The following is a 144179-nucleotide window of genomic DNA, read 5'->3' on the forward strand; positions in this document are numbered from 1 at the left end:
TCTGTCTCTGAGCCAGTCTGTTTCGGAGTTCGGCCATGGAGTCCCTGACGACTCCGGTGTGGTCTGCATAGAAGCAGCATTCCTCTTTCAAGGCTGCACACAGACCTCCCTGCTGCATGAACAGGAGATCCAGTCCTCGCCGGTTCTGTAGAACCACTTCTGAAAGCGAAGAGACTGACTTCTCCAAGTAGGAAATGGACTTCTCGATCCTCTGCAGGTCCTCATCTATAGTTATTTGCAGCTGAGACAGACCCTGGTGTTGTGTTGCCAGGGCTGAGACACCTGTCGCTGTGCCGGCTGCTCCCAAGGCGAGTAGCATTGCGATGGTTACACCTGTCAATATCTCTCTTTTGTGGAGCCTGTTGGATTCTTCGAGAAGGCTGTACATTTCTTCCTCTGAGTGGTACAGGACTCTAGGAACAATCAGAACTTGGACACAGAAATCGTTAGAATCATCAAACTTGGGAAGAAATACGCACGGACTTACTCCAGACCTCTGACAAACGCACATTGCAGATGTAGCAGGGATTACCCACTTGTTATTCTTTCTGTTAGGCTTTACAACTCTAGTGCAGACATTCCCTTTTCGCTCAGCCAGGGTTGCATTACCAAAGCATTTGCCTCGGCCTGAGACCTGGCTTAGAGTAATGCCCCTGCGGGGTGTGTCCCATCTACATTGCTGGGGAGCGTCAGCGGCGGAGTAACTGAATGGGGTGTTTAAAGCAACTCCTTCATAAAAAGGTGGTTGGACATCATAACAAAGCCAACAGGAATTGGTTAGGTTAGGGTTAGATTCATTCAGGGATAGGAAGGTAGCTTCTAACATACGAAAGATTTGGTTTAGGTCTGACCTGTTTGGCTACACTTCAGGCATGCCATGGCATTTGTTAGGGTATGAACCGCTGCCTGCATGGGTATTAGGTGTTCTTCCTTTACTACATGTTTGATCATGTCAGCTAAGCTGGTTCCTGCTGGGAGAGACCGTAAAATTTCCTTGGTTACAGTATTACACTGCTGTTTTAAACAATCTGTCACCACCGGTCCCCTTGCAGCTGCAGGCAGGGTAGATGAATCAATTGCAGCCTGTAATCGGTCCACAAAATGTGTAAAACTCTCACTTTCCCCCTGTTTGATCGTTGACCATGGCGTGAGCTTGTCCACCACCCGGGAAGCTGCCCTTATTGCCTCCCTAGCTGCCCTGGTTGTTGCTTTCACCTCCTCTGCTGTGAGGTGTGCAGCTTGGTTTTGGGGCGTGGCCACATCGTCATGTTTGCCAAGCAGCCTGGACAGGGTAGAGCCATGGAGAGGCTGTCCCTGCCCTGAGGCTTGAGCTAGGGCAGCTGCGCATGAATTGGACCACTCCTGCTGAAATACAATCAACCCTGCCCCATCAAAAAACATACGGGTTATTTGTGAGATATCAAAAGGCAGCATATCATCATTGCTAAAAAGACCATCGATCAGTGTGGACACCAGGGCTGAATTAATTCCTTTTTCCTGCACCGCTTTTACCACAATCTGCACTTCTTTCGTACTAAGCGGGATGTAAGTCCGCCTCTGATTCTGCCGGGTGCCAGAAACCCGTACCGGGAACGCATGTATTGCAGCCGCAGGTTCCCACTCTGCACAGGCTAATTTTATTTTCCCCCAATCGGTTAATTTGCCCTGAATTTGTTCCCTTACATTGTTAAAAGCTTTGCTCGGTTTCGCTGAAAACTTTATAAAATCTGTTATCTCCGTTTCCGAATCGGACTCGGAGCTCTCAGTAGAGCTAGCCGTGGAGCTGTAACTCCCTTCCGTATCGGAAGTGAACTGGTGGTAAACTTCCGGTTTGCTATGCTTTTTCGTCGGACTCCGCCCCCGTTCCGCCTTCCGCGGGTGGGCTCGGATGTCCCCTCTACTTTGACTCCATTCCGCCTCCCGCGCCCGGCCCCCCCCTTCCGACCGGGGGTGACGCCGGCGCCTTTCGCGGGGGTAGTCCCACGTTCCCCCTTTTTGCTCGCCCCCGCGCTTGGTAGATGACATTGGTAAAGGTCCTTGTCCGCGTGTCCGTCCCCCCCCGCTCTCCCGCGCATGCGCCATGTAGGTCGGTGGCTCCGGATTTCCTCCGACCCCCCACGCATGCTCAGTCGCGGGGTTTTGCACTTCCGGGTTCACATCGCCACGTGGCGCCCTCCCCCGTGCGCACTCCACGTGGCCGGCGCCATCTTGGCCACATGGCGGGGGGGGTAGCGGCGATTGGTCGCACCGCCCCCGCGCCGGACCGTCGGCGCCATATTGGCCATATGGCGGGGGGTGTATTCCCTCCGCGGTATTGGTCAATCTCAAGGCGTCTCGCGCTTGCCGCGCGAGTTCTTCCCAGACGAACCGCGTACGCTCCTCCGCCCGCCCGCGCCGCATCTCAGCGCCAGGAGAGACCGCGGTTTCGGACCCCGCCAGGCTGCCGCCGCTCCGCGGGGGCGGCGCCGCCGCCGGTCCTAGCGCAATGTCGCCGCTCGGACCCTGGACGCGGCAGGGAAGAGCGATCGGGGAAGCCGCGGTTTTTTCGGGGGTGTTCGGATCTGGGGGCTCTCGCGGGGGGATTTGGGGTTTTCCCGCGTGCTCCGCGGCTTTTATGCATGCATTTGTGGAGGGGGTTAACGCGTCTGACTCCCGCTTTTCCCCTGGGGTTTCTGCCTCACTGCGCCCCCCCCCCCCGTCTCTTCTAGGGCTTCTCCGGAGGGTCCTGCGCCCCCTCGGTCCCCTCTCCCCGGCTGCTTAGCCGTGAATAAACATGTTTTTGCAGCGTTCCAAGCTTCCTGTTCTTCCATTGCTTTTCGCAACACTTTTTCAACTTTTCCCCATGCTTTTAAAACTTTTCCGCTGCCGGTGGCTTTTGTATCTTCCGCCAGGGCAACTGTATATTTGTCCCACCCCTCTGAATTTAATATGTCTATGGGGCGTGAAATCGCGCCTAAATCCGATAACCTTGCAATAGCAAGAAATAAATCTTTTTTGTCCCACGCAATTCCCGAGTGGGTTGCTAGCCTACTCACGACCATCGTCACAGACTCCATGCTGTCCGCGGGGTCCTGGGAGCGTCCTCCCGTTTTCCTTCTCCTCCGCAGAAATTCGGACCGGCCGACTCCTGCCCGCTGTGTCTTTTCCAAGCGTAGCTCCCGTCCTCCGAGGTAATCGTTCCCGGGTTTACGGCACCACTTGTAGCAGTCCGCTGTTTCTGCCACAGTGGAGGCTTTGGTATTTAGACGTACAGCACGACTTCCACTTTGCTTTCATGAGTGGGTCGGGTCTTGTAACAGACGCATTGTACCAATATGGCAGACGGTTACAAAAGACGTTTATTAAGTAAAAGGTTCAGGTTATATACCCTCGGGTCTTCTACTACGTCAGACAGGATATTGCCACACTTCCCGGGTTAGTAGTTGGAGTGGAAAAGTACTGGCACATGTTAGTAGAGGGTCTACATTCCTTTCAGGGGTAGCTTATCTTAAGAGGGGGTTGGGCTTGCTCTTTTCCTCTCCGTTACAGCCCGAAATCTTCCGCGCCGCCTGTCCCTATCCAACCACAGTGTGGTATCATTCATGTGAATAAATCCAAGTATCCTCCATGCTACACTCTATATAACATGCAATAGAAAAGACTAATTCCAAAACCTTTCATGGTAAGTTTTAACAGGCCACAACAAACAGCTAAATCTCAGAAAGTGGAGAGCAACAAGACAACGCTGAGCAGCCTAATAAGAAGTGATGTCTTTTTGGAACTGTTATTTCCTAAAGAATGGCTGTTTCTACCTTGAGTAATATTTTTACTAATGAGTGGCATAGAAAATGTTCAGAAACTGGAAGGGTACTTTTACCCACAGAAAGGCAGACTGTGGATGTCACTACCAAGGGCTCTTCCAAGTATTTAATCTACAGAGAGATTAATTATTTGGTTCTTGCTTGAGTTCTTATAGTATAACTAATTTAGATGGTGATTCCTTCTGTCATAAATATCTGCTTGAAGGGATGACACAGAAATGTACTGCAGTTAAATGTAGAAAACTCTCAGATACAAAAATGGATGTAAATTGAGGAAGCACAACCAATCCTCTTCATAAACCAAGCTGATCATCTCGTCAACAAAAAAATCCTTTGCTTGTTCTAAAGATATAACTAAACTTGAGTCATCACTCTGAAACTCAAAACATCTCATTCCTGCCTATCTTCTGTGAAGATGTAAGCTTCATAAACAAATTCACAGTTTTTGCTCTCTTCCTTGACCACTGTACTGAAAGACAGCAAGAGCAGACAGAATCCTTTCTTCTCCTTTGAAAGAGCTGCTGGCAGAGCTAGAAAGGGTTAAAAATAAAGTCTTGCTGACAAAGTTTTACTAATCTCAGAGACACAGCTCAACTTTTTCACTAAATGCTAGATTTCAAAAAGTTTTGCTTATATTTCTATGTGAACTCTGTTTTAAGGGTGATGTTTGCAATAATGTGGCTAAATTACTTCCTCCCTTTATCTATGATTATGTTCAGGGAATATGCAATTTTTCTTTGTAAGGTCAGACTAGGAAGACATTTCAAACCCTCTAATTTAAAACACAGGAAAAACAACTCCCTGTTTTTCCTCACGCCAAGATCTAGTGATTTTTGTGTCTAATACATGACTCTGTCAATGTCTCTGTAACACCATTAACTCTACAGCATATGGCATCTCATTAGGTCTCAGGAAATTTGGAGACAGATATGTGTTAATTTTATTTTACCAAAATCTTTTACACAGATTTATTTTTCTCTCTGAGCCCCTGCAGCATTTTTTCTCATTTATATATATTTGTGAATCCTTTTTCTGTGGTATTTTCATTTGAGCAGGCATTTCTGATTGAGAAGTTAGTGGGATTTGCAGAAGTCACACTGAAAAAATTCTCTATCTCAGGAGCTTCCCTGCTGGAAGGCACACTTTGATTCCCTTGGTAAGCTTTCCTCTAAGCCCTTTCATGCAGAAGCAGCCTGGGAAATGTAAAAACTGCCTGTGGTCTTGTTTACTAGTCTGTCCTATTTTTGTTGCAAAGCATCAGACTGTAGCTTCTAACTTGGGGAGAGTGAGAGAAGAGGCAGGAGGGCTGTGAGGGAGAGCTGCTGCTGTTGTCAGGGTGCAGTGGTGATGCCAGGAGGAAATATTTGGTCATGGCCACAGCCAGTGTGTGTGGTGAAGGCAGCAATGCTTACAGGCTCCAATCTCTGCTGCCAGGCTAGAGTCAGTGCATTTGTTGGAGTCAGACTGGAATAACTGAAAATCAGAATTTCTAGACCACTGAGTTATTTGCTGGTTCCTGTATTCTGCACAAAAATCTTCATCACGTAAGGAAGGCATATATGAATCTGTTGTTGCTGGATCTGTTCCTGCTTATGTCTTTGCATCTCATATATGTAATCATTAGATCAACTACAACTTTCTAAAACAGAGGTATCTATGAGCATTTGTATATATGTGTCTTTATGTGATCCATCAATATATCATAGAGTGTTTTGGGTTGGAAGGGACTTTAGAGACCACCTTGTTCCACCCCCTGCCAGGGGCAGGGACAACATCCACTATTCCATGGTGCTCCAAGCCCCAGTGTCCAGCCTGGCCTTGGACACTGCCAGGGATCCAGGGGCAGCCACACCTGCTCTGGGCAGGACCTCCCCACCCTCACAGTAAAGATTTTTTTTCCTAGTATCTAAGATAAACCTACTGTCTTTCAGTTTGAGGCCATATAGCAGGGGTGAACTAAATCCTACTTTCTCTTGCTGACTGTAAATACCTTTCCTTGCACTTGATTTTGGCACTAGCACCAGCTGCTCATTTCCTTTTTTTTCCGTGTGGTAGAGGACTGATGTTTAAAGATTGTTGTAGTATAAACAATAACTTGCAAATAAGTTAAAATGCCATTTGTATCAGTTAAGCTTCAACTTTCAATTTTTTATTCCTACTGTATCTTGTATGTAACTAAGACAAAAACCTGTGTGTTTTGTGCATCTGTGTTAGGAGCGCTTTCACTGTCCTAAAATGGGGAAGGTGTAGCAGAGTGTTTGACTACTTGAGACATATTTTTAAATAGACATATTTTTAAATAGACATTTTTAAATAGAAATATTTTTAAAAGCCACCATGATTTGTTGTATGTTCTCTAAATTCCGGAACAAAGATACAGAGATTATTAGAAAACTTGCAGAAGTAACAGTGATTTGGAATTATGGACAGAATAAAATGATAAATAATTTTTTTCATAAAATAGTAAGTAAAAATTGTTGTCTTTTCTGTACCAAGAAGTAATTCTTTGCAGAAGGTTGTGGAAATACTAAAGATGCCCTAGCTCATATTTTCAATTTTTCAGGAGCTCTTCAAGAAATCTCCAAATTAAATATATGATCACATTATTATAGTTTTCTTCTATATATTTATGAATTGTCACAAAAGGAGGAAAATTACACGCTGGAAAAATCTAGACTTTTTCTCTAAAGAACCTGTGACTTGTTTTGTTTCTTTGAATCACTACAATTTCATTGCATGTCATTAGGTTTAGACATGGGAGTTGTGAAAAGCCCATCCTAAATTCTGAATAGGTTCTGAAGGCTATTTAAATTGCTAGAATGAAAATGCACTGTCCAAGCTTGCAGTGACTTGTACATCTTCTCAGGTCAGTGCATAGTAGATGTATATTTTCTATTAAGACAATTTGCCAGGACTTAATGGTTATTCTGGTGGGAACTAATGTGGGATACAATTTTCTTTCCTTCCTTTTTTATTTCGTTAACTAACAGAACATAAAAAGTAAAAACCTAGATTGCACTGAGGCACGAGAGGAAAGGAAAGGCAGTCAGGAAGTACTCTCTAAGGAGGGAAGGATAATTTGATTTAGGAACTTTTTTTCTATTAAGAAAACCAGCCTTGCAGCCATGCAGACTGATGATGGGCCTAGCCTTGCTGGAGGCGCACTCAGCACAGCTGAGTTAAGCATACTTAACTAATATTTAAGACTTTCAGAAGTATTATTATTAAAAAGTGAAGGTGGCCATATTTAATCACACTATACCAAAGGGAATTTCTAAGGCTGCCTCACTCTCTGGAAGTGAGGTGCAGGCAACAGGGACTTCTGTTTGGAACCTGTGAACTCTAACACTTGCCTGTACCTACAATGACACAGGATTAGGCTCACTGTCCCTGTGTAGGAGATGCATTTTTCCTGATGTTCCCAAACTCCAGCCAGCCATAGGAGGCTGTGCCACTGAAACCGGGCTGTGAAGGCTGATGTTGTCTCCAGCACTTGCTGTGTTCAGCCTGGCACAGAGAGATTTGGATGTTCAGATTTGGCTTTTGGTTGTCACTGAGACTTGTGAAGCAGGAGATGAACCCTTCTGAAAATTGGAAGGGACTGAACTGCATCTTAGACAATACTTAATTGTGTGTGGTAAAGAAGTGTGCATGGTGAGTTTGTGATGTGCAGATCAGACCTGAGGTAATTAGTGGAACATCTTGGAACCAAATGAGGTGGAGCCTGAGGAGCTGACAAGGAGGGGTGCTCCAGGCAGAGCAGAAGGCAAAGAGAAGTCAGGCACATTCCTGTGTGATGAGATCACGTATATCACTTACATGTGCTAGTGCAATTCATAGGCTGATGACCCAAAATGATTGTTTTTCTCTTGTACTATTTCACATTTTATTGGTGTAATTCCTCCCTAGGAATTAGCAAGAGAGATGGCAGATATAGGCCAGATATGTAACCTTTGCCACCAGAGGTGTGTTAGTTAAGGGTTATGAGAAATGAGAACAGGAGATGAGAACATCCTTAGTCAGTGAAATAAGGATTGCAGAACATTACTTTTTATGTGAAATTCTAAAACTATATTTATTGGCCAATTCACAGAAAGTGCTGTAGTGACCACAAAAATGACTCTGGCTTTATACATGTACAGATACAAATTTTAAAATAACAGATCCATTTGGAATATGCATTTAATCAGTCCTGTGGAAAACATATAGGTATGAATTCATTAATTACTGTACAACTTGACATGGCTTTTATGAAATACACCACTATGCCGTGAAGGAGGTTTTGTACAACTTCTTCTTATTCTGTGTAAAGTTAGGGTTTGTGTATTGTACTGTCTGTCAAAATTTACTGTACATTTTCATTAAGAAAGGGTTGAGTTTTCTTTTTTTTTTCTTTAAACAGCTGATTCATATCTATTTGAAAATAATTTCATATTTATCTTTTTAATTGCATATAGTAATTTAATTCATTGTACTGCATAAATTGTGTCAATTCATGCATTCAGAAATGCATTTAGCATCTACAACAAGACATATTGAGATATGGTTTATGGTTGTTTCACATCAACAACAAGATATTTCATGTAAGAGCATTTTTCCTGGGCTGAACAGTCTGTTGGTTTGAGACACACTTACAGAGTACAACCGTTGTATGTACAACCATACAGCATATGTTTATTTAATCCCTTCTCTGGTATATTTTTTTATTATCCATACAAGTGGCCACAACTGCACAGAATTTGGACAGCTAGGAAGCAATCCAAAGTTACAAAATACATGCTACCAACTGCAGTTACTGCTCCTCAACAAGGACCAATGCACTAACATGGAAACAATCTGGGAAATGACAAACTGTGGGGAAAATAGTACATTTTTGCAGGCAGATGAAATGCCATTTTTACTGTTAAGAGATGATGAAATACAAAATAGAATTGTCCCAGCCAATTAGAGCACAGCTGTTACATTCAATATGATGAGATTATTTCTCAGCTCTTCAAAATCCTACACTCTTGGTAATATATAAAATATTTAATAACTATATAGTTAATTCTAACTAGAAAAACCCCTCTCACCAAACTGCAACAATATTCAGGGTGCATGTATGATTCCTGCCCTGCTGCTCATCACAAGTCATGTTTTACAGCTCCTAGCTCAGGAATTCCTCTTCTTTTTCTTCTCCTTTGTGTTGCAACCTGACCTTGGAACACTTATTCATCATCCCCCCTGTCTATCAGACTTTGGGTACTCCTCATGCCGTAGCTTGTTTTGGGAAGGTGGGCAGAGCAGTGACAGCAAACAAGCAATGCCAAGGCAGTCATTTTTTGCTCATGAATTGCCAGTCCTGGCAACTCATCATTTCCTCCAATATGGTTTGCACAATTTACACCCACTAGGGGCAAAGATGTGGGAAGCAGAGAGCGCCCTAAAGCCACCACTGGAACCCTCAGTGTTCCTGCTCTCCCCTTTACACCAATCCTTGCAGACAGAGCAAATGAAGAAGAAATCAAATTTTATTTCCCTTGGGTGTTAGTGATGCAGTGGCCCTTCCAGCACATGGATTTCAGTTCTGGTTTGGAGTCCAGGTACACAAGGCAGGAGAAGATGAAGGAAAAACTTCAATGGAAAGACCCAAGCTGACTTCATACATCCTCCCTGTTTGCCTGTGTGGCTTCTGAGCCAGAAAACACAGGTTTGCTTGGAGCATGCTTGAAAACAAACCACATGGTCATCATGCCCACCAGAGACCAGAAATGGATCATGAATTTGCAATATAAGGGTAGACATGGCAGTAATCAGAAGAGTAGGCACAATTCTATTTCTTTGCAGCAGCTAGTGCCTGGCTAGAAATTCTGAGCATTTGTTTTAGAAAGTAGGTGCATTCTACTGACATCTGAGGAGAAGAATTATTAATCTTTCTTAAGTAAAAGTACTGGTTAATAGCTGCTGGTTAATGTAGGGACACTTAAAAGCATGGGCACATAAAAGACAATGCCTGTTTTCACATTAATGACAGCCATCTAATTTTTAACAGATTATACTTTGTACTGATGTTTGTTTGGCTCCAGCATTTATTGGTTGGCTTTGTTAAATCATACCCATGTAAAAGACACTGCCAATTCATATCATATGAGAATTTATCCATAGATTGCAGGAAAGATTTTCTAAAAATCAAGTTTCAATTTAAATTTATTGTTTAACCTTTGACAACTTATTCAGTGACACACACCAAAACAGAGCATCTTAACAGAGTGAACTGACAGTGACTCATTCAAGGAAATATCAAGGGATTTAGTTCATGTTTTAAAGACATTTTATGAAAAGGTAAGAAATACAAGACTGAAGGAATGAATTGGGATGAGAAGGGATTCACAGCTTCTCTAGTAAATGACCAAAAGGCAGTGAACTTGATTACTATCTAAAAATATTCAAAGGATATAAATCATGGTTAGAGGAACTATTCTGAGTAGTGCAAAAAGGGGACTGGGAATAATGAGACAAAAATCACAAAAAAGGATTATTTAAATTAATTTTCAGGAAAAACTTTCTAATGGTGAATTCTAATAGACTCTAGAACAATCTCCCAGGGGAAGCAGTAGAAGCTCCAGGCTTAGAAACATTTAAGTAGGTTGAAGCACCCCTATCCCTAACACTAAAAGTATATATTCTAGGAAAAAATTTTGCACTGTTAGCATAATACTCTACTTGCACTACTTTTTCCTTTTGTCTACTATTCTTTATTTCTAAGATTTGGTAAGTCTAGTATGAACTTCTAAACGCACTGCAGTTGAGATGAAACAGTTCCTAGGAAGCCCATTCATAGTGTGTATTACCCTATAAAGCAATAATCCACTGTGGTGTATCCTCCTATCCCTGTCGTGATGATCCTTTGAATAGAACTGCCTGTTAACCACAATCAAAAGTTGACTCAAAAAATTACTGGTGACACAGTATTTGTAACAGAATACATATAAAAACTCCATCGCTTTTCACATGTACCTCTCACTTTTACAACAGTTTGTGGAGAGGCCAAAAAAAAAAGTGCCAGTAGTTGATTATGAGAATGGAGGCAATAACTTCAGCTCTTAGACTGGCACAAGGATGGTCGTTATCCTTGGAAAGGTTTTTATTATGTATATTTTCAAAAATCAGGAGTCCTATGTGGCCACTTAGGAGATTGTATCACTACAAAAAGTTTACTTGAGGACCTTTTCAATACACAGTGTAGTCTGCCTTGGTTGTCTCCAGTTCCTCATCAACCCATGGAGTATGTCTGTTATAATCTCTAAAACTAATCAACAACTGCCTTTGAGCAAAAGTTCCATTTCTTACCTCAAATTAAACTGCGAGTCTCAAACTTGAGTCACAGCAGACAGAATGTTTGCTTCGAGCCCCCTGGGCTGGCCTTGGCTCTAAATTTTTCTACTTAATGCACACACAGTTTGGCAACACCTCTCATGGCCCTGCTCCCTTCCCAACTCTGCTGGAGGTGCTGTAACTGGAACTCAAGGAGGCAACTTCAGCATCAACCAGGCAAAAAACCTGCAAGTTCTCCTTCATAAGCACAGCCACCACCTCCCCATGGGCACCATCCTGTGATTTTCTTGTATACACACATGTACCTGTATTCAACACACACATGTGTGTATTGCATCTATGTCTGGTCATCTTGGAAGCTTTCGATATCCTACATTCATTCTCCTTCTTGTTCATCATGACAGTGTCAGTTCTGGCATGAAAACAGAAAATGTTTCTATTTTCTTACTATTTGATACTCAAGCTTTTAGGTCTCTTTCTTTTCTACAAGATTAAATTTCAACTGTTTTCACACTACTGTAAATCTCAACTCTTTCTGTTATTCATGCAGTAGTCTCTTCTACCTCCCTGTCCAGTCTTCCTTAAGTAATAGCTTGATTTTCTAATGGAACTGACTGTAGTTGATCCATTCTGCATTCCAAAGAGCACGCCCAGTCAAAACAACCATCTACCTTCTCATCTACTGCACATTAAGCAGCTTGTAGACAAGGATTTATTGCCAATTTCAGTACTGGTTTGAAATGTCATTGTAGTCCCAGACTTGGTCAGGGTTGTCTGATCAAAGTCTTTTGTACCTGTTCACATATTTAAGGGAGGCAGGAGTAGAAAAAAAGGAAATTGCAATTTTAATAACTTTTTGCTTCTTTTTCCCTTAGTATACCCTGAAACATTCAGCCAAAAATAGTTTTATGAGTTAGAACACCAAAAGACACCTGAAACAACTTTATACCCAGCCGAGAAGTTAAATGCCTCTGAAAACCCAAGAATGTATCCAGATTTATACAAAAGGAATATGTAGGGCTGCAGAAAAGCATTTTACTCCCATGAAACTTTCTGGGTTTCTGAAGTATGAGGATGGAATACCATTGTAACATCTTTGTTCCCTGTTTGGAGACAGCTTCTTTTTGTGTTTGGCAAGCTTTGTGCACCTTGCCCAGGGAAAGCTGAACTCTTTTCTTGTACAATGTACTTAACTGGGAAAAAAATTCTTCTACTTCTTTGTTCTCAGCACAGACATAAATAGTGACAATACACAGCCAGGGAGCTTCAACAGCTGATGAATGCACAATTTCCCATGAGCTAGTACTGAAAATGAGAGCTTTTCCTGAACTGTTTCACATATTCGTAGTGCTTCACACTGCTGAGGATGTTTCTTTATAGGCAGCAACTAAAGAAGGGTCAGCCCAGGGGTCTCCACTATCACCATTGTGCCATTCCCTCTGCATGTGTTTGGAGTGCTCCGTCACGGAGGGCTGGGAGCAGAGCTGCAGGAGAATTATGGAATATGGTTGACCACCAGGCTCTTTCCCAAGGGCTGTTCCAAAGGATGCCAGTAGCACTGTTTCTGTTGCCAGCAGAGACATGGAAACCATCATGAACAAACCACTGGCAATACCTACTCCAAAAGGCAGCAAAATGCCTCTAGGGAAAAAAGTGCTCTGGTGCCTGCCTTTTCATCATCAGGAATGAAGTTATGAACATACAAAATTTTCTGGATACATTTTATTCTGCTAAGTTTCAATAATGAGGGCTACAGTTGTTTATTATTTTAAACCCATGTTAGACAGAGGCTTATGAAATTAAAGCCCTCTCTCCCCTTTCATTTTTGCACGGTTCAAGTGTTGTGTATTTTTAGTTTATGGCCATGTCTTTTTCAGAGAAAAACAAAACAAAAAAAGAACATACCAGGCTTGAACATTGCTATTCCTACAAAGGTGATGAATGGTAATTACTTTCTGAGATATCACTGGAGCAATTTTCCCAATATATTTAGCAAAAGTATTTCTTGAGATTGGGTGTGTTAGGAGAGTATGAATTTTGCTCTTCTGTAGCTTTAGTGTTTATCTCTATTCTTTGTGTCTTTATTCTCCATGCTAACAAAAATTAAGTTGGATTCCAGGAGAGTCCAGCAATCAGATGTCTGATCATTGGATAAACAATCTGAGACATGCAGCTTTAGGGAAACTGATCCATTTCAGTTTACATTACTCCCCACACATTGCTTGTTATGCTTTCTTTATTTAAAAAAGTCCTATTTGACCAACATGTACAAAGCTGGTACAGGATCATAGCCTCTGGGTGCTGTAAAAAGTATTTTTACAAAATGTATTTTAAAAAGTGTTGCACAGTTTTGGTGCATGGGAGTATCGATTTCTTTGGGAACACCAAGGTCCTTGAGGGATGTGCTGGCTGCTATTCCCATGGCTGTTTGCAGTGGCACTGGAATGCTGTGGGCTCTGCAGGCTCTGGGGGCAGTGAGGCTATGCAGGAACAAGGCCTGGCAGTCTCCTCAGCTGTGCTGAGAGGGAAAACCTAATGCCATTCTGCGCTTAGTGATACTGGTTGAAGCATGAGGGAGATTACAGAGCACAGGATTATGTTAAATCATCAGGAATTTATTTAGTGACTTAGAAGGTGGTTTGATTTCTTTGGGAATCTTTTTAATATTTGTTTTGTCATTGGGGTTTTTTTTTCCTATCTCCGATTTGCTCACTTGTTACAGAACTACTTTAAGCAGTTGCTTCATAAACGTCAGCAGCTACAGGGATCACCCAGAGGGGCATTAATCCCAAGACCAGCTGTTGAAAGCCTAGATGAGGCTGCTGCATCATCCAGGTTCCTCCCAATACTTCCACTATTTTTATTCAGTAAGTTTATCAGGGCAGAACCTGATAAAATCTTATAACCTGCCTGATACAGGGGATATCCTAGATTTGAGATACTTATTCTGGTCAGCATGTGTGAATTAAGGGAAGATAAAGCCCCTTGGAGGAGATGTACTCACAGTTTTATTTCCTCTCCCTTTCTCAGTATCCGTATGTTTTTGCAAACAACCTTAATTTTGGTATTATAATTTCTATTTCCAGGATACTAGAAGGAGCTCCATCCCACCAGACCTTTACCTGCTGTCACTCCAGTAAAGTCTTTCCTGGTGCTGACACCAAAAACTTTGAGAAGAGGCAGTGTTGTGTCCCAGTGCACTGGGACCCCTGCCAGGGAGAAGCGTAAAGCTGCCTCTGAGCTGGGGAAATGGACAGCTGAGACAAAAATTATTTTATTATTTATATTTTATCAAAGCTCAAAAGGCTTTGCCAAAGTGAAGTAAGGTTGGCTATTGCATTACCCTCTGCTTTCTTTGGATACACTTGTTTATTGCTAGTGTAAAAAAGCCACCTCACCACAAGACAGACCTGAGGGGTTACAGTGAGTCCAGGGAAAGGAACGGAGTTGGGGAAGGGTCTGGAGTACCAGGCTGATGAGGAACAGCTGAGGCAGCTGGGGGAGCTCAGCCTGCAGAAAATGAGGCTCAGGAGAGGCCTTTTCACTGTCTCCAATTCTCTGAAAGGAGGCTGCAGCCAGGTAGGGTTGGTTTCTCTTCTCAAGTAACAAGTGATAGGACAAGGTAAAACAGCCTTGCGCTGTGCCGTGGAGGTTTAGATTGAATATTGGGGAAAATTTTCTCATTGAAAGGATGGTTAGGCATCGGAAGAGGCTGTCCAGGGCAGTGTGGAGTCACCATCCCTGGGGGAATTCCAAAACACGTGAATGGGGGGACTGGGGACATGCTAGCAGTGGGCTTGGCAGAGCTCAACGATCTTAGAGATGTCTTTTCCAACCTGAATGGTTTTACAGTTATAAACACTTTTTTCAGAGAGGAAAGGAGAGACTTTTGGATTTTGATTAGGGGTAAAAAAACCCACATGTGTGTCTTTATGTATGTATGTGTGTATATGTTCTGGTTGGTTTTTAAGCTAGTAGGAGATATCAAAAAATAATTTCTGGAGGGGAGGAAATATGGTTAAAATTGTTTTAGATGAAGTGATATTTCTCTGATTTTTTAGTAGTAGTTTTGCTCTGGAAGTCACTGCTCTCAGTGCTATACAAATATTCTAGGGCGCATTTTTGTAAAGATGTATTTCATTCTCACAGACATTTTGTGAAAAAAATGTTTCTACTTATTTGAATGGAAAATGTTGCATAATGCACTCCAACAAGTAATCTAAAATAAGTACAGTGATACATTTTAGTTTGCTGGATATCTTATCTTTGCAAACCAAGTTTTAGTGATAACACACATGTCTGTATTACTTTGCTTAGGTTTAAAAAGGTAGGTTTATTTACAGTATAGAAAATACTTTGCTTATTGTGTAATGTATGAGTACAACCTGAAAAGTTTTGCTTCCAGCAAAAAAGATAGAAGTCTATTCGATGGAGAAACACACTGATGAATTCACAGATATATAAAAGAATTAAATGCTGTCAATAAGGTTGTAAATTGCTGTTTTTGAGTTGCCCTAAGGTTTGCTATGATAACAACAACAATAATAATAATCAGGAATAACAGAAATTTCAAAATAATTTAATTCCAGGTCTAAATCTGAAATTGATTTTTAAATATTTACATTTAGTTTTAAATATTTTTTCTGAGCAGAAAGATTTGCTGATATGTGCTGATAACAAGTATCATGAAGAGCCTGTTTCATATCACTAAAAAAATTAAAACCAGGAAATGATCTAGGGTACTAGGATGGTAGGAACTGATCTAACATAACATTTTTGTTCAAGATATTCAGAAATTTTAATACTAGTTTTGTATTAAACAGAAATTGTGGACATTTTCACAGTTGGTATTCCTGCAAATAAAATGTACTTCTGTGGCCTTGATCCTGCAAATATTCTTCTAAGTTTAATATGTGTGAGAGAATAAAATGAAACGGGATTGGTAACAAAAGAAAACTGCTGTATTGCCAATCTTAACAACCATGCGGCAATGTGACTGCTGGCACAATGAATAAAACCATGAATATCTCTAATTTTAAAATTAATATAGATTTTTCTTTTATCTACTTTCTAGTTATTCAACTACAAGGCATAGTTGCTGTATTTCCCTTCAGCTATCAAGTGCAGAAACTGGAATTACAGGAACCCCCAAACACACTATATATTCCCGATGTCCCACAACATTCAGGAACTGTTAATAATCCAGTATTGAGGGAAGTGGATAGTATCCCATCCCTATGGATTGCTCCAAGTACCCTTTGCAACATCAGCCACCATTCAGGATGCTCAGGAAGGTCCTGTTGTGGCAGGATTGACAGGGAGAATGAAGAAGAGGAGGCAGCTCATTTTAAACAGCAGATTATAAAAGCAAAAGTCAAAGATGAAATTGCAAAGAAAACAAAGCACTGAGGAAAATAACCCAGACAATTCACTAAGCAGCATTCGCTTCCATGCCATTTTCTTTCTATCCATTGGAGCAGCTACAAGAGCAAGTGCTGCAGCATTTGGTAAGCAGAGCAGTTGAAGATGCAAAGGTACTTAAGGAAAGGCGACAAAAAACACACTGCACAAACATATCAACCATTGTATACATAGCTCCGCTTTTTCCTTTTTTTTTTTCTTTTTAAACAGTGTTTAAGAAAAATATGCTGTGTTACCATAACAAACTAAAATACTCTTTCAACTTTTTAAGATTTTAGTTTTTGTTTTCAACTATTTTGGTTCCATGTAAGTTTTATTTTTCCTTGTCTACTTTATAAACCCTTCTCTCAACATTAATGGTTTCAGGAAGAAGAAATAAGGGAGAATTATGAGCACAGAAGAGGGCTCACAGTGTTGTTCCTTTCTCTTGTGCACTACAGGCAGGCAGGGGTACAGAAGAAATAGGGCATCATGTTTTTATAAATAGAGTCAGACAGGAATTCCAGCTGGCTTTCACTAAGCAAAAGGCAACATTTTCCTCTTCTACAATAACTGTTTAAATCCCAGCCATATATAGCTGTGGTATAATGGGGTAACTTATTTTCCACTAGTTCAGTAAGATGCTGCAGCAAGCTAATGATTCCATGAGACAGAAGATTTAAAGCATCGGTTTGCTGCAAATTGCTCAATCCATAACTAATGAGCAGTTCTATAGATTTTCAGTGAATCAATCCCATTAAAATTTACACTTTGCATAAGACCATATTAATCTGTGGACACAGAACGAGCTGGAGTGCTTTTTTCGGTAACCTTCAGCAGCCCCTTCTTGTTGCTGTTTTTTAAAACTCATTTTTAATTTCTATTGGTAGATTGGATAAATATCCCTCTCTTGGGCATCTGACAGCATGTCTGAAAAAATACACTGTCCATGTCTACATAGGCACTCATGCAGCCCCTGTAAAGTCCTAGATATTTCCTTGCAGAAGACAGTTAACATCCAAAAGGCAGGATGAGACAACAGGTATAAATTCAGCCCCTGTAGCTCTAAAGCCCTGCCCCAATTTGGAGGTGGATTATGTTTTTTACACCTATAAGAATGTGAAGTTAGATGGGACTAGTATTTGGACCCACAGAAGAAATTCTTCATAACAAGCTGAAATCTCTCCTGTGTGAAAAAGTAGCAAAGGCAAAAAACTTCAATGGATGGAATGATAGGACTTTTGTCACACATCTGCAGGGTAAAAACAGGAAATCGAGAACTATGCTTGCTAACAGATCAAGTTCTGGATTACTTTATTACTGCGTGTGCCAGGAGGTTTGTATCACATTTTCCCCAGGCTTTGTAAGAAAAGGGTTATTTCTGTCATTATAAATTACTACAACAAGATCATTTTAGGCAAAACAGTTATAGGCAAGCAGAAGTTCAAATCCTGTTGATGAATTCATAGATTATGAAAAAACATTGTATTGGTTGTTACAAAAGAGCTGTGGCTGGACGGCTGTTTGTTAGCGGAGTGTTGAATCATCCCACTCCAACTGCTCTTGCCTGGTAGCATTCTGTTTGTCTCCCTTTTGGACAATCACTTCCTCTTCCTCCTCTTCCTCTTCTTCACTGTCATCTGACTCAGCACTGGTTGTGTCTTCCTCTTCATCATCTATGTCTTCTTCTTCACTCTCCTCTTCTGCCTGGTGTGGCTTTTCATATTTCTAAAATACATTTAAATAAATGAGACAGTAGCAGAAATGTGCCTTCTTGCCAGCCAGAGCTGTCTCAAATGAGCTTTCAGAACTGCCAACATGCTGGGCAAATCTACTTTCCATCGCTGTGTGATTATTAGGCATCAAATTCATACAAGTTAGTAGCAAACATTTAAAAGCCACTATAAGAAGAATGGAACGTCAATAAGCAACATCTTTGTTAGCCACACTGCCAAAATTTAAACCTCCAGCATCAGCTTCTTTGAACTGCTGATGATTCCCCCTCCTTTTAGTGTATAAATGCTCACATGTAAAAGTTAAAACCAAAGCAACTGTATCATCTTGGGTACATAAAAACAGACATGGATGGAGTGGAAGTGATGCTGTACCAGAGTGTTCTTCACCATCTTCTTAAGCAGTTATACAAATCTGCTCAATTACATCTGAAGTGCTCAATTACATCTGACCAAGGTGTGCAGAGCTGAGAACTGGGCTCAGCTCCTGAGTGTACACGCACACAGCTGAACAAACTGTACCCTGAAAGAGCTCAGACCACCGCCAGCCCACCCAGTGGCCCCTGGCAGTGCCAGGGCACAGTGCTGTGCCCCAGTTAAATACCTCCATGGGGTTGATGGTGATGGTGAGAGCAGAGTCATCCCAGTCCATCTCGTTCTCCTTGGCTCCCTCGTGCCCCATGGAGCCGTGCTGACGAGCCGTGCGCAGCCGGAACACGCCCAGTGTTATCACCAACACCAGGACACTCACACAGATGATGATAACCATCGTGGCCACGCTTGGAACCACTGGGACAAAGGGAATACAGTTACACTTGTGGAACAAGTCACCTAAACCCCACGAACCTTATTAGTTTTCAACCCACATGTCCCCTCGTTTGGACTGAGAATCAGGACAGACATCTGCCATGTGCCTGGGATGACAGAAAGTGTTGACCAGTGCCCATTCACTGAAGTGGAGCACGCACAAATGGTGTTCACAGATATCTTATCCTGAGTATGATAAATCCTAACTAAAAATGGAGCATGCCCACCTTTGCTCTTTGAGCGACTTAACTACAGAAGACAAGTGTAAAATAAGTGTAGAAGCAGTTAGTTTTTGCAGTAAAATTCTGTTATCTCACCTGAGTGTTGACCCCTTTTGATCACAGCTGAGGCCTCAACCTTACTTGAGACAAAATATACATCTCAAAGCTTATATTTTCAAAGGTTTCAAATGCTTGTGATTTGAATCTCAAGCTCCCAGAAATAAATGCATTGTCACCGTATTTGCCTGTGTTACAACCTTCCTGGGAGACTCTTGAAGACTCAAGACACTTTTCCTCACTGTTTGGTTGCACTCTGAGAAGCCCGTCTCCACCTAGTCACAGGAAAAACCTCTCTGAACTACTACAGCTCCTTATTCAGGTTAGTGGAGAAATGCTGCCACTTTTTATTTATCTTGTACTGCAGTTCCAGGACCAATGAGATAACCCAGTCAATAACCCATTTTATTGCCTTGCCCTGCCTATAAGAATGTAAGTCTGAAACAAAACAGTATTTAGGAACAAAAAAAAATCCAGTTTGCAATAGTTTATCCATTAAACATTCAGTTTCATTTTAAAGAACTGTCTGTACAATATAAAGAAAAATACAGTAATTTTTCTAAGAATGTCTGTATATAGTACTTATAACTGCCTACACTTTACATCAGCTTTATTTCTTTATATATGTATTTTTCAGCTAAAAGGATTTCAGAATCCAATCTTTAAACAGGTATCTTTGCCCTGGATTTAACTTCACTGAAAAGGTTTCAGATCTGGATATATATTTTAACTCATATAACCTAAAAATAAATTCAAATATATTCTAATGCCTGATGCACACAACTAGATGAACCAATCTTATCTCCAGAGAGCCCAGACTGAGGCCTTGACAGCAGCTAACAGAGGCACTGCAGCAGTTGTGCATTTTAAAAATAATACGATTTCCTCCTTTTATTTAGAAAGGAGTGGGTAGAAATTAATATGGTACAGAACTACAAATGCACAAGGACAGTGTGAGCATATATATTACCCTTCATACCATTCAATACTAGAAACAAGACATTTTTTAACTGTCAGGGTCAGAGCACAAAACCAGTAATGAAGACTTTAAAAATGGGGTACCAAGTTTTAATTACAAAGTACATTCCTCGAAAGAATAGAGTTCAGTGTTACCTTATTTCACACCTGTGCAATGATCTCTGAGAGGTTTTAGAAGCTGAAACAATGGACCTCAGAGCTTTAGTCTTTTGAGTAGGCTGACACAAAAGAGAAATACTGACACACCGAAATCATTGTAAGCAGTCTCTGGGAAGGTGTGACATACCTGAGCTGTGAACTGCACTTACACTCCCTTCAGGATGCTGAACAGATTGGAGAAACTGGGGCTGGACTATCATGTGATTTACATGTTCCATGAAGTTGGAGTTAGAACTGTGTAGAATATTAACCTGGGAGAAGAATAAGAGACCAGATACTAAGATGTGTTTTATACTCCCAGCCTGCTGGTTCCATATATTACATTGGACTATGAAGTTCATTAGCAGATAGGAACACTACTTCATAGATCCCAAAGGCCAAATTAACTCATTTTTTATGCCAGTGAAAAATACACAACTTAATATATTCCTAATGTGTAGCATGAAAAATACATTCTAACCTTTCTGGCTGTTGTCTCTGAAGTGGCACAGAACACGACTGTTTTGATTTACCTGTTTGGATAAGTAGTGATTTTTTCCCATCTCTCTCTATTAATCAGCTTTTAGGTGTTACCTAAACATTATGAAATCTCTAAATTTTATTAACAATTATTAAGCTGTTAATTGTCTTTATAAACAGTTATTAGTTTTGACCATATTGCTAAGTAGGTCTTGCAATTTTTCTGGAGTTGTTATTTGGGCTCTAGGCCTCGGTTCTAGGTCAGAAAACATGACTCAGTCATCGCTCACCTCCAGGCAGAAGTCATTGCTCACCTCCAGGTTGAACTCATTGCTGGTGTAGCGCCCGTTGAGCTCGGAGCATTTGACCCTGAACTTCCTGTCCGAAGTGGCTGAGGTGCCCCAGTTGCGGTAGCGGAGCTGCCGCAGCACCTGCTCATAGCTGAACATGCTGTCCACACCTGCGGGGTGAGAGGGCAGGGACAACTCAGGGACAGGCAAGGGAACACTGCTCTGGCAACACACAACAAATCAACTGCTCACAGGACACATGGAACTTGGCAGAATGGTCTGGAAATGACAGGGCATCAAATGTTCCCTGATATTTGATTATGTGAGTATAGTCTTCAGAACTGAATGGAGGCTCCTAATGGAGAGGGATAAATACAACGACAGTGGTACAGAATAAATTACTTAGTGAAAAAGATGGCAAACGTCCCAGCACTGTACAGGAGCACTGAGGGACCCCCTCACTCCCACATTCCATTGTGATGGTCCACAAGAGCCCTACATTGGAAGAGAGCAGGGATGCCATTTTCCTTACTTGGGGAGTAGCAGGAGGGAGGCTGAGAACCCAAAGGGCAAACACAGCACATCCTGAGTTCAAGAAGCAACTGTGTTTTTTAAGAAACAGTCATTTTTGTGATATTTTCATGGCTAGAAAATCACAGATTTCTGTCCAATTTCTTACATATTTGAGCTTTTGTTCCAATATATAATTGATGTGACAAAATAAGGGAAAACAAAGTTCATGAACTTACCATAGATTGAATATCCTGCAGTGGAATTTGTGGCATCTAGATATTTTCCTTGAAGTTCTCCATGATCTAGTTCTAAACACTCTTGTTCGGGATCTAGTTCTGCACCAATGACCAAAACATCACAGAAATCCAAGTTGTGGAGCATTTCCTCCACTACCACTTGCTTATTGGCTGTGAACCCATGGCACAGAGCATGAAGAAAAAAAAAAAAAAGGAAATGAAGATAAATGATCACAGAATAGCTCAGTCTATTTATGTGCTTTGCATCAGGGCTTTCAATTTTTGGCTGAACTGGTTTTTGCTGATATTAAATCCAGCACACTTGAAAGCAAATCAAGAGAAGTGTGCTGTCTGTACAGGTGCTGTGATGATGAAGGCCAGTGAGATAAATACAAAACATTATTGTTCTGTAATAAAAGGCACCCAAGAACATTACTGGAAGTAGAAAACTACAATTTTATCTTGGAGATGAATTAATGTAAAAAATTCCAATTTTCAATGCTGTGTTGATACTAGCTTTCTCAAGGAAAACCAAAATGGAAAAATACACATCTAACATATCTATGAGTGGATGATTCTCTCAGTTACTCTATGCTCCCTAAACAATTTGCATTGCAAAAACCTGGCCATCTATCCAAGAACATGGCATTATTATAAATAGCAAGATCCTATGATGTGTGAAATTAAGAAATTAAGTAATAATTTGACTGTCTTTCAATATGTACAAGTAAAAAAATTAATTCTGTCACTGGAAAAAGAGTAGCATATCAAATGAATATCAAAATTTTCTGATCAACTTAGCAGAGAGCGTGCAACAAAACTGCTTAAGCAGCTCCCTGAGGGCAAGACTGGAACTTCCTGCACATTTTGCAAATTTGATGTTGGAAGGTGTACTGGGAAGGAGGGCCAGGAAAGCCTTATGCCCTAGATTGCCAACCCTTGGTGCAGTATATTTGGGTACCCAAGCTCTAGATATAGCTGTAACACATCCAAAAATGTAGCCCAAGTCAAATTTTTAGGCTTCAGGTAATCCACACCCCTAAACTTGTATATCCTCACCCATTTTCTCTTCTCCAGAGACATACATCTAGTTGCTGCTTATTCTAGTCCATCAAAGTGTTTAGAATGATTCCTCAAATTACTAGACATTTCATCTGCCTTGCACACAAACATCCAAAAGGAAGATTCCTTTACAGACAGTGATTTTAAACGTGATTTATGCTTCTGAACATTCACACTGTGTTGAATAAATACACACATTGCTTAGCGTTAGAACAAATTGTCATCATTGAAAATAAATATTTTAAAAGGATTATACATACATTTTATAGGTGAGAAACTGAGACATAAGATTACTTTCTCAAGTATCTCTCACTAGCTAGTATCAGAGCTGGAAACATAAGAGTAGAGTAAAACTTCAACTTTTGTTCAATTACTGCTTTTCAGTTTATCAGCACCGCTAACAAAATTTTGTTACAAATAGACATTCTACTGAAAATACCCTACATAATAGAATATGAAAAGAAGAGCAGAAAGGAATTATTCTGAAGTATACTAAATGGACAAAAAATTTGTAGAGAATCTGCTTTTTTTGAAGCACCTTCTGATCTGCCACCATTTAACACATTTTTCAATGTGTTGAATTTCTTCAGTACAGCACTACTGTGGCCTGATTAATCTGGTGAAGTGACTTCCTTTGCATTACTTGTTTGCACCACCCTTTAAAAAATATGAGGAGATGTTATTAAATGAGTAATAATATTTAAAAGAAAGACACAAACCTCTGTTATGTTCTCTTAAGTCCACTGAATGCTCCATTTTAGTGACTGTGCTGACAATCCTGATGTCAGGTAACAAAATAACACCTCTTTCACTTTCAAACTGTGCAGCTGGTCTAGCAAAGTGGTCCATCCCAGTTATGGTAATCTTGGGCTCATTGGCCTGAAACACCATTACATAGGCATCTATATCTGGGATATTAATGCAGACATCTTCACCAAAACATCTGAAAAAATACATTGATCATTAACTGCATGTAATGCATTGTACATCAGAGGAGTGTGGCACTGGCACAGGCTCAAACCCAGCTCATGGCTCTCACATCAGTCCAACTCATCCTTGGGCACTGCCACACACGAGGGCATATTCTTGTACCACTGTGCACGCACGCCAGCTCTGGCCCTCTCCTCCCTTCCTACCTTCACAGAAACTCACCCTGAGGGACAAACTCAGTCTTTCCTAAGGCCACTATTAGAATAATATTTTAATGTTTAACTAACATTTAACAGAGCAGTAGATGGTTAAAAAAGTTAACTAGATAACAACTGATTTTAGTAAACCTTACATTAAATTCAGAAAGCTAATGAATACGACATGGTTATCTTGTCATGTGTGATTAAATGGGCCTAATTTTTCCATTTTAATTGGTCCCATCATGAACTCTTTTTGGGACCCTCCAGCATGTGCAGGGGACAAAAGTTGCCTGTTCTTCTATTTTCATCTGAATCAGCAGTGTGCTTTGGAAGTGAATCCCCTGACAAGCTCTGCCTCACTTCATGCTGGCACAGGAGCTGGGCCAGCCTTGGAATGTGCAAGATGGGCTGGTTCCAGTGGGACTGCCTCGGGAGCTGCTCTCCTCAGCCCACAGCTTGGCCCCGGCACTTGGGAACAACGGTGCTCACGGCAGGGGAGAGCTGGCAGAATTGGATATGTTTTCCCTCCCAAGCCCTGTTTTCCCTGCTCTGGACAGAGATGAGCCCAGGGGAGCCCAGGGGAGGCCGTGGCAGCCCTGAACATCCCCGTGCAGCTGCTGTCACTGTGCTGAACGGAGAGGGATGGGCAACCCTGTTCAACAGCCTCCACCAGTGCTCCAGGGACAGCACAGATGTAGCAGGGGACAGGCTCACACAGGCTCCTTCAAACACACCTACAGACACTACTCTTGCAGATATCTCCTCCTGTTACATGGAACAGGCCTGCTTTAAAAAGTTATGGCTCTGGCTATCTCAGAAGGAACTACAAACGTTTAAAATTAAAAGTAAATAAGACTGCAGTAAATGCACTCTTCAGTCCAGACTGTATGCCCCAAGCTATGAAGAGAATGCGAGTACATTACATTAACAAGAAAGGTTTCTTAAGAAGATAAAATAAAGAGAAAACCTCCATGTAAATTGGCATAAAAGTAAATCAAATTAATCCTTTAGGTTCAATAACAAAGCACTATGGTTTATCAATTTAATTTAGCCAAAATTCTTCTTTTTACATGACCAAAGAAATAAGTAATTAATTAAAAATGTTCCTAGTCCGTTAAATTCAGATGAGGTACAACTTACTGGACTTTAGATGAGACTTTGAGACGTCGTATGCCTGCAGTAGGAAACTGTCTGGAATTGATGTATGAGACCTTTCGGAGGGCTTGATTTATATTCTCAATGTCATCTCCTTCCATGACAAGGACTGACTGGGAAGGGTTGAAGTGATACTAGGAGAAATGCAAATAATTAGTATTTAAGGGACCAAGTACACAGTACAAAATAATATATTTTTAAAGAAATGTTGCACAGATGTATGTTAAAAATTTAATGATTTAAGAAAAAAATTTAGTAGCTATTATTGGCTGAATCCATAAATCCACATGTTCTCTAAAACATGTGCTTGTATCAGTCACCTAAAAAACTACTGTTACAATAAATTTTGTAGTAAATTAATCCAGATTTGCTGTTCTTTGCCCAGCCTTATCAACCTTGCTTATACAATTTCTGCAGCAATTTCCAGTGCTATTTATTTTTGAACTCTGTAGAAGTTCAAAACCTTAACTTACCACCATGATTATTATTCCCATGTAATCTTTTTAGGTTAAACACATTCCTCATATAAAAGCATTGCCTTTTGAGTCAGTCTAGTGTGCAGAAGCGTATTTTGGCTGTTTTCTGTGTTGTTTTATCCTGGGCTACCTTTCTAAGATATATTTCAACATGAATGAAGAAAACAATCACAACATTTGCCTCCTACACCTTCATTAACATCACACCACTAAATGGGACTCTCCATCCTCATGATCAATAAGGGTGTCATGATTTAAGATGGAGGTGGATGCTCACTTGGGCCAGGAAATCCTGCAAAGTCACTGCCTGCTCTTGTAGCCCCCAGCCTTCTCTACTCCATTGGACTGAACACAGATCAGTCTTGCTGACCAAGAAACTTTGTCACTGTTGTGACACAACAAATGACTGATTTTTACCTTCATTGTAATTAATCCCAATTCCATGTTTTGTCTGTTAATTGGATCAGTAAGCCATCTGCATTGCAGAGGAAAGCAGCCCAACCCCCTTGATGTTGTACCCTAGTGTTGTCAGCACAGAACACAAATGCACCTTTCTCTCCCGGGTAGTCCCTCCCCAAAGGTGGGCATTGATTATGTGAAGGTGTTCTGTTAAATACAGACAGTGACCACCTACACTTCCTTACAGCCAGAAAGGTTAAAAAGCAAACCACCTCAAACAGGAGGGTTAAAAAGCAAACCACCTCAAACAGGAGGGAAGCGCAGGGTCCTCTGTCAAACTGAACATGGAGGACTGGGCTTAAAATTTGTGCAGGAAGGTCACAGCAGAGTGAAGAGTATTTTTTAACAAAGAGGAGGACTAACACGAATCCCAGCCTGAATACACTTCTTTTTCCTCTCTTTAAGCTTGCTGCAGTAGAGAATGAAATTAGCAAAAGGAGATGCTGGCTAGCCAGTTAATAGCTCAGCTGCCAAAACAGCTGGAACGCTGCTGTAGGGACCCAAGAAAGCCCCAGTCTGAGCCATTTTTGTCTTTCTCATTAAAAAAAGCTAAAAATAACAACAGTTTAGACAGCATCTCAGAGACGTGTTGCAGATATCTGAAAATTAGGCTGCAGCTCAAAAATGTCCAACAGTATTACGTCAAAAACTGCTGCTGCACTGCTCTTACTTAGGTGACTAAAGTGTAAATCTCCATGGTCCAAAGCGCCCAGAAACACCTTCCAGCATCAGTCTGCCAACACTGAATCTGCAAAGCACCACATAAACAGCCCCACAGAAACCATCATCTGTGCAGCTGTCACACGTGCCTGTCTGGGATCAGGTGTGTTTATTTTTGACATCACAACATCCTTCTCTCTCAATTTCTCTTCAAGATCAGGCAACTGTTCTGCTTTCAGCTGAGCTTTCTTCTGTCAGGCCCCCAAAGAAACCCTTCCACAATCTCTCTCTAACTGCTCCTTTCATTTTTGTCTCCTGCTGTTGCTCTCACTGTTGCCTTGCCGAGGCAGTAAAAGCAACATCAGTAACTTAAAAAAACCTACTATGCCTCATCTGTATTTCAGAAAATGAAAATGTTTTGAAGGTTTGCAAAAACATGAAAAGGCAGAAAAATACCTCCATCTTCCTTTCTCCCTCTGCACTGCCAGTACAGAAAGGAAGCAAGTAAAAAATGAGCTGTGGGTGGTAGAAGAGGGATTTTCCCAAACCCATGAAACTGGAGTGACTCAAATATTGTCAGGTTTCAGAGGGCAACAACAGGGGAGGAATTATTATGCTTTTAACCACCACGGAAAAAGTGTACAGTGCTTTAATTCATGCAAAATCCCAGCAAAAACTTACTATTAGGCATACACACGCAGGTTCCAGAAATCCCTACCTGCTCCTTGTATGCACTGCCTTTTAAAAATAGCGTTAACTGCCCCCTGCGTCCTGTTGCTGATAGAAGCAGCAATGTAAAATTCTTAATGATGTCTTTGGTAGGATGAAAAAAGAATTCTCTGGGGTCTTTCCTCATATGTCAAAGTTAGACCTAGCAAAATTCTTTCTTACCTTTGCACTTTCAATTTTCATTTTAACCCTCATTTTCACAAAATGTGTCAGTTATACTACACCACTGCAACCTATCATCACCTGGACAGACATTTGGGCACATTTCAGGTCAGTCTGTATGAAAGGTTTGGCTAATAAAATGCAGTCCATGGCATTCCCACTGCAGGTTCCAGATGAAGAGTTATAGCACCACCCTCCTCCCCTCTGAAAATCCCACACCAAAACACCCTTGTTGGGTTTCTCAGGATGCACTGTCTGCACCAAAGGGAACTTCCTGTGCTGGAAGTGAAGATCAGCTCCTTTGGAAGTGGTATTTGTGTGCTAGGAAACAGCTTCACAAGTGCATTTACACTGAGCACAAGATAATGGTGTCGTGAGATAATGGTGCTGGTAAAGGAAAACTGACAATGCAGCTCGTGTGAGCATTGTAACAGACAAGGTCCTACATATGTATCCAAAGAACATAATTTCAGAATTATCTGAATAAATGCAAAGCCATCTGGCCACTAGATCGACTGAAACAGGATTTCCCTGTCTGTTTTTCCCCAATCTTAGAAAAAGCTCTACATTGCCAGTAGTCATATGCATAATGTCATTGCATTAGGACTTATGTATTCCACTGCTTTAAAACTACTTGAGATCAAAATTCAGTAAACCTTTGGAATCATGTCTATTTCTGTAGAAGTAACAAAATAAGCATGAAAACACGACCCAGCAATTCATACAGACTCTCAAATATCAGCACCGTCTTACTTTCTGATCATCTAGCTCTGCAATATTGGAAACATTTTTCTTTGCAGTGTCACAGCTCTTCTACTGTTATGTTTTTTCTTTGCATGATTTTATGGGAAATTACTTTGCTTCTGGGAGTACATTTGTACAGTGTGTACTCTACCTTGGGCTCTCCGCTTCATAAATCAAATCTAAATTTTTATCAAAGTTGATGTCAGTTCATCCCTCACCTTTATTCCTTGGCCAAGACTCTCAAGAGAATTAATATCGAGACCTTCCTTGCAGGCTTGCAAACAGGAAATCACTTTCTGACTCTCAATTTTCCCTGGCCGGATTGTCAGACTGGCCAGGCTGCCATGGAAATACTGAGCAAACCTGGGCTTGGTGACTTCACCTCCTGCAAGAAAGAGGATGCAAAATGGTTATTTGTACCAACGCACAAACTGCACATGAAACAAATCACTTTATGTTTTAACACATTTAAAGAATCTCTAACTCTATTTAGATTCAAATACAAAGTGTATTTGAGATCTCATTTGTTGTGATACAGTGGAATGTCTTTGTGAGTTGTTGGGTGGTACCTGGTAGCAAGCTGTCTTCAAGATTCTTGTTTTCCAGGATTGTATTCAGGTGTTTATACAGCTGAGATAGCAAACTCAGAGATCAAAGATGGTTTCTCAAATGTGTACAAAACAGCATGTGATTTTTAAAAATGAACTTATTCAAGTACTCAAACACCAATTTAATAAATGTTTAAGTCCAATATTTATTTATAGAGAAACAGTATTTGTAAGTGTTCCATGACAAGATCAGCTACCTCTGCCTTTGTCCTTCCAAGAACACAAGAACACAGTACCAGATGAGCTGAGAGTGGTGGCTCTGTGTACACAAACTGCCACACTCCCTGGGCTATGTCTGAGGACACTCTGGGAATTCCAGCAGTGAGCAGGGACCTCTGCACAGCCCCTCTCTAAGAGGCTAGGAGTGCTGTCCCTGACCCAGGGTGCATCACTCGGTGCCAGGTCTGGTCCTGTCACTTTGTGCTGCACCAGGCTCTGCAGACACGCTTGGTTGGGTTTCACTCCACGCAGCTCCCAAGAAAGACTGATCTTTAGGACTTGTCAATAAAACATGATTACAGACTGCCTGCTCCAGTGATCATGGCATCTCAATTACTCTTGGGACAGTTAGTGATTTACTCATCCTTCTTTACAATAATTTTTAGAGCCTGTCTTTCTAACAGTGTTATCTTTGGGAGTGCATGTGAATTACTGCCTACCTTGAGCCTGGGAGGACCAAGGGAGCCACACAGCAGTGAGCCAGGCAGACTAATTGGATTAGCAGTTGATAAGCTGTTAATAAGTTGTTGTAATTGGTAGGTAACTTATCTCTACAGTGTTCATAGCTTGAGTGTCAAACAACTTGTTTTTGCCAGGCAAGATAGCTCAAGTTTTAACTTTAACTCGTGTGTGGATTGGAGCTGGATAGGGGTGAAGTGGCAGATTGTCTTTAGGTGTGTTGTTACCTAAAAGCCTGAAAACCCCCACTTCCAGTCTCTGCAGGATAAGCATTATGTAGAAGACTCGAGCTATTTTATATAGTGAAGAAAATACACACTGGTGTACTGGCAGGAAAGAGCTGTCCAAGGAGACTGTTTCTTCAGAGGAGTAGGCAGATTTTTTTTCTTTTTTTTTTTTTTAACATTACAGCATAAACTGCCTCTCTTTTTCTTAGCCCAAAGGAAGGTTCCCAAAGGGAGATTATTCTTGTCCACTCTCATTCATTTGTCCATTACACAGAAAATTTTCTCTGGGCAGAATTTTGTTGAGATTTCCTAGAAACTTCCAGCAGTTAAGTTCAGACTTTCTGATACTTGCCAAGACTAATATTTGGTAATTATTTGGTAAATTAATAGTGCATTACGGGGACATTGGCTTTTCAGCCAAAATACTGTTATATTTATTTGTTTACATTTTCTTTAAAAGTACATATACAGCAGTAATGTAATTGAACAAAAAAGGTATGCCGAATTAGAAAAAAAAGGCAAACATCTCCTTAAAAAGGAGACAAAGAGAGAAAACCATTTAAGAGCTTACAGAAGCAGAAGGAATCACATTTTGTTTGAAGCTTCATATTCTCATATAATTACCGAGTTGTGAAGACAGCAAGTTCCAAGGCTAAAATACCAACACTAATCCTGGAACCTTGAAATTTAGAAACCTTAGTAAGTCTGCCAGTAGGTCTTAATAGTTCTGAGGAGATGTAAAATAAGAAGCAGGCTCAGATCAGCAAATGTCTTTAAATGTGAAATACACTCATTAGACCAGACAAGACGCCAGAAAAAGACCTCAGTGCTGTGGCTTTGGCTGACAGAAACAAGCAGAACGAACCAAAGCATCCGTGAACAGATACTGGTTGTTCATCCACTTTGGACTAGTTCTCCTCTAGTATTCTTCAGAAAGCACTTACATTGCTAGCTCATTAGCACTGATACAGTATTTGCACATAAATCAGGAACTATGCAGGGTATGCACTGTGCCTGAGCTACACTTTTAGCAAATACTGGTGCACAAGGAGGCATTACCATTTTGGAGATGTATAATTCTTGTTTAAAATCACTTGTCCAGCCACCAACATAAAAGCATGGAAGAGAATATGAGTGTTTCCAGGAATAAGCTTTTAAAATACTCTGAAAACACAGGCAGTACAAAAACGTTGAGCATTTAAAGAACTAGGCTTACAGACCCTCTTCACAGGAATAAGGAAGGTGTTTGTGCAGGTGCAGAGATCGAGACTGAACTGTAAAGGAGGTGATGTAATCTTTGCTTGGAAGAGGCTATCAACTGTTATTTAAACAATAATCCCCAAGTATTTCAAGAAAATGTGAGCGAAAAATAGCTGGGAGAAGCCAGTGTCATACTGTGTGAGTAGAGAAAATCTGCAGAACCATGGCCATGGCAATGACATGGTGATCCAGACTGGGACAATGCATGTGAACAACTGAGAGCAGAGTCTGCAGGGACACAGAAGGATGAGACACTCTGTCCCCAGCCCCAGGACAAATGCAGCTGTACCTTATCTACTCTTGAGGATATTGTCTGAGCTTTCTAAACTCTTCGGAATACAGAGGCTCTCCAAACAACACCCTCCATTGACCCCTGATCCAATAGGAAATGTGAGTGGTCAAAATACAGCTGCATCATTTTCCTTCGCCAGGCTAAACAAGGACTTCTCTTTACATCTTCCACCTAACTATGTAGACTATGAACATCCCTGTTGCTCTTCCTGGAACTCATCTTGCTGAAGGTCTAACTCTAATGTAGTGTTCTTGTCACTGTATGTGTAAAACAGGTTGTGCCTGTTCATCCAGGGCAGTGAGAACACCAGCTTTTCATCACCAGAAAAAGAAAGAATGCCTTAAGAGAGAACACTATCTTATACCAGATTTCTAAATACGCCTTCCATAAGCAACTTCTACCAGCGCTAAAGACAAAATTATATAACTGCCAATTCTGAATCTGAAGGTGAACAGACGTCATTATACTATATGAGTCTTCTTACAGTTGCTTGTAATTGCAGCATACTGTCATTTTGATATTCTTCTGTCTCAGCATTTCAGTATCTTCTCAGCTCAGTGGGGTATGCTAGCTGCTGATGTTCCCATCGCCAATAATTATCAGTTTACAAATGGAAAAAAACAAATGCGATAAAACTGGGAAGCAAAAACCAGAACTCTCACTAAAATTAAAGGAATGGCCTAAAGCCAGTTTCCTACAATCCTGCTTTCTATCTTTGATAGAATGTTTTATTCATAGTTGGTTCTACAGTATTAGTGTGTTTGAAAGCTGTGTTTCCTTCTGCATCTGCAATCTGATATTCCTTGAGTATTTGACTTCAGCTTCTCAGTGGGTGGAAATTTAGCCCCACTTGGTCAACCTCCAAATCCTAGTGACTCTAAAATTCTGAGCTCTCAAGACCAGATGAGTATAAAAACGTTTAATCCAGAATGAACATGATAATTCCATTGCATGTTTAGGCACAATGGATAACTGTACCTAATGCTGATAGTAATATTTTACAGAGTATTTTCCAAATTCTTCAAAATACTGATTTTTCAAATAGAGATCCTTTGACTCTGAGCACGATTCATTTCATGCTTCCCATGCAGCTGACACCAGCTCAGTCAGTGGCTTCGCTGAGGATACTCAATTCCAATGCCTGAATTTGATTTAGCACTGATGTTACCACCTGTTAAGAAACAACTGAGAAAAGACATGAGGTGCTCCCAACAGCCCTTATTGCTTTAAGGCACTTTGAGCTCTAGGTTCTGACACTAAACTGAGCCTAAGCAACAACATTTTTGGCATAAGGAAGAAGACCTAAACAGATTGCAGAGAGAAGAAAGTGGAGCTCCAGTGATGACGGTCTTGAGGTAATCCAAGTATATGAAAATTTGTAACAGTTCTGGAACACAGCATCTCCAGTTTCTCTCCAGAGCTCAGCATATCCAGTTAATCGGGATTGCCTCAGCAAAGTTCATGGGACTTCTTTGCTGCCAGGGTCTTTTTGTCCTTTCCTACAAGTGAAATACTGCTCAGATACAGCTCATCTCCATGAACCTGTTGGTAAGTTCTGAGAGAATAGGAAAACCTAGTCCTCAACTCTGCTCTATCTTGTATTTCACTCAGCACTATGTTTATTGATTGCTATGGATTAATATGCTGTCAGTGCTAATTTTTGGGGAGCAGTCAAGTAGTTAAGGCTGATGAATGATAGTAAGTTAAGGCCAAGAGAGGAAAACAGAACGTTTTCTGCATTTGGGAATTAAGGTAATGTCTGTAACACAAAAAAGACTGAAACTACAGTTTAGTCACCACCTATTCTTACTGCAATTCCTTCCATGAAAAAATTTTGAAGCTACTGTTTTTTTTCTCTTCCTTAAATGCAAATGTTGTGGTTGCTGTCACAGTTGTGAGGGAGCCCAGGCAACAGGGTTGTTCAGATCTTGTTGATAAAATTGTGCATTTCTTTTCACACCTGACCCAGCATGTACCAACACTCCCTAAGTCCCACAGGTCCAGAAGGATGGATGGTGGCTTTTGGCATTAATTCAACCCTCGTAAAGGGAAGATGGCATCAATTGACTGTCAAGGCATCCAGAGGAACTATGACATCCATAATTATTCACTATAATGCTGTTCACTTCTTAGTCATTGTTGAAGTAGTATACATCATATCTTTCACTTGCTACAATAGCTTCTCTGGACTGAAATCCTTTTGTGCTGGTTCTGATCTCTTTTGCTGCTGAAATTATCTAGATAACTAGAGCTATTCAGGGAGTAGTAAGGAGTAGTGTCCCATTATATTAGCTGCAGCTTAGAGGCATCTCCTACACTGGGGACAAGGTGTTCCCCTCCCACAAGAAAGCCTACAAGCCTCAGAGTCCTTGTGAGTGTTGATTCCCTCCTGTGCCACTCACAGCTGGGGCTGAGCTCCCAGCAAGCCTAGCAGGGAGCACAGCCAGGGACAGATTCACCCTGCAGGACATGCAGGAGACACCACAGACCCCTCAGAGGGGAGTGATCAGGCTGCCAATGAAAGCAAGATTTTACAATATCAGTGCTTGGCACAAACCTAAATAGGCACAGGCACAGTTACAGCTGCTGCCTGTATCTATCCAAACACCCTAGATCAAATGGAGAAGAGCCCCCTACTAGCTGAGTATGTTGCAGATGTCTGTCTGTCTTGAGGACACCTCAGTGGAGGGGGGGTGACACCTTACACTCATGGAGGAAAAGAAATGTTTTGTTATAAACAGTTGAAGACTGCCAGATGAACAACAATTTAGGGGGGTTAAATGTGTTACCTAGTAGTCACCTCTGGTTGCAGCCACAGAGAGGTTCTGCTAGATATATCTGTTAGATATAGCATTGGAAAGTCCAGGGAAAACTGAAGAGTCCCAGGGTTTGAACTTCATGGGGTTAAAATGCATTCATTAAAGAAGCAGAGCCTCTTTCCATGGCACTTGTTTTTCATTTTGCATTGAGTTTATATAAAGTATGACAGAATTTGATTAGCATTGAATTTTACAGTTGTTGGTTTGACTACACAGATGTAAAGTGCTGCTTGCATTCCTTACCAATCTCCAAAGAACAATAAGGCACGTCAAAACAAGTGACTATTGAGCTCACAGATTTTGCAGGCTTTTTGTGCTATCCTAATAACGAGCAGTGATTATAAAGGCAGTCAAAGCAGAATGAGGTTTTCACGGGAAATGGTGAAATCAAGAGACTTTCCAACTGAGATGCAATTCTTTTAAGATAGTCTAGACTCTAGTTATACTGAGTCAGATAATTAAAGAACAATTGATTATTCAGGGTTCCAGCATAAAGACTGAATAAATCTGGGAGCAGGCACAAGACATTCTGGCTCTGAAGTCCTCAGGTCCAGCCCTCCAAAGTTACCCCATTTTTTATTATGGCAGGAGCTGGCTTATGGCTTAGGGACTGGGTTTAATTCCCTGACAAGTAGATTGGCTGTTAAACAGGATGAAAACACAGATTTCAGGAGTAGCCTCAATTAGTGACATAACATTTTAGACTCCCAGAGCTTCTAAGCATAGAAAAGTTTTTGTGAGGTTTTTTATATTACTCAGGCAAAAATTAATCAGAAATGTGCCATCAAACATGGCCCATCTTCAGTCTGCCCCTGCTCCAGGTAGATTTCATAACCCAACAACCTCACTCAAACAGCTTTAAAACTTTATCTGAAGTACACCAAGTTCAGAGAGCACTAAAGGCTCCCTGCTCTTAAGCGCCCAAATGCCAAACAATCTCTGTGCAATACATCCTTAAACCAGAAGTGGGTATAACTTACACGATTGAAGATGATTTTTCTCAGGATAAAAAAACACTACAATTTTCCACAATTCAGCCAATAGATAAACATCTCTCAAAAAACCTATATCCCTATTCTCCAAAAAATATTTTTGTGCTGGTCAGTAGTGCTCCCTGCAAAAATTCAGTTAAAACCAGGACATATATCTAGGGTGACAGATTTAAATGTAAATTCAGCTCTTCAAGAAAGCACCCTCCTATACTTGTACATGTGTTTGTGTTTCTATTACAGCTGAAAATCAGCAAAGGTCTGTGAAGTGCACTGAAATCTACCCCATCTTTCTCCTGAGAAGGAAAATGCTGCAAGAGCACTGGAGGCATTGGGACACAGATACTCAGCATCACACTGTGCTGGTATCTGCCCTGATGCTCTTGCATTAATGTGTGTTCATGCCACTCCTCTGAGGGGTCAGATTTATGCAGGCTGTCAGCCCTCTTAGCACGATCCAGTGGTGTTGGATGCACAGTAGGGGGAATCTTTGTCTGTTGAATACCTTTATTTCTAGAGGAAGTCTAAGGCTGAGTGATACAGGCTGCTGCTACACTGACTCCTTTTTCACCTCCTCTGCAACTGTTACAGTGCTTCTTCTCTTGAATCATCAGTCAGTTCTCTGACTGCACTGGGTGATTTCTGTGTCACCAGAGGGCTGGCATGTGAAGATAATAAGGTTATCCCACAGAAGAGCTTCATAGAAAACCCTGATCTCTCCAGCATAGGTTAAGGAAAGAAGAAAATGACAGGAGAATCCAAAAGAAAAATAGAATAGAAAACAGCAATTCCTCAGAAAACAGGAACTACAATAGCCTTCTGCTGTATCCATGATAACAAAGTAGCTGTTGACAGGCTTCTCCTGAAGACCCTCTCTATGCAGCATCCAGCAGAACTGTACTGTGAGGCTCCAGCACTGCTGAAGGAGTGGCACTGTTAGTGCCAGCCAAGGTAAACTACAGCATAACCTTGTGGCAAGTCATTCACGTGTGTCACTACTTTCCTGACAGAGTTTTAGGAGCCATACACAAACTCCTTCCCTCTCAAACTGCCTTGTTATGAACTCAAGACCTTATCTTTTCAGAGAAACCATGAGAAAGTCTGTTTTCTGCCTCTGGAAAAACAAAATATTACTACCAAATGACGGAACTTGCTCCCTTTGTCTGTCTGCTTTTGCCCCTGAATGTATAGCAATAAAGGGATCAGAGTGGGAGCTCATAAACCTTGGTTTAAAAGAAGAAGTTTCTCACTCTGTAAAAGGGTCCATTTGCTACGTCCTCAGATAAACTGAATCAGAAATAATGAACTCAGAGGAGAACTCCCTGCGGTAAGCTCTTGTAAAGTGCACTTCAGGACAAGCTAACAATTTGTTTGCATCGCTCAGGAGAATGAAACAGGATGTTAAAACCTAAAAGGCAGAATAAGAACAGAAGATCATGAATTCTGATTCCATTCCTGCTGTGATGCAGATTTTTTTAAGTGACCCAAGGAAAAATCATCTACTGCACTTTGGCCCCACAGAGTTATGAGTGACTCTCCCACCTTGCTGCACACGTCTTTATTATTTGAAAAGATCTTGAGACTCTTGAGGTAAAAGGGAAATCTAAAAGCATTTTTATGCTAAAGAAGAAAAAGAGTAGTAATTAGAGCCAAAGCTGAGGCTTGGGGAATTCTCTCCTATCTCAATGGACCATGTCTTTTTTAATACCCATTCAGTTCAGACACAGGGCCACTTCCCTCCTGTTCTCTTTGGTGTCTCTTTTGCTGTAGGAGACAAATATGCAAGCAAGTAATTTTTGTCCTTTAGATACCCTGAGAAAGTAATTCTGCCTGAAAATTTCTTTCACCATTAGAGACAGAGCAGCACTTTGGCCTTAAATAACCTGACCTACATAAAAATCACACCCTTGACAATCATCAGTAAGACCAGTGATATGAACAAAATTTTAAAGATATTAAGTTATATAATTAACCCAATATACCTGCAGAGAAAGCTGTCAGACTTCACCAGGGCACAGAAAGGGCTGATTCCAGGAAGCAGCTGTACCAGGTGCATGTTCCTGCCCTCACTAAGAGACCAGTTTGCTTAGCTCTGTGGTCAGCATTACCTTTCCCCAGGCCTCACATCACTAAAAGCTCAGCTAAGGAGTAAGGTGGGACTTGCCATCCATGAAGGCTGGCACTTTGCTGGGGTTAGGTGCTCTGGGTCACTGCTCCTGGGTCACATGTAACCAAACTAACATCAACACTAGCCTAAAGATAATGCTTAAACTCCCACCCTCAAATAAGCCACTTCCACTTAAGAATTGCAGTACTGAACATTAAATGCACAGAAAAGAATTCACTTTAGGCTAACCATTGTGAAGGACCCTAAATCAATGAAGTAGCCGTGCTCAGATCTTTCTTTTAGTAAGATCCCTGAAGAAAGGACCAAGGTTTTTAGATTAAAAAAAGGAAACTTATTCCACAGTAATATACAGTGTACCTAATTTTTAGTAGATAAAGTTTATATTGATTATACTAGAACAACTTTGTGCAACTTTCCTCATGCACAGAGTGTAATTAGAGCTGAGAACAGTTCCCCAGGCTTGGTTTTAAATAATTGGGCCATTTCCTGGTCTGCAGTAAACTTGACCCAGTGCCTGACAGACCCTGGGAAGGAGTCTCTCCTATCACTTTTAAAGGCTGGCTTTCTACTCTTTAAATCATCTTCACTCCCTGCTTGTCACTAAGAATCTGCCCTTCAAGAAAAGGCTGTTTCTCTCCTTTTTGGGGAGTCCTAGCACTCAAATAATGTTATTTAAAGAAATTTTGCATAAAATCAGAAACAAACAAATTAGGCAAGACTTTTACACTCCCAGGGAAAGGGTAAAGGTGTAGGAGAGATTTGCTTTTGCCACAGACAAACCGAGGCATAGTGACCACATCATAGGCTAAAGTTTGAATTTGTCACATAAGCCTGATGAATTGCACATTTGGTTTGTTTCCATGTTATGGTCAGGAGAACATCACTGATCTTAAACTGTTCCTATATTTCACTTGAGCAGCTGAAGGTAGAAACAAAAAAACAACCTAACTTTTCATAATGGATGCTATAAACAAGGCTATAAAAGTCTGAAAACAGTTACTCAGGCATAGAAATATTAATAATAGGCAATAATATTCTTAAAGAAAATAATTTTCCACATCCAAGATTCCTGCAGGATATTACTCTGAGAAAGGCAAGGAGGAGGTGCAGGCGTGGTTCTTGCTACAGAATCCCAGGATGAGGAGCAGTGTAAATGACAGAAAGATCAGGGCTCAAAGAGTCACTGGTATCAGAGAAGACACTCAGGCTCCTAAAAAAGCAGCAGAACAATTCCCAGTTTCGAGACCAGAACTGAACATTTTCATCTACAAGGGAGTAAATCCCTCATAGCAGTACCAGATTTTCCTATTTGTGCTAACAGAACAAATTGCAATTCTTGTTCTTGATTTTTCACTGTTCTCTAAATACTCTATACATTCTTCCTGCTCCCTGCCAGTCTTTCAGCTGCCTCACAGCCACACTGACTTTTGGCTGTCAGCAAATCAGAGTCAGTGTGGGAAAAAAAAAGGAATGTTATTTCTTCTGATTCATTTATCTGTCTGAGTTGAGACTGTTTTTCAACTAATTTGACCTTGACAAACAGATGCAGTGTACTCAGAACTGTAAAGTGGCTTAGTAAAGACAGAAAAGAAGGTCTTGCCCTTTCTGAAGGAAGAGGTTAGAGCAGTCTTCCTTTCTGCCAGTGCTTTGATGAAAAGAAAGGAAGCACTCTTAGCAAACCAGTGCTGGAAACTCTTCATATCCTCTTAACAAGGCCACTCCTGAATGGCTTATTACACCAAAATCACTGTATATTTTACTGAAATAAGTCACAGAATGCTGCAAAACAGCTTTAAAATGCTTTGCAAATGTAGAAGTTCAGACTATTGTTACTGGATAAAACGTATTAGCCTAAGCAGACTTCTAAACAATTTCACAGAAAGCATACAGAGTTAAAATATTTACTTGATATAGCCCCTTTTTCTTGAAATACACAAACTTTGAAAATTAATGTTTTGACTAGAATAAATTGGTTTTCTATGTTGATTAATTACTGTTTCACAGACTGAAATACAGCACTGCATCTTATTAACAAAGTGGCTTTCCACACCATTCATTTAAAGTAGTTTCAGGTGATCAAAACAAATGTACTGAATGACAAGCTTTGTCAAGAGTTGTACCTTGAAATCTTGTTTTACATAACCATTAAAAGTTTATTGTTTTGTCTTATATGTTTATCAGAATCTTTAGCACACTATGTTACTAAATCTTAGCATTTTCATGAGGTGGAAAATTTGTTTCTACTTTTGAGGAGCTCCAATTCTCTTACTATCAAAAGTGCAATAGCATATTATTTCAGTAAATATTAATGGCAACTATAGGTATGATTTCAGTAGTTTAAATCAGGTGTTTCATCAAAAAGGAAGAAGAATCTTATCCTAAGTTATTAATGGTTATTGATTAAGCCATCAAATTATCCCAGGCAAAAATAAAAATGTTCGAAAACAATTGCAACATTTTACTTGTTTAACAGATTTAATATGAAATATAATCCATGGTCTGAATGTATTGCAAGCCTATGTGAGCAGTTTTGCCTTAATTCCTTCTCTTCCCAATTTGAGGCAAGGAGACAGAGGAGCAAAGGCAACAAGATTATTGTTGTTGGTCTCAGCTGCCTTGGGGGCACGTGAAGCCCACAGACACAGGGCTGTGGCAAAGCTGGCATGGCTTGTTCCACAGGCACCCAGACTGCTCTGCAGGCCCCCACACGTGGCACCTGCAGCATAACTAACATGCCATTCAGGTGGGGGCTGAGGGGAGTGGGTTCCCAGCAATACCAAGGCTTTTAGGAAAAACCTGTCAAAACACTACAGACTGCTTTTAGAGAGTAACAAAAACACTGAGTGTGAGTGAAAGAAGATAAGGGGCAGAAGTAATACAAATAATGCACCAAAACATTTATGTTGATCTATAAAGAACATTGTGCAAATATGCAGTAAGAGATTAAAATAATTTTTTTTAGCACAGCTACAGAGAAATGGTGATTTTTCAGAAGGCAGTACTTCATGAGTATTCACAGCCTCTGTAGCATTTTCTCATGTCTGGAAAGAACCAAATTTACAAATGACATTTGCATTTACTAACTCTGGAACTTTGATCTAGGAGTACTGCACCAATACTGCAAAACAAAAAAATCAACCCATGCAAACACCAGCTAGACAAGAAATGGCCTATACTTTTCCAAGGATATGGGATTAGTGCAATGCCGACCAGTTTATCACACCTACAGCAATTATCAGTAGTGTAAACGTACCAAATTTTGTTTTTAGGGTTAGCACGACTTCATTCTGCATGTTGTCATCAAGGTAAAGACTGGACCTCTACTCCACTCATAATCTAACAGCTGGATTTGCTTTGAGTACTATGTACACTGAACAGCCCTGCCATGCGTAAGATGTCCAAATTTTTGGCAAATAAGCAGAGAACATATTGGCAAACAAGGTGATAATGGAGAAAGTGAGGCCACATGGAAGAGTGAGGAAGAAACACAATCAATGTTAAAGCATTTTTTTCTAATTATAATTTCCTTCACTTCATACTTTTTGTGGAAAAAAGACATTCTAAGAGAAAATCAACATGGAGGGGTAATGGAAACAACCTTATATAAAACAGACAGAGGAAGAGGAGCACTTCAGGCGTAAGGCAGAGAACAGAGAACAAAAGTGGTGAAGGGACCAGGTAAAAAAATGAGAAGTATGGGATTATAAAGGGTAGAAAACAGAGAAAGGTAACATTTAAGAAAAGGCCCATAGAGGTATGGCTCAGGGGGTTGGACTTTTGGATTTATTTTCCTCTCACTTTTACCACTGTATAACAGAGTGAATCAAGTAAATTACTGAAATTCCTGGTGAGATACATCCAGTGTGAACAGCACAGGACTGGGCCATAAGTTGTAAAAGAAATCTGAGGCAGGGTCTAAAAAGAGATAGCAGAAGTTCTTTAATATCTAGATAGTTTGCTTAAGGCTGGAGAACAAGGGAAACAATTAAAAGAAATGAAGACAAAAGATAAAGAAGACAATCTTTCACACTGAATAGACAAACTGTATCCAGTAGTTCTTCAGGTGATGAAAATGCATAGCCTGTTAATGTCCTGTGCATTTTATCCTTGGACTTGATTCACTAACAACTATGGACTTACTCCTCATTTTACACCATCAATCTTTTAGAAGTTTTTTTTTTTTCCTACGTAATCAGCGAGACAAGTAAGATTCTTTCTTGGGCTGAACTCGTGATCGTGTTGCCTGTTAGCTGGTGTGACTTTACCTTGCCAGCAGGCCCCCACGGTGAGCTGCATGGCGATGTGAGAGGGGTGGATGGGCCAGTCGTTGGTAACCAGGTACGGCTCATACGTCGTCCCGTCCATGTACAGCGTCACCACGGGGAACTCCACATTGACCACGTAGTAGTGCCACTCCTTGTCACAGATCTGGGAGACACAGCAAAGCCTTGGTTACCTCTTACAGTGACTGATTTTTAGATCCCACATGGTCCTTAAATTGTGTTGTTTTCAAATTTCACTTACAGAAAATAACGTTACTGCAATTTCTACAGCTCTAACATTAATGAAAGCCTAAACAATGTTGATAAATACTCTTGGCATATTTGCAAAAAATATGTGATAAATAGAGGCTTCTTAAAACACACTCTGAAAACAAGACATGGATAGAAAATAGAAAAATCAGACAATTTGGTATTTGATCTGTATTTTCACATTTGCTAATACATAATATTAGTTTCTTAATGTTATCTACTTATTTCTTATCTACTGTAATTCTTATCTACAGTTGAAAACACAGCATTTCATGTAAGATACACACAGGATGTACTGGCATAGTTACTGGGGATCCCTATTAGGTTCAGATTAAGAAAATATATAGCCCTTTGTCACTGGATTGATGAGATATTACCAGTGATTGTCATTAACTTATCCCATCAATACTTAGGAAGTTCTGTGCAACCTGCCAGGACCTCAACAGTGCTAAAAAGACCAGGGTTGTGCTCTGTGTGACACAGAGGGACAAGCAGTCTACAGGTTTACACAGGAAACTCATCTCTTCCCCATCCTTCATCTTTTGGTCTTGAGCTTTTCCCCAGATGGTGGGAAAATGAGGATCTTTATGGTTTCCCTTATATCCACCAGCTTTGAAAAGCAGCAGCCACAGTTACAACATACTTTCAGGATGACAACATTAGTGTCAAATCACATAAGAGTTTCTGAGCTGGAAAACCACAGGTTACTGCAGAATGGCCAAATTCAGCTTTAGTTCACAAATGTACAGCTGAATGAACTCATGCCTCTAGAGGCAGAAGTCCGGTGTGCAAATATCAACGTCTGCCCAATTATTGTTGTTGTATCTTTCAAATTTAAAAGTTCAAAGGAACAAATCACAGCAAACTGGTAGAACGAGTGGGCTGTTTGAAAGACAAAACAATAGTTACAACAATGGTACTTTCAGTTCTGGAGCAATCCTTGTTTTGATGTATTAAGAAATGGAAGTGCTTGAATGCAGATGTCCTTGCTTTTTCACAGAAGCAAGCAGAAAGTGATGTTTAAACATAACACTTTGTCCTTGGCCAGGTTAAATGTTATCTGGTGCAATATCTGCCCTTTGAAAGCACAAGCTAATGTTTTGTTCCAGAAGACATTTCAACAAGCACTTAATCACTTCTATTTCAAACAGATACATTTATTACTGCAGACATTGTAGCTCCACAGTGAGAGATAAATGCAGCAAGGGGCTGCTGGAGGAAGCCTTCCTTTTGTAAGCAGCAGACAGCACAAATGTTTTCTGAAGGTTAAATTAACTGAAACCAAAATTGAAAGTAAATAAATTGGAAGACTGAAAATTATACTGAACAAACACCAGCTACCACCAGTATTATGCAGCCCTGCCTTCCATGGAAAAGCAGCTTGCCAAGCCCTGCCTGACCCGCTCATTAGCACGTGATGCTACACGCAGCTGACATTTCACAGAAAACAAACTGGTTTTGAGAGACCTTGTGTGGCCAAACCTACAGGATGAATACCTGGCACTTTGGAGAACTGTTCCACACTATTTCCATTTTGCAACTCTGAACTGCATCACACAGGATGCCCTAAGTGCACCCCAATGAGTGAGCAATCCTCATGTTTAACTAAAGCAAGAGCACGTTGCCAGAACAAATCAAAACATTCTGGGACATTACACACACAAAGAGAATGATAATGTGTAGCCAGTGTAATTACTCCATTAGGCAGTTATATTTTTCAAAGAAAATGCTCCCTGGAAATACAACATTTCATAACTTCTGCAATTCAAGGCACCTGCAACTGGGCTCAAGTGCTTTCCTGAAAAATTCAGATGTCCAACTGTGGGTGCCCACACAAAGTACTCAGTAACTTTCATTTTTTCTTTTACATTCTGGAACAGAAGATTATGCAAGTGCAGACAGCTTGGTGACATCCTTGAACCCTCACTCACCCTGCATTTCCTTGAATTTCAACACATAAACACATCAAGCGTTGTCTTGAAGGGAATTTGCACACTTAAAGCCTCAGCTAGTTGTTCCTGAGATTTCAACACCACTTGCTGCCCATCTTGCCACCCGATTTCAATTCAGCTTAGAGACACAGACATGTGCCTATTCCTCCAAATCACCTTTCAGTATCTGTACTGGGCTTCAGTGTAAAAACAAATATTCTACAAGGGAGCAAAAAATTACTTCCAAACTCTGGAATACATCCTGGTCATTCAGCAGCAGGTAGTACTTCATGGCTGGCCATTTCACAAGTAGCAAAATAATGAAATAAATAAATGCGATGTGTCATTTGTTGTGCTGTTGTTTCAAACCTCCTTTGTCTTCTTAACACAGCAAGCTAAGTTTTTCATGCATGTATTCTCCTGTAGCAATTGAATGCAATATGAAACAGTGAAGCCAGGAAAGAAAATTATAAAATGTTCTACACTGGCAAATGAATTTTAATACTGTCAAGTTGGAAATATTTTTTAAAAATCTAATTTATAAACCTATTGTAATGAGATAAAATTACAGCTGAGTAAGCTGGTATGCCAGCTGGTGGATGGGGTCTGCCGCTTGGGACCCAGAGAGCCACAGCCACCCCAAAGGATGTCTCGCTAGAAACTGCTCCTTGGGGGGTCAGGGCGCTCCTCAGCTGGCCAGAGGGGCTTCTCAGCATCGGGCAGAGCAGTGATTTTTCAGCTCAGTGATTTCAGCTTTCAGTGATTTCAGCTCAGTGCTCTTAGCTCATGCCCTTGCGAGTTAGCCCCTCTTTTAGCCGGCCGTGGTGAGAGAGAGAGAGGTCTCGTATGGAATTTCTGCAGGTGGTACTTTATTGAGAGGGTACCAGCGAAAGGGGTCCAGGGACGAGGAACCTCTCCTGACCAGAGGAAACTCAGGGGTTTTTATGGGACACCAGGGTGGGAGGAAAAGGGTACAGAACCAATCAATTGTAACAGATCTACATAAAATCCCGAGGGGGCTTGTGGGTCTTCAGCCAGGTCGCCGTGGCTAGGAGGTTTGTCTTTGTCTTAGGGGCTCAGGGTGAAGTTGCGAAATTCTTCCTTGACTCCTCAGCTTGGCTCCCTCCAGGGCAGAGCAGCCGGGGCTCCGCCCACCTCCACAAGCTGGCCTTTCCAAAACTGCTGGATGGCTTCGTCTAATCACTCTATCACACTAGTCTGCCTCTAAAAAGTATGAATCAAATCACAGTGAATTAAACAGCCTGAAGTCATAGTGCTGATTACAGGCCATTGCACTGGAATATACTTTTGAGACAGGTGAAAACAGCCTCCATATAAATCTTACAGAGCAAATGTCTTAGGCTCTTGGCATCTTCTAATGAAAAGCATCAGATTTTTGTGCTATATATTGGAATGCTCAGGAAAAAACGAAACCAAAGTTGTTGGTCTGAGAAGCATATGATGCTTAGAACCAGACTTTGGTGATTGGCAAAATGCCCCATTTTTCAGCTTTGTCCACACAGGCGTGGTATACACCTGGGAGAATCAGCAATTTCCAACTCTTGGAACCCCCCTTGGGTCAGCTGGGGCTACTCCTGGAGTGGCACCATCCACCTGCTTGGCTGCACACACCAGGGCAGCCTGTGCTCCCCTTGTGCCCAGTGAAGAACTGTCCATGCTCCCCACAAGCCTCTGCTGAGCTCCCTGCATGTCCCTCTGGTGCACCTCAGCAGCCTGGGGAACCTGAGCAGGAAAACAGCTCTGCACAGCCAAGTGTGCACATCCCAGGCAACCTGAGCAGGAAAACAGCTCTGCACAGCCAAGTGTGCACATCCCAGGCAACCTGAGCAGGAAAACAGCTCTGCACAGCCAAGTGTGCACATCCCAGGGAACCTGAGCAGGAAAACAGCTCTGCACATCCCCCTGGGTGCTGCTCAGAGCACACATGAGAGTGTCCCCTCAGAGCTCAAAAAGGCCTATGTGGCTTCCATCTTCTGCTTCCTGGGACTTTGCTGAAGAAGTGCTCTCAGAACACACTCAAACATCCTCAACAAAGGCAGGAAGAAAGAAAGGAAAGCGAAGAAAGTGCTCTGCTCACTGTAAATAGCACGACTTACTGCAGCTATGAGACAAAAATCCTTCTGCCTGAGTGGTCTGAACCACTCATTCAGTTGACAAAAGTGGTCTGACAGAACCACTTGTTTGAAGAAAGCATCTTAAGCCAAATTTAAAACACAGAGCATGTCACTGCAGTCACTTCTCAATGCCTTTTGTCGCATCTTACTATCCTCTGAATCCATCACCCCCATCCTCAGCCATCATTTATTAGAGCACATCTAAAACACTGGGCCAGCTTTGTGTTCCTAAATACAAGGAGTATTTTGATAAACTGGAGTGAATTCAATGGAGAACCAGCAGAACCAGCTCTGGCCACCTGAGGAGAAGCTGAGGGAGCTGGGCTTGTTTGGCCTCAGGGAAGAAGAGCAGCCCTACAGTGCCAAGGGAGAAGTGACCACAGACAGATCTTTCGAAGTGGACAACTTTGCATTTTTATATCCCCCCACTAAAGAAGGCAAAATATGCAGGGAATCTTAATAGCATTAGCATTATTCACTCAGCCAGTCTCCTGCTTGACCCTCCTGCACTGTCCTGAAAGCAGCCAAATGCCTTGTGGCTTGGCTTCAAAGCCTGGCCCCCACTACCCTGGTTCAGAGTGCTGAAAACAGATGATAATTGGATGGGGAGAGAGAGATACTGCTTTGAATTAAAAAAAAAAAAACCCACAATTTTTTCTTAATCTTTAAAAAAATCCTTCTGAAAAAGCTTTTTCAAAATTTACAAGGTTTGACATTTTTCTGCTGATTCCAATCTTTTTGATAATTTTTTAATATATTTTGAGACAAAAATATTTTTATTATCTATTTTGAACATACTTTTATAGTATTGAGAGAAAGCACTGCAGTGCTTACAAACAGAGAGGTAAATTGGAAGGTTCTGAATGACTGTTTCATTTATACTTTGAGTCAGGAACTAAGGAATAGTGCCATTGCAACAAGGAAACCTAAAAAAGATAATTTGGAGCTGGATGGCAGTGAATTTCATATAGTATTGAAAAAAGTTACATGTATTTGCAATTTTTCAAAGAAAGGTATTGTGTATTTACAAATGTAAATTTAGAAAACTAAGCATTTTAGGCAGTTGAGTCATTCTGCCCAAAACTGGTGAGTTTTTAGCGAAGGCAATTCACAGATCAGCAGAGAGCCTTTCTCCTCTTCCACTCTGGGGTATAACATGGTTGTCCCAGAAATTGGATCTTTAAATATATTGAATGAACTTTTATCTGTTACTTTAGAAATAATTTATTATCTTAATTGTTTTCCTAATATCAGTCCTCATGCACAAACGTCTGAAATTAAGGCATGTTAGTTTAAAAGAAGAAAAGAAGAAGATACCTTGTGTCCTAGGGTGGTGTCATTATACCCCCAATTGTCTGTCTGTGTGCTCTATGTTGTGCTCTGTACCTTTAGGACTGTTCTGAGAGTGAAGCAGGGAAAGAAGCGTGCAGTTTGTTTTGAAAAACAGTGTTCACCCCTCTGCATTTCTTGTTTTTCTTCTTTCTCAGGACAATGTGTTCGTCAGATGCACAGACAGCGCCCAGGGAGAGGGTTTTTTCCACTTTTAGTTAGTTTAGCTAGCTGAAGCAAAGAAGCCTCCTGGACAGTTTGTTTTTTTTTTTTTTTTTTTTTTTTTTTTTCCTTTTTCTTGGGACTGTTTAAATCCTCCCCATGACTGAGAAACCCAGAGGAGGACCGGGATCTGGCAGCTGTGGCCCACCGGGGCCTGGACCTCGGCATTTTCCAGCACCGAAGGAACCGGGACTGATCAGAGACTGAGAGAGCTGAGCTGACTTCCTCAAGAAGTCCTCAAGGACTTCTGCAGTTTTGCCATCTCTCTTCGGAGTGGTGAGAGGGTTTATTGTTTCATATTATTCTTTCCTTATGCTTGTGGGCATTTTTTTTAAAAATAATTAATTTTATCCACTTTTCTCCAAGGAAGTTCTTTTCCTGGACTGGCTGGGGGGAGGCACCGTTTGGGTTTGCTCTCCAGAGGAGCCCCATTAGGAGGTTCCCTCCCAAATTTGCCCTAAACCAGGACACCTTGGGGCATTGCTGTAGTTATAACTGCTACTTCTCTTTGATTTCTTCTAATAAATCTATGCCTCAAATTTCAGTAGCTGAGCTACCTGAAAATATGATTAAGTGGTATAGAAAAAAAAAGTTACAGAGTTGACTTTATGATCTTTTTTTCTCATTGTCTATAAATACTTTCAGGTTTTTTATTTTTTTAAATTATCCCTACAACACCAGGAACAGAAGAAACCACTGCTAAAAATGTCCTGGTGCAGATCTAAGTGTGTAATTCAGTATGCAGATATTCAGTGTGAAGGAGGGCATTGCTCCACTGGGTACCTGGGTTACCTGGTGCCTTTCTGTTTTCTAATACAATGAACAAAAATCTGTTTCTGCTGTGAATACGTGATTTTATGGTAAAAGTCTGCTTTTGTGGGAATCCACATATATGCACTTTAAATTGGCTTTGAGCTACAGTACAGTCCACCAGCATATTCATTTTGGGGAAGAACTTTTGAAAATAAACCAAAGCGAAGCACAAACACTGACTAATCAAATCCATTCAGTCATGTGAATTGTTTTATCTTGTAGCACTATGTATTCTACCTCAGTAATAGACTCCACATTAGGACATATTTGCCACATGTTGGCTTTACTCAACCTAAACCTTGCTTGCCTGGAAATGATTAAAACATCTCTGGGAAAGGGTTTCACGTTCCTGACCACTAAGTGAAGGTGTTTAGATTGCAGATAGGTCTCCAGTATCTCCACAACTTCTTCAGAAAACTTTAAATAAAGCTCTAAAATATTCTTATTATGTACCAGGGCTTCTTTTTTGATACTGTCTTTGTGTTTAGTGTTCTACATTTATCCTTCAGCAGCTCCTTCATATGACATTTTTCCTCCTGTCTGTAAAATCAATTCCATCCTGTCTCTGCAGTGCCAATAGATACAGTATGCAAGTAGTAATTGAGGCAGAATGGAAGGAAAACACACTGCAGATGGGAAAAGGAGTCATTGATACACACTTCCAGAGTTAAATTTACAGGTGATACACTGCAAAGCATCATCATAATCTATCAAAGCAGTAAGAATACTGCTGCACATGTAACCTCCATATAAATCTTTTAGTTTGAACCTCAGCCTGCACAGCCCTGCTCAAAAGTGATCAGGGTGTCTCCTTGAGCAAGCTGCAGAATTCTGACAGCTGATAGCTGGCAGTGAAGGAAAGACCCAACCAGCCAGACTGCTTTGCTCTGGATGAGCTTTTCTGCTTTTCAGACTGGAGCATCATCACTCTTCCAAGTGTCAGCACTAGTGGCTGTAGGATGGAGTAATTTGTACTCCTTGCTGAGGAAGCTGTTCCACAGCTATCAGAGCTGTATCAGAACTTGGATGTACCTAGTACAGATGCTGATGTGATGCTACAGCTCTGTGTGCAGAGAGTTGTTTTGGAAAATTCAATAACCATTCCTCTATAGTTGCATTTGTAAAGGACTGTGTGTGAACAGTCATAGAATAAAGGAGATGAGCACTGTGCAAATTAATCCCTTCTTTCTGGAACCTCAGCTCAGAAACAAAAGAATGTTTCCCAGAGAAGAGACCAAAAGAGACTTCCCTGCTCCTTATGGAAGTCTCAAGCAAGCTATTGCTTCCTCACAGGAGTTTTGGTGAGGAATCTTCCTTGCTCTTATAATCTCACTAACTGAAAGGACAATGCAGCCTCTCTTGCCGATTGATTTTGAATGAGAATTTGTGTACCTTATAAAACAATATTTCTTCAATATAAATCTTCAGTTGGATAGTGTAGAAAACTGTCCATAAGAAAGACTGGAATTTCTTGTGTACCTGCTCAAGTATGGAAATAAGCATGTATCTAATAAGAACTAAGTACGCAAATAAGCATGTACCTAATCACAATCTTCTTTCCAACCTGATATCATCAACTATTTACTCACTGTTTAGTACATATTTTTTCTTCTGCTTAATATTTATTAGATTTATTATTATTAGATTATTAGATTCAGACATTTTCTTTTACTTAAAAAAACCCAGATTTTCACAGACTATTCAGGAAACAACCCTAAGATTTGATATTTTTAGGAAAATATAAATAGAATATTTTGTTAAAATATTTTGAGCCCTGCAATTTATTAAGCAATATGGTTTATTTAACGTGTCAAACAGAAGTGTGGATGTCCATTAAATCACTCAAAAAATTGGTGAGGAAAGTTCTATCTTTTAAAATTATTTTTTTTTCTCTTGAGAAATACCCCAACAATACCAATTAATCCAAACTAATTCCTGAACTACTTTTACATAGCAAGTTGGGCAAGTGTCTTTCTTTGTAGCTACAGGCACTCCCATAGGAAACATCTTGTTGTAGTTTATCAGAACTTCTTTACTTTGTAGTGACAAATAAAAGTGACTATTTTTCCCTCCTTAGCCATTTCCCCTCCATGTCCATTCAAATGAATGCAGAAGGAAGAGCAAGCACCTAAAAGAGATGAGTCTATGTTTAGCACCAGATTTCCAGATGTAAGACATGTTTTGATCTTTGATTTTCCTGCAATTAAAAAACTTGAATCTTGCCGAACTCTGCAGTGTTTTATTTGGAGGTTGACTGACATAGCCAATGTCTTTCATCTCAAAAAAGAAGGTGAACACACATATTGCAAGTCACCCTGTAGCAACTGGGGGAAATTTCTCATTACTGTGAGTTAGTTTTCTTCTGGCTTGTGTCATCCTAGGTGTAAAAGAGTTAAGTATACAAATCTGACTGTGAGTTTTCCAAGATTTATGATCTGGTTTTGTCTGAGCTCGCTGCTCCATATGCTAGAGAGAGGATGTGAATTGCAGCACTGAGCTCCCTGTTAGCCAGTGTTCTCATTCTGCCAGGCAGAACAGATCACTGCCTTGCACCTCAGCATCCTCTGCCCCTTTCAGAATCCAGCCACTCTATTATTCCAGCACTTAATGAAGCCAGCTTCATTCCAACCACACGTGACATTTGAGTCCTCTGCAAATGAACCTTCAGTGTGTAAAAACAGAAAGGATTTAAAAAATCTCAGGGTAAACCTCTATTCACTAACTGTAGAAAAATAAAGGGTAGGGAACAAAATAATAAAAGACATCTGTTAGTTTCTTATTCTCCAGTCCCCTGATGAGATCTTGCATGACAACAGTGCTGGCCCTTTTCCACCAGAAACCACTCTCACTTGAAATTTATCTGGCTGTTCCCCTGTACAGATTGGTCTCCTGACTTAGTCTTAGAAGAAACTTCACATCTCTCTCCCATATCTGAAGACTTACATTACTGTAAGATGGAGAGATGGTAAGAACAATTCCTTGGTGCAGTCCCTTACAGCTTTTAATGGTACATGTACACATATCAATGTACGAGATATACACATGCCTATGCATATACACACACAAATTTCGGGGGTTTTAATCACAAACTAATTTGAAAACAAGGTTGTAGAATAGTTATGTATTTCTAAAGCTTTAAAGTAAAAAGGGAACACTGTTTTTCAAAGTCAACATGGTACAATCACTGAAATGAATAAACTCAAAGCAGCTCATATCAATGTAAATATTTTCTTAGACCAATTTGTACTATTCTAGTTGTAAATGTTCCTAGTTGTAAAGATTTCAGGGTACTTTGAATACCTCCTATCAGAATAAATTTATTTAAAAACTATTGAAGAAAGAGAAATTATCAGAGCATACAAAGATGAAAAAAACATTTTCAGAAACTAAGTATTTAATAACTAAGTTGGACTGAAATTGAAACTAAACTATTGAACTGATACACAGCTAATGAAAACTGATATTTGTTAACTCTACTATTAAAGTTATATTCATAATGCTTAAGCTACCAAATAACAAATCTTGGTAGGTAATAGAAGGGAAAACAGTTTACATAAACTGTTACAGTGGTCTCATAACAAAATTTCTATGGGATTAGGATGGATGTTGGTTCTTCTTCACCAGCAAGGAAATTTTTACTGGCCATTAATGTCTCTCTTGCTTTCACTGCCTCATGTAAATAAACCCAGTTAACATTATTTGAATGTGGTGCTCCAGATTGGGCCATCCCTCTTTCCAGGCTTTCTGGGCTGAAGGCTGGTCTCCAAAGGAGAGGTAGAACGGGAACAGGGCAGTGGCCTCCTGTTTCAGAAGCAATATTCCCTTCTAAAGCTGTCAGAAATTCATACCAAATGAAGGGTGCAGCACTGCTGCCAGCAAAAGTGAGACAGCCAGGAGGAGACCAGACCACTTAAATTGTTCTTCTGGTTCCTCTATTGTTGTTTAAAAAAGTAAATAACAAACCAAATACTTCACTACTTGTAACAGGAAGCTTTACTGAACAGTTACTCATCCTGGTGTATTATTTCCCTTTTTTTCTCTTTTTAAAAATCCCCTTAATTTTTTTATTAATTAACATATATCAATCAAAAATTAACAAAAGGCAGAAAAGTCCTCTGATGTCAGGGGGACATGTCAATAAAACCATTAAGGATAATGCAAAGATCTTTGCTTCAGAGAAGCAGGATGGCCACTGCCAGCTTGGATTTGCCCTTGGAAATCTGCAGCTGAGGAGAGCAGGAAAAGCAAGGGAAAAGAGGCACTGTACCTCTCACCACGGATGCTGCAGCTTGTCAGGCTCAATAAAATATTGCCTTGCTCCTATCAGGGTGGAAAACTACTCCTATCTAAATGGAAAGAATGATCAATATTCTGAGATGAATGCATTTTTCACCGAGTAATGAAACATGAGGATTTTTTTTTAGATCAACTTGAAACAACTGAGTCTGAGGAATAAAATGATCAACCAAAGTCTCAGCCAGAAAAGTTTAATTTCCTGCCTCCCAATTTAAAGGGCTTCTATGACTGTTTCATTTATATGCCAGATATTGATTTACACTGTGATTTGTCAGTATAAATTTTCTGCTAAATATCTCTTTAAAGAAGCTAATATAAATGTTACATACCTAAATGTGTATACATATAATCAGAGATGAAAATATGCAAAAACTTGGGTAGATCATGTCCTCGGGAGTTATTCACAAATAGAACACATTTACCACTTGGCAAAACAAGAATAATATTAAGGAGAACTGTGAAACCAATCAGATCCTTTGAGGTCCTACCTAACTGAAACGGCCCAAATACCTCCTTTGTTTCCTAGCCTGAGCCATGATATCTGATTGACATTATTTATTGAAGTATTCAATCAATTTCTTGAATTTCAACTATTCATGCATTTATAAAGCATGAAACTGATTTCCAAATGGCACCCATTATGTTCCTGAGGCCATCTCTGGGAAGGGAGCACAGAGATTAGGGATGTTTTCATGTACATCGACACACAAATTGTGTCAGTCTCATTTTCTTGCTTTATTGATGTCCTCTCCAAAACTGAAAAGGTGTTGGCTTTTGAACAACCTGACTTCAAAGGGAGCTGAAACGAACTTGTGGTCTGTGAGTTTGTTCTCTCTTCAAGACAGCACACATAGAATTCTACTTCATTTCACTCATGAGGCTTCATCATCCATCTTTGAATCTTACCTGGAATTTAAATCACTTGCTCTCATCTCCAGGATCTGCCTTTGTAGGTGACACATGCAGGGATTCTGCCTATTAGATATTTCTATGAGGCACACAAACACTTTTTCACTCTTCGGAGGTTTCCATCTAAAAATGGCATTGTGGTCATATACAAAATGAAATGCCCATTTAAAACGCCTGCTGAAACACACATTATTTGCTAGAAAACCAATTAAATAATTTTCAGTTTATTAATAATACTTAATCAAAACATAGACTTACTTAAAAAAACCCAAACCCTATGAGCGTTAATACAAAACAAGCCCTGCTATTCTTTGCCATTGGCTCCCAAATATTAATATATAAAGGCTTTATTCAGTTTGCTTTCTAGAAACCTGGCTGAAATGCTAATACTCAAATGTTTAAAGTCAGACATCTTGACTGTCTGCTGCTCCAAGGACTGAGACAACTGAGAGGTGTGGCCACACTCCTGAAGGGTCCTCAGGAACTGAGGATTTTTGTCTCTCTGAGCATCAGGAGGCTGCATGAAGAAAAAGGAGGCTGTCACTGTTCAAGGCAGGATGATACATCCTTCCCTTGCTGCTGGTGTCTGAACAAATAAAACACTTGGTTCGGGCAGCCTCTAGGATGTCACAGAGGTACAAAGAATGGGATTAATGCAAACTAGACTCCAGAGACGATGCAAACAGGGTAGCTGGGGCTTGTTCGCTTTGGAGGGCAAATACTCGTGCTCAGCTCTGAAAACACTGCCTGAAGAGAGCTCTTGTCTCGTCCCTCTCACACAGCCCCACCTACACACATCACTCACTTTGTCAGAGCAAAGGACTACATTCCCTTATCAATCCACATCCCACAGGAAGTGTTATGTGCTGGCATTAAATCATTAAATAAACATCCAGACTTGATGCCTCAGTTCTCAGCTCCCATCCGGGAAACACTGGGGTTCCCAGGCTGGTCTGCACACAGAACAAAGCACACCTGGCTCCTGCCTGGGGCTCTAGACCTGTCCTTTGCTGGCTCTTTGAAGGCTCCCATCACTTGGCAAATCCCTCTTCAAAGGCTCCGGTCTCTGAAGGAACTGCTGAGACTGTTTGCAAGGGTTGCTTTTAATGTACTCAGCAAAGGTAGATGGAGCTGACACAGGTGTTAAACACCTCTCACAATTTCCACGTTCTGGGAGAGGTAATTTACTTGAAAGATTATTTGCTCTGTTGAAAGTGCACAGTGCAAATCGGGGATGAAAGAATCCCTGCTCTTACACAAGTCTCACACTGAACTGAGAGGATCTCTCCAGGGAACCTCGGGGGGAATCTCGTGCAGCCCAGAGCCCACTGCTGTGGCAGGTCTGGATACTGCAGCAGTCTGAGCTGGAGACATCTACAGCAGCACAAGGGCACAGCAGAAATCGGTGCTCCTTCCCCACTCCAGCAGGCAATTAGGACATAATGCAGGAAAAAGCAAATGCTATTTTTTTAAAATGCAGCTAAAAGGTGGCAATGAGGCATACTTGGTTACCTTAATAATTTCTGTAAAATGAAGAATGGTTCTGTGTCCATGCTGCTGTATTTATACACAGAGGTAAGTCAGGAAATCATACAACCCAAATATTATGCATAGCCTCTTTAATGAAATGGGGACTGCTAGGACTTTAATTACAGAGCTAGCATTTTGCAGACTGATTATATGTTATATACCATAGGAAGGTAATTAGTTATCAGCTGTATTTTTGATTTTGCCAGACAATGCTGTTATTTCATCAATATGCAGCTTGTTTTAGTACTAATCATGATCGTGTTCTTAGTACTTTTATGGGAGGAAACAAGTCAGCATTGAGGGTCTGCATCCCAGAGTAGTTCTGGGTTGCTGTTAGGGACATGAAACAAATAGACTGTGGCAAGACATTTTCAATATTAGTGTTGCACAAGCCTTTAAAGTTTTATGGATCTCATTAAAGTAATTGTTTAAAGGTTCAAACATTCATTCACAACTGAGCTGTCTGAAATTTTCCTGGCGAAGCACTGTTTTTCTGACTGGTAAATGGGTGCTGAAATTACTATTGTTAGAAATGGGACAACAGGTTCTTCAGGTTAAAAAAAAAAACACTGAAAAATCTGTCTTTTTAGTTTCGCCAAATATGTCAGGTGCTTGCTTTCAAAATTGTAAATAACTTAAAGAAAAAAAATCTGAATATTAAGGACAAAAATTCTAATATGCTCCCCTAAATTATGCAATAACAGACCCAGACCAAGTCATATGGAAGTCTTACATGACATGAAACAACTGTAACAGTAGAAATAAAGACAATAGGTGAATTGTCTGCTGTCAGTGATTGAGGAGACGGAGTCTCCATGATTTACATGTATTTATACCTTTTTAGCTATAGCTAAAAATAACTACTTGCTTAGGCCATAAGAACTATAATGACTATATCTATGTTTCTTAGTAACATTGGCTAACTAAAGGCTAGCACAGACATGCACAGGCCTGTACTGTCTTGCAGGGTTTGTTATAAACAAAGCATTCTGTTATCTTTTGCTGCCTCCTTCAGGGTTCTGCCTTGACTCGTCCCGGGCCTGTGGCCCACCGAAGTCAGCACGTCCACTTGTGACACGAGTTCAGCAGCACTCTGAGTCCTGCTTCCCAGCTGTATTCCCACAGTCACAGCCAGCTGAGCGCTGCACATCTCTGAAATCCAAGCACAATTAGTGCATTTGGGCTAGACAGTGACAGTCAAGGAGAGCAAGAGCAGTTCTGCTCTTGCAGGAAGGAATCCAAGTGTGACATAAATGTCTCTTATTACCTGAAGGCAACTGGACATTTTCTGTCACCTCTGCACACACAGGACTACATATGGTCCCCTATTGCACACACTCCAGAGCCAGATTAATACCATCATTTTATGTGTTAATTGCAATAGACTTAACTGTTATCCCAGTTCTACTTCTACTTTAGTTGAGCACTGGGTGATAAGTTACTGCAAGAGTTTTCATTAAATCAGCCACATGTGGTTAAATATTTATCATACAGAAAATGAAGGCTAAATTTGAAATCAAGGTCTGTGTGATGGCCATGGAATTGCAGCAAACCCTCACCTGGGAGTGCATCCAAATCCAGGGATGGTGGCAGAGGTGCCTCAGGGAGAGAGAGCCTGAAGCCACTTAAGAAAGAACAAAAAGTACCACACAGGCCATGCATACAATTACAGCAACAGTAATTTCCTCTGAACAGATTTGAGTCCACAGGTTAATGGATTGAACAAACTGGAAGGGAAAAGACAGAATCAGTAATGAAAAGGTCACTGTAAGATTGCAAAAGAACTTAGTGAGACGCTGGACTCTGAGTAACTGCTTGAAAAAAATGCAGTAAAATTCTGAAGCATCTGGAATACCCTTAATTGTCCATTTGGAAGAACACTAAAGCAGGGGTAGGAAGATCTGTGCAATATCAGTCTGCAGGTTTTTGTCTGTTTCCATACACTTGTGAATAAATCACAAATAGGAACTTCGTTGGCTGCTGTGAGGATGTTTTAAAAGTCGAAGGTTTCTTATAATACTTTGCCAGAACTTTTTGCAACTTCTATGGCATAGAGATGCTTCTTTTGAGAAATTTTATTGCTGATGGAGGTTTGTTATGACTTTAATATGCAATTACTTAAAAAAACCCCTAATACTAAAAAACATCACAGCTATCAATAATACCAAAAAATGCCAGGAACTTTCCTGAAATTCAATAAACTTGCAATTTCTAACATTAAAGTTGCACTTAGAATTTCATTTAGTAACAACTTCTGCTAATGTAAAATTCAAGTGAGAATCCTGCTTTTGCTGCCTAGGAAGTTTCTGTAAAGTTCATTGCCTGCTCATAAAGAATATGAAACTCTGAAGTAGAAAAAGCTTTCAAGACATGAAATAATTCATAAGGATTTCTATTTCCTAGCCAGCACTAGTACTGCTACAAAACTGTAAGTGGATCCACAATTATTTGTAATAAGGTCATAATTGCTAATGAGAGAATGGTTAATGTTAAATCTTGAAGTTATCCTGGCTCTGCCATGATCGGGCAAAGCTCATGGATCCAAGCACAGCTTGAATTTTTCATTGGTGGCATTGAACTGAAAATCTACACAGTTACCCTGACCTTATTTAACAGCTGCTGATTCTCCTTTATCCTTACACAGTGAATATCCATTGGTAAGGAGGCAGAGGTTTGGAATCTCAGCCAGAGCAGATTCACACCAACGAATTCACACTGGCTCGTCAGCTCTGTGAATGCCTTGTGCAGCCCTCAGGAATTTTTTACCTTCTGCAGCACATAAACAAGGTAATAACATCAAAGTTCAATATGGCCAACAGATACCAATTCTTCTGAAAGCCTGGAGAATGCAAAAAAGTGTTTTTTAAATGTCTTAAGACAGTCAATATTATTTAGAAAGTAGAGCTGTTTATAAAAAGTGAAATTGATCTTTCTTCAAATTCATGTAAATCACACTTTTGGTTTACTCAGCACAGTCATTCCTAAGATGTCCCAGGAGCTCTGCAAATAAGAATATTGATTTTGATGACCTAGGGAAGTGGTGCAGTGACAACTGACAAATCCATAGTACAGCTAAATGACTCCTACAGTCTCAGGTGGAGAGTTGTTTATATGGCTACTTTCACAAGACAAATGCCTGACATAAGTTTTATTAAACCATTAGCAACCATAATAGGGTCTTTCAAGAATATTAGGCATTACTAGAGTAAGAGGTAAAGCTGAAAGGAATTTTAAGGGGATATATAAAGTGCATCTCTCTCTGTGTCAAGGTTGTATGGCATACACTAACTACAATTTCAATAACAAATTTAAGAAAATAAAAATTCAGTGGATAAAGTATAGAAAGGAAATATTAGGAGATCAAGTTCTTATTTGGTGTAAGTAAACAACTGCATTAGAAAATGCAGCTTTCAAATAAGAATCTTTCTATTTTAGGTACATTCATTTGTGGCAGTGGCACAGTACACTTCACTGCAGTGACAGGAAGTTTGCAAAGTGATTTGCATGCAAGCTGTGAGCTGCTTTGTAGCCTTGAAATTTGTAATGTGTAATACTGATTTTCACAATAGGTTTCAAAAGTATGGATGGCTTAATTACAACTTTAAATAATGAAATTGCTTAATCATGCTGACAGATAAAGCATCTGAAATGTCTGATTATGTACTGTAGCTGCAGCATGTCTTTGTGCTGTTATGCTGTAACTCCCAGGTGTCTTAGTAAATTAGATCAGTAGTTCATTCATGAAGAAATAATTCCATTATAACTCACATTTCTTGATGCTAAATTGCATCAAGCAAATATGTAAGATCAGTAATGCTTACTGCAGTTAGGCAGCACCCCGTGCTTTTTTAACTGTAGAACTACAAAGCTGCTCAGTTCTGCATTTTTACATAACTTTTCATCATGTGCTTGAACATATGCCTTTCTAAGCTTTCACATTGTCAAGAGACTGCCCAGATGCTAAAGTAAATCCATAGATAAAACCATCATACTTTATTCCTGAACTGCAGACGTCCAGAAACCCTGGCTCCAAGGCTGGAACAAACAGTTCAGGCATATGGATGAATGGATTTATACTTATTAATAACATAACCCCTTTGTCTCCTAACCTGCCTTTGGAAGGATAAAGATATCAGTCCTACCTTTCTGAAATGCTTCAGACACCACCTCAAAGCCAACCTGCTTTTCTTTTAAGCTAAATTTCCTGAGGGGCCTCAGGAAACTGCCCAAGTAACAGAGTCACAGAATATGTAGGTTGGAAGAGACCTTCAAGATCATCGAGTCCAACCCATGCCCTAACACCTCAACTAGATCATGGCACTGAGTACCACATCCAGTCTTTTTTTAAACACATCCAGGGATGGTCACTCCACCACCTCCCCCGGCAGACAATTCCAATACTTTATCACTCTTTCTGTAAAAAACTTTTTCCTAATATCCAACCTATATTTCCCTTGATGCAGGCTAAGACTGTGTCCTCTCGTTCTGTCAGATGCTGCCTGGAGAAATAAATCAACCCCCAGCTGTCTACAGCCACCCTTCAGGAAGTTGTAGAGAGTGATAAGGTCACTTCTGAGTCTCCTTTTCTCCAGGCTGAACAGTCCCAGCCCCCTCAGTCGTTCATCATGTGGCTTGTTTTCCAAGCCCTTCACCAGCTTTGTTGCCCTCCTCTGTTCAAGCATCTCAACGTCCTCCCTAAACTGAGGGCCCAGAACTGGACACAGCACTCGAGGTCTGGCCTGACCAATGCTGAGTCCAGGGGAAGGATGACCTCCCTGCTCCTGTTGGCCACACCATTCCTGACCCAGGCCAGGTGCCATTGGCCCTCTTGGCCACCTGGGCACACTGCTGCCTCATGTTCAGCCGGCTGCTGACCAGAACCCCCAGGTCCCTTTCCTCCTGGGCACTGTCCAGCCACACCGTCCCCAGCCTAGAGCACTGCAGGGGTTATTGTGGCCAAAGTGCAGGACTCGGAACTTGGACTTATTAAATGTCATCTTACTGAGCTCCACCCACCCATCTAACCCCATTCCAGGTCTCTCTGCAGAGCCCTCCTACCTGCCAACAGATTGACACACACTCCCAGCTTAGTGTCATCTGCAAATTTACTAATGAAAGACTCAATATCCATGTCATCAGTGAAAATATTGAACAGAACTGGCCCCAGCACAGACTCCTGGGGGACACCACTGGTGACTGTCCCCAGCTGGATGCAGCACCATTCCCCACCACTCCCTGGGCCCAGTCGTGCAGCCAGTTCCTAACCCAGCACAGAGTGCTCCTGTCCAAGCTATGGGCTGCCAGCTTTTCCAGGAATGTGCTGTGGGAGACAGTGTCAAAGGCCTTGCTGAAGTCCAAACAGACAACATCCACAGCCCTTCCTGCATCCACCACACAGGTCACCTGGTCATAAAAGGAGATCTCAGGTTGGTCAGACATGACCTACCTCTCCTAAACCCATGCTGGCTGGGCCTGAGACCCTGGCCCTCCTGTAGGTGCTGTGTGATGACACTCAATAGAAACTGCTCCATGACCTTACCGGGTACTGAGGTCAGGCTAACTGGCCGAGAATTACCAGGATCCTCCTTCCCACCCTTCTTGTGAATGGCTGTCACATTGGCCAGCTTCCAGTCACCTGGAACCTCACCAGTGAGCCAGGACTGTTGGTAAATGATGGAGAGCAGCTTCACAAGCTCATCTGCCAACTCCCTCATCACCCTGGGCTGGATCCCATCTGGGCCCACAGATTGATGAACATCCAAGTGGCTCAGCAGTTCTCTGGCTGCCTCCTCCTGGATAACAGGGGCTCCATTCTGCTCCCTCATACCATCAACCAACCCAGAAGGACAGTTGTCTTGACTACAAGCTGCCTTCCCACTAAAAACTGGCAAAGAAGGCATTAAGCACCTCTGCCTTCTTCTCATCTGCAATTGCTAAGTTCCCTCCAACATCTAATAAAGAACAAAGGCTGGTCTTACCCTTCCTTTTACCATTAATATATTTATAAAAACATTTTTATTATCCTTTACAGAAGTCATTATTTTGAGTTCAAACCGAGTTTTGGCCTCCCTAATTTTTTTCCTACATGCTCTAGCAAACTCCTTAAATACTCCTTGAGAGACCTGACCCTCCTTCCAAAGATGCTACATCCTCTTTTAATTTCTGAGTTTGTCCAAAACCTCCCTGCCCATCCAGGCTGGACGTTTGCCTCATCAGCTCATCTTTCAGCACACAGGGACAGTCTGTTCCTCTGCCCTCAAGATCTCTGCTTTGAAGTATGCCCACCTTATCTGGACTCCTTTGTTTTTAAGGGCTGCTTCCCAAGAAACCTTCTGAATAAGTCTCCTAAATAGGCTAAAGTCTGCCCTCCAGAAGTCCAATGTAAAAGTCTTATTGATGTTCCTCCTGATTTCACTAAATATTGACCATTTTATAATTTCATAATCACTATGCCCCAAGTGGCCTCCAACCACCACATCTCCCACCAGCCCTTCTCTATTTGCAAACAACAGATCTAACATAGTCCTTCCTCTGGTGGGCTCACCCACCAGCTATGACAAAAAGTTGTCCTCCACACACTCTAAAAATTTCCTGGACTGCTTTTTTTCTGCTTTATCAAGTTCCCAGCAGATATCTGGCAAGTTGAAGTTGCTTACAAGAACAAGGGCTGATAATCCTGACAAATTCTCTAGCTGCTTATAGAATAAGTTGTCCACCTCTTCTTCCTGGTTGGGTGGATGATAACAGACTCTCAGTAGGATGTCAGCCTTGTTGGCCTTCCCCTTAATCCTTACCCATAGGCATTCAACTCCATCTTCATTAGTTTCAATACCTATGGCACCAAAAGCCTCCCTAATATAAAGGGCCACCCCTCCACCTCTTCTCCTTTTTCTGTCTCTTCTGAAAAGCTTGTATCCATCCATCCAGTGCAGTGCTCCAGCTTTGTGAGTCATCCCACCATGTTTCTGTGATGGCCACTACATCACAGCTTTGCTGTTGCACCATGATGTCCAGCTCTTCCTGTTTGCTACCCTTGCTGCGTGCATTGGTATACACGCACTTCAGCTGGGCTACAGATTTCACCCCTAACTCAGGCTTAGTACCCTTGGGCCTGCTTCCAGGCAGCCCAGCTGCATCTCTTTCCCCCTTCAAACCTAGTTTAAAGCTCTCTCAACGAGGTTTGCCAGTTCATGAACTTAAAATCTTCTGCCCTTAACAGAGAGATGGACCCCATCCGGTTCCAGCAGGCCAGGTGCCGTAAAAGTTGCTCGTGATCAAAGTATCCGAAATTCTGCTGATGGCACAACCCTTGAGCCACTTGTTAATAATGTGGGATCTCCTATTCCTTTCACCATTTTTTTCAGCCACCAAACGGACAGAAGAAAAGACTACCTGTCCTTTCAACCACTTGTTCCTAGTGCCCAAAAGTCCCTTTTAATCGTCCTGACACTCCTTTTCAATCTCATCACTACCAGCCTGGAGAATCAGCAGTGGGTAATAATAAGAGGGCTGAATCAGCCCAGGAATTCTCTCAGTGATGTCCTGTACCTGTGCCCCAGAGAGGCAGGAGAACCTCTCTGTGGGATGGGTCTGGTCGACATACGGTGCCTTCTGTTCCTCTCAGAAGAGAGTCACCCACTACAATTACCCTTCTTTTCTTCTTGATGTTAGAGGTGGTGATTTGTTTTACAGATGAATCATATTTAGGTGGCTCACTAGAGAGATGATTTTCTTTTAAATCATCTGGCTGACTCTCTAGATCCAGGGCCTCATCCCTATTCTGAAGTGGCACCTGGCTAGTAGGGTTTGGGAGAAATTTTTATTATTACCTCTCCAAGCAGAGACCCATTTCTACTCCCCTTCATCTACCAGGTGTCCTTCTATTGCCTGACACCGAGAGGCACAGGAGTCCTCTGACTATTGGTAGGTCTCCCTCAAGGATGAAAGGACTAAACTCCACCAACCTGTTTCCTCTTGACTTTCCCAGATACTCCTTAGTCTTTCAGCTTTGTCTGTAAGCTCGGCCACCAGCGAAAGGAGATTGTTCACCTGTTCACACCACAGGCAGCTTTCCTCTCTGGAAACCACTGATAAGCTCAAAGACACCTCACAGGAATGCGTCTGTACAGACTCATTCTTTTTGGAGGGTTCCATTCGGTAGCATATACTTGTACTATCTACAGTTTCTCATCACGTAAAAACCATTACTACCAGAAACACCAACCAACCAATCAACAGAAACACTGCAAACAACACACAGCAAACCATACTAGTAAGAAAACCTGCCTGCTTGCCCTGCCTGCATGAACTGCTGTGAAAACTACAGTGCCATGCCCCATAGACCTGCCACGCCCATGTTCACCATGCCCATTTGTCACACCCCAGAGGCCTGTCACGCCCCTCTTTGCCACGCCCCTGCTCCAGGTCATCACACTCCAGGTCACCACGCTCCGAGTCACCATGCTCTGTGTTGCCATGCTCCATAGAAGCCTCTTTTAATCAGTCACTCAATGACAGAGGAAGGCACTTCCCTCCCCGAGTGACTCAAGAATATCTCACAAGAATAATGGATCTTGAACATTTCCATACCAGTTTGTGCACATGTTGTACAAATTCTGGTGCACAAGTGATAAATTATAGACAATGAAAAAGAGAAATATTAGAAGTAGCTGACAAATAAGATCATGAATATGACTGTTCACCTTCAAATCATAGTTTGATTAGGAATTTCCATTCTAGGCTTTCAACTTCTCGAGTTCCCAGAGTACTGCAAAACCAGGGCATTAATCCAGCTTTTTTAGGTCTATTAATAACTCCATATCAAGATTTTCTCTAAGAAATTGAATTATTTTGAGGGCCTCCCCTCACGACGCTTTAAGAATGTTATGCTTTTTATTATTTCATGGTGCTATAGACAATTTTAAGTTCCTTTTACTCTTTGCAGAGTTTCCTTCATTGAGTTGCTTTGGTTGAGAAATGGGTGTCTTAGGGTCTAAAGGATGTTTGCAACAGTTCTAACTTCCCTTGAGAATGACCATAACTACATAAGGGAAAAAGCTGTCCATGTAACAACAATGACAGTACATATTAGGGATCATTTTCAGAAGGCTTGACACAGCTCATTTTTCAAGTCTTGGAGAACAGTAGCTAAGCATGAACAGGTATGAAAATCCCATACCAGTGTAATAGAGCTGAAATAAAACAGGTCAGAAAATTGCAAAATGTAGAACAGAAATATGCAGAAAAATGTCCAAGTAACTTCAAGCAAGAGCAAGTAGAGAAATTATAAAATATTGAGCTTGGTTACTCCTTAAGGTCATAGAAGTTTTACAGAAGCACAGAGTAGTCACTGCATTTCACACTGGGCTATACTGCAGAAATCAAAAATGCACAAACCCACATCAGTTTGTAAAGAATACTTCAGAAGGGGCCCAAGGGAAGTTCTGTATGTCATAAAGCAAGTTCTGGACAATCACTGTGACTGATTTGTCAAGATTTTGTTATCAGTGATAGAGCAGTTGCATTATACACTTATATTAAACTAGCTTCTTTCAGTTGGGATCTTAAAGAATATTTTCAGCATTTATTATCACTAGTGACTCATCCTTGTGTTACCAAAAACTGTTTTGAAGCAAGGCACTGAAAAAATATTTGTCAAAATAGCATTTAAAGATGCAAAGTGGGAATATAGTGTGTCAGAATAAACAGGGCTGTAATGGAAGGCACTTGAGGTGCCAGGAATGCCACAAAGACTTTTTAAGTCCTGGAATTATTTCATCTTTGTTGCAGAATTAGTGATTTATTTATCATTTCTCTCTTACTCTGTAGGCAAACACCTCACTGATTTGTTTTTGCAGTTTTATTAAAGGTGTATGCATAAAGCAGTGCAGGCCTGCATACCAATTTCTAAAGTGAGTATTTAAGAGCATAAGAAACCCTTTTGAGCTTCAAGTAATAAACAACTAAATTCCATCATTAAAAAAAGTTCACTTCAAATAGAGAATCATGTTGGAAAGGATGGGACTGGCAAGCCTGAAGGCTTTTATCTAGAGGAAAAATTTCATGCACAGAGATGATGGAAATTTGCAGCATCCTGTCTCTCTGTATGTCCTTACCCCTCCCAGACTGAGATTATTGCATACTTCTGTCAGTATTCACTTGTTTTCACTCTCTCTGAATCTCTCGAGGGAGGCCACTCACAGCTTTTAGGATATGAAGGGTGCTCTTCTCAAAACTGAATGCACACAAATAACAATTCTAAACAAGACCTAATAATAATCCAGCATAAAAGGACAACTTCCAGACGTAAATCTTGCTATTTGATGGAAATATCCAATTTAACTACATTTATATTTATATACATATTTTAAAAAGAGTCCAGATACCAAATCAATTTCACTTCACTCTCCTATCATAGAACAAATTCCTTAGAAAGTCAGTTCCTGCTCTACCATGTCTTTAAGAAGGTGCTAATTTTAAAAAAGGAGCTGGGAGTGAAGAGCTTGACTGGGCATGACTGCTGCCTCCAGGGGAAGCCCCCGGTGTGTGTGGGGCCACTGAAATGGTGATGTGCAAACCAAGGCCTTGACCTGATCCTTCAGTAGCTCCATGCCCACACAAAGTACACCACATTTAGATTAATCTAAACCATCTCCTGTAGTTCCTGTTGGAAAAGGAATTGTTTTGCGTTTGGTTTTTGGGTTTTTTTTTTTTGTTTTTGTTTTTTTTTTTTTGTTTTTTTTTTCCACAATAAAATGCACTGCAGGGTAATTCTGGATTGTCAAAGCCATTTATCTTCTCTTAGTCAAGAAAAAGTATCTTTCTGTATGTTTATCTGTTTTTTGCTGACTTAGAATGACTCCACATCATGCTTTGAAGTCCCTGTTTTCATGGGATCAACGTGAATTTTGCTTGTAGAGTGAAGACTGTTTGCAGAATGATAACATCCTGAAAATAATGTTGCACTGTGAATAAAGTACATGAAAAAATTGCTCATCTCTGGTTCAGATACCTTCTCCCACTAAAAAAAGTGTTGCTATCCTATTGATTTAGGAGAAGGAAAAGTACCTTTTGGCTTGACTGTCCTCATATTTGTACGAAAAGTGTAATACCTGTGTTGAACAGAGTGTGAAATACACCATCCTATTTAATATTATTATATTCCACTGTCACAAAAGGGCTTGAATGACATGGTTCATCATCCAAATGACAACTTTGGTTTGGTTCACAGCTTTCTAAGAAAGTAAAATAAACAGTTCTAATATTTTATATGTTATTCTTAGATGGCCCAAATGCATATTTGGCTGCCTAAATAATTCACTGAAAATCATATCTATATTCCTTTCATTTGAGACAATTAGATAATAATTTAGATGCCTTTTACTGACTTCGGTAACAAAACTATTTGTATTAAGTTCTTGGGTTTAAAAAATATCTAATACTTTAAGTATGAGAAAAGAAATTGCATAAATGTTGACAAACGCATCATGATATTAAATTTAAATTTTTTAATGGGAAACTCAGAAAAAAGGTCATGATTCTGAAACAAAAGAAACACCTGGCTTACAAGGAAATGGGAGTAAGTAAAAGGAGGGAACCTCCTCTACCTGGGCACCTATTGCAGTTTTTATTACCCAGCATCACAGACCTGACACTGATTTTTTTTTAATATTGCTCTCTCCATACCTTTTCTTCCAGAATCCTGCTAATAGATTCTCTCACAACCAAGACACTTAATTTGCAAAAGGATGAAAGTGGGAAAAATCCCAAACTATCCACATTTCTTTTTTTCCCATGTTTCTTATCAATAACAAGGATACCCTCAGTAAAGAGTCTGATACTTGTGATTATCAGCCCCTTTTGCAGAGGTCCTGTGTCAGCAGGTCACTGGTAAAGGCACGTCTGCCCAGGCACTCTCATGTCATGAATCAGTGCAGTAAGTGTAAAAATCAATTAGCAAAGGCCACTAATGGAACAAATAGGGCCAAATAAACTGAGAGCCATACTGGAAATAAATCTTTAGGCTTATGAACTGATTTAAAGACACAGTCTCTCAAGATCTAACGTGGCAGACAATGTCATGTGGAGGTTCCAGGCACTTCTTGTGCAAGGCTGTCATGGTGTTGAGAGGCTCCAGATGCACTGCTCAGCTGCAGAGCTGTATAAAATGTTCCATGGATTCCTGTATCCAGACAAGGATGGAGCCTTCAGCTAACGTATGTGCCATACTCACCCACCACAGAAATGAGATCTAGACAATTAAATTAAACCTGGAATGACAATAAGCTCACATGCCTGGTCAGTGCCCTGAAAGAATGAGGAGTCTTGTGGAGTAGATAGAGCCCAGAGCAGCTGGTGTCATAAATTTTACTGTTCGGCAGTGAGAGTGATAAATGATTTCACCAGTTCAAGCTTCACTCTCTTCCAAGGTCACTGGATTCCTCTCAGCAAAAACAATCTCTGGATTGTTGCATTCATAAAAGTGAGCTGAGCAATAAAGTGGTCTGTCACATTTTCCTCTGCTCTGGTTGTGCTTGGGACCAAGCCCTGGAGGGTCTTGCAGAGTCATTTATGCCCTGCCCTGACTGCAGAGCCCTGTCCCACAGGGCAGGTGGGGGAACAGGGACAGCAGCTGGGCAAAGCTCCATTCCCAGACTTTCCTTAATAAAACAAACATCAGGGAACTGTAGATGAGTCACTACAGAACAAACTGTTCTGAAGGTGAGATTTCCAGAGGTATCTCAGTGTCTAAATACACAAATAATCAACTTAATCAACTCCTGAAAGTCTAGCCCATCTTCTTTTCATATGGAGTAGAATCCCAACTCTTTTTTATTATGTGGTTTTAAAATATCCTGTAGTTTCTGAGATAGACCACTCTGGGTATACAGTTAGAAGGCATCATTTTACTACACTATAGTGAAAATTTCTCACTGCCTTGTCTTCAAAACCCTGCAAGTTCCTTCCTGGCCCATTATTCACACACGTTTTATTTTCAGTTTCTTTTAATTTACTCTATCCTATAGGCATGTGGAGCATAAAGAAGAGATAAAGCAGCAATGTTTATGAGGTCCCTTCATGACAAAACTTAAAACAGTATCACCATGACAATATAAATTTGTCTTCATGGAAGTCTGGGCACACAGCCCATAACAAACTTTATTTATGCTTTAATCTTACTTTCAACTATAAACAACAGCTGAAAATATATTGTGGAAATCAGTTGACAGTAGCTGAATGAAAGGAAATTAATCAAGTAACCTACAAAAATATTTTCTATCTCTAGCTTTCATCATGTAGGCGTTTTCAGTAGTAGTTAGGAAGGTTGATGACCAAGTTACTAGAGTCACAAATTTCATTTATTCAGAGGACACTGGTTCTTTCTCATTGTAAGGACACAGAAGCTGACTGCACTCAATTTTCAAAACCAAAATACTTCCCAAGAGCTTTGCATTATCATTAATTTAGATGTTTAGTACAGAGTTTAGAAATACAAGTCCACCTTCAGCACTCAGAACAACCTTATCTGAGGTGGTATCAGTTACTCCTTGTATTAGGTTGCAATGCAAGATGTAACCAAAAATATGTATTCTATTACCATATGTTAAAATCAGGTGAGGCAGTGTTTCTTTATCTCTTCCATTCCTCATAATTCCAGGGAGTGGGGAGGGGGTATCTTCTGTTAATAAAACAATTGTTAAAACCAGGTGGAGCAGTGTTCTTCACTTCTTCCAGGACCCACCCTCCCTCTGGGGCATATCTGCTGTTAATGGGCCATTGAGCCTCACTGCATGACTGATAAAATTACATCATCCTATGGGGAGATGCTCCACCCAGGGGGAGGAGCCCAGCATTCCTACCTGGATATAATCTGAGATATAGAACACCAGAGAAAGTCTGTATCCACTGGATTTCCAGAGGAGGACTGGACCCATCCCACCACCACTGGACCCTCAGAGGAAAACTACATCCTTCTACACAAGACCATTGTTTCAACAAAACCAAATCTGTCACTCCAGGAGGACTGCAGCCACGATTTAACTGGACTCCTACCAACACCCTGACCAACAAGGCGTCAGGTCGTATTCTGTCAGTGCTTTGGTTTTTGTTTGTTTGCTTGCTTGTTTTTTACTACTGCATTTTTATTTTAATTTTCCTCGTAAAGAACTGTTATTCCTATTCCCACATCTTTGCCTGAGAACCCCTTAATTTCAAAATTATAATAATTCAGAGGGAGAGGGTTTATATTCTCCATTTTGAAGGAGGCTCCTGTCTTCCTTAGCAGAGACTTGTCTTTCCAAACCAAGATACTCCTGACTTGCAATCTTCAATGTGATTTAATTTCTATTTGTTTTGAGACACTGTAAGATTTCATATAGAGTAAAGCACAAACTGATTCCAGAATTGTTAATGTTAAATTCAAAGTGAGTGCTATTGCCCACAACAGGCTTTCTTACCATAGTCATCTGATAAACATGATGGAGATCTCATTTTTATATACATTTAGAGGGTGAATTAGAAAAGTAAACATTCCTATAGCTACATTTTCAATAGCAGTTTGGACTCAAAGGTAAGAAGAAACTTGCTTTGAAAAAATAGTACTTCGCTGAAGTCTGTCTTCTTTCATCCAAATGATCCTTATCCTGCCTAGAATTAATAAATCTATGAAAGGCAACTCTTATCTCTTTAATAATAATTTATTGCAATATACTTTTAATAATAAGATGAAATTAGATACAGCACAGGAGATGAAAGAAAAGGTCTGCAGATTGGATTTACAATATAATAGGAGAGGCTTTCTGTGTGTCAGAATATTCTTTACTGAAAAGGTTTCCACCATTTCCATTATGTTGATAAAGCAGATTTTATAGAAATGATAAATGGAAAACTTTTAGAGAACTATATGCAAAGTCACGTATCTCTTCACTGCCAAAGTACATAAACCTCTACTTACCATTTAAAGTGGCTCAATTAAAAAAAAACAACTAGTGCATAAAATGACTTGACAAAGTTAACAAATTTCTCTTTTTTTATGTGGATCCTAATTAGAGTTGTAACAGCTGCAAGTTCCAGTGTAATTGCAAGAGATTTCAGACAGACTATGGACAGACTCCAGACAGCTGCTCTGGAATCTGGATGGTTCCCTGTGCTGTCTAAAGGGCTGTAGGGGAGGGATGTGAGATCTGGGATCTGAATGGATCTGGATGGTTCCCTGTGCTGTCTAAAGGGTTGCAGAGGAGAGTTGTGAGATCTGGGAGGTGTCCTATGCTGTCAGGAGGGGCTGAGGAGGAGAGAGGGTCCTGGATGACCTCGGGCAGCACGAGGGAGGTACCTGGTCGAGCTTCCAGTGGAACTCAGCGGGGCGGAAGGTGTCGGCGCGGTCGGAGTCCTTGCGCAGCAGGAACACCAGGCGGCAGTTGTGCACGTACAGCGCGTAGTGGTGCCGGTTCATCTCTGCAGGGGACACACCTGGCTCAGCACCACACACAGTACCACGGGGCTTGGAGCCTGACACACTGACAGCCCCCAGCCACATCACAGAAACCCCAGAGAACCAAGCTTTCTCATGAATTGTTATGGCTCTTCTTGAATTATGCCATATCAACTTTGTTCATGGAATCATCCTGTCCCAGCTAATAAATAAAATCCAAATGCATATTTCATTTAACTAATTTCAGAGAATTAGAACCATTTCTCCCAATCTAAATAAATTTTTAAAAGTTAAACGCAACTTACTTATTTTATCAATCAACTCCTGTGAAATCCCTAGCCATGTTATCCCAGCTGTGTTTGTGTTTGTTAGGTAGTCATCGGGCCCCTCAATAACCTCTCAAGTCAGCAATGTTTGGAATGGCACCATCTGAGATTAGATTTTTCTCAGATCAATTAAATGAGGAGAGATGGCAACACTCTACTGCTGTTAATTTTCCCATTGCATAACATTTTTTCATACACAGACTCACCTGTCTTGTCAGAGTTGCAGAGAATAGTCTCCTTCTCAGCTCTTAATCCAGGACTAGGCCCATGTTTCATCCATAGAGCAATGGTGAATTGATCAGTTAAATTTTTCGGGACTATTCCATCTGGGATTTTGGCTCCTTGCTTTCCATCGAATTTAAAAATGATGTCATTGCTATCCATGAGGAGCCCAGCTGTCCAGTTGGTTGCTGTACTGGGAGATGGTAACAGGTCAATGGCACCTGAGGAAGCTCCTGCAAATCACATATAATGAATAATACAATAAGAGACCAATGAAAAAGCTGTGAAGATTAATTTAATATAGGCCAGGGTTCTGATTCACACTCTTTAGACTATTTTGCTACCCAAATGGTCCTACCAGCCTCAATGCCAAATCACTGAAACGTTATAAAATACCCACCATAATAAAACAGCAAGTTTTCTAGATTAAATGTACTGCACAGAAAACCATAGAAAATAATGTTAATAAAGTTTTTTCTTTTTCTTTCTCAGAAATGTTCATTTTTTTTCTGACATTCATTAATGACATTTCTTCAGCTATTTCAAGATCTGCTAAGAGTCAAAACAAATTTTCTGCATTTATCTTCACTCCCTGACAGCAGGAAGGTATGTGGGACATACAGCACAGTAAAATACAGCACAGTGGGGATGAATGCAGGACAGGCCTCACAGTGTCCAGCAGCCAGCCATAGATATCCCCAGTGATGCTGGGAGGAATGTCCATTCACAGGGGGGATTCACCCCAACCAGGCAATATCACTCCAGTGCTGGTTTCTGCTACATATTTGATGGCTGAAGCTCTGTGTGTTCTTCAATGACAGACTGAGCTGGATAACAACAAGATCTGATAAAATAGCACAGTTCTTCACAGCTCTGTGTTTGCTTACAGCTTAACAACTGCCAGGCACCATGAAAACCATTCAAGAAGCTACCCAGAGCATTTACCTACTAGTAAAAGACAGTCTTTAGAAGGAAATATGATTCCAAGAGAAAAAAACACAAACAATGTTTGCATTCTTGTTGCTGCTTTCTCAAGTAACAATATGGTGAGAAAACTGTGATAGCATTAAAAATCCCCTGCTAAGATGTTCTGCTGTCCTTCGCCATCCAAGAAGAGATAAAAAAATGGCAAATCTCTGCAGGAGTGCAAATATTTTAAGCCAAAAGTGTGCAGAATTGATTAATACAGTTTTGGGGTTTTTTATTAAGTATTATAGCTATGATTTGGAAATATTCACCTTATTCTGTAACTGAATGTCTTGGATTCTTCTCCAAAATTTATTACTGTAAAATCAGGCTATTTTGAAGTGATATTTTCAATACCAAACCTAACACCTGCATGTTCATAGTTTGAGCATGGAGACAAATTGTATTTATTTTACAAACTGGATAATACAGGACACTGCATTTGTATAACCAGCACCAAGCTCAACAGGTTCTACTTTATCTGCCCATATTTGTATGGAGATCTATGGCTAAGTTTGGAATCTCGTCCTGTTAGTGTTCTAATCTTGCCCAGAGAAAAACCATTGGATTATGTGCTTGGAAGATTTAGCTGGAATCAATCATTTTTTTCCTATCTCAACAAACCCAACCTGAGTCCCAGGCTGCTCAGCCATGTACAGAGAGAGACTTGGAGCAATGCAAAGATCTCTCTGGAGGTGTTCCCAGAACAGCCTTATCACTGGATCAGTTCTCTTCCAAAATAGAGTGCCTGATGCCATTTTCTCCCAAATTGCTTCCAGAACAATGCAGAAACTGCTGCATGAAGCTCAGCTTTGAGACCCTCTGAGGCACTTCTTGCATACAAAAGTGTTTATTTTCACAAGTGATTTATGCAGTTGGCCCCACCTCTTCTCCCAGTCCTGCACATTTGGGCTCCAAACCTTTTGCCAGGATAAGCACATAGTGATGCTGCTCACTGAGCTGGACCAGACTGCTGGCTTAGCTAAGAACAAATCAACCAATAACAGCCAGAACAAATTGTCCTTCGTGATCACGTCAACAACTTTCTTTGAGCTTCTTGCAATGCCTCACCACCCAGGATGATGGAGGGAGGGCAGGATCCTAGATGCAGCAGAGCCTTGAGTCTGATACTCAGTGTTTCCCTGTCTCAACTTACCATCTGCCACATGTGAGAATTAGCAATCCTGTAATTTCCTATTTTATCTACATGTAGAGCGAAAGGAGACAGTACCAGAGCCATCTTTCCACTATATTTTAGGCTCCTTAACCTATGCTTATTTTAGCGTAATTTATTCTGATATGTTTTTGCAGTCCAAATGGTGTCTTTTAGACAGTCTGTACTTATTACTGTCAGATGACAATGTGAAAGAATGCTTACTAAAATGCTTTGAGGCACAACACTAATAATTCCTTGACTTTAAAGTGACTCAAGTGTAATTTAATCATTTAAGCTGCCCACCTTGACCGTCCAAGGGAGTGCAAATCTCTGGGTTATTGAAAAGCAGACTTGAACCTTTCATCATATAAAAAATGAATTTTAATTTACCCTCCTTAGCATCTGCCTTCTCCAGATATCCCACAGATAAATGAAGAAATGAGCACAGGATTTATAAACTGGATCTTTAATTATACAGAGAGAACCTTGCATTTTACATGGTGCAGAGCTGTCTGAGTGCTCAGCTCTGCACTCTCTGCAACCACACAGTGTTCCACTGTACAGGAAAATTCAGGGTTTTCTCCCTTTTCAAAGGACTTTATCTTCCAACCATTAGTTACAATAAGGCAATTTCTGGAAGAAAACTGATTTCCAGAAATAATTTAACCTGCTTTCAAAAGAGTTCTCTCTACATTAAGGATGGTAATAAATACTAAATAGCAAAGTACAGGCCAGGCTAAATGCAATTCTCATGTAAAGTACACTGTCACTTACGACATTTTAATAAAGGTCCTGTTAACAAGTTTCTACCATGTCTGCTCTATATGAAGATACAGAAAACCTGGACCCAAAAATACTATTTTTTCAACAGTGAGAGAATTTTCCCTCTATTTACATACACTCTCACAGGCTTATCTGTTTTCTCAAGTGATTTCCATTCTGTTCCTTCACAGATGTGCTGAGCCAGAGCTAAGTTCAGCAGTGACATCTGTCCACTGCTCAGAGCTGCCTGCAGCCACCACAGTGGCCCTGGCAGACCTGAGAAATGCCTGCAATTCTCTTTTCTACTCCAGTGTCAGCAGGTGAGACAGTCAAGCCACACTCTGCAAACTGGAACCCTTAGAATTTGCACAACCTTCCTCAACTAAGGACTTATACACCAGATGAAAGCACCTCCTTTCAGTCCTACACTTGGAATGATAATATTGTTTGATATAGCTGATATTAGTGTTCGACTTCAAGGTAATAATTCCGTGGTTTAGGTCTTGTTGGTAGTGATCTGCACTGAGTGACTGCGCCACTTGCAGTTCAGGTCTGTAACAGCACAAAGCAATGTTTTTCGGCTGCCGATACAGCTCTTACAGGAGGCAAAAGTATTTGACTTTAGCTATAACGTTTATGTTCATCCAAATTCTAGTATTTTATGAAATCAAGGCTTTCTCAGCCTCCCAGAATTAATGTCATTACCACAATTAAGATGCATATTGGGGCAGATGCATTTTCATCTGCTCTTCTAGGCAGTTGGATAAAGACACAGAATTGAGGTTATGATTATTTCTGTGATCTTAACTAAGCAATTTTGAAGTTGAAAACATTCCAATTTTATGACAACGCTACTACTCCCACTCACCTTTGCCTCCCTTTGTCCATCTCCACTAATAACTGATAACTGCAACTGCCAACTGTTTTTCCCTGGAAATTGCTTCTCCGTTTTTAATAATTTATTAACACTGGCTGAAATTTTTCATTTACAAAAATTATTTCCTAAAGGTTAATGTATTGATCTTAACAGATCTGCAGCACTGCTAGGTGGTTATCAGAGCAAAGACAAACCCTACACCAGAGCACCACAAACCAAAATCCATGCATTTATATAGAAAAAATTGCACAATTGCTACTGTAGCTCAGACAAAACCCAGAGACAGAGAAGATGAGAATTGATGTCCACACCATCAGGGCTTCAGAGGAGGACTCTAAAGATGGGATACTAAAACAGGAGAGACATCTGATCTCAAAAGATAAAGGGATTATTGCATGGCCATTGCTTTGCCAGATACAGAATCTTCAAGTCTGAAAAAAATACAGCAGTATTTTCAAGTATTTAACCTGCCTTTCAAGACTGACTTCTGCATTTTCCACAAAGTTATCAAAAAGCACAGAAAGGAAGGAAGAAATTAGGAAATATTTCTCCATCAGGTCAGCTCTTATTTGAATTTATGTTTCTTAAATATTTTTGCTCGAATGATTGGCCAGAATATTCTTTTACATTTGTTTGTCCTCTGGCACAGCACTGAGCAGCAGAACAGAAAGCTGAGTCAGGAGGACTGAAACACAACAGGGAGATTCAATTCCCTTCAAGTCCTATGGTCTTCCTGTAATGGCAAATCTACACTGGAAATATCACTACACTGTCACACCAGTGTTTGTAGCAGAGGGAAGAAAGAAGGAGAAAGTGGTGGAATGAGGAAGAAGGAGAAACTGAGAAGAGAATAGGAGCAGGAGAGAAAAAACTTAAAAGGAGGCAGGGAGAAAGTATGAAATAGAGTGAACACAAATGGACAAGAAGGATGGAGCAGCTGTCAGATATCACCACTCCCTCTGTTCTCATTGCTACAATCCAAAGTGAGCCAGTTGAGCTAATTCCAAGTGCTGCATGTGTACAGGTCACAAGGAGCTGGTGCCTTGTCTGCAAAAACATTATCATGTCAACTGAAAACCATACTCATACCACATAATTTCTGCAGAGATTTTTCGGAGTAGGTTTCACGATCACAGCCCTTTCCAATGTAATTGGTCTGCAGTTCAGTGGTGGTGTGGATGGAGGACACTGGTCCATCACATGTCTCTAGGCGGATGCTGGGAAACAAGGGTATGCTGCCAGAGCCAGGCCTGTATTCGATCCGTTTGTTCCAGTCTGGAAAAACAAACAAATGAACAAACAACAAGATCCAATGGTGAGCAAAAAAGGAAGGGAGCTACAAAATTTTAAACGACATATTCTTTCAAAGGTCACTGTCTAAGGCAGAAATAAGCATTTCTGAACTTAGCATCAATAAGCTACTGTCCTAAAAAAATTGGATTTTGGCCCTGTTTTTCTAAGTGTCAGGCTCACTTAAGCAACACTACTGCTGGTTGAGTCACGCAAGCAGGGGCTACACACATCTCCTGACAAGAAGTGCTAATTGGTGTCAGTCTGGAGCTGCAGTGCCCACATTCCCATGACAGACTACAAGCCAACTCTGCAGGGAGGAGGTGTCTGCTGCACCCAATTTGGTCAGATTTCACAATGTTGTGATAAGAACAAATACCTCCAAGGACTGGGCTACACATGTCAGTCTAAGATAACACCTCTGAAATGCCACTTCTTGTCTTTGAACATCGTCCTAATTTTGTGAAGTACTAATGACAGGAAGTTCCAGCTGAAAGGACGACATGCTTCCAGCCAGATCTGACTAATCTATGCTTATGGAGATGCTTAACAGCCCACAGCATTTAAACAATTGCCTGCCTCAGGCAGCCACCTGCTTGTGCCACACATGCCCCTGTGCTGCTCAACTAAAGCGTTTAATGTTTGAAATCCAATTAATTATGGTGTTTGCAACATGCTTCAGAGAAAACCCAAGCAAGTAGCAGTAATTACGAACATGTATTTTAGCTGCCTTTACAGCTCATATTTTATCAAGTCATAGAATGGCTGGAGATGGAAGGGATCCTCAAAGGTCATTTAATCCGCCCCCCCCAGCCATGGGCAGGCACACCCGCCACTTTTGAGGTTGCTCAAAAACCAGGTTGCTCAAAGTCCCATCCAACCTGATCTCAGACAACTTGAGGGATAGGGCAGCCACAGTTTCTCTGGGCAACCTGTGCCATGCCTCAGCATCCTCACAGGGAAAAAAAAAAAAAATCACATATCCAATCTAAATCAAACTTAAAGCCATTGCCTCTTGTGACTACAGGCCTCAGCAAAACCTTTCTATCCAGCTTTCTTGTAAGTCCCCTTCAAACACTGAAAGGCTTCAGCAAGGCCTCGGTGGAGCCTTCTCCACACTGAACAGCCCCAACTCTCTGTCTGTCCTTAAAGGAGAGATGCTCCAGCCTTCTGGCCATGTTCATGGCCCTTGCCCTCGTTGCTGTAACAAGTTCAAATCTTTCTAGGTGAAAGAAGACTTCATAAATGGCAATGTTCTAGGTCCTGGCAATCAACCAAATCCCTGAAAGCAAATGGGCAGAGATTCATTCTAAATATCCGTGCAAGGAAAACTAATAGTGGATACAAATATGTATGTGCATTTATTAGGTGAAGGAGTTTGGTGTTTTTCAACAGATATATTTCAGAAAGCTTGAGAAGTGGTGCTCTCTTCCCAGGTCTTAAACTGCATCAAACATTTACAGGAAAGTCTGAACGTCCATGCAAACGCTTTGAAGCGTGAGGCAGTTGTTACTCAAGAGTCCAGGCAAAGATGCTACAATTCTGCATTTCAGAATTCTCAGATCTTCTTCCTGACATAGGCCAATCAGTAATCATGCAGCATTTTGTTAACAAGAGGAAGATGAGACTTCCTGAAACATTCTGAAGGTTTGTTTAGTATCTGTTTTTCCAAAATCTTTAAGACTTGTACATGATCACTAAGACATCCATGACTACATGCCTGCCCGTGGTGTACATATAACAGAGCTGCTATTTCAGTTGTAATTTTCAGGTAATTCACTCCATTTGTTCCATATTGAGTTAGATTTGATCTACAGTATTGCATAATTTCTCTGCCACTCTCCTTTTAAACAGTTCCATTAGAATTTCAAGTACCATATACAGGACATCATTACAGTAATCGGTTTCTGTTCCCTCCTCATTGCAGAAATTCGAGGTTAACACTTTTCTAATAGAACAAGAGCAGCAAATTCTTGCAGATACTTCAGGTAAAAATAAAATAATCTGCTAATTTTATAAAAACTAATAATATATGAATTATTGATCTTTATCATCTCTTATCTACCAGTTCAGGCATTGTATTTCTCTACAAAAAAAAAAAAAAAGGAAAAGAAAGACTTACATATATCTGAAATTTTTCTATTTCAGCTGCTTTCAGCCACATTTTTATTTCTCAGCTGTACCAAATGAACCAGTACTCATACAAAATATTCATTAGTGGATATGAGATGTGACTGAATTATGAACTGCAAGGTACCTGCAGTGTACCTGCAGCTGCAAACTCACCTCCAGCTATACAAGGGGTGTCCTATAAAACCCACAGCAAATAAATGCCACTGCTCACAAGGAAGAATGATGGGAGCCCTCTGTTTCTGCCACAAAAACTGGAAGAGGTATTTTGTTTCACGGTATTACTTTTCAGCTTGAGAGAAGTGGGAATTTGTACCCAGAGATCATAAACCCTGCACCTCCTAAATCGCTTGCATTTATCTCAGCTCTAAATTGTAAAACATCAACTAGACTTGAACCAGTGTCTTTATACTTTGGTCCACTGCACCACCACAGACCAAACCTCATCCTAAACTGCACCAGCATTGCTTTCACTGACTTAGTGCAGATTTAGAAATTCCACCAAGAAGTCCCTCTCCATGCCAAAGGCATTCCCAAGCAGACATAAGGCAATATGGGAGCAGGTTACAATCCTGTGATGGCAGAATGGTCCCTAAAGGCAGCAACAGCTCTGATAAAAAGCAACTGGCTTATTTCTATAGAACCTGCCCCCAAGCACTTCAGCTCCCAGGGCTGTGAAGCAGAGGCCAGCACGCTTTGTATCTCACCACCAGTGCAGGCAGCAACGCTGGGAAGCCCACAGAGCTGGAACAAGCAACAGTAAGTGGTAGTAACAGTATAAAAAATTATTGTGAGAGCTACCCAAGTCCTTAATTTAATTTTGAATGGGGTGAATGGGGTGCTTCTCTCGGGGACCCGTGCCCCGTTCCTGGCTAGCTCTGCCACCCGAGCTGCAGTGAAAGGTACAGTTCTGTGTCCTGGATATGTTCCCCATCCTGTGGGCTCTTGCCTTCAGCAGAATGTGGTGAGGAGTAAGGGAGGACTCTCGTGAGACATTCAAGGGGGGGTTTATTAAGCCCATGTGGGACTTGTACACACCCAGGGAGGCAGCTCACGAAAAGTGAATTTTTCTCTTTACAGCACCTTAAGTATGGGGGTGGAGAAATGGGAAGGGGGCAACTTGGAACCAATCCTGAAGGGGAAGGGAGTGACCCAGAACTCAAATGACAGACAACAGAACAAATCAATCAATCAAGGGATGGGGGGCAGAACAGGACCCTGCCAATCACTCGACGTCCTCACCCTCACCACAACTTTCTAGACGTCAGGGTGAGGCTGTAAAGTGATGGACAGGATCCCTAATTGTGATTGACACCTGACAATCACTTGGGGTAAACCAAGAAGGGTTTAACATGAGGGTACATGGGAGAAACCACTGTAACTAATATAAAACCATATAAAACAAAGAACACCTGCATTCAGAAACCTGCTAAACCTAAAAAACACACTACAACAGGTGAATATCATTATTTTGCTTTCTCCCAGAGTAACATCCCACACTGGACATACTCAAAAGATCAGCGCCTTCCCTTCAGGAATGTGGTGGCACTTTTTCAGTTCCTCTGGAGTGACTCAGAGGAAAAGTCTTATGTAACCTGAGTCTGCAAAAGCCCCTAAATTTAGGAATTTTCTAGATATGTTCAGATACATAATCCCACCTGAACTGGCAGACTGCTCTTAGATTAGCTAAACCCATCCAATGTCCTCCTTTGACACATACCTGACACACAAGTCCTGCTACACCACCACTTTACACTGCAAACTTAGGACAGTAAATGCCATAAGGATAGAAGACTAATCCCAGGGGGAAAGACTGAATAAAACTAGCACTGTTTAGTCCTGCAGCCTCTGTCTGGATTTTGTAGTTCAACAGGCTTTTGCTTGCCACTTGTAGCACAAAGCTGCTCCAGACAATGTCAGACAGTCCCAGCTGGGTTATCCCTACAATACAACCTTAGAGTGTAAATAACATCCTGTCGAGCTAGCAGATCAGATTTCATCAATTATAAAGCAGCTATCAAAACATGGATCTTGATAGCTGAGATACTCAAACTATCCCAAGATCAAAATGGATCAAATTTCAGTGACAGTTTGAGCCTTTAAAAGTAAATCCCAGTGCACTAAACAAGTTTCCTTTTAAACAGATGGACAATGTAAAGACTTTCCTCGATCTCTATATTTAAGGTTTTGTGTAATGTCTTTGTGATCCATGTTTTATATTTCAATTAATTTCTAATGCTAGATGACACTAAGAAGTATTTAATCTGATTTTTTTTTCCTTGAAGAAGATCATGCAGAGGAGGTATGATGTGATTCATGTCTCCTACATGTGTGGCCATAAACTTTGATTACATTTCACAGTGTTAAAAATGATGGCGATGACACAATGAAATGCAAAACTTCTCTCCTGTTGCACTGAAGATGTGCATCTTGGCAGCTAAATGTAAGATAAAATGTATGTGCTGCCATTAGTGAGACTCTGCAGCATCCCTACGTAATTACTGGAACAGAAGGTTCCCAGAGCAGTATAATTGGTATCTCTTCTGTTTCCTCTGCAGCATCCTTACATCTGTGCTGTTTATGTAGGCTAGAGACTGGGCTAAAAGTTATTCTGGTGCCCATTTCATGTGAAATAAGATGAGTGACTTGTTAAGGAAATGACAATCAGGCCTGACACAGTTAAAGGGTTTCCACAGCAAAGAGAAAACTCAGACTGATGTCCAGAGCTCTGCTGGCTTGCTAAGACACTTAAGTGCACATCTCAAAGCAAAAACAAACATTCATATACACCCTTCCCTTGTGCAGCAGGTCGTTTTAAAAAGACAAACAAAAAAGAGACAGAAATCTGTGCTTCGCACAGGACAGTGGAAAGGCTGCTGCTGCAGGAGCTGGTCAACCCAATGGAGTAACTGCTGTGCCTGACCTACTGACACTTAATATTCCATCAAGTGAAGAAGTTCCCAGATCTAGTGGTGCTTAATTAATGAAATAAACATATAATAATCTAAAAACCATGCAACAGCATGGGTTAAGCTTTTTTTTTTTTTTTTTTTTTTTTGGGGTGGTTGGATTTGAATAACACATTTCCCACAGTGTTAAGAGCCCCAAGGGCACTATAAGCACTAATGAACCTCCAAAAGCTTCACCTGGGGCCTCCATTTGCCCAAACAGGCCTGGAGCTCAGCCTCATCAGGCTGGGCTGCAGGTGCTGGTCTGGCTCAGCCACAGCATCCTTGGATCCAGGAGCCAGCCCAGGGCTTGCTGTTCTGGCTTGACAGAGACTCAGCACTGTGGAGCTGGCCAGTGACCTGATCCCAACCCTCATCCATGGATCCCCCTCCTGGGACCTGCCTGTCCCCCAGGAGGGGGATCTGGCCCCTTGGCTGAGCCTGGCCCCCTTTTGTGGGTCTGCCCTGCTCCCCTCAGCAGGGTCAGGGCTTGGCCCTGGATGACAAATACATCACCCCACCCTGCCAGTTCCGTTATTACAATTGGCTCTCTGCTTCCTTTCCTGTAGGAAATAACCTTCATCTTGCTAGGTTTGGGTTGGCCACAGGCTTCTAATGTCTTTTCTGGAGAGCCTGCAAAGTGCTTTTCAGATTCTTAAGGACAGGCTCTGAAACACTGCACGGAGCAGTTACCCTAATCAATGGAATGTCATATCTCATGTGGAAAGTCTTCAATTTTTCAGCCCAAGGTCTAAGAATGTGTGGAACTTTTTACATACAGAGGAAAGAAAAAAAAAAAAAAAGAAAAAAAAAAAGAAAAAAAAAAAAAAAAAAAAAATGGAAAGGCTTCAAATCTAACTGGATAGCCGCCCATACTGCTTTAACTTTTGGTCAGAGGAGACGTCAATGGAATGATGCTGTCAGATGCATCTCAGAGATAGGAAACTCCTCAATGAAATTATAATTGCCCCAGTAAAGCTCAGGAGGGTCCTGCAGTGAAAATTCAGAAAAGGAAAGACTATTTTTGTAGTTGCAAATGCAGAAATGTGAACAAAGGAGTTATCTTCCACAGAGTTATGTGGAAATAAAAATCTAGTTAAATAGGTCTAAAATGAATGGGATTTTTGTATCACTCAAGATGGAAAAGACTGGGTTCAGTATTTCAGTCCTCACAGATAAGCAGAACAGCCTGCAGAGAGGGCAATAATGGGTTACTCTGCAAATATGAACTTCATGGTACACAGGGAACTGATAGGTAATGATCCCTGTGAGTCTGCTGTGGGAGTGTTGTTTGATATTTCCATTTGCAGTCCTGGCACAAGACCAGGTCCATGTTAGTTACTGCTGCTGCTGAAGGGAAAGGAAGGCAGTGCCACTAGAAGTCAACCTTGAAAGAGGATATGTGAAGATAAGATGACCTTGAGTACTGCTGTTACACAAATATTGCTTCATAATGATTCAAAGTGCTCAGGAACTTCAGCAAACTGCTGAGAAATCACTGAAAAATGACATATGGAAAAGAGCTGATTCCATTAAGACAAGAACAGTATTTCCACGGGCCACCAGTCTGATATGGCCAGGCAAAAGCAAGGCAGTCTCAGAATATATAAAGGGCTGTTCTCAGTAAGAGGCTGTTGTGGTTTAAAAACAAACCAAGTAAGAGGCTCTAAGTCAGAAATAAAATTTAATGAGAAGAAAAGAAAAATAAAATAGAATAAAATAAAATAAATACAAAAAGAAAAACCAGTGTCAGAGTCAGAATACAACCTGATTAGGGTGATGGAAACAGTCCAGATGAGGTGGTCTTCTTGAAACAGAAATCTTGTAGAAAGGTCTGGTAGCTCCGGTCCTCTGGGAATCCAGTGGAAGAGGGCTGCTTCTACTGTCCCAAATCCCAGCTTATATCCAGGTGAGAATGCTTGGCTCTTCCCCATGGGCGGAGCATCTCACAATGGGATGATGAGTCATGGAAGAGAGCCTTAATGGCCCATTAAAGAGAGAGATAACGCCCGGAGGGAGTTATCTCTGAGTCATGCAAAAGGCATTGATGGGCCATTAACTGAAGATGGTGATAGAATACACCCTAAACTACAACCCAGGACAATCCACCCCTTATTCTATTACCATCTACAACATGCTTAAATCAATACATTCTTACAGATGAATGCATATATACATACAGAATGAAACCTTACACACTGCTCTCACTTAAAATTAAGTCTCCCTGTGGTACACAACGGGTTTCTCCATCTTTCTGCATTACCCACCAAGTGTAGCCAGGTCCTTGAGCAAAGACAATCCCATGGACGGGTCTGCCTTTGCCTGAAGTGGGATTAATCCAAACACTCTTTCTTAAAATGCCCTTCATGTGTACCACAGGTACTTTGTCTCCATCCACTGTGTGTAAGGGTTCAGACTGGGCAGGACCACCTCGATTGACAGACCCTCGGGTGTTAATTATCCATGTGGCTTTGGCTAAGTTTAGTTCTCAATTCTTGAAGGTTCTCCCACCAAGTGCCTTCAGGGCAGTCTTTAATAGTCCATTGCACCGTTCAACTTTCCCGGCAGCTGGTGCATGATAGGGAATGTGGTATATCCATTCAATACCATGTTCTCTAGCTCAGGTGTTTATAAGGTTGTTCTTGAAATGGGTCCCATTGTCCGACTTAATTCTCTCAGGGGTGCCGTGTTTCCACAGGATTTGTTTTTCAAGGCCCAGGATGGTGTTCCGGGCAGTGGCATGAGGCACAGGGTGGGTTTTCAGCCATCCAGTAGTGACTTCCACCATGGTCAGCACGTACCGCTTTCCTTGGCGTGTTTGGGGAAGGGTGATATAGTCAATTTGCCAGGCTTCTTCGTACCTGTACTTCAGCCATCGTTCACCATACCACAGAGGCTTCATTCGCTTGGCCTGTTTGATTGCAGCGCAGGTTTCACAGCTGTGGATGACCTGTGAGATGCTGTTCATAGTAAGGTCTACCCCTCGGTCACGGGCCCATCGATATGTTGCATTTCTTCCCTGATGACCAGAGGCATCATGGGCCCAACGAGCTAGGAATAATTCTCTCTTGTGCTGCCAATCTAGATCCACTTGTGATATTTTTACTTTGGCAGTTTTGTCTACCTGCTCGTTGTTGCGATGCTCCTCATTAGCCTGGCTTTTGGGTATATGCGCATCCACATGTCGAACCTTCACGGTCAGCCTCTTTACTCGGGCGGCGATGTCTTGCCAAATGTCAGCGGCCTAGATGGGTTTTCCTCTGCGCTGCCAATTGGCCTTTTTCCAGCGATTCAGCCATCCCCACAGAGCATTAGTTACCATCCATGAGTTAGTGTAGAGATAAAGCTTCGGCCACTTTTCTCGTTCAGCAATTTCCAAAGCCAGCTGGACAGCTTTAAGCTCTGCAACTTGACTCGATCCACCTTGTCCCTCGGTAGCTTGTGCAACTTGTCGTGTGGGGCTCCATGCTGCAGCTTTTCATTTCTGGTTAGCTCCTACAATTCGGCAGGAGCCATCAGTGAACAGAGCATATCGTCTTTCAGTCTCCGGTAGCTCATTATATGGTGGGGCCTCCTCAGCGCGTGTTACTTGCTTTTCTTCTTTTTCTTCTTCAGATGATAATCCAAAAGTTTCACCTTCTGGCCAGTTCGTTATAACTTCCAGAATCCCAGGGCGATTTGGGTTTCCAATGCGGGCGCGCTGTGTAATGAGGGCAATCTATTTGCTCCATGTGGTATCGGTGGCATGATGTGTGGAAGGAACCTTTCTCTTAAACATCTACTTCAGCACTGGCAGTCGGGGTGCCAAAAGCAGCTGTGTTTCAGTGCCAATCACTTCTGAGGCGGCTTGAACTCCTTCATAGGCAGCCAAGATCTCCTTCTCTGTGGGAGTGTAGTTGGCCTCGGAGCCTCTGTAACTTCTGCTCCAGAATCCCAATGGTCGGCCTCGAGTCTCCCCAGGCACCTTTTGCCAAAGGCTCCAAGACAAACCATTGTTTCCAGCTGCGGAGTAAAGCACATTCCTCACATCTGGTCCCGTCCTGACGGGGCCCAGGGCTACTGCATGAGCAATCTCTTGCTTGATCTGAACAAAAGCTTGTTGCTGTTCAGGCCCCCAGTGGAAATCATTCTTCTTGCGGGTCACCAAGTAGAGAGGGCTCACGATCTGACTGTACTCAGGAATGTGCATCTTTCAAAAGCCTATGGCACCTAGGAAAGCTTGTGTTTTCTTTTTGTTGGTAGGTGCGGACATGGCTGTGATCTTGTTGATTATCTCTGTGGGGATTTGGCGACGACCATCTTGCCATTTGACCCCCAAGAACTGGATTTCTTGAGCTGGTCCCTTAACTTTGCTTCTTTTAATGGCAAAACCAGCTTTCAGCAGAATTTGGATAATTTCTTCTCCTTTCTTGAAGACCTCCTCTGGTGTATTCCCCCATATGATGATGTCGTCAATGTACTGCAGATGCTCTGGAGCCTCACCCTTTTTCAGTGCAGCCTGGATCAGTCCATGGCAGATGGTGGGGCTGTGTTTCCACTCCTGGGGCAGTCGGTTCCAGGTGTACTGCACGCCCCTCCAGGTGAAGGCAAACTGAGGTCTGCACTCCGCTGCCAAAGGAATGGAGAAGAAGGCGTTGGCGATATCAATGGTTGCATACCACTTTGCTGCTTTGGACTCCAGCTCGTACTGAAGCTCTAACATGTCTGGCACAGCAGCGCTCAGTGGTGGCGTGACTTTATTCAGACCACGATAATCCACCGTCAGTCTCCATTCTCCACTGGACTTACGCACCGGCCAAATCGGGCTGTTGAAAGGTGAACGGGCCTTACTGACCACCCTTTGGCTTTCTAGTTTGCGGATCATCTTATGTATGGGGATCACAGAGTCTCTGTCTGTGCGGTATTGCCGACGGTGTACTGTTGCTGTGGCAATTGGTACTTGTTGTTCTTCTACTTTCAGCAGTCCCACAGCAGAGGGGTCATCTGAGAGACCAGGCAAGGTATTCAATTGTCTGATGCCTTCTTTCATCACTGCGGCTATCTCAAAAGCCCAACGATATCCTTTTGGATCTTTGAAATATCCATTTCTGAGATAGTCTATGCCGAGGATGCATGGGGCTTCTGGGCCAGTTGCGATAGGGTGTTTCTGCCACTCCTTCTCAGTTAAACTCACTTCGGCCTCTAATACAGTCAGTTCCTGGGACCCTCCTGTTACTTCTGTAATAGAAATGGATTCTGTTCTTACATACCTTGATGGCATCATGGTATATTGGGCCCCAGTGTCAACCAATGCCGTATATTTTTGTGGGTCAGATGTGCCAGGCCATCGGATCCACACAGTCTAGTAGATCCGATTGTCCCTTTCCTCTTCCTGGCTAGAGGCAGGGCCCCCCTATTCCTGGTTATCGCATACGTTGTTCTCTTCTTGTAAATGAGTTGCTGAGGTTCCTTCAAGAGGATCAGTCATATCATCATTCCTGTAATGTTTGGAGTTCTGTGCACGAGAGACCGGAGCAACACTGATTCTAGATGAGCTTTTTGTTGTAGGCATTTCTCTTTTCAGTTCACGTACCCGGGCTGCTAAGGAGGAGGTAGGTTTTCTATCCCACTTCTTCATATCTTCTCCATGCTCCCGAAGAAAAGACCAAAGGTTACCTCGGGGTGTGTATCCTCTCTCCCTGGCTGGGGGACGCCTGCTTCTAATCGCAGAGACTCTCGTCGGCTCTGGTGAAATATCGTAAATTTCTTCCTTAAGTTCTTTTTTCAGTTTCTGATGGCCTTCTTCAATTAAGTTCCTGACTTGCTCAGCCAGTCTTGTTTCCACAGATGAGACATGGGCACGAACTGGGGCGGTGACAGTGTCCTCGTAAATCCTTAGTTTATTAGCCAGGACACCCACCTTGTCCTCACCTTCTCTCCATTGCAGTGTTGTCAGGTAACGTGAGTACATTTCTGGTCCAAGTTGTGCAAATCTCAACCACATCCGTGATGTGCACTGGACATCATCTGGGCTCTTAGGAAATCTCTCATCTTCTGCAAAAATGATCTCCAGCACAGCCAATTCCCTTAGGCATCGGATACCTTGTTCTATTGTGTTCCATTTTCCTTGGTGCACTAGGAGGTCTTCTTTACAAAGGTATTTGTCTTTCACACTTGTTAGCAGTCGCTGCCAGAGGCTGAGAGTTTCTTGGGTTTTTCCAATTCCCTGGTCAATGACCACATCCCGGGACAGTGATCCCAGTTGCCTGGCCTCAGTTCCATCCAGAATGGTGTCATTGGCTGCAGCATCCCAGATGCGGAGCAGCCAGGTGAGGATGGACTCGTTGGTCTGACGGGTGAATTCCCTTCGCAGGTCACGCAGTTCACCCAGAGATAGAGAGCGGGTGATGATCTCTGTCTCTTCAGCTGAGTGCGAAGGTCCTGCTCCATCCTCGTCAGTCGCTATGCGGACTGATTTGCTCCTTGATTTCTTCTTCTGAGTGGTGGCAACTGCTACTGGTTTAGGCTGTTCCAGTTCAGTGACGGTTTGTGTGGAGATGCTGACAGCACTTTTGGTTTCTTTCTCCTCTGTAACAGTCTGTGTAGTTGTCGATGTTATTGCTTTGCTTCTTTTTACCTCTTCTACTTCTTTAAGAACATGCTCCAACACACCATGTAGTGTTTTGATTCTAAGCATGGTGCAGGCTGTACAGAGAAAACCAAGCAAGACTAACAAGAACATTATGCTGTCTTTGGCATCCAGAGGGTACTCAATATTTTCAAAAACTGCTGTGTCCTTCCTGAAAAGCTGGAAAAAATCATTCTTTACTCCTCCCCACAGGGGCTGGGTGAGATTGTTGAGGCTCCAGACGTAGCATCCTAGACTAGAACAAGAATACAAAACTGGGTAGATATTCTGAATAATGTTCATTGCCTCAGATTTTATCAAGCAATGGACATAATAGACCAGTAAAGCAATTTTAGTACCATATCCTGGTCTATGCAGGAGTATTAAGGCCGGCAGATAGTGCCCCATGTTTGGAAAAATATAGAGAGATAGGTATAAGACACATGTAAGCATGTTGGGCATCATAACAGACAGGTGTCCTCAATAAGACTGTAATTTCTGACTTTTCTTATTGCCTCTGCCGCACGTTGGGCGCCAAAAATATGTTGTGGTTTAAAAACAAACCAAGTAAGAGGCTCTAAGTCAGAAATAAAATTTAATGAGAAGAAAAGAAAAATAAAATAGAATAAAATAAAATAAATACAAAAAGAAAAACCAGTGTCAGAGTCAGAATACAACCTGATTAGGGTGATGGAAACAGTCCAGATGAGGTGGTCTTCTTGAAACAGAAATCTTGTAGAAAGGTCTGGTAGCTCCGGTCCTCTGGGAATCCAGTGGAAGAGGGCTGCTTCTACTGTCCCAAATCCCAGCTTATATCCAGGTGAGAATGCTTGGCTCTTCCCCATGGGCGGAGCATCTCACAATGGGATGATGAGTCATGGAAGAGAGCCTTAATGGCCCATTAAAGAGAGAGATAACGCCCGGAGGGAGTTATCTCTGAGTCATGCAAAAGGCATTGATGGGCCATTAACTGAAGATGGTGATAGAATACACCCTAAACTACAACCCAGGACAGAGGCCATGGTAAAAAAAAAAAAAAAAACCAAAACACATGAAAAGGACCTAGAGTGCTCAGGAAAGAGGTATTTAGCTATAAGGCAGACACAGAAATTACTAAAGAGGGCGTATCTGAAAAATTAGATTGGAACAGGTATGATTGCTTTCTCTGAATATGTCTGGTAGCCAAAGCAAAGTAAAAACTATGTAGACACAAGTAAAAAACCAAGTATGAATGTACGTAAATTTTAAGCTCAAAACTTGGTAGTACTCAGCAGTTCAGTTAATTTTGAAATGTCTGGAGTAGTGATTTAGAGTGTGTATTTTACTAAAATGGTGCCATTCAAGTTAACAGCTGAATGTAAGCATTTTGTCCTGATTATCCTGGTTGAAGGATGTGTGCATGCACAGCAGTGCCAAGCCTAGACTGGCATAAAGACTCCCTGCTTCACAATAAATTTCCTTTATAAAAATGTGGGTGAATATCTTTACAGCTAAGACAACACAAAGGTGGTGTTTTGAGCTCTAGGTGTGTGCACAACACTTATACAAATTGATTTATGTATAGCACAGAAAATACTTGGCCATTTAAAACTGTTCCAGAAGACTGAGAATATTATCCTCATCAGCAAGGTTTCTGCACTTGACTAGCCTCCTCCAAATAATCAATTGCCTTAGTAATCATATTCCTCCTTGTTAAAATCATTTGGCAGAATGAAAGCCAATATGGTTTTGGTTTTCCTCAGTAATTGGATCTTACTAGAAAGCCCCCATGAAAACCATTCTGAAGTAATTCAGCAGTCTTTGCTCCACACTCATCTCCCCAGCAACCATAGCCAGCCTTCCCTGTGCTGAGCTCTGACACTTTCCCAGGGTATTCAGTTGGTTGCTTTAGGGACATTTGTTTCCTCTAATAACTATTTTCTGTCTGAAATCAATTGCATTTTAGGGTGCATCATCACCTGAGGTTTAATTGTCAATAATTGAGCAGACCTCTGACAATCTCAAAACATATTTTTCAAGTTTTTGGGTCCACGATTCTGCCTTCTTTTTATTTTTTTTTTCCCGAGTCTAAACTCTTTTTCTCCCCACACAGTAAGTACATGGCTGACTAGAGAGCTTTGTACAGGAATAATTGTTTTCAGTTTTCTGCTATCTTGCATCTTTCAGCACATTAGATTATATTTAATTTCCATTTGTTATCCCACTATAGGGGCACAGTAACAGTTTTATGAAAACTGTTCCTGAAAGTAACAGAAATGTGTCAAAAGATTACAATACCATAATTAAGCTAAAGAAAACCTGGTCTGGATTGCAGGATTTTGTCTTACTTCACCTCATGCTCCATTTATTAAACATTAATGGAAACATTAAATGTTTCCATTTAATGCAAACACTTTATGGATATTTAGTACTGGGGTACCACAAGTCTGTCTTTACCCTACTTTGAATAAGGAAGATGTTACTTTACACAAAACAGCATTTGTGGCGTTAAAACAACTGCAGTGAAAGGAACCCCACTGAAAGTGAATGCCCAGGAAGAAGTGTAGTGTGAACTTTGTGTCCACAGAACTGAAATCAGGCAGAGCCCTGGAGGAAGGGATAGAACTTGGGGAAGCTGTTGAAAAGAACAGGTTTTTGCTTGGGACAGAAACCCCATAATTGTGTTTAAAAATGTTTTAAACCAAAAATCAAAGTATCTTCAACTGCAGATCGAGCCATGATGATGTCACAAGGGCTGTCATCATCCAGCTTTTCATCTCAAGTTCTTTACCCACTTGGCACTTGGCAGGACATGGTCACTCCACTGCTTGGAAATCATGGATATGAAAACACAGCTGGCATGTAGAGATTTTGTAGAACAGATCTAGAAGTTACTTGATAAAACTCACTGATGAGAATTTCCAATTAAAGTAAGTGATTAGGAATTAATTCGGCTCACTGATTTATATTTTTAGCTTGCTCTGGACACAAATAACACTCCAGAGTGGTCTGCTCAGAAAACAGATGTCAGCTCAGGTCAAGTTTGTTTCTAAAATAGCCTCTGAATAGAGAGGAGGCTTTTTTGCTGAAAACGTCTGTGTGAGGATCTGGGCGCTGGTGTATTAATGCCCATCATCAGAGAGCAGGAAACAGCTCCTGAATTTAATGAAGACTTCAATGCTGATAGCCCAAGGGAATATTGATTAAAGGAAAGTACCTGGGCTTGTGGAGCCTTATTTGCTCTGCCACACATCAGTCACGTGCTGTTGGCCTTGGGAAAAAGGAGTGATTTTGAATTGTTTTACATAAGCTTCTTCTTCCCTGTCCCAGCCCTGCACAGTGGAGGTTATCTGAAGAGCATCTGCACTGAAATTTGCTGCACTAAATTTTTTAATACCGAATTTGCATTAGACTACTCCAGTCTCTATCATGATAGTTACACAAACAAGTGCACAATATTTCAAATTACAAAAGCCATTAACTTTTAGGAACTAAGTGCCAATAGCATAAACTGAAAATCCAAGTATTTGTTTGTTCAGGGTAATACTGAAGAACAAGAAAAAAATCATATATTTTAGCGATACTTCTATTATGATCAAAGACTTAGAATATTCCTCTTTTCCATCAAAAACCTACCATTATTTCATTTCCTGTAGTCATCCAATCTTTACAAATATTGCATTATTTCAAAGAAGATGAAGGAAACGTGCTGACTGCCCCTTTGTGGGGAGGTCACAGAGCAACAGACACAGAGAAGAAATAACACTATAAATATCTTCCATTTCTAGTCTCCAGATTTCCTCTTTAACTACTAGAAATACCCTTGGAAAGTTTTGCTTATTTTGATTTTTTTCCCCTAGAAACAGATGAATTTTACAGATACTGGCTCAAACTGGCAAACAACATCACCTACATGAATTTCTCCAACTTTAAAAATAAATAGGCATAAAAAATCTCATTAAGAGAAATGTATATGTTGCAGACAGATAGAGATATTATAAAACAAAGGCCTTTTAAAATATGGTTGTCCTGGGTTGTAGTTTAGGATGTATTCTATCACCATCTTCAGTTAATGGCCCATCAATGCCTTTTGCATGACTCAGAGATAACACCCTCTGGGAGTTATCTCTCTCTTTAATGGGCCATTAAGGCTCTCTTCCATGACTCATCATCCCATTGTGAGATGCTCCGCCCATGGGGAAGAGCCAAGCATTCTCACCTGGATATAAGCAGGGATTTGGGACAGTAGAAGCAGCTCTCACCCACTGGATTCCCAGAGGACTGGAGCTACCAGACCTTTCGACAAGATTTCTGTTTCAAGAAGACCACCTCGTCTGGACTGTTTCCATCACCCTGATCAGGTTGTATTCTGACTCTGTCACTGGTCTTTCTTTTTGTATTTATTTTGTTTTATTCTATTTTATTTTCCTTTTCTTCTCATTAAATTTTATTTCTGACTTAGAGCCTCTTACTTGGTTTGTTTTTAAACCACAACAATGGTTTAGGTCCTGCTACTCTAGCTAAGCTAGAAGTAGCTTTAAGTTCCTATAAAGAAAAAATATAAGAATGAACACAACCTATTCTTAGAGAGAAAAATAAGTTTGCACCTGCATAAACAATGAGTATGTCCCATGAGAATAAGTGAAGAAAATATGTAAACATACCTAGAGAGAGAAAATTTGATAGACATACACAACACCCCTCACTCACCCATGACCTGAGTTTCACTGTATTGCTGACCAATGAGGTTTACCAGTGTTTTCTGGTATTCCTATAAATATGAGCTTTGTGAATAAAGAATTGGCTTTTCTGCATGAGAAAACTGAGTCCTATCTGCTTATTTATAAAATCTTCTATAAATTCCTAAAAGTATTATATTACAGCTCACTTTCAAATTACAATTAATGAATTAATAATAATGAAGGACTGATGCCCCATCTACCCAAGAGTTTACTGAAAAACCTTCTACCCTGAGTAGATCCCCTTGTACTTTGTGCTCCTTGACCAGGGGATGTGCCAGGGAGGTGAAGAGTCATGTGTTTGGCAGAGGGAAAGGTACAAATAAGATGAACAAGGCATCAAAAACCAAACCCCAACCCCCAAATCCCAACCAAACCTGAGATTGTTCCTTTTCTTTTTATTGGCTTCCTGGTGTCTAAACCAACCAGTAACAACCATAACGACCACATGAACTGTGAAATAATGCTGGGCAATAGAAAGACATCATTACCATCTTTGCAAAACTTATTCAATCAAAAATATAGAAATTAAAATAAAACCATTCATCAATTACACCGATTTTAATGCAAATCCCAAGCTAATTTGGGGGTAATTTATCTGTGATAACTCCATAAAATGGAAGCAGAACATTCCTCCAGTGTAAATAGGCTATAATTAGTTTTGTAGAATAAATCATTCAAATATCGTTACGATTCAGGACAGCTCATGTAACGACACGTAGAACTGATTTCTTCAGAGGGCATTATACCGAAGTTTATTGAAAGACAGATTCTTTTTATACAGTGAATAGGATTGATCCTTTAGGACACCACCTTTTTGTAAACATGTCTACCAGTAAACAAGTTGGAAAACCACCAGGTGTCAGAGGAGGAGATTTACAAGACTGTTTTGGGTTCCTCCTCACGATTTCCCAGGCCAGACTGGGAGAGTTCTGTCCTTGGCTTTCCCACAGGCTTCAAGCTTCTGCCTGGAGCCTGAAAATCCATGTTCTGTCCACTGTCAGTTCCCACATTTGAACAGTAAGATCAGTTTGAAAACGTGGGAATAGTTCATAGGTACTGCATTTTTTTTCAACAAAAATGCTCTTCAAAGTACTTGGGTACTAGTACATCCCAGAAAACTGCTCCAAGTGAGGGCTGTGGAAATGGAGTCCTGCTATTGCAAACATTTCATTACCAGCTCCTCTAGACCAGAGCTTCTCATTTCACAAAGAAAAGCCTTTTTTCTTCTAAATGTCAACCTGAAAATTTACCTTTAAATACAACAGTCAAACTGATTATCTCCCTCTCAATGATTACGTTTAAAAATTACAATTATGAAGGTCAAGTTAGTTCTGAATGACACCTGAATAACATGGTCACATCCAATTGGTTTGTCTGTAACCCAGCCCTCATTTCCATCTTAATTTCTAATAATTAATGGCATATCTATCTTCCCTGTACACTGTCAACTGGGGTTCTCTCCATTCCAGACAAGGTATAGATCCTTAGAGCCTTTTTAGAAAATCAAATCAATTCCTACTGTAAAGTCACAATGTCAAGACAGGAATCAGCTTTAAAGATGCTTTTCACTCCCAGTGAGAGTGCCTTGGCTCCTGCACACCACAAAAGCCACTGCTGAACCTGGAACAAGATGATCTGAACAATTCCAGCTCACATGACAGAAGTACCTTGCCATGGTGGCTTCAAAAACTTTTTTTTTAAGGAATAGTATGATAATGGCAAACCAGCAGCATCTTTTTTAAACCTTCCAGAATATTCAGACTGATTCATAAGATAACCTATTAAAGTAGAAATTTGTCTTATTTCTTTTTGTCTGGTATGCTCTTCGTTCTGCCTGGAGATGAAGCACAGCAAATGGAAGCAAACATGGGATTATCATCCACTTTGTTAGAAGGCTGGGAATGAGGCAGAAGAAATAGCCGGAGTTTTCCACACAAGTGCAATAAGCACCCTACTTTCCTTCCTGTGGGGTAGAGTGAAAGCATTAAAGTAAAGAGATGTAAATAAAAATCAAAAAGCTATTCAACCTTACCTTGCCAGCCTGGTTTGCATACAGGTTTGACATTAACTTGTACCAATACATCTTCTGTTGCATGTTTCTGCCCACAGTCAAAAGCTGTCACCATTATCTTGTACTGGTGCTGTTTATCATAGCTCAGTTTCTCGGTGTTTCTGATGTTACCTAGAGGTTCAATGCAAGAAAACATTCAGAGATTCATTCTTTGCTGAGCATCCACAGACTGCAGCGTTTGGGTACTGGTTCTTCAAGTGCTTTGGGATTTTAAGCACTTTGAAGCACACGGGACACGCACAGGCAGATCAGTTCTGAGGAACAGGAATGATTTTCTTTCATTCCAGTAGAGAAACAAGTAGCTTATAGGCAAATACAGGATGGGAGGGATATCATGTGGGCATGGCACTATCAAAAAACATCTGCTCAACAACACTTTCGAAAGTAAGATGGTAAAATTCATTAGCAGTTACATCTTGACTTATGAGCTATGAGTAGGTGCACTCTTGTCTTCCACATTTGCCACAATACATGGCTTTAAAAGCCGCATTCCTGAGATCCACTGAACACAAGTATCTTCCTGTTTTCCCAAAAGCTATTACCCTGTAGGTGAGAGACATTTCAAAAATAGGAAAGGCCTCAGAAATACCTCCTGCATTACAGTGCTTAGCAGAATTTGATAGGGCAGCACAAAGTTATCACATGGAAAAATAAAACCCAGCAACAGCAGCATTTGTCTGCTGAACCTGACACATATGTAAAGGTGACAAATTGCCTGTTTTGGGAACAAAGATATCAGAAATTTCAGAAGGAAAGGGAAAGATCTTTCTCTGAATAGTTCCTGGAGGACTGGGAGAGCACCATGCAAAATAAATGGGTTTTCTACTAACCACTTCAGTATTTAAATTCTGTCCATTTCCACTGACATTTACTTTTTGCACAAGTTAAAGCTTCATCCTGTTTAATTAATTTTGTGCTTTTGCTCAGGGCTGTTTGTTTTACCATCTCTTTGAATGAGGATTTTTGTTCCAGAATTCAAGGAACAAACTTACTCTGCAGCAGTGCTGCATGTAACAATTGCTTGCAAGCAAGGATCAGCAAAATCCAGTTGTTTGTGCTAAATTTGAAACGGGCAGCTCCCATATCCTGGAATTTAGTCAGATGCACTGAACTGATCCCCACAGGTGCTGGCCAAAGTCTCTCTTTTTGGGCACAAAATGTTAGGTTTGCTTTGGGAATTTGGGGTTCATTCTCGTTTTTCTTTTCACTCCAGTAAGAGACAGGAGAAAGCAGACAAATGCAGCTTCTTTAAAGAAGTCTTTCACTAAGCCTCCATTACTTGACAAGTGAAGACTTTTAGCAGGTGTCTCTCTGCTGCACACTCCTTATCTTGCCAGAGCCCACCACTTTTCTTTCTACTACTACTACTACTACTACTACTACCTCTACTACTACTACTACTACTACTACTACTACATTAAAGCCAGCTTTAGGAGTTTAATTGAAAGGGATGCAAAACTTTCAAGGTCAGGCCTCAAGAAAAGCTGCTGTTTGCATTTATCACCACCTTCAGGTTCAAAACCTGCAGCTCAAATAGACCCTTGCATCTGCAGTTACAAGTCAGGTCCAATACCCCATTTACTGCTGACTGAGTCTCTCGCCTCCTTTGTGAGTAGGGCACAGAGGAGGACAAGTCCTCATATTTTTATGTTTTGAAAGAAGTGAAACAAGCTGCTGAAGGCTAATTTGGAAACAGAGCAGTGTCCTGCAGACTCTGGGGTTCTCTCTCTGGGGTACCATATCTTGCCTGCCATGGGCACAGCTCTTCCCTCCCCACAAGAACTGCAACAACCACACCAACTACTTCTCTGGGTTTTGAGTTAGTGATTGACAAAACAATCTAATCAACCATTTCACTCTCTTGAGTTGCCTGGTTAAGGGCTGCCTAAGAGGATTTAATGAAAAACAGCCACTCTACATACTTAATTACTGATGTTATACCAGCTCAATTCTTCTGTCCTTTCTGTGTTATATTATTTCTCACATGAATCTTTGTATTTCTCTATTTGGTTCTCCTTGTTATTATTTTAGTCTGTGATCAGCAAAGATAATTCTCAAGAAAGCGAAATTGTCCAAATTTTCATTAGCAGATTGCTAGAATTTGTGTGGCACATACATACACTGTCCTACAAGATTTATATATCATTACAACATATTTACATTTCATTAAATCTATCTTCCAAGATTTGTATATCACTATGGCCATTTCAGATTGGTACTACAAAGATTCTGACTTTTAGGTGTTATTCTGGAAGGTTATTTGGATGATTTCCAGAGGTTATCCAATAGTTTATTGATTTCCTAGTAACTTTTTTCCCTTACCTCTGACACTTTATGATTCTTTGGGTTTTTATAATTTGATCAATACGATTAAAAAGTAGACACAGAAGGGAAGCACTATAAACACAGAGTAATTAAAGTTTTAGAGATGATAGTCTGAAAGTTTCTGTTTACATCTCACCCATAGACAAAAAGTAATTAATAACACTAAAAAGAGAAAATTTTATTGGAGAAGTATTTACATTACTACACAACTTAAAATTGGTCCATACTTTTTTTTCAGTCTCCCTAAATACCTGCCTTTTCTTGGTAATACCCAGAGCTATAATCAATTTTCAAACAACAAAAAGCAGATCAGCGACTACAGGAATATAGTAAGTCCTTCTTGAGAACACAGACATTTACACTTCTGTTTGATCAAGGTTTAGTTTTAGGGATAGATGGATATAGCCATCCTTTTACAGCTCTTCCACCTTACTTTGGAGCAGTCATGGGAATGGGGAAAGACTTGACTGATTTAGTATGACAATTCCCTCCTAAATTCCACAGTTATTAAATCCATTGATCTTCTTGTCAAAAAAGGTTCATTTTTAAATGATTATGGAAAGAATTTGTCATTTAATAAATATATAAATATCAAATGCACATACTCAGCCGTAAAATTTGGCTTTTACTTTTCTGGCAATACGAACTTTGCATAGCTCCCACCACAGCTCTAGGTGCTGTAAAGGGGAATCTTGTGAGGTCCTGTCCTGTCGAGGATTTGTAAGTTGATCAAACCTGTACTGACAGGACAGGTCCCTGTCTCATCTTCACATTGAACAGTCTGAACATGCACTTGTGAAGTGCTCCCCAGAGCTGGGTGGAAAATAAGTCATGACCATTTTTGAGGTGAGACTAGGTCAGAGCTGTGACAGATCTGAGTTTCTGGATCATCTGACCATAATCCCTGACAAATAAAGCACAAGATAAGTGAATAGAAATGGGTTCTGCTGACAGATCTGTGCATTGTGGTTTAATTTTTCTGTCACCTACTAGAAGCCTACACAATACTGCTGCAGTAACTGACTTGATTTGGATTCTCTGCTAAGAAGAAAATGAGACTAATCTGCATGCAATACTACTTTGAAACATATTATGCCTTATACCTTTAATCACAGTTCTTTGCACGGTAAAGCATAAATTTGTCCTCTGCCTTTACATGACTGTATTTTATGACTCAGAGTTCATTACTCTTCAAGTTTGGCTCATCATATACAAGACTGAATTTTATCAGAGCTATAGTTTCAGAACACAAAGTAATTTTCTCCACAAGGAAATCACATACCAAGGGCCAGAGTTCCCAAACTGGGAAGTTTTATCTTTCCTTCCCAAAGTGCCTAAGTTACAAGGACCTGTACGAAATGCCCCTAAGCTGATGCTGCTTCCTGTGCCCACTGACTCCTGCCTCCCATGGAGAGGGGATGAGGCTGCCTGTGCACCAGCATCATCAGCAGGGCTCTCCCTGTGAGCCTTCCCCAATGTGTAATAGAATTGTTCAAGGCCAAAAACTGCTCCATGCATGGATCTAGGGACAAGGAATAAGTTTCACCTAGCAAGACAGTGACCTGCCAAAATAAAAAGAGCTGATGGAATAGGTTCATCTTTTACAGACGTGTTTGGGGTGGGTTTCCTACATTGGTCATGAAAAAATCCACCATCTGAGGCAGAAAGTGGCATGTTTTCCTCACAATTCACCCCCACCTCCAACTTTTGGGGCCCCCTTCAACACTTAGATTTCATTTTAAGGTATCTAATTACCTTCTTTCTGAGCAAAAAAGTTCCACATTTAGGTGACTGAAAAGCATAAAAAAATCATAACCTGCAGAAGACATAAGAACTTAGATTTGTATTTTACAATGGATAAAAAAAAGCCTGTTAACAAAATCCTAATTAGAACAGTATTACCAGACAGTCCCAGGCATCTCATACATCTATTTTAACCACCCTAGAGGGAACAAAAATGGGCATGTTTCCAAAGAATTTGCACCAGAGAAAGTTTATATCAGCTGCCATAGAGAGAGATTCTCAGCAGTGTTGGAACTAAGCACCATATTTCTGTCATTAAATAGAAGTATAACTATCTATTCTAACTTTGTCTCTAATCCCAGTGGGTTAAAGCAATTACCAGTATCTTTTAAAAATGCAAATTAGACTGCAATTACTGTTGGTTGTGGCAGAACTGTTCTTTTAGTGAACAAAGAGATCAAAAATATTAATTGAATTCATGACCAAAAAAACTGCAAGTATTAGAACCTTATACCAATTATTCACTGCAGGCTTTAAAGTCACGTTTAAATCAAGGATCCTCTCATTGCTTTTGCTGAAAAGCAGGTCCCAGGCACATGAGGACAAAGATCTAACCAAGGACTCCTGACATCTCCTATGCTTTTGATCATGTCTCTGACTATAAAAAGACATGAACACTCCTGAGGGAGCTGCTCTGTGTGATAGGAGCTGAAAAGCCATGAGCAATAGAAATGGCTGCTCTGTATCACACCAATTTCAGGGTATTCTCTGTCCCTCATATCTGCCACAAACCCTGCAGGAAATTATGAGACAACTTGTGATTTCTGTAGGTACCCACCCTCCATACAGGTAAGTCAAAAATGTAAAAAAAGGAAAAAAATGGGAAAAAATGGATTCAGAGACATGGAGAACTTTCTTTTATGTCAATATGGGAATTCTTTCAGTTAGAAAAAAATCCATGGAGAGGAAAAACTTCTATGGAATTGCTTCCTTAGAAATATCTCTAAATGCCCACTTGCTGCTAAAAATCCTTTGTGCAGTTCTCTGGATCCTCAAGAATCCTCAGGATTACTGTACCAGCAGCCCTCATTTACTCAAACACATATTCCTCATGATTACACTTACAATACCATACACTTGCTTCCCAGTGTGTGATAACGAGATGGATTTTTCCCCAAAGTCAGAAGAATTTATTGATGTAACAGGTTATTGTCTTCTGATGCTCATCTGTGCATTGTGCAAGAACCTCACAAATGCAGAGGAATAATTTTTGATCAGAGTAAAGAGTTTTCATAAAACACCCCAACATGAAAATGATTGCTTAGAGGAAACAGTAGCTCCATGCATGCTTTCAATTTACAATTTGGCCAAAAATCAGATTTAACTTCCAAACTGTGCTCTCCTCCTACAAACAACAGGGATTAAATCCTCCTGCTAGGAGAGATAAATCAGAGCACTGCTGGGTATGCACACAGGGTGTTTCTTCTGGGGAAACTATTTTGTATTGTTTGAAGCAAGCAGAGAATGGGAGGAAGGACCTTCCACACACTTTTCATGCAGCTCAGCCAGCATTCCCAAACTCAGTTCCATGTTCTTTGCTGTTCCAGGAAGCCGACATACAGGGCCATCTGTATGGTCAAAAACTGCTGCACACAGAAAACTTAATATGGTTTGTTATTTCCCCTAAAATACAAAATACCTACCTTAGAAAACCAACTAAAAGAAACCAACAAAAACTTAAGAAATGGTACTAATTCTCCAAAGTACATTTTTATTCATGCTGCAGAATAATGGAAACACTTCAGGAAGCACCACAACTGGGCATGTCTGTGGACCCGTGATCCTAAAAGTTTTAATAATCAATAAACATATGCAGAATATTGCATATTCAGCCTCTGCTTCAGGAAGTTCAGGGGAATGAGACTAGCTTTAAACCAATGAATAAACCCTGCGTCGGGGAATACATGCTGCCTTGGGGAATACCATTACTTGGATGGGAAGCATGATCTGAGACCATTAGGAGAATGGACTGAGTGACCAAGAATCATGCTGCTCGCCTGAATGTGGTGGTGTAATTTCCACAGGACATTTCCTGCATGGCTTTCTGCTCCAGGGCTAGACAAACGCGATGGAATTGCTCATGTGAGGATTCCTCCGTTCTCAGAGATGAGAAGAGGATTTCCCACTGGAGCTCTCTGTCCAGGCAGGTGCTCAGCTCGTGCTCCCAGGCACTGAGAGCCCTGCAGACAGCCCTGTGATGGCAGCACTCACCATTCCTGTCGATGGCAAAGGGCACATCTGCCGTGACAATCTCGTAGTTGCAGATCTGGCTGTACTGTGGGGAGCAGTCCTCGTCCGTGGCTTCCACCTGCAGGATGCTGTCATAGATCTTCCCCTCTGTCACTGAGGCTTTGTACATGCTCTCCTTGAATGCTGGGGAGAACTCATTGACATCCTTTACCTGGATATGGACTACTGCCCTAGAATAGGCAAAGAAAATATCAAAGAGAAAAAATAATTTATTGTGTCACTTCACTAAAAGTTTCTTTTCAAGACACTTGAAAAGAGTAACGAAACATCTAGAAAACTATGTAAGCCCCTATTAAAATAGAGATATTGAGATTAAAATATGAGACATTACTGAATTTTTATGTTTAATTTGCCCATTTTAGTACCTTTATGTGGCTGTAGGTAAAAGTCTATTGCCATGGTTGTAGGGAGAGGGTTTCATGGTGCTCCCTATTAAAACCTGCTTCTAAAAATGAACCCCAGAAGAAAGTCAGTGATATCATTACAGAGTAAAATAAGCAAAGTGGGAAAAAAAATCACAGTAGCCTTCCAATACCTCAAAATGGTCAGTTATATACATTCTTCCACATTAAGTAAGGCTCTCACCTTCTGCTGATGCAAATTATCTAATCCTTCAACTAGTTACAGCCCTGTACATGTAGCTCACCAAGGCTTTTGGTATTTAGTGAATAAACCCTAAAGGCCTTGCTTTGGAAGGATTTGCTTTCAGGTTTGATAGGCAGGGTGACAGAGGGACACAGAAGGGATGTTCTGGAGCAACGGCAGAGCCACAGTAAAGGCTGTGAACCCAGGCAGCGTGGCTGAGCATGTGCTGCTACACAAAGTCTGGTGGCAGTGGGCCAGATTTCATTTAGTCAAGACTGGACCAAAATTTTCCACAACTGGATTTCTACCAGATTGTTACTGACAAGAGAGGGGGGAACATAATAAAATTTGATTTTGTCAAGCAAAACCTGTTTCTGCAATTTGATGGTTATCTGCTATTGCAGACTTCCTCCTAAATATGTACTCTTTTTAAATATCCTGAAAACTTCAGCATGCATTATAGACCTAATTAATTTTTAATTGTCATGTATCCTGGATGAGCAAAAGGAAGAATGATTACTATAAATCATTCATTATAATAGCTCTCAGCAGAATGAACTATTTGTACAGCACTTATATATCTATGTGAATTAAAATAGTCTCTAATGACAAATGGTCTGGAGCTTAGTTTTATGAATTCAAAGGGAAAAAAGGCACTGTGCCACCTAAGCTTATTCAGGGAATTGGCTCCACAGTGAAAAGTACCACCTACTGACTTTCAATACACTCCTCTTCAGAGGACTTCACTTTCTCTAAGACTCGCTGGACAAAGGCTGAGGTCAGACACCATTCAAACATGACAGTTCTCAGCTTATGACATACATATGATAAAAAAAGGCGATGATTCCTCTTTTCTTACTATTTGAAATGAGAAGAGCAGAGAGAAAACCCATTTAAAAATTGCAAATATGAATTGAAAGCCAGCTTCTATGACCTGGATGTATTCAACATGAAAGCAAGAATGGAAAATATAAACCAGAACCGAGATGCATTTATCCACTTGAACGCAGGTCCTGCCCGAAGTTTTAACTGAAGCAAACAAAAAGGAATATATTTTCTAATAGGAAAAAGGAATGAAGAAATGGGAGGAATATTGCAACAATGGTTCATCTTTGTCTTATTTGCTTTCTACCTGACAATAATATAGACTATGGGGCGAATGTATGCCAAAGCGAAAATATATTTCTCCTCATTTTCACCCACTTGTGAGATTTTTTCCAGTTTTTTCCACCTGGTCCTGATCCACAGTCATAGGCCTGGATGATGAATGTGTATTCCTTCTGCAGCTCACAGTCAATGGGACTCTTTGCTCGAAGCCGACCTTCTCCAGATGTCTTGTTCAGCACAACAGCCTCGAAGGGCATTTCTTGCCCATGGATTTTAAAAGCACAAATTTCACCTGTGAGCAACAGCACAAAACAATCATAACTGGGGGAGGTCTAAGGCTTATGCACTGGGGTAACATCTGCAAAGTTCATTTGTATTTCACCTGCTGTTCCAGAGGACCGAAATACAGACACAAGCACCAGGTCACTGTGTATCCAAAAGGGCCATCAGTCAGGTACCTGTGCAGTGGGATGCACTGAGTGCAGCTCCAGGCACACTCCTCCCTCTTCCTCTGTCAGTACTAAATGGTTTCTGAAAGCCCCAGAGGCCTTATGGTACCATTTTCCATATGGTACCATTTTCCATATGGTACCAACAGCAACGGTGAGCTAAATGATCTTTGAGCTAAATTAAGAGACTTTATTAATTTAAAGAAAATAGTAAGAAGTAACATAGATAATACTTCACAGGTGGTCTTTTTTTGATTGCTGTCACTCCTTGAGCCACTTGGGCTGCCAGGTGGTAGCAGATGTAGAGATTCTTGCAGTTTAGTTTCCCAACAGTGGAAAAACCAATGGTGCAGAACATGGGCACATTCAAAATATATCCTGCTTTATTTACAGACATACATCATTTTTGGAACAGAATTAGCTGAAGGCACACAGATAAGCGTCCCTTTTGGACATCTCAGTCACCCACCCACATTCCCACTCTCATACATGGGTGCCTTCTTGGCAGCAGCTCACTCTGCCTCCAAACTGCTTCCTGATATAATAGATCCATACTCAGAGGAGTACTGTAGAACAGGACAGATGATATAGCAAGGACTAAAAAAATTGATTTGGTCACAAAAGACAACATAAAGAATCTTATGATTCTTTATATGAGAATATGAGACTGGACAGGGAAAAAAGATCCAGTTTCTAGGGTTCCTTTTATTAACCTTCATAATGATAGCAAGGATATGCACACGGAGTTCATTTTTAACCACTCCAGAATCCAACTTTAAAAATGAAATATTTATACAAAGATCAACATGACTTAAATATTTTTATGACACATTAAACACATGCTCTTTTATGAGCAAGTCAGTCTCGGAACATGCATTATAGATTCAAAGCCATCTCCCACTCACATAATCCTTTCCCATTTATTTCTAATTTACAGTTGCAGCCTTTCGAAAATCTCCTTGCCAATCATATCTGAGCCAAGTGTCAAATTCTAAATTAACTCTGAATCTATGACCTCTAACTTCGGCCTGGCTCTCCTTTCTCTATTAAAATACATTGTTTATTTTGCAAAAGAGAACAGACAGTGACTTTGTAAAAGTACTGAACTTCATAATTCTGATTATGTGTGAAAAATAAAAAATGGGAAGGGTATGTGTGCAGGGAGGGTGGGGAAAAGATACACTGAGGTATAAACATAGTATTTTTAGAATGTTGCCTCAACTACCATAACATAGGCTTCCCTTCATGACCACAGGTGCTGAAGCTTTGCTCAGCTACATGCACTGACATTTAGGAAGACAAATCCCACCCTTAACAATTGCAGTCAACCCTATGAATGTCTTTAAAGGATCAGCACACAGTTGTTTTCATAATTATGAGACCCTGAAACACACATTAAGCATTGCTTAGACATATTCCTACTGTATCCTCTCCCTCCAGGGGTGTGAGAGGGCCGTGGAGTTTCCCAGCACACAGCTGCACTCTTTTCTCAGGCACTCTGCTGTGCACCCTCAGTTGTGACAGCTACAGCTGCTCTGCAAGCTGCACAGATCAAAGTGGCCACCACAGACACCAACTCCACCACCACATCACTAGAGAGCAGAAGTAAACTAGCCCCTGGCAGGATAATGATGGCTGGATTCCAGCTCCAACAGCGGACCCCACCCAGTCCCAGTCAACCATCAGTGCACACATGTCATTGGCCAGGGTTCTGGGCGGAGCTAAGAGCCCAACCAATCAGATGTGCAAGCATGGAAAATTCGAAGTCCCTCTAAAAGGAGGCGCCCAACAATAAAATCCAGCTGTTGTCACATGAGCTTTGGTGTGTTCTGTCGCATGCCTGTCTCCAAAGCAGCGACACTCAGTGAGCTCAAAGATTTGGACTAAAGAAGAAGCAACAGACTTCAGCCTGAGAATCAGGTTTTCAGAAAGACATCAACAAAAGCAGGCTGCACAGTGCTGATGAACTGTGCACAAGGGTCAAAGCATGAGATGGTGAAAAGGCTGAAGGGAAGCAGCTTGTTCAGCTTTAATCACAGGCACTGATCACTGAGTTTGCACCCCATTGCTGTCACACGCAACCTTCGAAAAAAATTACATTTCCTTGTAACTTCAAAACAAACCATTAATCTAAAATGATATTGTGGATTTCAGTTTTATTTTAATTGAAAACAAAATAAACCAGTACAAACATGGGAAGTCTAATGGAAAATACTGTTTGTTGTGTTCTACAAGGACCAGCCTTCATAGTTTCTTAATAAAGTTTTCCTCAGATGCACAATCCATCAACAGAAATCCTAACTTCAGTGGTTTGTGTTTATTATTTTATTGATCCACTGTTTGATTGCAAACAAGACAGTATTTGCAGATGTCCAAGCTACAGTTCTTAAAAACCAGAAATAGCTCTGGGCAGAAAAAAGTTCTCTCAGCCTAAATCTAGATATTTATCATTTTTCCCTCTCCAAAGGCAGAGTCCTAATGCAATCAGAAGCAGCACATGTTCCAATTAGTTCTCATCAAATATTTTAGAAGTCTCTATATCCCACTCCTATGCAAGATACTCCAGCTTTAAATAAAACTCTAGTTTTTTCTCCATATTCCCACTTGCCAAAGATAAAACAATGACAGCTGCCTGGGTATGGTGAAATATTTGTAAACATACGGCAAAAAACCTACATACATTTTCAGAATGTGGTTACAGAAACCTGCTTATTTGAAAACAACTGCAAATGTTTTTAAAAACTGGGTGGGATTTTTTTTTTTTTTTTTTCAAAAAAGAGCTCTACTGCTGTTTCCAAATAAATTAATGAACACAGTCAAAATATTTAAATGTATAGAATCACAATGTTTTTTTAAAAGGTGTCTTAATGGCTGTACTGCAAGTGAAAATGATAACAGAGTTGTAAGAGCTGTAACAAAGCAAAAAATTAAGTAAGGTCCACTGCCACACACATACTGACAGATATACAGAACTACTATTATTAAGCATTAGAAGCAGCGTCTTTAAAATGTAACAGATACTATTTCTCATTATTAAATAGAGCTACAGGGCTTTATTTCAACCCAGCTTAGCTAACCCCAGACCTACATGATGCCAATGGGAACTGTGCCAAGCTCTTATCCTCCTGGGGTCTCAGGTAAGTATGGAGGAATCTCCCTAACTCATTTTAACTCACTGGAGGAAAAGGAGGCAAGGTTTCTCTCCTACTCAGACTCACCACTGAAGTTCCAGGAACTTGGCACCACCTTCCTCCCTTCTCTTTGCAAGGTTGAAATAATGAGAGTGCAAATTGGGACATTGTTTTTCTTCCAACAGACAACCCAGCAAAATTCTGTGCTTTGTTCTTAATTACATTTCATTTGAATGGGTTTGGGAGATGGTGGATATAGGATTTTGTGGGCAATGGTGGTAGCACTGAATTGCTTAAAAAAGAGTAAGTTGGTGACATCATGTAAAGGTAGAAGCACGTTAATGGAATCTTATAGCAATTGCTAGGGCAAAGGGTAAATCTCTCTTCTCCCAGGCCAGGAAGCACACTCTTGAGGACTTCCAGCTGCTTCCTATAAAACCTTCTGGTTGCAGGGTTGAACTCCGCTGAGAGTCTCACTTTAATACAGGTTTTAACTAAAATCTGGACATGTTTTTTCTTCAAATCATTCAGGCTATTATTCGCCATAAGCACCTATTAATTCTGAAGTTTACATTCTTTTAAGTTTGAAATCCTTAGTAGATCCATATGTTACTACTTCAGGCACAATAAGGATAGAATTTCTTATGTAAAAATTATAATAGCCTGAAAAATGCTACTCATGGTTCATAATTTCTGAAACATGACCAACAAATTTATCCACTGTTTGGAAATTGATAAAGACAATGTTTCACATTCAGTCACATTTACACGCAAGATTTAGCAATTGTAGGCCTTAATCAATAAGACTGTATTACAAATTACTGCCTTTTATATGAAACACCAGATTCGCGCTTCTTGCAGTAAAATAATAATCCCCAATATTACTCCTTTAATAACTACACAGCCTCATTCAGTTGAAATCAATTTCGGATTAAAAAAACAGTGCATGTTTATTTGGCCTTTCACAGCTCCCTTTGCTACTTCCTCAGCCTTCGATACAGCAAAAATACTGAAGACTTCAGATGGAAAGCTAGGATCTCTGACATTCCATCATTGGCATCCACAATTTTGAAAGGCAACAGCTGTCTGTGAACCAGCACTCACCAAATGTTGTTTCACTGGGCTGGCTGAGGTTCAGCAAGGCCAAGTGCTGGGCCACCACAAGCCTCTAGTGGTCCAGGCTGGGGCACAGGGACTGCAAGTGCCCAGCAGAACAGGACCTGGGGGTGCTGGCCAACAGAGGTGAAACAGAGACAGGTTTGCCCAGTGACCCAAAAGGCTGATGGCACCTGGCCTGGAGCAGTGTGGCCGCAGGACCAGTGACTGTCCCCCTACACTCAGCACTGGGGAGGCCACACACCAAGTCCCATGCCCAGTTCTGGGCCCCTGGTGCAGGAAACACACTGAGGGGCTGCCGTGAGTGCAGAGAGGGGCACGGAGCTGGGGAAGGGCTGGAGCATCAGACTGCTGAAGAGCAGCTGGGGGAGTTGGGGGAGCCTCAGCCTGCAGAAGAGGAGGCTCAGGGGAGACCTCTTTGCCCTCTGAGAGGAGGCTCTAGTGGGTTGGGAGTCAGTCTCTCCTCCACGGTAACGACTGATAGGGGGAGTAAATGGCCTCAAGTTGCACCAGGGCAGGTTTAGATTGGAAAAATGTTTCCACCAGAAGTGTGGGTCATGCACAGGCTGCCCAGAGTGGTGGTGGCATCCCTGGAGGGATTCAAAAGACATGTAAACGTGGCATGCAGGGACATGGGTTACTGATGGGCATGGAAGTGCTGGGTTAATGCTGGACTCTGATTGTAAAGGTCTTTCCAACCTCAGTGATAATTGCATGCTCAGGAAATCCTGTGATTCCTTATGGAATGGAGCTCACACTGCTATGTCCAGGACACATCTGGGGGTGTGACTTCATGCATGGATTTGTTCCTGAAACCACCTGTTCATCTCAACTATGTTTTAGAGACATGAATTTTTTCCCTCAAGTGCTATGAAATGAGGCAGCTTCACAATACAGAGATGCTACAGAAAAAGTATAGGGGTGACAAACTGGTCACACCTCTTTGAACAGCAAACAGCACACAAGTGTTCTAAATCTCAACAAGAAGAAAAGCTTCAATTCTATCTTGTCCCTTTTAGGTAGCAGTAAATCAAACATGAAGCTCAAACCTCTAGGAAACCAGGCTTCATTAGTTTGCTGCTGACAAAATTACTCATTTATATTCATATCCTATTCTAATTTTATTACTCTTCAGCCTTTTATTACACTTCCATGTGTGTTTTTCTCCAACGTACAAATCAGCATAGATAATCCTTTGTTTAAAATTAAGGTTGCAGTTTTATACTTCTGAGGTAAGCACAGAGACCCTGGAAGATCTCAAAGCGCCTTAGAATCAAAGCCTCAGGAGCACACTGGAAATCCACTCCCACCTTGAAGGAGACAAAACCCCTATTCAGGACAGGTGCATATCAAGTTTTGATGCAAAGAACAGACAGAAATGCCATGATCAAGGTGTTACAGTGGCCTCTAAAGCTTTGCATATGAATGACAATAACATTGCTGTTTCCTTGGCGTGTCCTTCAAGAACATGCAGTTCCATGGATCCATCGAGTCCCAACAGAGGTGTCTGACAGCCACCACTAATGAATCGTCTCCATACACTAGCTGCCACCAGCAGGCGTCCAAGAATTTTATATAATGCACAGATTTGCTTGTGGCACGATTTTCGTTGTGTTCTAAGTATAAGTTTGTCAACAAAATTGAAGTACTCTCAGTATGAATCAAATTCGAAACCTTAGCTTTATAGGTGGATGGAAATCTGAACACAAGCATGCTGTTCTTGGAAAATTTATCAGCAAAGATCTCTCCTGGCACTTAGATGCACACCTGCAAGTAAGTGCCCCGCTGGGACACTGCTTGGTTTGCTCTTTTCTCAGAAATACAGCACTGACCCATGACACACTGTCATTGCCAGAATTCCCAGTAAGTTTTTTTAGGGGTTGCTGTTTCTCTGCCGTTGTTTTTTTTAATACAGCCTTCCACAATAACAGCTGTATACAAGTTTCTCTGCTGGAATCCTGCAAATACCTCCTGCAGTGCAGAGCTAGTAACCTTCTGAGTGTCCCCATGACACTGGGGAGCTTTACAGCTTAGATAAATTTTTCTATCACAGGCTGTAGCTACTGTTTAAATTATTACAGAATGCAGTAGGTCGTGTTTTGAAGAAGGAAAGGGCAGTTGTTTGGGAAAAGGAGGCAAAATAATAATTAGAGATGCAAAATATCTGAAAGGACAGGGGGAAAAAAAAAGTACTAACTACTGTATATGCTTTTCCAGCTCAATTAAGTCAATGCTATTAAACTCACACTGAAATACTGAATTCTAGGAGCAACACTGAAATCATGAATAGAGGAAGTATTCATGCCTTCATATAGTACCAAAAATTTCCTCATATTTTATGGGCAACCCGCTGCAGAGCAAGTGCATAAATCCACTGCTACCCTCCCTGTTCCATGGATTTGAAACTGGAAGAGGGGGAAACTTGTGCTTCAAGTAATTCACTGTTGCCATAAGCTCACACCAAATGAACCAGATTTTATCCCTCTGCTGAAGCAGGGACCAATTGTTCAGGATATGTGGGCAGCATAAAAGCAGCAGTGATATCTGGGTTTTCTCCCGGCTCCACAATAAGTTTCCCTACTCTACAATTTTATTTACATAAGTCTTGCTTTAAAAGTGTGATTTTTCTGGACAAACTGGGATTTTAGTGAGATATCTGCCCACATTGCTTTGTTGGAATCCCCCACTGCTGAGATGCACAACACCTCCCACTCAGGTCTGCACTCCAGCTCAAATGATGGAGAACTGATAGATGTTTATTTCAAAACTGCAATAGACATTGAGGTGGATTAGAAAAATAAGTAACAAGGAGATAAATGTTTGTGCACATAAAGATGTGCATAATTAACTACTGACTGTGCCTTTTGCAAGCACCCTCTATTCTAAAAGCATAGAAATAAAAAATACTGTCATTCCTTCCTCCCATCAATCAAACCCTTACCAAATTAACACTGTATTGCAAATAATTTGAAACATTTCTTAATGTTTCAAATATTTGAAATCATTATTTGAAATAATTTCTTTTATTCTTTCTAAAATCTGCAAGATTCAAGAGAGGAAGAAAAGGAAGTGTGATTTTAAGAACAGTAGCAAAAAGTAAATTTTTATAATCAATGTGTGGAGCTCCATGCCCACTGGACCAGTGTAAGGCTTTGTCAGCCTCAAGTTTCATATCTGAAAGTATCCCATAGATTCGGAGAGCATCCAGTGCCACACAGCCACACACACAGCCACACACTCAGCACACACTGGAACTCCTGTCCCATTTAGTGACAGTGCTGTAGGGCACAGAACAGAGTCTCTAACAGTTACATAAGCATCAGTGAGAAATATTTGACTTGGTATTTTTTAGAATACCACATTATAATGAACTGTTTAAAAAATTAATCCTGCAACCATGTAGTTAAGCCTGTGGAAAAAGCACATTAATAAAAGGAACTTTATTCTGCAGGAGCCAAGTGAAGCTGTGAATAACATACACAGTTCCCAGCTGGGTCATTTTCTGCTCCTTTTTCTGCACAGGTGTCAGGTGTCAATAAAGCATCACAAACACCTCTACAGACACTACCTGCATTCTTTGGGCAGTGCTCACTCGAGGCTGTAAGCCTGCAGCTGGGGCTGCAGCTTTGCTGCTGCTGTAGCAGATCAAACAGAACTTTGCTTCAGACACTCCTCTTCCAGGAAACAAAGAGGCCAGATGCTCCCACTGCCCTAATTCCACATTTGTGCCTAAAAGATGGGTCACAAAGCTATTTCTCTTCTAGATTAGTGACACTGATAAAACCAGAAGTTGCCTTGACTTGCCTTATGATGCCCTGATCCAATTTCCTGTGTATGTCCTTTAAAAAAACAGTGGACCCATTTTTAAAAGAGCAACCTATAGGTCTCTGCATGTAAAATTAAAAAGGTTATTACAATGCTTGCAATAATTTCATGTCACCAAGTATTACTGAGCAGTTAAAAAATGCTAATAAAAAGCATAATAAGAAAGTAGCTATGACGTATAATGTTCTTAAGATTTTCAAATTAAATAGAGACCTAAAATTAGTAGTGTTGGTTAGCGAATACATATTGCTTAAAGAATTCCTACAGTCCTACAAGGAAACCTAACACAAATATTTCCTGCAGCAGGATAGATGCTCCAACATGACCTGCTATATTTGACTCCCTTTTGAGATACACAGAGGTAAATAAGAAAATGAACACCACCATGTCACACTCAGAGTAGAAAATCAGCAGCTGTTTAGTCTGCAGAGGACTTAGCAGATTGACAGAAACCTTACTTTTTAATTAAACTACTTTCCCTAGGGCCTTATATCAAGGCAGACAATTTCTCAGATAAAGCAGCTTGGAAAATGTTGAATTTATTAAGTGACTATTTCCCTGAATAATGGTAAAGGCATTGTTTTGGGGCATAGTTAGCTAATTCAAAGCATACAGTGAATGATCAATCAGTTTTTCTGTTTCTTTTGAATCAAAGGCATGAGTTAGCTCTAACTTGAGTGCTATACCAGGAACTTTGGACTCACCAGCAGATAATTTACAGCAGACTCAACCATTCAAACCAGAGGAGAGCTAAGTACTAGGAGCTATGGCTGTCCTGCAAAAATAACAACCATAGAATAATTCTAATATTCTACTGTTGAATAACTGTGGAGCTTGCATGGCATTGGCAGCCTATGAAATGAGTTCAAAGAGAAAATTTGGACCTTTTCAGTGGCTTGCTAACACACAGAGTAAAATAATTTCAGAGATGCATTAGGTATCCTAGGACTCTTCCACCTTTTGCCCACAAAAACACAGGAGAGGCAGGGCATAGAATGAGAGGTTAGGAAAGGGACAAAGTGCTCACACATCCTCAAGTTTCCATTCAGCTATTTACTCTGCTGTGGCTTCTCCTTACAGAAGCAGATTAAATAAAAAATTTAGGAACATTAATTTAATCTTGGCATGGAGCCTGGACACAAGGGATTAGTCTGTGCATCCTGCAGACATGCAGCAAAGTAGAGCACTGAGGCTAATTGTTAAAAGCGTACCATATGTTCCTCCTGATTGTGGCTCTTTTCATTTGTCTTTACTTTCACTTGCCTGTCTTTAAACAACCTGAAATACTCAGCTCCTGATGTAAAATCATATTTTGGACTGGATCTCTAGACAGGATAAGTTACTTTGGACACAAATGCTGCTGTGACAAAGCATCATCTCAAATGAAAAGAAACACAGTCAAAATTACAGCATCTGACTTTTTATCAGAATAGAAATCACATAGTGAAGATAACAAAATTCATCAAAAGAAAAAGTAAATGCACATCTGCCTTGAAGATCAGTTGTACTCTAATTTGTTTGGACATTTAGAATTGCTTTTTCTATTTCTAACAAAATATATTCAGTTCATCCTGTCCCTCTGAGCCACATCTCCTCCTCTTCTGTTCCATTTAGTGTAATATTTCCTACCATACCTTTATAAAGAGAAGTGTCAGTGCCTTTTTATTCCAGTCAGTGCTGGTCTTAAGGCCAAGGTTGCTCCCCACCAGTCCAATCATTCGGGAGAGCTCCAGGCACTGATGAGGGTTCAGGCAGGCAGTAAGTGTCCGTGGTTTTGTGCAGAACAGGCTTGCAGTGCTGTGTCACTCCCAGGCAGCTCAGGAGAACACAGCTCTTCAGACACAGCAATCCCGGACTCCCCAGCACAGCTTGGGGCAGAGCTGCCTTCACCTGCTCAGCCTCAGTGTCTGACACATGAGAGGTGTGAGAACCTGAGCTGTGTGAGCTGACTACCTCAGTACTTCCAGCTGCCCTCGGGCAACTCCCACTTTACATTTTGCTCCTTATTCCCAGCTTTTCATTCTTCTAACAGTAGCACAAATGCTTAAGCAGTGCAAAATCCGAGATTTTTCTGACACAGTAACTAATTCTTACTCAAAGTTTAGTAAGATTCTTGTTTTTGCAGGACTGGCAGCCTGAAGAGGTCCTGATCTATTCCATGAATCCAGTGGGACACCAGCCACAAAAACAATTCCAGAGACACAGCCCCATGGCACAATATTTATAATGGCAGAGAGGATTGTGCTCCAGGAAATCTCAGACTGGTTGCAAACATGGCTCTTTCATGGAATGGTATGGTCAGTAACTTTTCCTATATGAAAAGTAACTTTTCCTATATGAAAACTTATATTAAGGTTTTTATACTCTCACTCATGTGAAAATAACTATAATGGATATACAAACTGCAGCTGTAATGAGCCTAAAGATTCAGGACAAGCATCGAGAACTCCATTGTAAAAACAGGGGCTCTCTCCCTTCTAATATTTTGCAATGGGATATCTTATCCACATTAATTATTCAGCAATGCAAAGAGCTTTTCTTTCTAAACTGTAAATTCAAAACCACAGTGAGCTCAGCATGCTGGGGTTTGTGCTTTTTATCATCTAACCCACTGAAAACCCCTATTTATTTGTTATATCTCTTAGATGTTATCCTATTTCTTGCCCTCTTGAGCAGGAGCTCCACAGAGGACAGAAACAGTGTGGTTCAGCAGCTTTGCGTATGGTCTTAGCTTTTTTCCCCAATGTGAAATCAAAAACTATTAAAATTTTTTCATGAAACTGAGTTGTGTCAAAATAGTTGTTTTCAGAGAAAGGTCAGACTCTCAATCCAGTCCTCTAAAAACCCCCCTAACCACCATAGAAATGGCACAAACATAAAAAAATCCAAAAATGCTTCTACTTCAGTACAATTACACATCTGAGAAACATATTTTTGCCAGCTCCACTATATATATTTAATTACTTTGCTCTTTGTCTTTGACCTCTGCTCCATGTCTGCTGCCCACTCCTGGCTGTGTTAGTCTGAGAGGTGCTTGTGACTTTTAGAAAAATTACCTCTCCTTGCTTCTTCACACGTGTAGGAGCCTGGGGGTGGCAGTCCTGAAAACATGCAGCACTTGTCTCAGACTGCAGTGGGGCTGGGACTTCACCATCAGATTTAGTTCCTATATGTGAATTTGGCCTTTCTAGGAATTCCTGGATTTATTGTCCTCAAAGCATGCATGATCTTGCACACATTTCACACATTCTGGGGATGTAGCAGGGTCATTGTTCCCTCATCTTCTACCTCAGGTCAGCCTCTGAGTAAGTCCCTGCTGCAAGTGCAAAACTCAGGTCCTGAGAGAATGACAAAAACTCTAAAAGTGGACTGAATTTAGTAGAATCCAACGTGAAACAAACCATGTCGTGGATACATATTTCAGTTTCACTTCTGCATTGAAATGTTTGTGGACTTGTGAACTATTCCTTTAAATTATTTAAAATCTTTCTTTCATTTGGCAGATTTTGCATCTCTAGAGTTAAGACTGCTCTGGGAGTTTTGAGAGGTCTGGATTGAAGCACAGACATAAGTCTTTGCATAGCAAACCTTTTTAATACTTTATAATGTGAACTCTCAAGGTCAGTTGTATATCAGATTTTTGAGCAAATGAGATACCACATTAAAAAAAAAAAACCAAAAAAAACCCCCAAAACCAAAAAAAGAAACAAAAACCACGCCTACCTGAAAATAGAGCTGAAGCTAAAAGTACATGAACTTACTGATTATTTACAAATGTTGCATTTGTTATCGATGGCAAAAGGAACCCCTTCCTGAGTGCTGGTAAAATCCATAACTGCTAAAGGCTAAATTAACCGTGGGTAACCAAAGTGCAATAAAAGTACAGGTTGTGTTACAAAAATGAACACAGATCTCACAGTTACCAGCAGCTGTTATGGATATTATCACAGCTCTCGCTGAGAGATTATTTTTCTACTTAGTCCATATTCTACCCCCACTTTCATTGTAGAAAGTGAAGACTAAAGCATACTTTTCATGCTTTAGGAGTTATGGCTGAACTTCAGTTGCAATTTAATTTTTAATCTGAAATTAATGGAATGAAGGATGCAACTATTAAAACCAAAAACGTGCAATGTAAAGCAATAAAAAAGTAACACCATGTAAGTTCCACAATAATAAATCGTTCCAGTGATTCAGAAAGTGCAAATAAATATCTATGTAATTTCTATTTAATTGTTCCTCAACAGTGTAAAGAAATAAATTATATTTGCAGTTCTTGTAGTAAACAAGAATATTAATTTGAATATATCTAGCAGGAAACACCAAGTATTTTATCAAGATGTAAAGTTAATTCAAAGCTAGTTTTGTGGTTACCACTCAACAACATTGAGTGGCATTTGCATTTATACCTTCAGAGGTGGTCGAACAGAATTTGGCTGTGGCAGAACTCCGTTGTGAATGCTCAGCTCTAGCCCTGGGAAGCAAGTGCTGTGTCGACAGCACACTTTGACAGACCTGAATTTTTGGGTGACAAATATGTTTTTGGAACGGGGAACTGAGTAACTGCTTGTCAAGGCTTCTGCTGAAAACAGCTTCTCTGCTAGCTTTTATTCCATATATTTCTGAACATTCTAATTTAATTTAAAAGTGGCATTTTCTCTCAGTGAATATGGTGCAAAGCTGTCTTCCAGAAATTGCCAATAATGGCAGTGTTATCTGTACTGGCTGGGTTATTTCACTCGAAGTCACCTCTGCTTGCTCTGAGGACACAAATGCCACTGAGAGTGTCCTCCCCTCTCAGCCCTGCAGCACACAACTCACACCCAGTGACCAGGATCACCAACCTTCTTCTGCCACAGCATTAACAGCCTTGTTTAATGAAAACCTCATTTCCAGATGTGCTGAGTAAAAGCTGATTCCTTGGGATTCGCTGGAAGTTGAAGGTGCTTACAAAGCCTAAAGACCAGCTGTCTGCCACAATCATATTTGAGCTAAGTAATAGAATTGTACAAGTGGCTTTAAGGGCATATTGTGAACACAGAGGGATTGAACAGTTGTCAGGGAGAACCCAAAGAATCTTTATTCTCATTACACGCTTAGAACATTTTGTCTCTTTAAGATTGGGCTGAATTTATATATGTAACATTTTAAAAAAGCTTGTGATGTTTTTGCAAACTGAGCACAAAGGGAATAATGAAACAGAGTGACTAACAAAGCACTGCTTTAAAAACCCCTGGAAATGAAATAACACAGGGAATTAGCCATGCTTGTGCCAACACTTTTGTCTGCAGGGCAGAGTTGCACACCATGAGACGATGGGGGCTGTCTCACAAAACCCAGCAAACACCTGGGAAAAACTGGGTTTCAGGACCAAAAATTGCCCACATCCACTTGTTTCCTGGCATGGCTCTCTGGGCAGGAGACCTGAAGGAACCCAGAGAAACAGGGTGGTCTCAAGCAGGTTAATCTCATCTGAGTGAAGTTCCTCAAACACTCCAAAAATGCATTAACACCAGTTATGTGTTTAATGAAAAATAAGCAGCCTCAAGTGGCAAAACCCCAGCAACAACCCTCATCATCCTCCCAGCGTTGCTCCATAATCAGCACATTATGGTACTCAAAATTACTTACCAGATACAATGACAATTCACATGGCACATTATAACTACTTAAGGAGCCATAATTGTACAGAGCTATGCAGCTGAGTAACCCTTGAAGAATTTTGAATATTACAGGTCTGATAAATTAGATGATAATGAAAGGAAAGTTATTAAAGCACCTCTCATTTTTCACAAGTTGTGATTTTCAAATTACCAAGTGTCCCAACTTTTACATCTACAAAGCAGACTATGCAGATGGAGTAAAAAAAGCTTCCCAGCTGTGGCATTGGTACACGTGTATGTGATAAAGCCTGGAAGGAACATTTGGCCCACTTCAGGTGGAGCAGCAGCTCCTCCTCCTCTTCTCCAGAATTCAGGGAATTCTCAGAAAAGCGTGTGTGCATTGTGTGCACTGCAGAGAGCAGGTACGAAAATATGAATAAAACCCAAACACACAGAAACTTCCTGGCTCAAAATGAGATGAACCCTTGGTATCTGACCCTGCACATCGGGAAAGGCAGTGACACCAAGGAGTGACCATAATTTTAACAATGTGCCAGGGTTGTTTGGTCTTTTGAAATGGTTTCCTCTGCTTTCCTTTCCACAGTGGAATAAATGTGTGAACCTTCAGGTGCACAAGCTCCTTACACCGGTGCCCTCTGCTCTAGGCAGTATTTTCAGGGATTCCCTTCTCCTCAGTTTTTTTTTTTTTCTTTTTTGTTTTTTTGTGTTTTTTTTTTTTCTTTTATTTCTTTGGATTTCTTTTAATGGGATTAGACTGCAGAAGGTGATGGGGAAACATGAATCAAGTGTTTTACTAAAACTGCCAGTTTTTCTTTTTCACTGTTTTACATTCCGAGTAGAAGACATTCAGTTAACAGAACTCATAATGATCTATTTTTTGATTTCAGTGATGGACTAGATGATGAACTAGATCTCTCTCACATCAGTTTATTCATAGCATTGGCCCACTGACCTGAGGAAATTGTGCTTGGTTTTTACAGCTGGAAGGGAGTGAAATAAGCAGAATAATGCTGGGGGACAGCTGCAAATAAGGCATTTGGGGGGGGGGAATCCCAGAGTATTAATGCCTTTTTCCACTGTGAACAACACACCAACATTTATTGTTTCAATAGTGCATACCCACTATAAGTGTAAAAAACCTATGCAAGAGTCTGTGCAAATTCACTGGAGATCTGAAAAGCATAGTTTAAAAGTTATTTTTACCACTACCAGTTGCTAGTACTGTGACTGTAAGTCAAGGATACATGAATATAACCACACCCAGAAAGTGATTCTATTGGCCATTATAGAGAAATAGGTGTTTTTACACTGTATCCACAGCATCTGCCCTGAATTATATTCTCTCAGCCTGCAAATGGAAGTAAAATATGGCTGTAGAAAGAATTTTATGAAAACAAAACCACAGTGCTACTCTGACAGGAGCTTTGAAAGGATGTTTGACAGATTGTGCTATCCAGGAATGAGAGATCCCTGTCCTTTGATCATAACAAAAAAACCCCACCAAAAACAACCAACCAACCAAACAAAAAGAATTAGAAATTCTTTAGGTGATACTGTCAGTGTAGGAAACACATAATCATAGAATGATGCTACGCAGTGCTTCATTGAAGAAGAGCTCTGGAAGCCAGGGGATACAGACCCAGATCTCACGTGGATATAAAACAGACGTATTTTTATACTCTTTCATAATAGAATGATATGCTGATTATTAAATTCGTATTGTTTGATTGTATATATCCAAGCATGAATTTTGTAAATATCGTTTCTCATGATTCTTGCTTAAGATAATAATCATATTCAATTACCAAACAATCATGACAATTAACAATTACCTCATTTATCATGTGATTATGGAGGTGCAATTTCATGTGATCTAGTAAAGACAAAACCTAACCTCTGTTTCCAGGGCCTGTGTGTTATCTACCAACCCCAAAATCACACTCACTGCCCCCCTCCCCTGATTTATTTCCCAAGCAAAGTCATACTTGATTTGGTTAAGACAATAACATGAACATATTGTCTTGCCTACAGTACAGCTAACATTCTGTTCCCAAGGCCTTAGGAATCATTTTAACCCTATACTGTCAATACTAGATTTGAAAGAGTAAAAGCGCCAATTCAAAATCACAAGAAAAAAGTTTCCACAAAACTGAAAACAGAGCACATAAAACACAGGTAGAGCTAGAAAAATCAATATTCATTATTCCATTAATTCCTTGCTCTCCAGAGCAGAAGCTCTGAAGAGGTCACTGCCCACCAGGCAGTCTGTGTTGTGTTACAGTTTCAAAAATATTTAGTTGCAATGACTCTCAGGCATTTGATTTCTCCTACTGCATGGACCTTTGGTAGCATGAGAAACCAGGCTTAAGGTGAAGAATAGTCTGGCAGCAATTATTCTGAGATACTATGTTTTCAACTCTTCTGTAAAAATATACAGTTTTAAAAATAGATATTTCAACAACTCAGTGTGGCTTTCTGGTTTCTATACTGAAAATGCTACTGATGCCTGACAATGGGGACTTTTTTTCACGTGAATGTTACTAGTTCCTCTTTCCATCTCTTCTAAAATCATTCTGAGGCATGGAATTGCATCAGAAATAATGGGACCGGATGAGGCAAAACAAACTAAACAAGGATGAAAGCAAGCCTTGCAAAGAAACACCTGAGGGGGGTGTGCATGAACAAGGAAGAGGTTATCAATGAATTGCTGCTTCCAGCCACAGTCAGTGAACCTGTAACTCCCAGAACCAAACCCCAAGTGACAGAGAAGTCCCTGTCCCCAGAAGAGAGGGGTCAGTTGCAGCAGGGGTTGATGGAGAGCAGGGCAGGGGGCAGCAGGAAGGGGTGTCCCTGCTACTGGGTACAGACAAAGCCAGCATGACCAGGGACCAGAAAGATTATTATTCTAATCTAGGACTATTCTAGATTGTAGGAATAATTAATCTGTGGAATTCCACACCAAGACAGGCTTAAGTGGGTCAGACAAGAGTCAGGTTTTACTCCAGCAAGATGCTGTAAGAGACTGATAGCAAAGAGAGGGCAGTCACTAAACCAGACTTGTCAAAACCTCATGGAAATAAAGAAATCTGCAGTTTATGGTGCCAATCCTACCTTACCTAGGTTAAACACTAGGTTTAAAGTGCTGTTAGACAGACCTATCTCTTGGAAAGCATCTTTGGTACAGGAACTAGGGAACAAGGCATGAGTGCACCTTATCTCTGAGCCATCACTCCATTTTAAAGGAAACAAAGCAGCCAAATTTTCAAGAGTCAGAGGAAAGCTATCAGAAATACACCATGGCAGGAATTGCACAGTTTATTCTATGCCCATAAGGATTTCCTGATTACATTTTGGGAACTAGAAGTTTCTATATATACATATGTATTTTCTCCTAAATTTCATAATTTTAGCAACCCCAGGGATACATGAGGCACCTGTACAAAGATCTTGTACATCCTGAATAACAGGTGGCCATTTGCCACCACCCCCCATCAAAAAGTTACCTGAGGGGCAGATTGCAAGGCCTTGTCCTGAATGAGATGAAGACTTTCTGAAGGGCCTGTTCCAAACCCACCCCACCCAGAACTCTCTGTCCCCTTGGGCAGCACCACGGGTCTCTTGACATGAGATGCTCAGGGCACTCTGAAAAGCATTTTATATACAAAAGCACTGTGCAGGTATTACAGATATCAGCATCTGGTCTGCAAAACCTGTCAGGTTAGCAAATCCATAAACAGAAGACACACCCAAATTTTATATGTTTTACTTCAGAAAAAGAAACTTCGAGGGTTTTTTTTTCCAGCAAAAAAATGCTGTGCCTCAGCACTTTCAAAATGGAAATTGCTGAGGCACAATAAACATTAGATCTACATCCCCAGTTTTACAATACTATTATTCACACAATGACTTTAAAATACTTCTAAAGAAGTATCTAGGTTGATCACAAAAATCTGTGTTATGGCCATTATATTTTTTTAACAGTTATTTTTGTTGGATGTTTAAAGTTGTGTTGACAACAGCGTGATTAAAGGTGAAATGAATTACGTTGCTCTGTGACATTTCTTAGCTTGTCTGAAGAATTCCTCAGGGTCCTGAGACCACGAGAGTTCCAAGACCTGAGAACTGAAACACAGTTCAGTGCTTTCCTGCATGACTTTTTCTAATTCTGACATGTTTAAATTTCTTTAAATGACTTTGCATAGAGAACAGCATTGTGAAAATATCTAAACTAATGCCTTCTGCTGGACACATTCGCTCTCATGGTGGTAGCAGAACACAGCATTTTGCACGGCATTTATGCAATAGCTGCAGCCAGCACCAGGACCTGAAAGTCAGGAGCCAGAACTAATCCCCAAGTCCTTACACAGAGCTGCATTTTAAGGGCTCTCGTAAAATGATATGTTGTCCTATGGCAAGTATGGAGCACATAAAAGATTGCTCCTTCTTACAGTTTTGCAGAGGATAAGGACAATCCAGGCATTATTCTCTCCTCTGAGTGAGAGACAATCACAGTGACCTGGCAACATCACTTCCTGTTAGCCAGTGAAGTTTTAATGAGGAGTGTCCTTTCTTCCTTAGAAACAAAACAACACAAGCCCTTCAAATGAGAAAAAGGATCAGAAAATAGTTTAAAAATACAGAGGAAGGAAAAAAGACCAACCATTCCCACTAGACCTCCTCAGTGCCAGATTCTTTGTACAATAGCTTAAGCAGTCACACATTGATTTGTTGATTTTTTTGGTTTTTGGGGGGGTTTGGTTTGGTTTTGTTTTTTGTTATTTTGTTTGATAGTTCGTTTGATATGGTGTTTGATTTGTCAGCTCATTCCTCTTTGCTCCAGCTACCTCATTTTCTGTATCTGTTACTCCTTTGTCTGGTGTCAGGCAAAAGATCAAAAGACTGGCAACAAGGAAAAAGCTCAAGTGGCTGATGATAGGCAGTGTATGGCACCCAGTTATTCCATGCAGCTGGCTAAAACTATTCAGGTCCCTCTGCTGCTGTTCATAACCTTGTGAAGCTTTCTTTCTCCAACAGTTCTTGTGGGAGCTGATTTAAAAGCTGTAAATACAAATAATGGGGCGATGTAGTTTAATTGAGGAGTGAGCTGATGTTCGAAGCCTGATGGATGCCAGTATTTCATATTCAAACCAGAGCTCAGCCTAAATTGAACAGAAACAATGTCCCCCTTGCCAGAAGACTGAGTCAGATTGCAGAGGAATTTAGCTGCCTGCTCCAAAATGATTTTGTTCTCTCTCAGCATTAACTTAACAGCTGGACCTCACCATTATTTTTCAATCTGATTGAGCTGACAACAGTGACAAGTGCCAATAAGGAAGCAAAAATGGGTGAAAAAACACATAGGATATAAAGCAGTCACAGCTCAAAGACCTGAATTACTCTTTTTCTCCTTCAACAAATCTAGCCTGCTTAGATGAAGAATTCAAGCACATTATGACTCTGAAAATAAAAACAGCAGTTGTTTTTTGTCTCCTAAAACAAACAAACAAACAAACAAGGAAAGGAAATGTGAACGTAGAATGAAAAAATTAAAACACATATAACATTCACAGTCAAAATCTACTGTGAAGATAAGAAATTTAAATAAAACAATAAATAAGTGATATGACTCTTTTAGAAAGTATCTTTTGTGCTGTTCCCTTACCCTCCTCTTTATTTTTTTAAATACATGTCATGGCTTAAAAAATATTTTCGATGTTTTGATATACTTGCTATGAATTTGCAGCATATCCAGCAGGCCATCACTGAGCCCCCACAGGCCGAGTAGGCACCAGTACATCTGCTTTGGACCAACCTCCCCCTTCTGGGCACTGGAGATCTGCAGACTCCAGAAAATCATTGCAAGATTATTGTTAGAATTCCTTTTAATGACTCATAAAAAATGCTTTATAAGAAACTCTGCCAACTGAACTTTTCATCTCCAAACAGCCACCAAACAAGGTCCTAAGGTAGGAATGTCACAAAACCCCTCATTTTTCTGTGAGTACATAGAAATTTTTGACTGAATGTAGGTGTAGATCTTCCAAGAAAAACAAATCACATCTCTAGGAAAGAGCATCTCTCTTAAGGTTTCTTTTAACCAACTTTCAGCTTCCAACCAGTATGGATTTAATGTTCTCTTCAATATTACCCAGGGCAGTATGAAATATATTGAGAGTTTTCCTTCAGATAGAACAGAATCATCTTCTTCAAAGAATGATTCAATTCTTTCTTCTAAATACAGTTAAAGTAGCAGTAAATGCATCTTATCAGTCCAGCTACTCAGAATTCATTTTTCAGAATAGATTTCTGCTTATAGAGATATTTATTTCCTGGTTCTTTATAGGTTTTCCTAGGGACAATTTTGAATCCATTTACCCATACCAATTCCCCATAAAAGACTGTCAGCAATATCTTACAAAACAGGAAGTAAAATACAGCATCAATGACTTGAAATTAAATGAAGCCACAAGAGAAACAGTGAATTTTACCCAAACCACTGCCATCACAACTGCCTTTTAAAGCTATAGGATATTTTTTATTGCAAAACAAATTTTTTTTAAAAAACAAAACAAAACAAAACTAACAAAACAAATGCCAAAAAAAACCCCAAACAGACAGACGAAAAAATCCTTTTGGCCTCACTTGCTGTGCTATAAAAACCTATGGTCTTATAAAGCATCTGAGAAAGACACAATATTTCCTAATGACCAGGCTCCCTTTGGACCTCTCGTGGGATTTTGGCTAGAAAGACAGAAACCTGGTCTAGCAGGAGGTTTAACTTTTATGTGCTTCTTGGTGTTTAAGATGTATTTAGATAAAATGGGAAATAGAGGTGGTAAAGAATTCTTGTCAAACAAATTCTTTGATAAGAAAAAAGTACTTTTTCAGATTAGGAGTTGTTTTCACTTACTGAAAGTTTAAATGCATTCTAAACCTCTTTTCCTAACTGTTATGTTCATTAACTGAGGGAAAAAGCTATTTATTTACAGGTTTAATGCATAACACAATATTTCTGTAATGCCAATGGCCTCCTTTATATATACGGACCATGTATTATACACTTAAAGGTTATTTAAAGCAAATTAGAGTAAAAAGGAAGCAAAATTTCCAAAGATGAAGTTATGAAAATTAAAGGTAGGAAAAGGAAAGAAAATAATAATGTATTTTAATTTATTATTTAATTAGGTACTCCACAATGGGGGGAATAAAAAAAAAAGGAAAACCTCACAAAATATACAGCTCATTAGGGGAAAACCATGCACAGTTTCAAAATTACAATACGGAAAAATTAGATTTTTTTTTCCATCAGTATGCTGTTCAGTCTGCAGTATAACATGTATTTTAATATCCAGTTTCAAAGGATTGTCCTTAATGGCAGCATTTCATCTTTTTTTTCAGGAAAGACAGATGAGAACTAGATGCAATGGAAACATAATAGGAATTTTCCTATGCCAAAATATATATAATTCAGTTAGCACACAGCTGCAACCTCAAACGAAACTAATGAACTGCAATGTCCAATGTGCTTTTAAAACAATTTAAATGACATCATTATTAATGTAATAATTAATGCTCCTAGTAATTGACAGTTCCTGCTTTTGTTGCCATTAATGTATTCATTTACTTGACAGGCTCTTCTTCAGTATGAGGGTGATTTTGAAGTGTTTTCCATTAGGTAGGAAAAGGTTAAGCAGCAGAAGTACATGAACATTTCAACCAGATCATGGTGCAGAAAATCAGACAGCATTTGCAAACAACTGCTTTTGCTGATCACTCCACAGTTCCACCACAACTGTGCTTTGGTGGATGGCACCTGGAAATAAACCACTGCATTTTACTAACACTGAACAATCTTTTCAGTGGTTTTTGTATGAGACACTCTGTAAGAATTCCGACTGCCCAAGACCCTGTGGGATTCCTAACACAGTCACTTGGGCACTTTTGGGGCAGAGTCAAAGGCACAGCTCAAACCCTTTCTGCCATGGCAATTCCCACCTATGAAAGAAGAAATGCAAAAACAAATTTAGGGATCTCATTCCATTAAATGTATGACCAACAGTTATTTCTCCCATCCACCAGGACACTGGAGTGGCAGCTCTGTGGAAAGGGACACATCTAAAACTCCACAGCTCACACAGGATCTGTGAACACACAAGAACTCTCCCATCTCTCCTGGACCCTGGAGACCTGGCCACGCAAAAGGAGGAGGGTCAGTCACAATTTCCTACAGCAAAGGAATTTGCTGGATGATCCAATTTATCAAGGTTAAAAAGAAACAGCAAAATAAAAACCCAACTTGATGCAACCTTCCCAGCCGACTGTGTTTGCATGGAGAAAGGCAGTATAATATGACTCCATTCCCACAGACACTGCTAGCTTCTTTTCCATGTGAGAACATTAACTTCAAATGCCAGAAAGAAAGATATTTCATTTGTGAATTAAGTTTTCAACAACGGAATATTCATTTATTAATATAATCTATTTCTAGTCATTGTAGTACTGAAAAAGTAGTTTGAAAGTATTGAAATCATCCATGAATTATAATTAGTCTATCAGAGTCTGTGTTTCACCCTTCACCTTTTATAAACTGATACTAAGTCACTGCTCTCTAACAGGATATGATTCAGCCTGATTCAGCCTCCCACAGACCAGAAAAACCCAGAAGCCAGCCACGCTGGTCACTCAGCTCATGGAGGTTTCTGCTGCAGTGATCTGATATGCCTGAGGACTTCTAGGTCTGTGTAATGCCAGAAAACATCTACCTGCTACTCATGAGAAAAGTTTTTGTTTTTTTTTCCAGTAGCTTTACATAGGGAATCATATTGAAATGCAATTTGATTTTAAACCTTGATATCAGGGTTTAATATATCAGGGAATGTGATCTATTCCCTCCATGTCAAAATATATTATCAAGAGGCCATTTGTCTGGAATAAAACTCCATGGGAAGTAAGGGTTATTTTAAATATTGCTGGGTTTCTGAAAATCAGTGAACAAAAAGAGAGTGCCCAATGCCCAGAAATAAAATGTGTATGATTGTTGGAAAAGAAACATTAAGATACAGCCTCACATTATGGGGAAATACTTTTCATCTGGAATTCATTAGCTCCTGACACACACTTCTTGTGTAATAATGTACATCTGTCCCCAGTTCTGTAAAGTAAAATCTGCAGAAATAAACCATGAACACTTTAATTTGCTTTCGTGTTGCTGGCTGAAATTAAACATAAAAAGTAAATGAGAAAAATTATTTAATGGCAGTAACTTGGTAATTTTGGACCTGCAGTATTTTCCTGCAAATGCCTTTGAAAATTTGCAAAGAGAAACTGAGATAATTCTTTGAAGTTTATAATATGTGGATTTCACAAAAACCTCCTGAAATATTTATGTGTTTACTACTCAAAAACATATACTAGACAGGCATCTGCCAATTTACTAGCGCAGAGATATTATGCTTTTTTTTTAATACCAGGAAATCATAAAAATTATTCTGAGATGGATTTCTGAGATTTTAGTTCCTATTTTCTGATTGATAAAAAGGGACAGATAAAGAATAATTATTCTCTCCATTCATTATACAGTCAGTGTGTAAGCAAAACCCAGCATTAGCAGAGATCTTCCCTCGTCCGTAAGTTTTCCATGATTCCATTACAGCAGAGAACCAAAGCAGGCATTCTTCTACTTAATTAAATGAGAGGATGAAAGAAATGTTTTCAACCAGTCAAAAAGATCAGTAAAACACTCTCACAAAACAGTATGTGAAAACAACATAAAACTATTAAATGGCATTATTTGTTTACCTCTCAAACGTGTCCATATATGCAAGACTGTCTGACTGAACTACCTTTATTGCTTTTTGCCTTTCCTTCTCCTGCATCTAAATGAATATGCAAATCTATTGGCATTTCTTTAATGGGACTGTATTTCTTGCTCCAGCACATCTGATCATATTTGAAAGCACAGTGAAATCGTGAAGCCAACACTCATTTCACCATCTTATTTGTGACAAATAAATTTGGAGAGTCTGAATTCCTCTCTGACGTGACCAGGTGAGGTGGGAAGGCCCTGAGAAGGCTCCAACACACAGCCCCTATTCTCACTGCTCACTCTCCCCCCACACTCACTGTGCCTCTTCCTCAGCTGTTCATGGAAAAATACTCATGGTAATCTGCTCTGAAACAGATTGCGAGCTGAGCCAGGTTAAAAATAACTCTTAAAACCAATGCCAAGTCTTCACATTTTAACATAACCCTCAGGAAAAGCCTTTTTAAGGCTGTTTTCGCATCCATAACCAACCCACCCAAGCAAAAGCAAATACTGGTTGAGCTTTGACTTTTGCTCTTACACTCATCCATGTCTGTTTCACAAAGAAATATGATTTAGGTTTGTAATCTCACTGAAGATTCTGAGATTAAAGCTATGTATAACTAAGGCAGAAGAAGGCAGAAGAGCATTAGTGCCATGTGTCAGGAGCTAACCTAAGCAGACTTTCAGTTTCAAGGCCTAAATAGAAAAATTTAGGGGGTTTTTGGATGCCTTTTTATTTGGAAGACAATTTCCTTTTTTTTTTTTTTTTTTTTTTCTTTCTTTCTTTCTTTCTTTCTTTCTTTCTTTCTTTCTTTCTTTCTTTCTTTCTTTCTTTCTTTCTTTCTTTCTTTCTTTCTTTCTTTCTTTCTGAATTGAGATTTGCTGCAGGTGCCTGGGGAACATGACTCCTTTTTTTCAGAAAAAACCTGTGCTTAAATGCTCTTCCCCATGAGAAAAAAACTGGGTTCTTCAATTGAATGGTCGCATCATTTTATGAGACAGCAAAAGTAAAATCTATTTTCTCCATTTCTCCCTCTTGCTGAAGGGATGGTGAGTTTTTTTTCCCTGCTTTCCCTATAATGGTGGCAAAGAGAGTATCCTGCAGCCCTTCTTTGGGAAGCACAGCCAGGTGAGGAAAGCAAGAAACTGTACAGTCAACTACAGCGGGAAAAAATAACCTGAAATATAATCCATGAAGGAAAAGCACTGCTCAGAGCAGGCAGTTAGTGTAGTTCAAGACGACCTGGATTCGCACATGTGAAATGAGATTGGCAGATGGAACCTAACTCAGAAAATATTGCTGTTCTCAAACCGGAGTCTTTTACTTGCGTGCACCCAGGTTATAGCCCCCAGCTCTCTCAGCTGCTCCTCACAGGATTTACAATAATGCTCCCTCTGTGACATAATTTATATTGCTTGTCAAGAATTTGTTCTCTAATTCATGTGTAGACAATTAAAAACATTCAAAGAAATAGAGAATTGCTAAAAATGAAACAAAACACAAAACAGTGCAGACACAAAGCTTTAGCACATTGTTTGTTGGTATCTTCTTACTGCCCGTAGATTTAAAGCAGCCACAAATTGTAATTCAAGAACTATTTCCTCAGGAACAACAACAGGGGGTGAAGAAAGAGGAAGAGAATAATGCTGTGAGGCACTTTGGTGCACTGCCACAGTGAGCTGGTGTTAAGTCCTATCCTGAGCTGTGTGCTTGGAGTCCTCATGATGCAGGGTGAGGCACCTGTGCCAGCTATGCACTGCTCCAGCACCTCCCTCGAGCTTTGCAAACCCCAATCAACCCAAAACACTGACTCCATTATTTTTAATTTTTCCCTTGTTTGTAGAGATAGAGTATTTAAGAAAGCAAAGGACTCCACAGAAAAGCAAGGGCAAGTAGGTGCAAAAATGTATCTGCGTGCATTTTGTCTCTCACAGGTAAAAGCAACACTTAATCACAGTGATTGTCTAAAGGCCAAAGATTTATCTGACATACAAAGAAACCAAGGATGATTTCTCAGAAGCATTAAAAAGCTTAATTGGATAGTGATGATGGAATAAGAAATCCTTTCAACCACTTTTATAACATCAGCTCCTAGCAACCAGAGTTATTCCAACCTCACACTCCTACCTGCCAAGGCAGATATGGGACACAATCTGTGATAAAGCTCATAATATACAAGCAGGAAATTGCAAAACTATGGGCAATTCTCTTCCTCATTGCAAATGGCCCTATTTCCAGCACCTGCAATTTTGAACTGTAGAATGACAGCATGCCAAGTTTATGTCAATCATGGGTAATTTTGGGACTAAATAAGTAACAAGGGTCTTAAAGGCAAGCATAGGCTAAAACTTAACATAGTTTTGATTTTAAATGTTAAATCATGCAACATTCCAATTCCCTTGGTTGAAAACTTCAGTAATATTTTGAAGGAGAGATACTATGTTCTTTATAAATGTATTTTTTCCCGTTGTGTCTTCCTAATGGAAATCATATTAGAATCACTTGCTCTTGCATTGTCTTTTTAACCTTTAGTACTTAGAACCCAATATTAATTTATCAGCTGCCCAATGTATGATAGGGGGAATCAAGGGTAAGTCTTCTCAAGTTAACCAGCAAAATGGAAGTGCACTGCTCAGTTTAAAAAGTACTTTGTGCCATTCTCATTTTCCACACCAGTTAATTCTGTGACAAATGCCCCAGTTTTGTGACTCATCTTTGACACCCTGACAATACCTAACAACGTTTTCCCTTCTGTCTCCTGTATTATCAGGAGATTCTCAGAGGCTTTTTTAATCCTGCTATTTTTCTGTCCTTGTCCCCTTTCATCACAGATCACAAAGCAAAGATATGGTCCTTATCTGCTCCTTTTATCAGCCCAGGTAACACATCTCATCATGTCCTTTGATGCAAACTGCCTGCTCAGCCTGAGGAATCTCCATCTTTCCTCTCGAAGGGGAAGAACATATCACCTTTCCGTGCCTCATAAAGGATCCAACCAAAGCAATCCACATCCTCTCCATCACTTGCCTATCTGCACATTTCCCTGGCTGCTTGGTGGCCCTGATGATTCCCTGTATTGTTTCTTAAAGCCAAAAGTCTTTTAAAAAAATTCTACCCCATCTACTCCCAAAATTTAATGGGGTCTCCCAAAGTCAACACATCCCTGTCCATTTGAAGTGTGGAAGGGTTTGGGCTTAAGTCTTCCTGCAATGCACGTGTGAAAGTCTTCAAGCTTTCAACTCTAAGGACCATTGCAGAATTTACACATTCACATTTCATAAACTTGTAACTTGTTTCCTGCATTTGAGTCATTATTCCCTGCTAATTTATTTACAGATGGTCAAAAAACTTCAGATAAGCATCTGACTTGGCATTAAAAAATACCAAATATTATCTGAAACATTTTTTTAAATTTTAAGAATTCATTAAGCAACATTAAAATAATTTTTAATAACCTCAATTATATTTTACACAATGCAAAAAGCATTGAACATATTATCTCTGTAACACCTAAGAGTTAAATACAAACTGAGAATGTGCTTTTTGGCCTCACCTCAGTTTAAGGCATTATTTCATAATACTTTAGTGATTGCCCTGTGAGACTAAAGATGAAAACACAAGACAAAATTTCCACTAATAGACACTTTTAGGTTGGGTGCAGCAGAGCCTGGGATATGATCAACAGAGCCAGTATTTGCAAGGTACTGTGTAAAATTCTTTCCAGTTTTGGTTACTTTCTTATGAGCTGTATTTCCCTAACATTTCCCTAACATTCTGTGGTGGTTTAGCATGAATGTGAAAAAGTTTTTTTCCTAAGGAAGTTTTAGCATGGATTGTGATTGACAGCTTGGCTGATGAATGGGAGTGTTTCTACTTCTCTGGAAACACAGTCTTAAATCACAAGTTCCCAGGTCCATTTCCTTTTCCTTTCCTTTTCTAGCCAGCAGAAAGGTAACATCACCTTGTGAGTCAGGGTTCAGGCTGGTCCCCCCGGGGCCAGGCATCCGGGCTTCGGGGGGGGCCCTGCCTGTGGGACAGTGGGTGAGGCTGGCCGTGTCCCCTCTGTCCCCTCCCGGCTCCTCTGGTGGGGAGAGGAGGAGGAGGACTGCAGATCAGCAGTGTGGCCCTGCGCCAGGACCACGGTGGCTGTGCTCTGGGCCTTTGGTTGCCAGAGCAGCTGGTCCAAAGGAGGAGAGACTTTTAAGAACTTTTCTCAGGAGCTCCAGGAAGCTGATCCAAGTTTGAGTCACTTTAAATCTGACCAGGGAGGAGGAGGTTTCATCCATCAGTGCTCCTGAGCCTGCGCTCTCGCTCTCTCTCTCTCTCTCTCTCTCTCCCTTCCTCCCCAAACCATCACCTGTGGTCTTGAGGCTCCGAGAAGCCGCTCGAGAGAGAAAAACTCTGGGCAAAGACTTTAACCCTTTTCCCTCCTCCATGGAAGACAGAGTGATTTGAAATGTAGACAGTGCAAATGTAGAGAAAGCATTGAGACAAAGTCAGTGAAAGAACTGAGAAAGACTATTGGAAGATGGGATGGAGGAAGTGGGCATTTCTGACCGGACTTCTCTAGATGTGAATTATGGGGAAATGGACTGTTTTTGTAATATCCTAATGCTGCTTGGGGGAATGCAAACTCTAGCCAAAGGGTTGTGTGTATTAATATACATGGGTTTTAATTGAGAATTTTGAATAGAATATGTCCCTGGCTCCTGGGAAAGAACAAGCAGGTCTCTATTTCTTTTGAGATAGAGGCAAATTTAGAGATAGAAGAGAATCCCTGTTTTGTACTAGAAAAGCATTCTTAAAATGATACCCCAAACATGTGGAAGCCCATAAACAGTGTGGAAAACTGTTATATGGGTGGGACTGCACAGAATCTGCAAAAAATTCTGGGCAGTTGCAAATCTGTGGCCTTGAAAGCCACCAGACCTTTTCTTGTGGCATGTTCTCCATAACCCTAGAGAGCCTTCTCTCCCAAGGTGATGTAGAATCATATTTAAATGGTGGTGACTGACTGAAAATCATGGTTTTCTCTCTGTGGTGAGTGGGAAAGTGAACAGTTTGGGGGTAAGGGTGGGGGAAGGTGTTTGAATGTCTCAGAATGTCTCAATTTTTTTCCCCTTTTTTTTATTCAGTGTGTATTAATAAAATCTATCTGTTTTTACTTTTAAGTTGTGCCTGTTTTGCCTTTTTCTCCCAAAGTCCTATCTCCCGGCTGATAAACAAAATTTGGTGAATGTGAAACCACGACACATTCTCTAACCATGCAGGTGGCATTATTTTCAGTTTTACGTCATGTCTGAGGCTTCCTTGTTTAGCTGAAAATTAAACTTTACATTTTTGAGGCAAGTAGCATGGAAATTATGAAGGGACTCAATAATACATTATTATTATAATAAATGCAGCTCTTGCTCCTGAGTGAAGCTGCAGGGCTATGTTAATCCCAGCCCTGCCACTGCTGCTGCTCTCCCGTCACCAGGGCGGCACTGCAGGAGCAGGAACAGGTCTGGGGGTGCAGGCTCCTCTTCAAAACACTCCTCCTCCTCCATGGGACAAATGTGCACTCAGCACACCAGGAATGCAGTCACGGGAAGCCCAGCAAGGCACAAAATTTAATGTGAGGATTGTACTGTGACTGCAGAGCAGAAAACTTGCCCCTGCTGATTGTGCAGGATGCAAGCGTTCCGTGTAAATGAAACAGAAAAGGCTGCCAATAGTCACACTCTGTGCAAGGCAACAGAAAATACAGGTGGAGAGAAAAAGGAAAAGCTAACAGAAATGCAGACCAAAGTTGGGTACATCAGTGTGGTTCTACAGTATAGAAAGCAGCTGTATTCAACTTGCATCCGGCCTCTCATCCCACTTACTACACAGAATTTTACTCAAATTATAAACGGAATGTGGTTCTCTTAACCTCTTTTTTCAGCTTTTTAAAAAAATACCTCAAGTTTTCACACAGACTGTACACAGAGTGGTTACACTATAAAAATATTTAAGGCTGGCTTGAAGGGAGACTTTTAAGTGTCACTCCTGCATTTAAAATATCAACATTGCATGGGGAAAATGAACTAATTTCAATAAACAAACACACACCAGCACTATTCATTAGCCAGATGCAATTCATTCAAGGAAAAAAGGATGGATTGATGAACATTCCAATCAATCTTCAAGATTTGAGGTATTTTCTAGGTCATAGAAGGCACTTGAGATTTCTCTGCAAGGTCATCTCTCTCATTCCCTAAATGCAGGTAAGAGGAAATCAGCGGACATTGTTCATCTTGGCTTCAAGAAGGTTTTCCACACTATCTCCATAACACCCTCACTGACAAACTGAGGAAGATCAGCCCAGATAAGTAAGACAGTGAGGTCTATTAAAACTTAAGATTGGAGCACCTGACACACAAATATTTGAAGTGGTCACTTTTAACCTGTGATTCATCCTCCACACACCCTTGGATGACATTTCACATCACTGGGAGGAAACATCTCAGCTTAGAAAAGGAATACTAATGCTCTTCACAGGCACTGAGAACTGGGAGAAAATAATCAAATTTTCAGGTGTGTTGACACAACTCACCTCACTATCAGGGTAGAAATAAAAACACAGGAAACTGGGAGGGAATTACGCAGACCTGAGCAAAGGATTCAGAGAAAATAAATATTGCAGTGCTCTGCAGCCAGTTGTGATGTGCACATGCTCATTATTTAATAGCATAATTCCTTGGAAAGGCATTTTAGTTGGAAATACGCAACGTGCCTTCTTGGACTTGGAATATACCAGGTTGCATTGCAATTTATATCTACTACAAAATACGTGAACTAGATATTCTGAAACTAAGAAAAAACTGTGACCACAGAGTGATTCAATATCTCTTAAAGCACAATAATATTTTCCTAAGGAGGCAAAAAATATTTACTCTTTTAAAGGATGTACAAGAGGACAAACGTTATTAAGAAATTCTCTGGGGTTTTATATATTTATATATTTAAATTGTTATGTTACCAGTAGAATGGTTGCTTTCCAGTAAAATTGGACCAACATCTATTCATTCCAAACCGAGAGAAAGAATATGATTTTGCCATTTTCCTGGTTTTGACATGAAAAAATAAGAAGGCAATTTAGTCAAATCTTATGGCAAAGTGGATCTGAGATGAGGTAAAATTGCGTGAAATAGCAAACAGCTTTGTGGGGGAAAAGACCTCAAAGAAACATTTTGAGTAGTTTCCCAGAGCTCTGATGAATACCATAATGAAAGAAAATGAAGGAAGCAATACAGAACAGAGTTATCCAAAACCCAGATGAAAGCACGTTCTCTCTTTGTTACTGCTCTCTGGGGAAGGAGAGCATTCATTTTCCAGAAGGAGGGGCATTGCAGAGGCTGCTTTGGGGAGTTAGAAGTCATTTGGAATGACACCGAAAAAGCACGTGTAAAACAAGTGAGATACCAGACTGAGAAACAACAGAGGCCCCCCTCTAATGATGGATTTCAAAGCACTCGCTTCAGCAGTGGTGAACAACTGTGTGTATGGAGCAAGATGCTCTCTGTAGCAATATGGCAATTGTCTCTCCTGGATCTCAGCAGAGAGGCTAAAATATAGGTTATGTGGGTTTTTTTCAAACATGCTCTAGGAAAAAAACAGGGCCTGCTTTCATTTTTTTTCTGTCAAAAATATGCTTAGAAAACACTTTTCAAGACTGTATTTTGAAGATACTGCTGTGCTCCTTCTTTCTTTGTCATCTCTTTATTTAAGTATTTCTGTTAGGCAGGAAACTTGGTCTGCTAAATAATATACACCACGAAAGCTACTATAAAAAGATGACATAGGTTTCTACTCTGATGTTACGAACATCTTAATGATTTCTTCACCTTGTTGGTAAGCTATGTCACTTCATATAGTATTTGACAGTATTCAAATCTTTGAGGGTGCAGGAAAATCAACTGGCAGCTGGAAGCTCCCATCTTTATTCTCTCTCTGACCTCATATTGTGTATCTCCAGTAAAACAGTGATGCTGATGCATTTTTGATCTTCTACTCTACAAGGCACAGAGCCAGCAATGAACACTTTTTTATGCCATGGGTATGTACACATGGGCTTGCTCTTTTCCTCTCTGGAAAGCTTGGAAATGGAGAAGAGCCTGGAAATGAAGAGCCTTTAGCCACTAAAGAGCTGTCTCCTTTCTGCCTACACTTAAACATATTTGCTAGGCTGTAAGTCTGCAAGCTTAGCCACTTCTGTAATGCACAGTCAGCATATACAGGGTACCAAACACTCTGTAAATGTGATCCAGCAATTTATTATATTGAAATATCACTATCTTTTAAAGACATGCAGTTTCTCACACACAGGGAAAGTCCCTCCATATTTATATATTCACTTCTGAGCCAGGGAGCTGCAAAGGCCTAGAGAACTTCCAAAAATGACATTGGCAAATGGGGAAGCTGCAGCAGCAACAAGGCAACTTTCCCTCACAATCATAAATAACTCGATAAATGTCCTTCAGTCATTCCAGAGCATTTTTTTCTTACAGCTTTTGAGAAGAGAGACTCAGCTCCTAAAGCAGAAGTAACTAACTCCAGAGTGCTGCTCTGCTTGCTGGATTAGAAGCCGTGCCACCTGGTGGGTCTAACTGTGCCCTTATTACCTGTGCCTCCTTTCCCATGCAGGGTGAACTCCTGTCCACTCTCCACCTGATCTGTATGAACACATCAGGGTTACTTCCAGGAGAGTTCATTGATGCAGCTCCATAGGATGATTTTCTGGCTTATACCAGAACTAGATTTAAATCAAGTGGGAGATTGCTGCTTTTGGCCCATGGGTGGGGTGTGTAAACACACAAGTATTTGTAGGAAATACCTGTAAACACACAAAAAATCTGAAGGAAAGTCACAGGATTTGGTGAATGGACAAAACTGGTGAGCTTTGACTGGAACAGGAAACTGTTGGAACACAAACTCACGGACTCAGGACCTAATTCATCTTCATTTGGAAGCTTATAGGAGACATCAGTCTCAGGCAGGCAAAGAGAAGACGAAGAATATTCCCACGGTGCCCTCGGGGCAAAGCAGGGCACATGGCCATGCATCTTCCCTTCTCTCTTGGTGCACAGCTCCCCGTGGGACTCTCACATGCTTTATTGTCAGTGCTTTTCAAAAGATGGCTTGTTGTCTCTTTATTTCTGTCTTTTCCTGAAAATTATGCCTCTCCCGTTAGGCAAGAGAAGGAAGTTTTGTCTTTTAGCCTGAACCAAATCTCTAGACTTAGTTTTCTTGCCTCAATTCACTAATTATAACAAATTACTCTAATTGTTCTTCTGGTCAGTCTTGCCCTGGCCAGTTCATGATAGAAAGCAGAATAAATTCAATGCATTCCAATCAGGGTAATAGGCAGAATAAATAAATTGTACAAATTGCTATCAGATGGCATCTTGGGCTCAATTTTCACCAGACTACTTAAAAATCTGCCTAACTTCATTTTTATTAGACTTGTAGCAATTATATGTCCTGTTTTGTTGGAGTGTTTTTTTAAAATATGGAGGAGTTAAAAAGCCTATATTGCCTACAATATCATTACTGCATACACAAAGCTCAAATATTTGACTTTCAAAACTATTTGACAAAGCAAAGAGCTGCCAGAGAAAGTCTGTACAGCAAAACCTGCTTTGTTGTGGCCTGACTTTTCCTGCAGGAAAGCTGTGCAGTTCCCTCAGTGATGCTTCCAGAGCTACCCAAGAGGGTACCACCAGATTTCCTGGGGTGGAAGCCCTGAGCTGCCCAGCTCTCTGCACACCTGATCCTTTTCCATTCAGCTCCTTTAGAGCCATCACAGTGCATAAGGTGCCTCGCAGGTGGCTTTTTATTGGAGCAGAATCTTGAAAAAAAAAAAATATAGCTGTAGGGAAAAAGGCCCTAAAATGAATTCCCAGTCCTAAGTAGCCAGTCATCCTTCTCATCTTCTAGTATCCACATGGAAAAGATGAAGGGGAAGTTCGGTTCCAAGGATCCAAGGAGTTTTACAGCCTGTACGTGGGGAAAAGCTGGGAGAGCATTCCCAGCAGTGTGACTTGTGTTTAATAGTGTAAGGGGGATTTTGTTAATGGCATTCTGTGAGAAATGCTGTGCTCTGATGAGACATGTTAGAACAACAATCGGAGTTTGCTCAGATATGTTTTTCACATTTCTGAATTCCACGCTACTGAAGAGCTCCACATCCTTGATAACTTTTGGCAGTTTCCGTGAATTTCTTACTTTGAGGATTTCAATCTAAATGTAATGTATTGAAATCAGTTAGTTTTGTTTTTTCACTTTTATCTTGCTCTTTTTATCAATTTATTTTTTTGGTTATCAGATACCATTTAGTGGGTGCACAGATGTAGAATTTATCAATAAGTGTTTCACTTTAGTGGCTACACATAAATAGGCTTCATAAATAAGTGTTTCACTTTCGGACTACAGCTTAAGGTCAATTCTCTGATAGTTTTAAATAATGGAAGAGTTTCAGGGTCTTTGTGAACTGGTCTGTAAAAATCCATTATTTTTTTCACTAGTTATAGTGAGGATGTTTAAAAACAGCACGAAGATGGTAGTGATGTAATTGTAAAGTCTAGTTTTTGTCCATATAAACATCCAGTAAGAAAGAAAAAGTATTTACAGAGTGGTTTTACTGATTGCTATAGCAGCATGCAGCGGAAGAGTTGGTGTATTTACATGTATTGATTACTGCTAAGCTTGGGTGCATCCCTAGTTTTGCTGAAGATCATTTTCTCTTTGTCCTGTGCTGTGCACATCATGTTCAGCAGCCAATTGTCTCTCAGCCTCAGTCACAAGCAGCTCTGGGGACAGTATGTGCATTTTGGACATATTTGGGGGTGTCTGAGGTGATTGTTTACCTGTACTTGCTGTTCTCTGAAATACAGTAGGGTTCCTGCATAAACCTCCCCATCCAAAGCAGAAGTACCTCATTTTCAGCTTGGAGAAGTTGGCTGTGTATTTATTCACTCGTGCAGAGTGGCCTCAGGCTCCAAGAAGCAGCCATCAGGCCAGAGTTGGATGCTACCAACTGTACCCCCCAAGTGCTCTGGATTTACCTCCTCACATCCATGCATAGATTTACCATCAGTTTATCTTGAGAGTTAATACAGAGTAATTATTGCCCTCCTGGAGCCATTAGCTGTATGTCCCTCAGCACAAAGGCATCACACTCTTTGGGGACTCTGCTCCTTAACTCCTGCTCAGACGTCTGGATGAGTCCTTTCCTTTCAGAGGAGTGTGTGAGGGGGTTAATTAAACTGTCTAAAATTGGCTTAATTAGTCCTTTGACATTGATCGAAGCATTTGAATTATTGATGAACTGAAGTGGAACATAAATGTAGCAACACTCAGTTATGTTTTCATCATCTTGGACATAGCACATAGTTTTGGTAAGGATGTATTCTTTTGGAGTAGTTTACTCTGTTTCTTAGACATTTAAGAGGAAGAAATATTCAGAAGCAATTGCAGGATAATTCTAATAGAAAGGGATTTGCATTCTGTATAACTAAAGAATTGGTACATTTTTTCTCAAAGGATCTTTGTTCTACAAAATTTCAAAGATCCAATTATTTCCTAGTAATTATACAACTAGAAATTCACTACATGCAAGTTACTATTTTAGCCTTATTTAGAAGAAGTAAATAAGAAAACACAACTTAATTCACTAGGCAAGTGTCATAATCAGTCTACTGATTTCCTGCTCATTTGAGTCTTCTGCTTATTTCAGGTAATTTACATATCTGATATATTTTCTTTAAATATATTTGATTTTTTTAATTTACATGGAAAACTTGCCCTTTTTTTCAGAGCTAGTTCTAGCATTGCACAACATCCAAGATTTCAAGCCTTAGCTTTTTTTACTAAGTTTATCAGTTGTACCTAGGGGATTAGTGGTTTGACTTTAAATGGCTCATGAGAAATAGCTGGAAATCATCTTTATACATGCTTGGAAATTGTGTCAGTGTTCTTTATGCAGAGGAATAGGATAGGATTCTGTTTCAGTTAAATATTAAAAATACTTACAAAGGAAGAAAATCTAGTACTATATTCATTGTCTTTTCAAATAAATGACAAGATTTCTTACACATGGGATTTCTTACACATATGAGCTAAAACTTGTATAAAAAAACTTTGATCAGAATCTGAAAATGTAACTTTTATGGAAGAACCTATACCCTTGCAGGATAAATTTTGCAGCATAACAGGTACTAAGCTTAAGTTTATCTCCCCAGCAGTCAGTATTCACAACAAATGCACTTTCCAGATACTGCCTCCCTTTCAGTCTTCCTGGCCTTAAATATAGCTGGTACTGCCACTCCAGTGGGAAGAATTACTTGTATTATCTTTCTAATCCTAATTTGTCACCTTCTGAGTAACCCCGAATGCAGCACTCATCCTCAGGTTTAGAAATAAACATTGTACTGCAATTATGTGCAGAAGACCTGCTTTTTCCTGGAGTTTTTTTGGTCTTTAAAACTCTTGAAATACCAAAAGGATGCTTGTGTGTTTATTCTAATAGCTTTTAATACATTTTTGTCTGTGTAATTTTTGTTCTGGCTTTTTTTTTTTCTACAGTGTCTGCAGAGTTTTAGCTTTCAAAATACCAACGTAAATTCTTTTCACTTTGCTTTTAACCAAGGGCCACAAATGCTGTGTCCCCCACACACATGATAATGTCATTTAGTGGGAAGGTGTGTTTGGTGTGCAGAGTACAGGTGTGTGGTTGAAAACCCCACACAGTCCCAAAGCAAGAACTGGGTGTTGCCCCTCTCCTGCTGCCATTGTTTCCTCTGGGGTTTGGCCTCGTGGCCACACTTTATTTCACTGGCAGGAGCCTCTGCCCGACAGAACCATCCACTGCAGGATGTCAGGGAAAGGCCCTTGGAATGGAGTGAGTGTGGAGAAACAGCACAGCTGAGTGTGTGGATTATCAACTCTGAGCTTAACCCCGTGCCCAGGCTGTTCCTGCACCTCTCTGAACAAGATCACGGCGCCCTGCCAGCTGAGCACTGCCAGGAAAATACTGCACAAGGGGGAATCATGGCTAAGACACTGAAATACCATCTAAAGCCATGGTGGATATGAAAGAAGCTGTGTTTATAAACAGTTCATCTTTAAGCTTCTCTGCCACTCCTGTCAGAAAAAAACATTCCTTTTTACCTCTATTCTTAGTCGCTGAAGAGCACCTTAATAATAGTTGGGTTGTTCAGTAAATAACCACAGCATGTTGGTGGCACCACAGCTGGATTAATTTTGTTTTATCCCTCCAGAATCTCCACTGTTCTGCTAACATAGCTTTTACTCATTACCCTATTGAGATCGTGGCATTTGAGGTCAGCTATCAGTACATGTCTTTTTCCCCCTTCCATTCACTCGTCCTGGACCATCCTATTTCCTGCTGTGCGAGAATGTTATCTTCCCACTCTGCTTTCAAGTAGTCTGTTTGGGTGTGTCAAAGCAAGATGCTGCTGTCTCTCAACTGCTGTACTCCACTCTCTGAACATTCTATGGATTCATAAAGAAAGAAGTTCCATTCAGAAAGATTTTATACTCACCACTTCTTGGATATACTTTTGATTCTTGGTCAAGATAAAAATTTTACGAATTTAATGAAGACAGCTGACAGATTTTGCCATCGTTGGTAAAGGCATACAAAGGATTTTATTTGACACTGGGCATCTGTAGGAAGATGAACCCAAGCATTTAAAATGGTGTTTGTCTAAATATCTCAGTTCTTAGACCTGAAAAATGCAATATGTAACTCTTAGCCATTTGATGGGAGAAAGTTACAGCCCCTCCTTTAATGTTGCACAGGGCTTGCAAAGCTCACAACAGCTTTCCTCCATGCCATTAAGGGCTGGACAAGGGAATGTGTCCACATTAAACATTATGGAGAAAAGACTTGACTTTGGACTCTGTGGTGCTGAGAGGAGTCCTGGGGCAGGAGGTTACATCCTGCCTCGGGCCAGTGTTTCACATACACAACTTAAAGTTCCATCTTTTTCAGTAAATTAAATCAGGGACTTGTTTGCTTTATTTACTCAATGGTAAACTGACTTGCTCCCTCCTCAGTTGTTGCTGTCATTTATTGTGGATTGTTCTCCAGTCCTAAATTAAGTGTAAGTGTAGGAAGTCTTCACAAAATCTGCTTTATTTCCTCCTGCATCTACCAAACACAAGTGTCTAGGATTGCTTCTGTTACTGCTTGATATGCTTTTTTCTTCATCAGATAATTACTTATGTTCAAGTAGGCTTTTGTTTTTCCTTTGATAGTGTAATTTCTTCTTTCTGCATAGAGAGGACATTTACAAGGTAATTAAATAATGGGTGAACATACAGAATACAGTGATTGACTGCAGGTGACAGTGAGCAGAGATGTAGTTCATATATTTATGTGCTGAAGCAGGATCCAAAATGCCATGTTCCTGTAAGAATGTACTGGAACACAGGAGGAGAGATCCTGACTTACGGACTCTCATTAGCAGTTATTTGTAACGTCAATCTTGTTGATTGAAGAACAGGGTTTTTCTGTATGATTATTTACTACAGACTTGCCCTCTGCAGTATTTGGTTGAGATAGCTGTTGATGAATCAGCTTTACTTGCTTGAAAAGTGTTCATGTCTAATAAAACAATACTTGAATACCAGAATGGTAGGATTGCAACACAAGATGTTTTGCTGGCAGCAGATATGAGAGGACAACTCTTCCTGAGAGTGCTAAATTTAATCTGAGTAGCACTTGATCCATATTCCTGACAGGTAAAGCTGAATGGTGTTAAAGTAACAAAGAAACTTTTTTGTGCATGAGAAAGGCAGACAAAATACAGTGTAATACCATAGTCTCAATACAGACAATGGGGCTTTGACATAAGGCAGAGAATCCTTTCTCCAGGATATGATTGCGAAGGAAGTGAAAAAGTGAAAGAAAGCAAGCTCAGAGTGTGTGAGACTGGTCTGCAAAGGCTTTAAGGTGCAGAGTGGGAGGAGTCTGGAACAAACCTCAAACTAGGAAAGAAAAAACATCAGGGTACAGATTGTAGAAATAAAATATATGAATGAATAAATAAATAAATGCTAAACTATGATATCATCAGCATAAAAAAAGTCCTCATAGAATCCACCTGTACTCCCTCAAAGGCATAACTTTTTAGATGTTGCTCACTCATCCCTGATACCAAAGACAAAGCCTTCGGTATTTTCCCTCAGTAACTTTTGTAATATTTTTTTCTTTTCATTCATTATAAACTGCAGAAAGAAAAGACAACCTCAACATTTGAAATTTCCACATGCTAAAAGTTTTCCATTTAATCATGTCAAACTAGATGAATGGAATTCAAATGGAGAAAATTAGGCTATGCTTGCGCAGGTGCTCATTTAGATTTCTGTTTTTCAGTTATGTCCTGAGCTAGAGAGGAATTTTGTCTGATTTATTCAAACACCCACTCCCAAAACCACAAAACAGAAGGTGGCAGCATTTCAGGGGAAAAGAAAACCAGGATGTTTTCAGAGAATTTAGAGACTCAAAATGTATCTTGTTTCTTTGACACCAAGATTACTTAAAGAAAATACTTCAACAGAACCATGCTCAGCAAAAGCTTCTTCATAATCTTTTGACCATTTGGAAATTCTGGCAGCAGTGTGAGAATAACAGATGACCTTTAATTCCAAAGGAGATTTTCCTTCAGGCTTTAACATTATACAATGTAGAAGTACAGGTCTGCTGAAAAGCTCCTGGGAATAAAAACCATTTTTTTCCTTTATATTTCAGTCTGGCTGAAGCCTGGTTTAATACAGGGCTATTTAAGAAAGGACAATTCCTTAACTGGAAACAATCCACAACGAAACAAAGCGAAGAGCTGTGAGTGACATGGCAAAAGAAAACAAGGTTACACAGATTATGAGTTTTATAGGCATGGAGAAAAGTAATAGAATTTTATCTTACATTAAGGAGAAGAAAAAGCATCAGCAGTAGAGAAAACAGAAGGGCATATTTTACAACCTGAATAATCTTTCTGTAAATCACACCAAATACAACAGAATCTTTTTTATAAAGTATTGAACAAAAGGAGAGCTTTTCAATTTAAAAGAAAAAAGAGTTCAAATGTCCTTAGCCAATCTGTATTAATTGAATAAAGACTGGAGCATTTTTATTTTAAAAATTACATTAGAAGAGTCTCAAGCCCTTCAAGCCTTGCGCACAGGTGAGGTCAGACAAACCCACTTAAAAGCAAACAAAGCAGTTTGCAAATTACTGTTTACAAGAGCAAGTTTGCAATATGTGTCCATGAGAAAAACAAATAATAAACAAAACCAAAATAAAACAAAAACAAAAACAAACTTCGTTCCTTCAGCATAAGAATTCAGAATATAGAATATTCACAGGTTATATCTGGAGCTAACACTTCCAGAATTCCCCCTTGCAGAGAGAGGGTGACTGGCTGTTAGAGAGTCTGACAGTGCAGATTAGAAACAGCAATAGTTGAGAGAGTTCTTAATAAGGCAGATATTTTCCACAAACTAGGGAGATTCAAGCCTATTCATCTCCAGACTAGACATAATTTTTGTATCAAGCAGGTATATGATAGCTCACTCAGCTATGAATATATTTATTTTGCTTTTTTTTTTTCAAAGTGTAAATTCTTCATTAAATATTTCAGGTTTCCTTTTCTGCCTTAATTCATGCAGGAAAATCCTGCTTGATGGGTGCCTTAGCTACAGAGACAGAAGGCCAGACTTTGTATGCTAAACTTGGGGTTCAAGTAATGTACCTAGATTACAAACACAGTTTGGTCAAATTTTGGTATCTGGACCATGCTGGGGTTACTGCAAGTAAAGCATTTAATGAGCTGTAGGAATGACATTCCTCAGAAGATGCTCTACAACAGTAACAAAGGGTTTTCCAGAGCAATGACATCAGCTGCATGGAACACAGAGAATGAAGAGGTTCAAAGATGGAAGGATGTCTCTCTCTCAAACTGGCATCTGAACAAATTAATGAGCTTGTTCCAGCCCCGGCAGAATCCTAATAGATACTGCATCTGAAAATGAAAAGGGAGTCTGGAGGAGAATTTTTCCCTCTTCTCCAGGCAGAGACAGCCTCAGCAGCAGAGTTTAGCAGACAACACTTGGTATCACAAACAAAGGTGCCCCCCTGAAGCCCTCAGTGTTTACAAGTGTCCAGCATTAGTCTGTCCTTTATTTCCTACGGACCAGGGCCATTTACCTGAAGATATTAATGCAAGCCAAGAACAGACACATCCCCTATCAGCCTTTCATACCTCTGCCATTTTGTGCAATTCTTAAGTTTAACGACTCATACTAGAAATTAAAGAAAATAAGTAACATGACTACCATACTCTCGATTCTTCTTTCTGGACTT

At 40.5% G+C, this 144179-nt stretch overlaps 1 protein-coding gene across 1 annotated transcript; it reads right to left on the bottom strand.

Moving 5' to 3' along the window:
* Positions 1-15422: 15422 nt before the first annotated feature.
* Positions 15423-103107, bottom strand: CLSTN2 (calsyntenin 2). The gene is made up of 15 exons (XM_066325996.1): positions 102915-103107; positions 101088-101296; positions 94710-94859; positions 76071-76256; positions 71205-71453; positions 70574-70695; positions 41811-41973; positions 28763-28929; positions 25300-25448; positions 23749-23972; positions 21968-22138; positions 21243-21388; positions 20597-20720; positions 18852-19036; positions 15423-18242 (listed from the first exon to the last, which is right to left on the bottom strand). Exons 1-15 carry the CDS (start codon positions 103073-103075, stop codon positions 18042-18044), a joined length of 2607 nt encoding a protein of 868 aa, XP_066182093.1. The 5' UTR covers positions 103076-103107; the 3' UTR covers positions 15423-18041.
* Between the last annotated feature and the right edge of the window lie 41072 nt (positions 103108-144179).

Source organism: Sylvia atricapilla, chromosome 10 (assembly GCF_009819655.1).
Source record: "Sylvia atricapilla isolate bSylAtr1 chromosome 10, bSylAtr1.pri, whole genome shotgun sequence".
NCBI classification, from domain to species: Eukaryota; Metazoa; Chordata; class Aves; order Passeriformes; family Sylviidae; genus Sylvia; species Sylvia atricapilla.

Coding starts and splice junctions, on each gene's coding strand:
- CLSTN2 (XM_066325996.1), bottom strand. CDS start 103,075: ATGCCCTTCGAGGCTGTTGTGCTGAACAAGACATCTGGAGAAGGTCGG. Junction 25,449..28,762: donor GTCTTGGCCAAGGAATAAAG/GTGAGGGATGAA, acceptor CATTTCTCCTAG/TATCACTTCAACCCTTCCCA. Junction 22,139..23,748: donor CTTAAGAGAACATAACAGAG/GTTTGTGTCTTT, acceptor ATGGGTTCACAG/CCAATAAGCAAGTGGTAGTG.